The sequence below is a fragment of the Lytechinus variegatus genome, chromosome 5 (genome assembly GCF_018143015.1).
Source record: "Lytechinus variegatus isolate NC3 chromosome 5, Lvar_3.0, whole genome shotgun sequence".
NCBI lineage: Eukaryota > Metazoa > Echinodermata > Echinoidea > Temnopleuroida > Toxopneustidae > Lytechinus > Lytechinus variegatus.
In genome coordinates this window covers 7555565-7671558 of record NC_054744.1, presented here as the reverse complement: position 1 = coordinate 7671558, position 115994 = coordinate 7555565, and the positions used below count along the sequence as shown (strand labels likewise).

At 35.5% G+C, this 115994-nt stretch overlaps 2 protein-coding genes across 6 annotated transcripts in view; one reads left to right on the top strand and one right to left on the bottom strand.

Annotated features, from left to right (window-relative positions):
- Positions 1-7331: 7331 nt before the first annotated feature.
- On the top strand, positions 7332-102066 carry LOC121415181 (sodium/calcium exchanger 1-like). 5 transcript variants are annotated; one of them, XM_041608328.1, is made up of 21 exons: positions 7332-7955; positions 17965-18783; positions 37017-37111; positions 40024-40074; positions 56791-56874; positions 58528-58611; positions 64100-64105; positions 82607-82764; positions 83496-83595; positions 89159-89183; positions 89981-90139; positions 90683-90845; positions 91958-92081; positions 95260-95389; positions 96200-96290; positions 97199-97274; positions 97687-97809; positions 99353-99428; positions 99821-99974; positions 100334-100512; positions 101000-102066. In XM_041608328.1, exons 2-21 carry the CDS (start codon positions 18034-18036, stop codon positions 101117-101119), a joined length of 2748 nt encoding a protein of 915 aa, XP_041464262.1. In that variant the 5' UTR covers positions 7332-7955; positions 17965-18033; the 3' UTR covers positions 101120-102066. The 5 variants fall into 5 exon arrangements, with proteins under 5 accessions (XP_041464262.1, XP_041464263.1, XP_041464264.1 ...); XM_041608329.1 differs by lacking the exon at positions 64100-64105; XM_041608330.1 differs by lacking the exons at positions 58528-58611; positions 64100-64105 and adding an exon at positions 76595-76621 and having other exon boundaries at positions 7333-7955.
- Positions 102067-113433: 11367 nt separating this feature from the next.
- LOC121415180 (fructose-1,6-bisphosphatase 1-like) overlaps positions 113434-115994 on the bottom strand; it is a 7570-nt gene continuing 5009 nt past the window's right edge. The window contains exons 4-6 of the mRNA XM_041608326.1: positions 115319-115456; positions 114611-114730; positions 113434-113755 (exon numbers count right to left, since the gene is read on the bottom strand). Of these exons, the coding sequence (XP_041464260.1) occupies positions 113567-113755; positions 114611-114730; positions 115319-115456 (447 nt within the window). The 3' untranslated portion in view covers positions 113434-113566. The remainder of the gene's footprint in view (positions 113756-114610; positions 114731-115318; positions 115457-115994) is intronic.

Genomic DNA, 115994 nt, shown 5'->3' with positions numbered 1-115994 from the left:
TGTTGCTCTTAGGAGATCTGCAGAGCAGTTGAAGTATTACCACAGCCGCTATAAATTCTATAATGAATTTCATTTTAAAAATTCACACTTGACGAATTAGTCTTTGGCAGGCATTGACACGAAATGGACTAAAAATTCCGAGTCTCTATCCTCGATTTTTAATTTCTTCAAAGACGTGTCTAGTTTGGAGCATTTCTTAAAATCTTCAACACACAGAACTTGAAGTGTGTCAGCACAGCATCGGGTATGTAGCCAAAATGTAGCATAAGATTATTCTTAAAATTACAATTTAAAGTTGACAAAATCATAATATTTAGCAGAATATTACATACAATACAAAAAAATATATATGTCAGTTCCACTTCAGAAATTGATAATGATAAGTATTTTTTTTCTTTAAGTGTTTAAAAAAAGTTTGAGAGATAAGACAGGATTTTTGTGGTTTAAATTCAACAAACTCAGCCATCATCACAGACTATCCAAGTCCAATAATTATTTTAGTTTTGTAATGAGTTGTAAGGCGATTGCTTAAAGAAGAATCGTTTTCCTCGAATGATTAATCTTTATTAATTTTCAAAGCTTTGGTAAACAGCAGCGTTTTGTGCATTTTGAAATTGCAAAAATATGATTTAATCTTCAAAACTTTACCATTGCCTATATACGATCTGTCAAAAAAATTCGCATATTGGTTGAAAAATTGAAAAATTGTCGTTTTTGTTCGCTCTCTTCGATCGCTCAAAAATGTGTGTTTTTCCCCCGTACTTTATGTTGTATTATCTCATGGTAAAAATTTACTTGTCATGCATGCTTCCAATGATAAACAATTTATATTTAATTTAAATTACCATTGTCATATTCAGCTCCTATAGACGCTCGCCCCCAAAAAACATAAAGCAGTCTATAACCTCTAGAACCTCACTGACTGAGGGGTAGCTGCATTGGCGGCGGAAGCCAAAAAATTTAGGAGGAGTCCACCTGAAATTTTTGGATGGACACAGGTAAGAAATTGGACAACCCCCCCCCCAAAAAAAAAGGTCATCAACCTCAATTTTAGGGGGGGCAACACACGTTTCGGGGGGGGGGGTCCACGTGAATTTAAGGGGGACGCAGGAAACAAAATTGACAAGCAAAAAAAAAAAAAAAAGGTTATCAAAAAAATTAGGGGGACCGTCCCCAACCTAAAATTTAAATTTAGGGGGGGGGGACACGTCCCCTATCCCCCCCCCCGCTTCTGCCGCCTATGGGTAGCTGCCCCACCCACACTGTAAAAGAATATTGGCTAAAATCTTTACCACCACGAGGATAATTATGCGTCCAACCAATTTGGGGCAGTATTATGCGGGAAGCACTAAGGTTAAAAACATAAGCAGCTATTACTTTAGAACGGGCAAAATTTTCATCACACTGGATAAATAAAAATGCCAAAAAGAAATGTCCAATGTTGGTTGCACGCATAATTTTCCTCATGGAGCACTTTTACCCAATATTTTTAAGAGTGCAATGTTGCGTTACACCTGACCACATCTGTGACATTACGCGAACATTAAAAGAACATAAAATAACATTACCATGTGAATTTTTTTTTCTACAGTGCGTATCAATAAGAAAAAATTACACTATCAAAAGTCCCCCGAACTGAATCAAATACAACATGGGGATAATTTTTTCACATCTATTATAAAGTTTTTGGTCTCATCTACCAGATGAAAGTATAATTTTTGACAGAATCTTATACGCTTGATTGAGCTCCGTCATTTTTTGCAAAGCTCGCAGAAATCATTATGACGATTTTCACGCTGTGTCAATGGGAAAAGATGAAAATCGAAGTGACTGTGCTGTCTATTTTTAAAATCTTTTTGAAGATTTTTTTTTTTTTTGGGGGGGGAGGTCAATGGGATAAAACAATTACATTGTATCTATATGTACGGCAACCTTTCGACGGAAATGAACATTTTAAGTCAAGGTAACAACATTTTGTTTGGGTTATTTATGCCATCTGGATCTGCGGACATAACATGAAACGTATCAATGTAACTATAAACTCATTTCAGACATCTCCAGCATTTATCCTTTTTAAGTTTTGTTGCTTAGATGGGCTTTACAGCATGCTTGTTTGTCCACAATTCCTCCAGGCAGGACAAGGAATAAGGGAAGAAGAAAAAAAATTAAGCCTATTATCTCATGCGAAACACTGCGAGGAGGCGCGATATAATAGCTCAGTCGGTAGAGCGGGGGATTCGTATTCCGGTGACCCGGGTTCGATTCCCACTTGGTGCGCTAGTGCCCTTTGGTAAGGCATTAATCCTCAGTATCAGGACCTTCGGAGAGGACCTTAAGCCGTCGTCCACCAAAATCACCACCAAATTAAACTGCTATCACCACAATGGTGTGTATGGGTGGGGCAGTGGCACTCGAGGGAGTGTTTTAGCCACGGTAACAAGATAAAAAGGAAAATAATATCTTCAAATCAATAGTCTATAAGCTAGTGTCAATGCGTTCTTCATGATTAACATCTACTTTTACTCATATAACTATTGTGCGTTAATAATTATTTACGATTTTTTTAAGTAAGTGGTGCTCACTGAAGCGAAAAGATTTTTCGATAATTATATCGTAATTTTTTCAAAGAAACCTATCAAACCAATATATAAATTAAAAAAAAGCTTAATTTAGGATGTTGCATATGTGTATAGAAATATGTTAAAGTGCAAACTTTTTTGATACGCTCTGTATATACGAGCAGTATCAATAACATGACGTGTTACGCAGCCGAAACTATTTTTATTCCATTTTTTGACAGTTTGGTCGTCGATAATTGATACATTTTGAGCATAAATTACGCTTCATGGTTAAATAGCTTATCGGTGAAAGCGAGCGTGCACTGCACGAGGGCCTTGTCATGCTTGTATAGCGTAGAACGAATTCATTAAAATTATAATCTAGTCAATGAAAATATTTAGTCACTCCCCCTTCATGAAATGAAATGATATGTAATTCGAAAGGTGAAGGGATTTCTTTGTTAATAAAAAAAATGTGTTTAAAAAAATAGAATAAACTAAATAATTGATAAAACTGCTTATGTTCATATGAATAGTTAATGAATAAAGCGTATTATTGTCACAGCATACATATTTTTTTTATTGATTGATTGCATTTATTCTTTTTCATTCCGAAATTCATCAAAGGTTAATGTGTTAGGCAAAAAAAAATCATAATAGAAATGAAAAAAAAGGGAATCCACTGGAAAACAAAGCTTGTTAATGGCAATATGTCGTTCATACGCAGGTAAGGACTCTTTTTTTGCTTGTCAATTTTTTCTCGGAAAAATGTGCGCCCCCCTTTTGGAAATCCGCCCTGGATCCGCCCCTGAATTGGAAAGTGAAGAGAGGGCGTATCAGAAAGGAATAAGCCAAGGGTGAGTGAGATAGAAGGGGGGGAGGGAGAGTGGGTGGAGTAGGGAGGGCGACACTATATACGTACTATACAATAAATCAGTTTCCATTGACATAAATAAAGCGATTAATGACCATGTGAGGATATCCAAATATAATTTTTATTTGTGTGTGTATTTGTTTATTTCCATAAAAACAAATGAAATATACGTATAAATCATACAGAGTATGGAGGATAGCCCATTTCAGCAGTATTTACAAAATATCACTGTTCTTCCATGGGTCGTTTATAGCGGAAATAAAACAAAAAGTACAAACACAATACTTAATCGAATGCATTACAAGAAAGAAATACCAGGATAAATTATACCCCGCCCACCCCTAAAACAATTTCCTTGTCATTGCCTCATACAGACAATGTATTCACACTACAAATATGAACTTGAAATCAGAATTGTTCGGCGCGGTTTCATCCTTGGATTGTATCAGAGCTCGATTCTTGTCATGGTGATTGTGCGATTGAATAGAAGGAAAACCAAAGGGAAATTTCGTGAGAGTAAAGCTCAACAATATTTATTATGGATTTCATGATTTATTGTTATTTTGCCTGACTGCTAAAAAATCCCCCAAAAGATGTATGCAAGTACGTGATGTAAGCTACCAGATGAACGACGATTTTTGGTCCTCTCCGAGGGGCCTAATAAAAGAATTGATATAGTTAATACGGACACTATGGGTTGCCAGATAAGGAGGCATGCCCCCACTAAATGAACGCACCTTTCCCTGGGGAGCATTCCATCAAGACTTGAGTTCCAACACTCAAGTGCTAGGCATAATCATGCATTATCAATGTAATAAACTCTATAAACTCTATAGCCCCTCTCAAACTACCAAGGATATCAATAATATTTTAAAAGTAATGCTGGTTTATAGGCCAGTTTTATGACTTTTTTTTATTATAAACCTTTGTTGATGATGACCATTAAAACTAAAATATCAACACTTGTTTGAAAAGGCGCTGAGTTTAGATGAAATTGAGGAAGGATTTGGATAGGGGGAGGAGGTATTGGTCGAACGGAGGATAGTTTAGGGGAGAAGGCCGCTCTTCCTGGACTGGGAAGGTTTGTGCGGGGAGGGGAGGGGTGTTTTTTTTAAATGCAATACTCATTCAATTTTATTTCATTATTAATTTAATAGAACCATGCACATGCAATCAATATCATTTTCAGTATCTAAAATCTGCAAGTTTTGTTGGTGGTTGACAAGAGTAAGCATTTAAAAGGGCACATCATAAAAAAAGAAATAATAACAATAATAACGCGCTTTCTCCAAATAGATAAATAGATAGATAGTTAGGTAGATAGGTAGACAGATAGATAGACAGATATATAGACAGACAGATAGATAGATAGATAGACAGATAGACAGACAGATAGACAGACAGACAGACAGATAGATAGATAGATGATAGATAGATAGATATATGATAGTTATATTGATAGATAGATAGATAGATATATAGATAGATAGATAGATGATATAGATGAGTTTAGAGACGCATGGTTATATTTATGTAAACATGGTAATACAAAAAGGGAAATATAAATTCATAAGTATATCTCATAATCATATAATATTAGAAGGGGTTGTTGTATATTTCCATTTATTATGCACGCAACAAAAGTCCGTCCACCTAACCACCTTCTCGATTCTGTAAATTTCTACGCCGGAGAAAAACGATTTCGTCAACACTCGAAATATCAGTGGGTTGAATGATTATGGTTTCAAATTCTTATTTTTTTTTTTGTGGTTTGAGATGCAGAGCTTGTGAAGAAACATACGGATTTTTCTCACCCAGAGTGGTTTTCATCGTGTTAATTGACCGTGAAATATTATTAGTGCATCCTTCAGCAGGCAAACGACTGTTTTGCTCGAAAAATACATCATTTTCCAAAAAAAGTATGTAATTTGTTACGGAATGCGAACATGACACATACCTTTGGAGATATATATGAAATAATGAAATCACATTAGTCATGTAATGAATTGAATGATTAATGTGATGAAAATGGACAGAAAAATGAACCAAAATAAATGATATGCAAAATGTGTAAAACACAGAAAGTCCTTAAGAAATCTTTACTCCCTTATTAGTAATATGAATTAGTTTGTGTTTAGTCACTGCTATATTTACAAGGCTATATTTCATTGTATGGGGGAGTGGATAAGATTCTGGTATGAGTTACAACGAAAAACTAATGGCACCAGGGAGCAGTGGCGGGGGTAGGGGGCACATGTCCCCCCTTTTTTGACCGCCATTGATAATAAAAATTAAAAAAAATGATAGTGGAACATTTTGAGTGAACTTTTTTTTTTTTTTGGGGGGGGGGGAGTGGGGGCTTGCCAAATCGTGACGTAAATGACTATCAATCGAAAGTTAAGCCCCCCCCTTTTTGATTGTCAAAATTTGTTGGAACAAAATTACCCCCTACTGGAAAATGCTGGATCTGCTCCCCCCCGTATCGTAGTGTAGTTATTACCGTTCGTCTCTCTGACTGAGTGATTTCATTAACATTTAGTTTCAAGTTTCAAAATCTATTAATAAAAATCCGTACATAATGGATCATTCTCAATTTGTCCAACACTTTTTATGAACAATTATTACAGTAAAATACAAACTTCAAAATAAACAGATATGAAGATATATGGACAGACATCCTTTTTTTCATAGTCTTTCTTCTTTTTTTTTCTCTCGCTCTATCTTTTTGGTCACTTCTTGAAAACATCTAATCAAAATGATGCAAAACTGAATGTTCCATTCCCACAAAATTCTTATTTTTCATCCAACTGAAAATCTGCAATATTTTTGTGTAGTTTCACCAAGATGGAATCATATACCAAATCTTCTATTTTGTAACAAAATGACAGTTTTGAAAAGCTAACCGCCAGTCGCTTTTATTAGGTCCTAGTGGTAGGACTTCCACTTGTATTGAACACGCCGCTGAAGAAAGATAAATAAAAAAAGAACAAGAATGAAAATAAAGAAACACAGAAAACAAGAACAAAAAGGAAAAAAAGAAAGATAGAGAGAAAGAAGAGAATAAATGAATAAACAAAGAAAAGAAGGAAGAAAGAAACTACAAAGAAAGAAAACAAAAGAAAGAAAGGAAGAAGGAAGGAAAGTAGTATAGAAAGGAAGGAAAGAAGGAAGAAAGGAAAGAAGGAAGGAAAACAAATTAAATTGGTGAACAGAGGGATATAATATAGAAAGACTTTCTAGACTTGATCGGGGCGGGAGGTGCGGGGGGGGGGGGTGTTCAATTTTGACAAAAATCCGTTCAAACTTTTGTTGTGCAAATATACTGATTTTTAAAAATCCATATATTGGTCCTAGAATGGAATGGTTTATTTCATTTTTTGAAGTTTATTTTTATTTTGTTGCAATTAAAGAAATATGAATCTCCATCCCTGATCCAAAATCCTATACAAAGGACGCGGCCCTGGGTGAAACCCACAGAAAAATAAGACTCAATCAAAAGATATACATATATAGCACTATACTATTTTTTATTGGTAGGCGACCGTATTCGCAATATCGTCCTTCCCCTTCCGAAAGTAGCAGGATTCTGTAATTTATTACCAGAAAATCCCGGGAGATGCATTTTCGTGTCAAATTTACAGTCAGCAACTTTGTCAACGACGTGCAGGGGAACTCCCTTTTCTCTCTCTCGAGGGTCTACAATGACCGCCCCTCCCCTCCTCCATGTACCGTACCTTCCCCTTCCCACAAGAACGGGACCCAAAAAAAATCTTCCCTTCTAAACAACGCTAAAAAACAAACCCAGATTACGTAAAGTTTGACGGGGCCTGAACGTGCACTATTTATTCAGTACACCTCAGCGCGGTTACTATAGCGCTAACTCCGTTTAATTGGTTCCTTTGTCGAAATGAAGAAGAGTCCCCTTCTACGCAAGCATTGGTATGCAAATGGCTTCATCTTTTCGATTGCATGGGATTAAACTTTCGCTTGCCAATGTCTCCACGGTCCGTACGCCGTGTCAGTGTGTTTGGGATCGAGAGAGTCGAGAAAACAAGTTCTGCGCCAACGTAGGGTATTGAAGATTGCGGCGACCACACTCCACAGAACTGTAGCCACTCTGTCGGAAAATTTTGAAAGGAAATATACTATTTTATAGTGAATTATATATCAAGTAATGGACACTGTGTATGCATAATGACGTGATTTTGTGAAATATTAGGAGAAGGAGTTTTGTATGTGCGCGCGATTTTTTTTCTAGACGACAAAAGTTAAGGATCGTCTGTTGCACAGGTGAGCAGTCCCGACCTACGGAATCCCACTGGGGTCGCCCGCCGGGAGCTGCGGTGGAAGAATCTGAGCAAGGCTTGAAGCCTCCTCAAGTGGCGTCCGTGTTTATGCTGCCAAAATGTCCCTGGAAACTCTGCAACGGCTCAAGAATTATGTCCATCGTGGACGGAGAAAATAATTTGGATTATGCAAATATGCAGTTGGATCCCAATATTAAAACTTACAAACAATAGTTGGTGAGTATATTTCTAATAAATAATAAGGAGAAGCGGGCATGGCAGGGGCCCGGGGGAGGAGAGGGGAGATGTGAAGATACTAAGTTAATTTGTACCAAATTGTAGCAGAGTTTACAGAAATAGCATGCTCAGACTGTCACTTTGAATACAGTCATTGTAGATATAAGTTTTCATTATTTTTTTTTTCATCAATTTGCTTAATTATATTTTATTCTAAATTGCCAATGTGTTTAAAATGTAGGAATTAGAAAAACAAAACAGATATCCAAAATTCCATAAGCTATATATTTCAAAGAATTCAGGTTATTGCTCTTCCAGCTGACTGAGGATATGTATATCTGTATTTTGTATTTTGTTTATAAAAAGTAAATGAATGGTAGAAAATGCGTGTTTTCTGTGGGAAATGTTGGAAAATTTACAAAATTACTGTTTTGGCTAGGAATTTTGACCAGTATTTTCTTCTTTTGAGAAAATAAAAAAATTGAAAATACGTTTTTGGCACTTTTTTTCATCTTTCTGTCAAATTCCCCTTTGCAAGGACATTGGAAATATTAAGCATACTAAAGTTATTTTCTGATGCATAAACATTTTCAGTAATAGACTACTACAAGGCCGGTCAGTACTATCACTCCAAATTCAGTGCATCGGCCATCTTCGACCCAAATATTACTCTCCTACTCTTCTCTTTGTTTCTTCTTCTTTTTCTTCTTTTTCTTCTTCTTCTTCTTCTTCTTCTTCTTTTCTCCTCTTCTTCTTCCTTCTCCTTCTCCATGTTCTTCTTCTTCTCCTCCTCCTTCTTCCTTCTTTTTCTTCTCTCATTCTCCTCATCTTCCTCCTCCTATATCTTCTCCTCCTCCCCCTGCTTCTCCTCCTTCTTCCTCTCCTCCCTTCTCTTCCTCTTCTTCTCCTCTCCCTTCTTCTTTTCCTTCCCTCTTTCTCCTCCTTCTTAATCTCCTCTCCCTCCTTCCAATTCCACTCCATCTCTGATAAATTCATAAAGGGTTTTGATTTTGTCACTGATAGGCCATATTACTTGTGAAACCTGTTGACTACTCCAACTCTCTAGAAATTGCTAATGATAGCTAAGTGGCAGATTTAGCCCATCCAGATTGCGGGTGTAGCACTTTGTGACAGCTTAGTGTATACATGTTTCTTTCTATGGCAGATCTAGAATTTGTAATTAGAAGGATGCAAAGTCTAAGGGCAAATTGATAAGACATGTAGATGGGGGAAGAGTTTGAACTAATGAGGTACATATTATTATTACCCGTATCAAACATCTGAGCTGGTCATTTACAAAATCCTATTGCCCTAGATTCATAAATATCATGAAGGGATAGGTATATTATTTGTATTTTCCTCGGTCTCAATGCGCATATTTACTTTGCATGCAGAGACGACGCAAAATATACCTTTGTATTTTCCCTGGTCTCACATCCGGGCATTTGAGGATGCGTATAAAGAGATACGCTTCATAAGGATCTGCGCACCAACAATATACGTCATAATAAAGACATCACTGGATCCTAGCGCTTGCAAGTACATCATAATGGTAAAGTGCAGAGCCTAGACCCTTACATTAACAAGACACAATAGAACTATTTTAAAAAGAAATATCCCCATTATCATGATTTTTGCTCTAGATATCTGATTTGGATGATAATAAAAATATTGACTGGCTCTTCTTTCGGGGAACATCAAATATATTACAATTAAAAGACCCATATTGCCCTTGTCTAAAGACTCGGGCCAATATGATTCTTTTGCTGGCAATATTATTTGATGTTCCCCTCAAGGCCAGTCAATATTATATAAGTATATTATGTATGTTCAATGGGTAATATTCAAAGTAAAGCATCTAGAGTTATAGAGGAGGAGCGCCTCTACTGCCCGCACCGCCTTCCCTCTTCCCCTGTGCGTGCCTGGGTCTACCTCCGTACTACCTGTGGCTCCTGGACATTCCACCTCTTTGTATTCCTTGACATTTCATTGCAGTTTCTTGTTTGTGCACTTGTTTGTGGAATACTCCCCAGGGAGTGGAGGATGTGCACACATTGTGTGTGGGAATGACTGATTGAATCTGATGACCGGGGTAATAATATATCTGTGAAGCGCTTTTATAGACACCTTGTTCCGATGTATTAAGTGCTATATAAAAGCGGATTATTATTATTATGCACTCATTTCCTTAAAGTGAATAATGCTTATACTATACTGTAAAAAATTCATCCACAACCAGTTTCATGTGCAGAACTTACTTGCCTATGACATTTTTGTACATGCAGTGCCTAGACTGCATCTCATATTGCTAGACTGTTGGTCCCATCAGTCATAAACACATACATGTATTCTCTGTTTAAAAGGTAGGCCTAAATCTTTACAATTAGTTAGCAAATGTCTTCTACATTTGATAGCATTCTACATCAATGTGATATGAAGTTCAGTTTTCAACAGTCTACAATACATGGACATTCATTTCAAGTAGGCCTAATGGACATTTATTTTACTTCTGTAGACCCACTAAAGCACGTCATCGTCCAATAGTATGATCAGCCTTGCTATAACTCATTGTGTCTTCAATACTTGTCGAAGTAGAGCGGTATTGATTGATATCTCTAGTTTTAGCAGTAGTCTTAAATACAGACATCTTTAAAGTAAAGCACCAATGTCGGGCCAATAGATGTTATTCTTTCCTGTAGAAGTAGATACAGAGCAGACAGCAATATTGCTCCCAAAATCTTGATAATGCTTGTACATAAATATATTCTGTTAGGAACAATGTTGAGATTTGAGGCAAAATGGTTTTGATTCTATTCATGAATAAATCCCTTTGTGAATAGCAATACTGTATGTGGAGCACAGTAGGCCTACAGTCTGAGTACATTCTTTGCACTAACAGGGTCTATTGATTAGACTACCGTAGTACCATGTGTGTTGAAAGAGCGTCCTGTTGGTAGGGAAGTTGAAAAGATTCTTGACACTTCACGTCATTGTGCCCCTGTGAGTGGATCCAAAGTCTTTCTATGTGTTTTTGCACAGTAGTTTATACGCACAATGACAGTGCTGTAATAAGTAGGCCTATATATGCATTTATCTGGCCTTGAGTTGATAGCGCTAATGTACATTATGTACATACAGGTTCAGTGTGCACAATGTTATAGAGTATATTTCTTTTCTACTATAATTTTTTATAAATGTTAACTTTGTCCATTGGCTGTTTCACTAAATTGATGGAAATCATCAGTCACAAGTTGGCCTAGTAGGCCTGTTGCATTTTAAAGAAATCATCCCAGATATTTCAATTAATGTCACCTGTTTGTAAATTTGACCATTTTCTTTCCCTGTATTACAGTATTAGGCTTTTTCTTCATGTAAGAGTGCAAGTTCAGCCCAAAAATGAGAAAAAAAATCCACATCAGTATTGTATTTTGATTTTACCAATAAAGTGGCTCTTTTGACCTTTGGATCAACTTTCAATTTTTTCATCATTGACATGTATACACAATGACATAACAAACTTTTTAAAAACTGATTGAAACGATTTTATTGGAATTTTTTAGGGGATTGCCATCAAAAGTATTTTCAAACCCGAAATATTAAATGAATTTAGGTCCCCACTGCATTTTGTCTGACACGGCCTATATTACAGAAAATACTGGAGGCTGACTATTTTCTTTTACAGAGTACTTCGAGGACATGGTTTTTATTTATCATATGCAGTGAGGACTGAGTAGGTACATTTAACCCAAATGAAATATACTTCTAGGTTGAAAATATTGTATATATGCCTTTAAAATAATTAATCGAATCCTGAGAAGATCGCTGAGTGCATGGATGCTGCACATGGGAAGTCTATCAGATTCCTTTTGTGCTTGCCCTACTTAGTTACTTTTGTGGTCATGCAAGGAAATATCCCCAATGCTTGAAGGAGAAACTGAAACCTTGAGGCAGGTTGTCTGATGAAATTTGTTTAAAAAAATCACATGCATCTCTTCCAATCAGAATGAAAATATGTCAGAAAAAACTCAAAAAAAAAAAGAAGTTTTATACATGTACTCTGTCTGAAGGGGCGTGATAACATTTAATGGGGGGGGGGGATGGGAGGGGGCAAGTGCGTATTATCGAAGAAAAAAATGGGCAGACATACTAGTATGTAGACGAGGGAAAAAATGAACATGTGATGTTATGTGCATTCTAATTAGCGACAAATTGTGATCCTACAAAATTCAAACTTAACTGACTAAAAAAAAGGTGTAATTTCTTTGCATTAATTGATTCAGTTCAAACTTGTACTCTGAATTCTTGTACATTTTAAATGAGGCAATTATCTGGCCATTGTCACATTTTCTAGATTCATGGTCTAAGTAATGCTCCTTGTCTAACTAGGCCTGTATGCTAAAATTTTGGAAAGGCTAGACATGTAGACAAGCAAACTGGAAATGAAATGTAATTGGTTACAAACTGTGATCTCACATAATTCAAAACTTTACTGACATTGTTTACAAAGTTTTGTTATTTTTTATTATTTTACATAATTTATGAATCAATTCAAACCTTTACTCTGAAGTCTTGTTTAATTGAGGCAATTATCTAGCCACCGGCATACTGTCTAGTGTCTGTACAGTGGTGTTATGTCTTTTGTCTTTATCATTTTGTTTTATCCTCTCTTTTCGGTCGTAATTTGTCCTGATTCTATTTTACATTTATTCTACTTTTGTCGTCCTGTTTTGTTTTTTCTTTTTCTTTTTATTATTTTTTCGTTTTGTCTTGTTCTGTGAGTTATCCTGTTCTTTTTCATCTATTCTGTAAATCTTCGTAGGCAAATAGCAACCATTGCGTCTCTCTCTCTCTATCTCCTCTATTCTCTTACTTTAGGGGGGTTCACATTATACAAGCTATGCTTTTGAGTGAATCCCCCATTTCCACAGATACTTTTCTTTCCAAAGTATTATAATTTTTTCTATAAAATATTTTGTATTTTTTTATATGTTATTTATCATGATTATCATTAATGTATTGTAAATATTTGTTAAAATGTATGAAAATGATTTGTATATTTGCTATTTCTGTTGGAAATAAAATCTGAATCTGTTATAAAATGTTGAGGGGACCAGGTATTGTGTATTGGGCAATAAAAATGTTAATAAAAAGTTGCGAGTGAGCAAAATTTTTTTGGCATTTTTTAAATACAGTTATAAAATTTTGTGATAGATTTTGACGTAATATTCGGATAATGATATCATTTCAACCTTCTCTCTTTCCTTTCTTTTCTCTTTTTTCTTGGTTGTGACATTTTTTTGAGAGGGCAAGGACCCCTCAGCCCCCAACTGTACACAACTGTATCTACATGTATATACAATGTATGTACATATACATGTAGGTTCATGGTCTGACTAACTTAATGCCAAAATTATTGACAGAACGAAAGCCCTATGGGATCAATGATGTTTACTCTGCATGCTGCCTATCAATGTTTGTAAACAACATTTTCTCATGTTTTGGTGATAAAAACATGTATCATTCCATAACTATCCAATGTGGCACCAGGGCGAACATTCCCTTTAAAGCCTTTTAGAACATGAGACTTTGACAGTATGTGACACATTTCTTGTAGTATCTAGACCAAGGTAAAAAAAATTAATGAAGACACGTAACTCCTGGAGAAATTTCTTTCAGGGCATAGCTGCTTGCTTCATTAGGCTAATGTACCCTCACCAGTAGGGACAAGTAATGACTGCTCCCTCAGGTTGTGGTTCGACTGTTTAGAGACCATTTAGATGGCCAATTAGCCAGGGCCTGTGACGGCTTTTTCTCAAGTGGGTGCATACGTGTACACCTCCATCTTGAAGGATTATTTGCCAGTGTCGGATTTATTGTGATTATTGTTTTTGTCCTTGTTTATGTGGCAATTAAATCCCATAACAGAAATGCAACAATAACAATATTGAGAGATGCAACAGTAAAACTATTATCCATTTTCCTTTTTTCCATGATTATTTTGCTTTCTGTGTTCGATGACTAGTTTTTCTTTTTATACTGCAAGCCTCTGTAAACTAGCATATCACAGGGTATGCATTGTACCATGTATTTTTTTTACAGTTTTACAGCAAATTATGTCAAATTGTCAAATACATGCATGTTTTATATTTTTATGTTGGCTAGTATTTTTTCAAGTAACTTACAAATGATGCATAAATTCAGGCCAGCTTAACACATGTACATGTATGTATAACCTAGATATGTACATCTATATATATATATATATCTTGATATTTAAATGATATTTTGGGGACAAGCATGATAACTGGTGTATTCTGTCTTTGTGGTAAAATTGATATTTGATAACTTTTTTCACGGTTTAATATAGGAGAATTCAATTATCAAATTTTTGCTGTCTGTTACATTATTGTACTACAGTGCATGGGCAGAAATCCCAGGGGGACAGGGGGACTTGTCCCCCCTGTAACAATATCAAATGCTCCCCCTTTTTGGTCTTTTATGATGGAAAGAAATGCATCATTCAAAATCGAAATAAAACATGTATTTTAGACTAGATGACCTTACTTCTTGGGTGATATATCCTTTTTCTTCTGCTTGTCAAATTTATTTTGGCAAACATGAATGAAACACATTAATTAGCTCGTAATAACAACTTAGCTCATAACAAATAATAGTGGATGAAATTTATAGGTTATTATTTCAATAGAAATATATTGAATGATTTTGTTTTCTCAATCACTTTTGAAAAAATGAAGGGACATAAGAAAGAGGAAGTCAAGAGAGAAGCATTTTTTCCATGGTGTTTATATAATATATAAACACCATGAAAAAAAATATACAATGTATATTCAAACTTCAAAGAAGTGCTTTCCCTATGAAAGAATGAAAAGTACATGTACATTCTTGATGCATTAGATTTATGATTATCCTTTGATTAAAGCAATTGTTAGTTTAGTGTTTGGTTTCACATTGAGAGGCAATCGACACTCTGAGTGAAAACTCTTCCAGTTCTGAAGCTCGGTATCAAGTTCCATTTATTTAAGACTACTATATTTAGGACAAGAATCCAGTTTATATGTACTTTGGGGCTATGATAGATGAAGGTCTTTGACCTATAATTATTGTAATAGATATAGTATTCTTATATTATATGAGGCACGTTCGACATGGATACTTGTTCTATTATGTACAAAACTAAAACTGCACAAATCCTAATGCACAATTAGTGTGACATTTGGAGTTCCATTTGATTATTCTTAGTAAGACCTACAATTTTATGTACATTTATATGTATATAATGGGAAACTTGTGTTCTTATTATTTATATTAATTGTGGCCTGTTAAAAGAGAGCACGAAGTAGCCTGAATAATCTAAATAAGTAAAGAGCAAAAAGAAAGTAATGTTAGTTTATGCTCAAAATTCATCTTAAAATGTAGAAGAAATATGAAGAATGTTATTCTATAAAAGTTTTGTAACGTAAATGTTGGCCTACATGTATATTAGGTTATAAAATGTTTGGTTTACATGTACATTATAGATTGTTTTTTTAACTTTGTCATTGAGGTGCTAACTATGTAGGCCTTTATGTATATGTATCAATTAACAGAGTTCAGTAGCAAATCAAATGTAGCTCCATGTCAAAATCAAGGTGTCCTCGCACTCCTCGGTAGCTTCCACGATTAAATGGGGGCCTAAAATTACCAAAGTTCATTCGCCTGAAGGAAGCCTTCTCGCCAGTTGATTCTTCTTGATTCTATGCCGATCCGATGACTGGTGTTTGGTTTGTTGGACAGGGATGATAAAGACGGCATTACATTCTTACATCTCCATAACAATAGTAAACAATGTCTGATCCGTGAACAGGTACTGCTCACACAAATCAAACACGGTATGGATGATAATCCGGAGGGGGGGGGGGGAGATAGTGGAACAGCATTTGGATGACATTTCTTGTAAACAATATAGGGTCTATAGGGTCTACAGTGTATGTGTGCAACAAGTTAAGTGTTATTCTGTTTTAAACCTTGATACAAAGACCAAATAGATGTCATTGTGCATATGTTGTACATGATTGATGGTGAAGTTTACATACAGTGAACATGTTCTTTGAGGAAAAAATGTAATTCTTCCACCATTCAAAGTGGCATTAATGTGGCAAGTACAAGCAATTAATACCTGTACATTAATAATTTAGTGTTATATACAAGGGCAAAGGGGGATTCATTGTATTGTCTTAAATAGCCCCTCAACTCTCGTTGCACAAGAGCCTGTGCAAATATACAACTGTAACATGTAATTTGACCAAAAAGGAGGGAAAATGGCTGCTTCAGTAAATATTATTTTTCTAGTATAGATCATGGACTGATGGGCTAGTCATAGTATGTTTTCTATTTGTCCTGCAGCACAGTCCATGCAACAAATTATCAGTGCATATTGTTGTTTCCTCTATTGATTTTAGAGATTAAATTTTCAGATTAATTATGAGTAGTTGAAGTTTACCTGTATCAATAAAAGGAGCTTAGATATGTACATTGTAGGATAACCTTTTCCTTTGAATACTGTCATGTGACCTTATTGTTTCATCCACTTCAGAATATACATGTAGGTGATATGTTTGTGACATGATCCTTTCTATTTCTATACCCATGTTCAATAGTTCATTGAAACAGGTTCATTAGCCCTAGTCTTAGGGCATCACATCTATCGCCTGCAAAATGTCAAGCTTGGGGTGTTTGGGACGTTTACTGGCAGTTGACATTTTAGCAATTACCAAACCGAATTAGGAGAAGTTTTAATCAGTCCGTCCAATCAAATCAAGTGTAGCAGGACATTGCCGGGAGTAGAGGATTAGCTTAAAAGCACAAAGTGGCGCAGTCATGTAGCAATCGTATTAGGACATCTGCTGTGAGTTACCGATGAGGCCGATGCGGTGTTTCTGTAATGTTGAAATGCCTTGGTGACGGATGCGTTGATCTGATGCCTGTTTGAGCAGAAAGTCCATGGAGTGTAAATATTCGAGGGATGACTCCAGGAGTGATAAAGCTGATGATGGTGATGATGATGATGATGGTGATAATGGTAGTATTGATGGTGATGACGATTGTAAATGGTGGTGATGATGGTAATGGTGGTATTGGTGGTGGTAGTGGTGATGGTGATGATGGTAGTAGGCCTAATGATGTTATTGGTGGTGGTAGTGATGATGCTATTGGTGGTGGTAGTGATGATGATGGCAGTAATGATGCTATTGATGGTGGTAGTGGTGATGGTGATGATGATGGTAGTAATGATGTTATTGGTGTTGGTAGTGGTGATGATGATGGTAGTAATGATGTTATTGGTGGTGGTAGTGGTGATGATGGTGGTGGTAGTGGTGATGATGGTGGTGGTAGTAATGATTCTAGTGATGGCAGTATTGGTGGTGGTAGTGGTGATGATAATTGTGATACATGTAGCAAGGTGGTACTGTAATGATAGTGATGATGGTGGTGACAGTGTAATGATGCTACTGAAGTTACGGCGGTAATGGTGGTGATGTTGATGATGATGGTGGTGATGATAACAATGGTGATGTTGATGGTGGTGGTGGTGATCGTTATGATGATGATAGATGTTTTTTCGTCTATCCCTTTGTATACCCCATTGCAGCCCTTTTATTGAATTATTATTCTTTATGAAGGAAACATCAACACAAATGAATGCCTAATGAAACCCTTTTTCATTTTTTTTAAAGAAAATGAATAAAAGTCTAATATACAAACTGCTTTTCTTTGTACCTACCTGATTGTAATCATTGTTTCAATTTGTGAATTGGGGATGAGCTATATGGGAATTTTCTCCTCGCTTTCCTATGATTGTTTTGTTCACTATAAAAGTTCATCTATTGTCTTACAAAAATGCGGCAAATCATGAGACAACAGATCAACTTCTATAGCGATTCTCTACTACCACGATGATCAACATCTTCCTCACGATGGTAATGTTCTTTATTTTCTTTCACTTACGCAGATTCAAGCCACTACCAGACAATCATGTTCAGCTGAGTTGCGTTGCTCGCGGAAGTGGATAGTGCCCATCATGGATCCCCTTTTTATGGATCATATCGCTTACTACGACAACTACTCTCGCGGGTACGTGGTGGAGTACGTGCGAGAGAACAGGACAAGGTGTTCTAGCTGGCTTCTCCTGCCTGCAGAGAACCTGTGGCCAGTATGGCTGCGAGTCACCCTGTACCTACTGGCAATGATCTATCTGTTCATCGGCATTGCCATCATCAGCGATGTCTTCATGTGCAGCATCGAGGTCATCACCAGCAAGCAGAAGACGATCATCAAATACGACGCGGAGCGCAAGGTCCACGTCAAGAAAGAGGTTCTCGTCTGGAACGAAACTGTCGCCAACCTTTCTCTGATGGCGCTTGGGAGCAGCGCGCCGGAGATCCTTCTCAACACCGTCGAGACATTACAAAACATCACAGAACTGCCCGACGGGAGGGACAGCTTGGGGACCTTCACCATCATCGGCAGTGCCGCTTTCAATCTTCTAATAATCACGGCTGTTTGTGTCGTCAGTGTTCCCTCGCCGGAAGCTAAGAAAATTAAAGAATTTGGAGTGTTTTTGATAACAACTCTCTGGTCATTATTTGCATATGTTTGGATTCTTATTGTGGTCTTATGGAGCTCAAAAGGAGTTGTGGACATCTGGGAAGCGTGGGTTACGTTAGGATTCTTACCATTACTTATTTTATCGGCTTATGCCCAAGACTCTGGATGGTGGTGTAAGAGGACTCCTTCTGTAGGCAACGATCCTAACTGTGGAAGCCATTTGGTACGTATCCAGTTTCTTTTGATTTGATTTTTATTTCTCTGTTTGTTACATTTTTTCCATCATAGTAATTCACTTTTCATTGTATTTAATGATCAATGCATTTAGTTTTATTGTAATATTTTTTTCCAAGCTATTGTATCTTGAGTTAATAAGAATCTTATGAAAATATGAATCTAAAAGTTGGTACCAGTAGCCATATTCAACTTTGAGCCAATAGTCTTGACCACTTGGATCTCCATACACCTACTGTTGTTTGAAAATTGTAACAAAAATGTGTACAATAATTATTCCATTTATCCATCCCAACATTTATCAAAGTTCTCATGAAAGCCTGGACAGTTTTTGTAAATGCAAATCTAGCATGGGTGGCAATGTTCTCATCATTGGTTTCAGTTATGCATGGATCCATGGTTCATGAACCATAAAGTTGACTTCATAAAGGTTAAGGTGTGATGAAAATAACCTGTTAAGTTCAAGCCAGCAGATGTCCTGAAAGTTTAAGAAGTCATTCATCTTCCCATCATTCAAGAGCTCGAACCAACTGACAAGTAAACACTGTCAAAGTAAACAATTAAAGCAAATAGAAGAATGACAAGAACAAAACAGCCTCATCTTCTTACAAAAAATAAAATGTCGAGATCACAGAGAAATGCCTCTGCAAGATGTTGACGCAGCCTCGGACCATCCTAGACAAATAATTTGACATAGATCCTTGAAAACACAACATACCCATTACAGAAAATCTGGAGAGTAAATCCACAGGTTGTTGAGAGATTTGTTGAACTTGAAGGTTTGAAGACCACAGGGTGTATAGTGTACAGACATGCCGTAATCACTAGTTGAAAAATCAAAATGAAATACACTTGTAGTTTACTGTACCAGCTTTTGTCTTGATCAGAAAGATTAGTAGTTCAGAAAATCGTTAATTGAACATTAAAAATGAATATATGTAGACATGATATACATATAGGCGGAGAGTAAGCAGTCTAGGGAGAAAGTGGAAGGGAGGGGGGGGGGGGGGGTGTAAATAAAACAGACACGAAAGCATCAAAATAAATGCGCAAAATGCACATTTAGCACGGCTAAACACAAAAACTTTTCTTTTTACTGGTCCAACCTATTCATGTTGGACCAGTAGATTCCCAGTTTTTCAACATTTTACTGGTCTGAACCTAAAATTTACTGGTCCCCCAAAATGAATATACAAATTATTATGCCATGTAGACTTCAGGAATCATTTTACAGTGTGAAATTCATATCCAATGAATGTGGATGGAATATTTTTGCCATATGATAAGTTATTTCTGTAGAGCATTCAATGCAAAGTAAATTTCATACAATTATTGATGGAAGCTTGAAGTGGAGGATTACTATGCCTATCTTGGAGAGGTACATGAACATGTTAATGCCAACAGTGTTCACTTTCAGAAATTTGTAATAATTTTTCTGCTTGTAGTTGTTTTTCTTATTTACCGGTAATTATTTTCAGAAAAACCTTTCTGCAAAGTAGTGAAATACAAAGTTTGGGGCCTGTTTATATGGGGGGGGGGGGTGCAGACAAGAACTATATATGTGCATGACGTTAGATTGTGATGAATACAATTCTAATTCAAGATGAATCAGGCTGGCTTGTATCATTCCTGAGGGTATCATTCTAGCCAGCTTGTGTATCTTGGGATCCTCTCATCTTTCATCGGTAAAACATCGCCCTTTCTCATTCCATTTCTCTCAATTCTTGTCCTTCTCTCTTGTCTTACTTTCTATCTTTCGCAACTCTACCATATATGTTCATATAGTAAAATAATACTTTGTGAAATTTGGGTTATTGTTTTAATAGACATGATCTATTGCTAGGATAGGGCCGTGAGCATCTTTGGACAGTCTGTGCGCTCTATAAAACAGCACCATTATAATTATGTTGTGTTAGTGTTTGTTACTTTTTCTGTCTCTACAGGCGGTGCTGTACCATCCCGAGTTTTGCCCAATCTCAAAATTTTAGACCGATCGGCCCTCTTCGCGATTAATCTCGAGATTGAATAAAACCCCGTCTCCACCATCGCAAGAAGAGCGATTCCTGCTTGAGTGAGGCATCGATGCATAATGGTCTGCGGCAGTGAATAAATAATCCTGAGTGTGTCTGCACCTACGAATTAGCGCGATAATTTGTGAAATAGCGCGCTATATTGCAAATAATCCCAAGTTGACTTGGGATTGCAATCTCGAGATTAATCCTACGAACTAGCGCGGTAATTGCGTCTCCATTGCAAATAATCTCGAGATTTTTCAGATCGGGATAATTTGGCGGATCAGAAATAGCGTGCTAATTTGAAAACTCGGGATGGTGCAGACGGCCCTTACATGTATACATTATCAATATAAAAATCATCCAAACCTGATAATCACAAAGTGGGCTGACTCACTCACAGAGAGGACTAGCCCTGCTTGCCCTAGAAACATGCATGTACCTGTATAGTCTGTTTTATTCAATAGCATATTGTCAGGATTTAAAATGACAATAATTGAAATGGCAACATGTAGCCTACACTTGAATTTGTTCTTTGATACAGTATAAAAATGTTCTACTTCATATCTTATTGATCACGTCAGCAACGGTAATGCTCTTGTTAGTTTGATTGAAATGTCAAGATATTATGTACCGCTGACATTTCAACATGTCGCTCTGTCGGTGCTGGCAAAGCCTTGCATCTGACTGGAAGTTAATCAGACTGAATTAAACTCCCTGTCTACATGGATTCTGGTTATAATATATAAAGAACAAGATGAATTATTTCAGTTGGCCCATCTCCATCAACCTGGGTTTTAGGTTAATTTTTCTCATCCGGAGTCAATACATTCTCAGAAACAAATATATTCAAATTCAAATTCAACCTTAGATTATTTTACATCTTTTAAAACAAACAAGATGCAGTACATGGAGATCAAATCAATCAGTGATTCTATAATAACAGAGTAGAATCACAATGAAATTGTACAATTTTGTCAAAATAACCAAAACAAAAAAATATATAAAGTAATGAATGGGATGTGAGGGAATAGCAAAAAGCCAATAGGTCAATCTAGGCTACTCCTGACTATACATGTATGCTATATGTGTATTTGGTAAATCTCCCATCTGATTCACAAGTGGCAATGATATACCAAGGCTGAGGCTTGGCAGTGTGAAAGTGGTTAATGCAGGTCTGAAGTGAGAATGAATAGAATAGAGATTGATATATGGAGGATTGTATGATTTACGGCTGAAAGCTATCGATATCAATCATGCTCGGCATTGTGGGTAGGAAATAGAAACTCATCCGTTTTTACTGATAGCCAGATGCCAGATAATAAAAAAAGTCATCCAAATTCAGCACACGAGACGATTCTTCATCAGCCCGTGTTTGCTTTAGATTCAGAAAAAAAATTTCTTCAGCTCGTGTCATGAGGGTTCTCACTAGATCATGTGAAAGCCAGCCTCATGTACAGTGTATGGTGCATGCCCAACATAGGCTCCGTATTTGAAAGGCGTTATAATAAATTATCCCCCGCCAAAGCCCAAATGCATATTCTATTCACTAATTTTCTAAATCAAACATGCTTGTCATTTTGGGATGGAAATAGAGACTCATCCGTTCTTACTGATAGCCAGATGCCAGATGATAAAAAGTCATCCAAATTCAGCACACGAGACGATTCTTCATCAGCCCGTGTTTGCTTTAGATTCAGAAAAACAATTTCTTCAGCTCGAGTCATGAGAGTTCTCACTAGATCATGTGAGAGCCTCATGTATGGTGCATGCCCGACATATGCTCCATATTTGAAAGGAGTTAAAATGAATTATTCCCCAGCCAAAGCCCAAATGCATGTATTCACTGATTTAAAAAAAAGGTCAAGTTTTTGTTGGAATGTATAAAATTCTGCTGTAGATACAGGTAGTGTCCAAATGCAAAAAAAAAGCTGAAAAGTTATTTGGCTATTCACTGACTATGAGGCAGACAATTGTGAACTACTTTTTCATTCCCAAATGTCTAAACATGACATAAAATTAGTGCTGCCACCAAACGGATATCCAAACGGTTTTCATTTTTTGGTTTGGGTATCCGTGGACACTGATTCACCACTTTCCTGTCACAAAAACTCATTAAATTTAGTAAGACTCACCAACAAAATAAGTTTTAGTCGCCAATATAATCACCACTATCAATTAATCTTCTTCGGTAATATATTCCTGCCGAAAACCATCATTTTTATATCAGTTTTGAAACATGATCTTATATCAGTTTTGGAGCATGAAAATGTCTGATATATGATTATAATTTTCTGCCCTTTTTGTTAAAAAAGAGAAGCTAATAAAATAATCCTGAGTACTTGACAAAAAGATTGTTCAAATGGGATGGGTATTAGGTGGCACGTGAGTGTGACAAAACCATTGAGAATCAAATCTGAGTGGTCTATCATCACCACCCCCCCCCCGTCATTCATTCACAGGAATGATCGGGAATATTGAATCCATTTTAAATCGATTGTAAGAAACCTTTAGTTGTGTGTGCATGCATTGCAGTCACAAATTGGTGATTACATCTATCTTCGAAAAACGGCTGTGATTTTGCTTTTTTCAGATATACAATCTTGTTCATGCAGATACATGTAGGCTAGCATGAGGGGAGTGCGTCTTGTCTTTGATTATCAGTCACTGATAAATTTGGTATGAGCCAATCGGATGACATGATTTTAGTAGCTTATAACAGTTATCTTATGGAAGTCATGGACAATATGCCTTGTGAAATGTCCCCTGATCTGAACAGGAAAGAAATGGAATCTTAGCATCCACTCGACGACGACCTGACGACATACAATGATATGAAGTCTATTTCCAGTTCTGCGATAATTGATGTATTCATGACTTCTGATGTGCTGCGTTCGGTCGCCTCTTTAGTCTTTGTGCCCTGGCAACATGATTTTTAAAGAAATTTTGAAATAGTTTCAACCATGGTTGGGTTCATCAAAGATGAATGCCTGTCAAAACCTGAAAATGAAACACTGAAAACAAAAGTGTTTTGAAAGACGGTTGTACAGAACAATGGTCACTAAAAATTGCTTGGATGCGACAGAACTTAATCACAAATTAGTAATGTCATCGTAGTGACTGACTTCCATTATTGCACAGTGTGTAATTAGATGGGCATGAAATGTGGAACAAATCAGCATGGTCGAAAACTCGCTAAAATGCAATCCATCCATATTTGTGTTTACATTTACGTCTTGAATTATGATTCATTTTGTGATGCCCGCTTGATTTTGAAAATCACCTGAACGCAGCCCCATCTAAAGGAGTTATAATACTCAGTTAAAGGGGTGTCAATGGAACATCAAGAGAGATGGAAATACTCCTTGAGTGGGCCTGTCCACACTGCCAGCCATTATCCATCAGATACAATGTAGGTTGACACTTAGGGAAAGGAGATGCAGCTCATGAAATACTGATGATGATACTCTGTATGAAACGTGTGGAAGCAACAAAATGAGTTTGCATGAATTTAATAATATCGATCGATCCAGGCCCAAGTTTTGTTACCAAAGTGTGAAACCATCCCGGGAATGTGAAGTTATGGAGTTTTCTTCCAGAGACTGCACTGCATAGAGCGAAATTGGGTTTACAGCTCTTTGGTGCAGGTTTATGAATATAAAAAATGCTGTAAATTTAGAAAGCAATCTTTGATTATTCAAAGTGTTACGTGTACTTTTGCAACAGCATTTAAGCTGAATAAATAAAAAAAGTCTGATTATTTTCATTTCAGTAATTTACCCAGTTGTCCCTTTCGACTTCCTCTAGAGTGTATGAAGGCCTACAATTACATGTAAGACAATTTATACTACCGCCTCATATGAGCTTGAATTCTGCCTACATGTGGCTCATTACATCAACAAATACTGTGGATAAGAGAAAATCCTGAAATTACAAATAACTTGTATTTCATTCATATTTGAATGCAGCCATTCAGTGCAACCATTGGTATCATTGTTTGTTAGAACAGGCCTTTAGAGATTTGCGTAAACTAATCACTCCAGTGGTGCCCATTTCGTGAGAAATTCTGTCAAGTTTGGTTAAGGTCAATCTGGACAAGTTATACATGTAGGTCAAGAGTTGCAACCCAAGATACAAAGTTTACCCTACATCTTTAACTTGGGTGCTTTTACACCTTATCAATGAGAAAACCCCCCATTTTTTTCCAGTGTGAAAACAAGATATTTACCTGAAAGAAAAATACCTGCGAGTCAGTCTGTGCTTTTCAAGATTAGAGAACTTGTGCGTGGATTTCTTCAAGGTCGCAGGATTGAATGTGAAATCAGAATTTGGGAATTATTAAAGTAGACACGGAACAAATTTATCAACAGAACTGATGGCGGCATGGCCAGAAAGGATGAAGAGATTGGTATCGAAAGAACAGAAAAGAAGATAGATAGATAGAGAGAGAGGGTTATTGAATGTAGAAGGGGGGGGGGGTACAATAATAAAAATCAACAGTGGGCTATATATCAGTGTCAGTCACAAATACATGTAATTAGCACCCTATACTATGTTACTAGGAAACAATCTTGAGTGTTTGAAAATATATAACCGTAGGTCCATGATATAACTGACCATGCGATATCCATCACAGACCAGAATAGGGAGTTTTAGAATAAGTGAACAAGAACGGCGTATCAGTCAACTGATCATGTGTGTCAACACTTGTGTATACATGTATGTCCATTTAAAACTGTGATAACTAGAGGGTCATGACATGCTGCCCAACCCGGAAGATCTGGCGTACCTTTGCATTATGACCCGGTCCGGTAATGCAAAGGTGAAGCTTTGCACACTTGCTCTTTCACTTGTTTTAATTACTTTTTACGGGTCATTTTGCCTCCGAAGAAGATTCTGCTAGGATCGAAAGCTTAGGCCCCTTTTGACTCTCTAATTTACTCCATTGGCTCTTTTTTTAGATAAGCAGTTTTCAGCAGCTTCTTTTGCCATTTTACTTTTTATGTGAGAGATAATAGCAATATATATTTGGAGTTCAGAAAGCAATTTCAAATATGATAAACATAATGCATCGTACAACTTACATTAATTTTGTGAAGATTCACTGAAAACTGTTTTTTAAGGAAAAAGATCCATTGCAACTGATCTTCATTCTGAGCTTGGACGTTTGAAACGACGTCACTCACGTGAACGTCCACTATGATGTAAGGGGCTTTCACAATTGCTCGCGCGATCGTTTGCGACCATTTGGTCACAATATATAATGCACACAATCGCAACGGTTGGAAGTAGTCGCAACAGCAATTGTGAAAGGGGCTTAAGGAGAACAGCAGAAAAAGCGGTGGCGGGGTTCTCAAATCTTTTAGTCAGCGAGGGCGAGGACTTGACGCACGTGCAATGCCTTAAAAGGATGTCATCTCATACATGTACCAGTCATCTATGTGGACGTATGATTCTAAAATTGCTTGATATTTCACTCGGTTACTAGGACTCTTACTTGTTTCCATTTAGAATACAGGTTGATGTACCCAGATTGGAGAATGGTGTTTCTTTTTTGATTGATGGCTAGGGGGAAAATTGAGCATGACTCTTTGCTCTGGTGTAACAGACTATTGCTTACATGTATTGGCATTTAGGTTATAGTTTTCATGGGTCCTTTGCTTTAGAGAATGATTTTCACATTTTTGATTGATGGCAAAGTTACATGTACATGTGTGCTTTTGTTAAGGCCGTGATTGGCTGAAAGGATTTATTAAACTGACAATGTTTGCAATGCCATGTTACAAACTACAAGTAGGTTGTATTGTACATTACTAATAGGGCCTTTTCACACATGAATCTTGAATCATCATTGTAATGACCTTTCACACGCTCTAGCTCGAAAACTTTGAGGCTGTTCTCACTACGTTCCTAAAACTAGTTTACTGGAAACTAACGCGTGAGAACGGTCAAAGCGGTTTTGGAAGCGATCTTTCAAACCAGTTTGGAAAACCACCTCGCGATGTAGTTTTCAAGGTCGCTTTGCCTCGTTAAACTGGTTTTAGCGAAAGTGAGGACACAACCGTGGAGGCGCGATAGCTCAGTCGGTAGAGCGGGGGATTCGTATTCCGGTGACCCGGGTTCGATTCCCACTTGGTGCGCTAGTGCCCTTTGGTAAGGCATTAATCCTCAGTACCAGGTCCTTCGAAGGGGACTTTAAGCCGTCGGTCCTCTGGTTGCTTGCTTACAAGCATTCATGCTTTCTTAGCAATCAGGTAAAAAAAATCACCAATCACCAATCACCGTTCTTCGGGAAGCAATCTTCACACATTTTGAGCGCGCTACTCCCACACGACAGGTGTAGAATGCCTATGCTGCCGTTTCAAATTTCGCGCGAAACGTGTCACCCCACTGAGAGCGTTTCCATAGCAACAAGAGTGCTTTGCATGAAGTGATTTTGAAAACCACTTTCGTGTGATCAAGTGGGAACGCTCGCAAAGCGATCTTTCAAAGTGGTTTCCTGAATCGGTTTCCAGTAAACTAGTTTTAGAAAGCGTAATGAGAACGGCCTCTAAGATTTGAATTTGAATTCCTGAGTGAAGGTGGTATGTGTCCTTGGTGACTTGTCAATTCGAAGCAATATCAATACACTGTCCCACATATCCTTCTCTGTGTTTAGTGATTGTCACAATTATCAGTTTTTAGTTAAGATTTCATGATTTTACAAAGGTAAGTGTGCATTAATGTACCAGATCTAGATACAAGATAATACGGTGACATCAACCTTGATTTAACAGACTTTCTAATGATATACATGTTTGCTGTTACTACTTTCACCTTTTAAACAATATTTTTGCAATATTAAGCTATTGGCAAGATCAAATATTCAGACTGATGCAGAGTCACAGTCACTTGCATTATAGAAGAGGGAACTCTCACTCATAAGTCCATTTTTACCACTTTCTTGCTTGATGCCTCTTTATGGATGAGGCATTAAAAATGACAGTTTATGGTGATTGATGTGCTGGACTTACGCAGTAAATCTGTTTATTTCTTCTTCACTTGGTGCCATTTGGAGGGATTTTTTTTGTCTCCCTGGTAAAAATCCCCAGACCCCTCTGTCTTTCAAAAATCCACAGAGCTACCAGGGCCGGGTGGCTGAATTATTTTCCAACAATATTTTTTTATATTTTTATATATTTTTTAGAATAGGGTTTAATTAGTCAAAGACTACACATCATGAATATTCATAAACACAAATTGTAAAGCTGTAAAGTTATTGGCGATGACCCGAGCAACTCATTTGCGTAGTGCAGTGGGATAATCTTTGTGCTACAATGGCAAGATTACAGGTTCAAATGATAATCCCAAACAGACAAAAACTTATCATAAAAAATATATCCTTTTCTTAGATAGAAATGCAGGTGAAACTTTTGAACAACATAAAAGTAATGGTAACCTATGAAGTCAAAGATCCCAAAATGACTTATCTTTTCTATGGAAAGATAGGCCGAAAAGTCGTAGAAAAAAATTGCAACCGGGCAGAGTAAGGCGTTTATCGAGAGCTGGTTTGTTAAACATGTTGACTTGTTCACAGATAAAGTAGAGATGGACATGTGATGGAAGGTTTTCCACATGCATGCAAAACTTGTCATCAAAATGTAACTACTTACAGTGTACTAACACCCCCCCAAAAAAAAGAAAGTTTGGACACTGAATGGATATTTTGAGGTGTCGTACATGTATTATGGAATAAAGGCTCTTTTCCCCTCTTCTGGCACTTTGGTCTGTTTTAAACAAATGAACATTTTGTGAGAATTTATCCAATCTAATAATGTATATAATAAAGTGTATCATTTTCGACATGAATATTAATTGTTCATTAAAATCTTGATTTTAGGAAGTCATTGCATGTACTGATCTACATTTACTTTTGAAAAAAAGGGTATATTACATCAGTATAGCAGAGAAAGAGAAGGCATCTGATGGCGTCATTTGAACAAGTCAAAAGCAAAATTAACTCCACCAAGACATGTAAACAAGATTGTATAGGTAATAATTGAAAACCTGTAAGTGCGGAAACCTTTGAAGTCATTATCTTAAGAACCTTTTGGCACCTTCTGATGTGTTAATTCTCTTTGAGATGGAGCCAAGAAAGATTGGTCGCCATGACAAAGATACTTGAACTATATTTAGCAACAGTGTACCAGTCAAAACCCAGCATTGAAGATAGAAAGAAAAGCCATTCAGCTCCAGTTATATTCAAATCACATTGCCAGGGGTGGTAAGTAGCTACACCCTTGAATAAGAAGAGCTCTTCACACAGTGTCCTTTGAAGGAAACAAAGGGGAAGGGGGGCTCTGGTGGATGGGGGAAGGGGACAATAGGAAACCCATCCCATTGCTAGAGGCATTGAAACTTGTCAAAAGCAATTAGGTGTCGCATTGTTTGGTGGGGAGTGGGGAAGATTGGTGCAGTGTTTATTTGTTTGTTGGTGTCCCACAGAAAACCAGTTACTTTGAGTTTAAAAAGAGTTCAAACTACTTGTACATGCCAGTGAATTCTCAGATGTTTATATGTATGTTTGAAAATTAAACATTCAAGGGTGTACCTTAAGGTTCGAATAAAGTACTCCTTACAAATTAAAAGAAAGAATTTGTGTTTTCTTTACAAAATTACACAGAAATAAAGGATTGAATGGATTATCATATTTGACATGAAATGGTGGACAATATTTATGAACTCTTTGAACGTAAACAGTTAATAATACTTATATAAACTGAAGTAAAAAGTCCTGTTTTGTAAAACCTACTTATTAGAGCTTGAATGATGAATTACCTTTTTACTTTCCAAACGCAAAAATGCAGACATATCATCATTCATCTATCTCCAAGCTCATTTAAGATTTCTTCAGCTTTTCTCCTCTGCAGAAGCCATTCACGCATTACAATGCACTTTCATTTATCACTGCTCCGATTTTAATTAAATGTCAGTATTTCTTCTCTATTTGTCACTGTCATTGCGGGGCCTTGATTTGTGTAACAGTAATGGTTTGCACAGAAGCTGTATAGTTTGCTCACATAATATTACTGCTACCCACGCATCAAGAGATTTTCCGTTGGTGTAATTTAGAGGATGAAAAACTTTTGCATTTGTATTGTAAGCTCCATCTTGATGCCTATGTGAATCAAGAAAATACTATTCTCAAAGCCTGCATTTCACTCATTATGATGATCATTATTTTCAATTTTTGAATCCATCCATTGTCCGTTAAAATGAGAGATTTCATCATAAAACACATGGTATTGTCAAAGATGTGATCTAAATTGTTTAAAGTAAAATTATAATCACAAAATGGAAGTTGATTAATGATGAGATCCCAACAGATATGTAATTAGCTGTATTATGTTGTTGATCAAAATGCTTGCAACACCCTAGGACATTTTAATGGCTTTCTACTAAACTCAACTTTATTTGTTTAGTGGGCCTTGATAGATAAAAAGATAGCATTACAATATAATAAGAGGGAGCTTAAGTTCTCCCTCCCAAAATTTATTTTAGAAAAATTGCACTTTCATCAGCAGATGGAAAAAAAATGGTTACTACATATTTAAAGATTAAAATGGTAGATGACAGTCAAAACATGATTTGCATTGCATATCCTTGGTCAAACTAAAGCTTTAAACAGACTACTGTATCTACTCACTCAAAACATTAATATATATATTTTTACTTTCTTGTTCATCAAGTCTTGGTATTTTCTAAAATGTGAAAATATCTTTGCAAAATTATCCTTTCTCTTTGGCCACAGTTAATTTCAATTTTTCAAGTTATTGATCTAATCATGTTCATGTATCCTGTTTGTATTTTACATGTAGCAAGTTGGAACGTAACAGTCAAAGTGACAGAAATTTCATTAAAATTTTCAGTTTCACAACACTGAATTTTCAGAAGACCAAGAAAGGTCGTTATCGGCAAGTCTTTGGTTGGGTAAACATCTATTTATGGCTGAAGCCTTTAAACTTTTGGACCTTCAGCCTCTTTGTAGGAAATAAGGCTTCAATGTGTATTCTTTTATCTTCCTAATTGAACAACATGGTAAACTGTTTATTACTGAATATTCTCATTTAATAATCACAGTCGGTACACTTTGGATCTTTGAACATATGGTATCATATCTACTTTTGAATTTTAAGTACAGTGATTTTTATACCTTAAGAAGTTTCCAATTAAGGTTTAAAGTTAAATTTGAAGTAGGCTTTTGAAGTTTTATGTTGGCTCTGTATTGATCAGATATGATTGTTGTTTTAATTCAATGTCACCATCCATCAGATGAGACACGACTTGGTTTTGAACTTGGGCCCTGCATGGCTGCATGACTTAAAAGGAGATGTGCATTTATGAGATCTAAGGAGTGCAAACAAGATAACATACTTTACTCTCTCTGTGCGAATACATAATTTGGGCCAAATCGTTTCATTACAATGAGTTTGCCTATCAAAACTAGTATAGTGTCTTTTGTGGCTGGAGCCCCCTCCCCCCCTCTTGCCCCTCTCTTACCCTTCCAAATCTTTGATCCAAGCCCAGTAACATACCATGGAGCTGATTTTTACGATTGATCATGCACAATAATCAATGCAATCAATCATAGAAATCACTCTTGTGATCAATTGCTAAGCTTTACGATACAGAGACCAGACCATTACGGCGCCAGTGGCAGATGACCTATGGTTACACGAGATTGCTTGTCTGGGTTTTATTTTATTTTATCATACAAATAGGTCAGCAATTTCATGTGCAGGAGGCGTAACCATGTATAATCCATGCTGTCACTTTCTCGTTTCGCTACATTTCCCTGACAAATGTGCAGAAAATCCCCAGATAACACAGGAGGCGACAGCATTTAGCCAATGTTAAATTGATGGTAAACAGTCGCAGATTCAACACCCCATAAATTGCATGCCATTTATCGGGCAGCAGACGGCCGGATTGCTCGTGCTCGGGAAATTAAAAAGACGTCACATCGTGGATCGGTGCTAGGGGGAAATTTATGGCCACTGTCGGAGAATGTCATTTCATGTAGGATTTCTTTAAACCTTTAAAGGGGCAGTAAATGTTTAATGTTCACGGGGATGTTGATAGATTGGTGAAGGGGGAAACCCTTTGTTTTTATGGGGACTAGCAAGGGTTCACACAACATTTAGCTGGTCTTGTGTTGTTTCACAAAGCTAATCATAATAAAGTTACACATGAATATATGAACACTTGGAATATGTTCCATAAAATACCAATTTTAGTCATTCTTTATATAAAATTAAATAGAATAAAGAAAATACCTTTGTATGAGGAGGGGGTAGAAAACCAAAAATACATGTAAGAGGGACCTTGAGCATTATAGGGATAATACATCTTCTCTTGTTGGATGAATTAATGATGAAAGTCGGTTTTCAAAATCAGAGAGATGTAATTATACATCTAGGTCAGGTGCAGATCCGGGGGGGGGGGGGGGGTGTAAAATGAACAATGACCCTTTTTTTGCTTGTAAAAGTTTTCCAAGACGAAATATCCACCAAATTTACTGATGTCCTTTTTTTTTGGCTTGTCAATTTTTTCAGGCACGAAATCATGGGGTCTTTATGGCAATGAGAAAAGACTTTATTTTTATAGGCATTTACTGTGAAGGGGTATTATCTCCCCCTTTTCCTTTTGAGATCAGATGCTTTCTTTTTAAAGTGCATGCTTAATATTCCCTTGGTAACAGTCAGCTAATAGGATTATAAGATTAATTGGGCATGGGTACTTGTATGATGGTTGCAGATAGATGGATAGATAGGTTGTTAGATAGATAGATAGATAGGTAAATAGGTTGTTAGATAGATAGATAGATGGATAGATAGGTTGTTAGATAGATAGATAGATAAATAGGTTGTTAGATAGATAGATGGATAGATAGGTAGTTAGATAGAAAGATGGATATATAGGTAGTTAGATAGATAGATAGATGGATAGATAGGTTGTTAGATAGATAGATAGATGGATAGATAGGTAGGTAGTTAGATAGATGGATATATAGGTAGGTAGTTAGATAGATGGATGGATGGATGGATGGATGGATAGATAGGTGGATTGGTAGTTGGATAGATAGATTGGTAGGTAGATAGATAGAAGCATATATAATATAGATGAATTGGTGGCTGGATGGCTGGATAGGTAGATTTAATAATAGAAATATAGATAGGAAGATGCAATGAAAATAGATTCATAGATAGATTTATATATGTATAGAAGAAGAGAAACATAGGAAGAAAGAATTAAGACAGAAAGAAGGTGGGGGGGGGGGGGTGGAGATCAGGTGTTAGATATAGACCTTTACTGTAGAGTGAAGCTCAAAGAGTTTAATACTTAACAAAGAGGAAGCACTCTTCCTTTGTGGCATCTCTCAATGTAATTCAATTCATTGCTCTTAATTCTTCCAATTCAATCAATTTCTTGTTGGACAATACCTAAGTAGTGGACTATTGTATTAAGAGGTGTTTGGTCTTCCCTTGCCTTTATGTCTTTGCTCCCCATTAGTAATCTCATTCATAAGAGCTTCACTAAAATTTTGTAAATTTGCTTGTTGTGCCATAACTCCAGTCCACCCATACAAGTTTTGCATGTTGAGTTGATGTACACGTAGTTCAATAAGGGTCTATGTAGGACTTTGAGTCAGTTTTCATGTTTGCGTTTTACATTTATGTTCAGAGGATAGGGTAGATGAATAGTTAGCGCTGCAAGGATTTTGTTTTGATTTTCATTATAATGATATCTCTTTCAATTTCTAATTCAGTCTAGAGAGGGGAATAGTCTGTTTTTTCTGTTGTCTAATACGTTTTATGATTTTTCTTGGGGATTTGTTTCCACCGTAGTTTGTGTCATTTAGGCATGTAATCCCATAACGCTCATATTCTTCCAAAGATCTATTGGCCTTTAGTTCTTTTATCTGTTTCATGTGCGATTTCTTTATTTTGTTAATATCATATCAGATATTTTGTCAATATCTGCTTTTCTCTGCAAATTCCATCAAGCAGCGTGAATCTGATCAGTCATCTTTTCAGCCAACATTTTTTTTGTGGGGGTGGGAGCTCTCGCCCCATATCCCTCATCAGGACCCCAGTGGACATGATATTATTGTTTATGTGAAACTGCACAGTATGCTACCAGTAAAGAAGGAAAATGCATAAAAATAAGAAAAATGAAATGTATCAACAAACATCAGGAAGATGGAAGAATTCAACCTGATTAGAGGGATAAGAGTCACTCTTCCAGTTTCTATTTTTCATGAATCCAAAATGGCTATTTATGGAAATTCATCTTGATCTTGGAATTTCAGCAAGCGATTTGAAATCCAACCTGGAGATTAGAAGACTTGAAGGGATTCTATGCGGATGAAGTGAGCTTTTGCAATGGGGGGGGGGGGGGGAGGAGGTGGTATTGAAGAACATTTGTAATTGTATTATATTAATGTTTATGATGCAAGAACATTTTTTTACATTTTTAAAGAGAATTTAAGTGTTTTAGAATGATAAAAAAAGAAGGAACAAAGAAATTTTCTTAGATGTGAGTAAACAGAGACAAACAGAGACAAGTGGAGGACGAAAACGGAAGATACAAGAAGGAAGAATTAGCATAAAGAGAAGAAAAATGTAGAGGAGGATTCGATGACAGTGATAGTGGTGATGGTAATATCAAAGTAATGATGATAATAGTATTGATAAACAATAATAAGAAGAGGTGAAAAGGTGGGAAAACGGGAAAGAAAATGAATATTTTTTTTAGGAATCATTGTTTGATTTTTTTAAAAACAGATTATTTAAAATGAGAGGAAAAAATACAAAATTTAAATGAACAATTTGCACATCTCATTGATCCAAATTATAGATGGAGGCCCTGCTTGTACTTAACATTGAATTAAAATGGACACACAATGCACTCAACATCAACATCAATACATGTCAAAACAAAGCACACAGAATACAAAAAACTATTTGAGAAAATATGGCAAAACATTGCATGGAAATAATTGGTGGAGTACAAGATTTATCACATAATTTTCAGATGAGTTGGTTGTAGTTGAAGGTCACATAATTTTTTTTTCTTTGGATCATACATCTGAAACTCGTTATCAGCATGAAACCCGAGAGGCCAAGAAATAAATATCAATCAGATAATCTTATTAGCATCCTTCAAGAGATTCCAAGCGGGTAGTGTCTTTTTCTAATATAATTTAGTCCAAGGTGGAGAGAGCATCTGTATTCTTGTGATGACGTGGATATTAATTTAAGGTAACAGAAAGGTTTTCTGAGAATCTCAGAAATTATTGTTTTTATACACTTAAGTATTTGTATTAGGGATGACACTTTATTCTGAGGAGCTTATGTGAAAAATGAGTCCAAGGTAGAGAGAGCATCTGTATTCTTGTGATGATGTGGATAATAATTTAAGGTAACAGTTAAGAGGGCTTCAGAGAATCTCAGAAATCTTTTTTTTTAAATACTTAAGTATTTGTATTAGGGATGACACTTTATTCTGAGGAGCTTATGTGAAAAATGAGTCCAAGGTAGAGAGAGCATCTGTATTCTTGTAATGATGTGGATAATAATTTAAGATAACAGTTAAGAGGCTTTCGAAGTATCTCAGAAAACATTGTTTTATATAAGTAATTGGATTAGGGATGATGCCTTGTTCTGGGGAGCATAATGTGAGAACTGACGTTCTGGCGGTTTCCGGTTTCCCAAAGATTCTAGTATGTAACATTGTAATGTAACATTGCACTATACTGAAATCTATTGTTCTTTGTAATTTCTTTGCTGAATGAATGATACCAACAATAATGATAATGATTGTAATGATAATAATGATGATGATAATGATGACGATGATTTTAATAATAATCATGATAATGATAATAATAATTATGATGATGATAATAATAATAATAATGATAATGATATGATAATAATAATAATGATAATGATAATGATAATAATAATGATAATGATTATAATGATAATGATAATAATAATAATGCTGATGATGAAACTTCATTTATATTGTGCTTGTTCCACAGGATTCAAAGTGTAACTATTTTTTTGGCTCAGTTTGAGCTGCTCCTTATTTCTGGCTCCCATTGTCTATTTCTAATCTTAACCTCTGTTCTTTCTTCAAAGTTAAATTTAAAAAAATGCTCAAAACTGACTGTATTATGATAAAAATTATGTTATTTTTTTTTATATCATTGATGAAAAGATCTATATACTACTCAGTCATTATATATATATATGTATTTATATATTTTTTTTTACCATATTTTTATTCATTACTTCCCCTTACCTCTTTCTTCATATAATGCCTCCCCCTCAAATTTGGTAAATAATTCACTTATTTTAACCCTCCCACCACTTTTCCCTTCCACTTTGACTTTCATTCCTTTCTCAAAAAGTGACTGTTTAAAAAAGGGATTGGCAGTTCTGGACATTTTACAATAATAGGAGTACTATCCCCTGGAGCATTATCTTCATTACAAGGTCAAGATCGTGGCATTTAAATCTTTTGACCCATAATCATAGATACCATTTTTTTTATTCCTCTTAAGTCTAATCAGCTTAGCATGATGGGGAAACACGACTTTCTGACGACATCAGCAATTTGGTTTTTAATAAGAGAAAACACCCAAATGCCTGTATGTTATATAGGAAAATAGACTACCAAATGTGTAAAAAGGATATACATGTTTCATATGGTGAAGTATTTGATTTGCCTGCAAGGTGTTTCATGGAGCTATTTGTAAATTACGAGTAACTCTAAGTATGACTGGTGATCCTTTCTTGGAACTTAATGAATACCAATGAAATCTGCTGTGTAACATTTACTACCCCCCCCCAAAAAAAATTGTAAAGTCGCTTGTAATTTGCAAGCTTCCTGATTAAACAACCACCTGTATTGTTTGAATTTAATATCTATTCAAATCATATTGTGTAAAACTGCATAAAAAGATTGAATGTACAATGAATAATCCAAGTGGATTGAATTCAATCATTTTAATGTAATGTACATGTAATCAAATTTCTCAAGAGTTTGTGGATGAAAGAGGAGAAAAGTTTGTCTTTATATAGTTTATTGTCACATTTCTGTGTTTATTGAACACTTTTCATTCTATTTTTATAATTTCCATCCTTGTTTCATTTTACAGAATGTGAGAGTGATTAACGGTGGAGTCAAGAAGAATAGTGTATTCCACGGGCCTTCCCGCCAACTAGCAGCTCTGGAAGCGGAGAAAACACAAAGGTAGGTGGTATCAGTTAACCCGATCAGCGTATACCATTTCATAAGGTGCACCAAAATTCAAAACAATCTCCTTGAAACTGACATTTGAAGTAGCTGACACTCGCATCATCATCTTCGTAAAAGAAATATTTGGAATGTTAGCATCCCCTTTCCGTGCCTGAGGTTAAAGACTTTCCTCTAAGTTGGGACGTGGCAGTAATCGTTTGGAAATGTCAGATGTTAGGATATTTGTGTTCTTCCTCACCTACTACAGTAGGTGGTTTCAAACCGCCTCGATCATGAGAATCCCGGTTAAATTACGAGAACTTTTTTTAGGCTGAAAAATACCCATTAATTATTCCTACATTCACACCGCCCCGAAACATACACTTCGGGAAGTTCCTGAAGTTACGAGCATGAGCAGTATATGGTCTGATAAGCAGGCAAGGCGCGAGATTCAAAATTACTAGCCCAGCAGCCACCCACTGCGCCACGCCCAACGACATGCTCGGCTAAAAGTTCCCGTAAATTTGCTTTCACATTGCCAAAATACCTGCGACCTTGGAAAAATCCCCACGAAAGTTCTCATAATTTCGCCAAGTACTGTACCTACTATTTAGCGGGTATTTTCTTTCGGGGAAATTAGGAGTAGTTTGCTTTTACATTACCAAAATACCTGGTATTTTCTGATCGGGGTAAATTTCCTGATCAGAGAATACCTGGAACTGACAAACTTCGAGGCGGTCTGAAACCACCTAGTGTGTTTGAGCTCAAAGCAGTTTGACAATCGAGAATTCTCTTGTGGATGTCTTGAAAATTATTTTGTTAAGTTTATTTTGGGATTGGGCAGTTAGATCATTATTATCTTTATACTATCTGTAATGTTTCAGTAGAACAAAATATAAAACACTTTGTATATAAAACTTTATTCTAATTATTTACCCATTGTATAATTTCCATTTTTCAATCTCCTTATACTCTGAATATGTCACTAATTCAAAATCTTGATATCCTCTGCAGTCAAATTTATCCAATCCAAATCACTTGCATCATAAATTCTTCCATTCTGCTTTCTCGTATACTATATCTTAAGCAAATTCTGAAATTTCTGCAATTACTTATATTTGAAAATATTCTGTTGATTCATATCAACCCCCAAAGTATTAATGATTGTATATTTTATCATGCATTTTTATAATTCTATTTCAATATAGGGTATTTATACTGCGCACATATCCACCGTGTTAGGTGCTCAAGGCGCTCCTATATTACCCGGCTAAGCTAGGCGTTCATAGCGCACACAGCTTTTTAAGGAATTACTTCCTACCGTTATCCATTTACCTCACCTTGGTTGGGTGCAGCACATTGTGGATCAGTTTCTTGCTGAAGGAAATTACGCCATGGCGGGGATTCAAACCCACGACTCTCTGTTTCAAAGTCTGAAGACTAATCCACTGGGCCACAACGCTCCACTGTTGATACTGTTATTTTTCATATTGTTTTTATGTTAAAGTTATGTACAATTCAGCTCTTGCTGCGAACAGTATTGAAATAAAAATATCATTATCTTTATACTATCGTGATTCAGATAAGAGAAACAGACAGCAGTCAAATAGATAGATGGATGAAATAGGGACGAAAGGAGAAAGGGAGAGGTGCAGAAAAAAAGGAAGAAAGAGAAAGAGAGATAGAGTTTGGGAAAGAGGAAGGGGGGGAGAGAGATAAGAGAGGATTAGTAGAGATACATGTAGAGAGACAGATATATATATATAGAGAGACAAACTAGCAGATGGATAGAAGGTGCTGAACCCTTTTTGAGTCTTGAAATACTCCCCTGGAGCTCCACTCCATTCCTAAAAATCCAAATCTCGACAATCCATTTCTATGTGAGTTCAATCTTCGTGATTTGAAAGACAATTTCATCAATACAGCCCATTGCGTTCTCTGGAAGAACAACTTGCAGGAAGAAGCCCTTGTATGAGGAGCAGTTCTAAGAATATACATATATACGGAAATATTCAATACTCAAATGAAAATTGTAGACTGTGCAGTGAATTTTGAGGATGTTCTGGAGTAGGGGCTTCTGGGATATTGAAAGAGAATCAAAGATTATTGTAAAAAATATAAATTTGAAAAAAAGTAGAAATTTTTATCTATTTCACATGCTTCAAATTCTGCCAATTGCCTATACTTGAAAAAGTTTATAGGAGTATCACACACTTTATGCATTCAATATTAATTGTAATATTAATGAAATGTACATGAAGCACCATTGATATAGATATTTAAGTCCTTTCTGAAATCCCATCTTAAAAAAAAAAGTTTGACCATAGCATCCATCCCTTCTACATATTGAGTTGGTATGAAACCATATCCCTTACCTTGTAAATCATAATCATATTTAGGATTTTTGTAGTTTATGATTTTGAACATCAGTATTGATTGACTTAAATTGATCCTTTGTATTTAAGTTTTATACATTTTGATTATTTCTACATTTCTTCTTAATTGTAGTAATGATGTTCTGGCTTTTTTGTTCATATTCCTAAATATCATGTACTTTATAGTTATACCCTTTTATTTTCTTAGCACTTTGAAACATGTATAAAGCACCTCATTAATTATGTGTGTTATTATCAATATTGTTTTCAATCGTGTTAAATTAGAGTCAGTTGTAAGAAACAGTAGCAAGTTCAAAAGTTTTGTAATTATTTGTAATCATGAAGGATGTAACATGATAGAATGTTGTTACACTAGGTACTCGGGGAAAAATATTCATGAGCTTGTATTGTCTCAAATACAATATTGGTAACTAATAAGTACATGCAATCCTATCACATCACACCATTTTCTTATCACCACAGAGTGTATATGTTAATGGTGATAATATTTCTTGATTTTAAAGCATCTTTTATTGCTTTTATCCATTACAGTCAGCTGAATTTGAAGAATTCGTCAGAAGAGAAAGCCAATGGAAATGACATGTAAGTAAACTTATTTTATTCACACACCTCATTGTGTAGCTACAGCGGTTCCGCGAGACTTGCTCCGCTCTAAATTCCACACACTAATCAAACAACCAACTTCAACCCTGGGTTAAAACCCTATTGCAATCCTAACCCTAACCCTACATCTTAGACGAAATTAAGCCCGGAGAAATTGTCACTGGAGCAAAATGTTGTGTCAATGTTACAGCATCAAATCTATCTTAAGAAAAAAACAAAACAAACTTTTCTAGACGCTGGAGCCGTCCATGATATTTCATTGCTGATCTTGTTGGATTCCCCTCACAAGACTTTATCGGAGAACCAGTTGAATATATTATTTGGAAACCCGTGGTTTTCCTCAAGGGATGCATCATGCAGGGTATGATAGAAATAATGAGTTCACATCTAAGGTAGATCAATGAAGGGTTCAACTCGGTGATTCATCAACGTTTCTCATTTGCGAAGTATCGTAAGCTACTGAAATCATTGCACCTGATTGGTTGAAAGCTAATTTCATAACTGGAAATCGCTGACAAGACACTTCATGAAATTCCTCCCCGTTTGAGGAGCATTTCATAACAGGTTATATAATCATTTGTTATGTTCATTTGCCTTTGAAATGTACATGATTTCTCGGATGCATGGGGAATGAGCCGAGTACTTGGTTTTTGAGGTGTAATATTATCTCGTACTTCAGTCGGAATAAACAAGTGATATGGGTAGCTTTGTGGAAGCTTTTTGATTACGCCTTGCCGTAAAACTGGTGTTCGATTTGAAATGCAAATCTGAGTGAAATTGAATCCAAGCATCTGCCTTAAGATGTACTATGCTAAACCATTGTGCAGAGAATGCACATTGCAAATTGTCAAGTTACTGTAAAAAGGTCATGAGTGTTATGTTGTATCAATGGCAGGAAGCACCTTTTTGCAGGAACCAGGTTACTAGAGAATGGTTGCATGTTGGGAGGTTACATGTGGTCATGCAGTTTTGTATCAGAGGGTATTGGCCTATTGGGCGAATTAATATGTTCAGGAAAAATAGGTATATTGGCAACCAATAATTTGGATATTTTCAAAGTAATGTTGAAACCTCTTTTTTGACAAGTTTTAATATTCACAACCTTGGTCAAAATTATGTCAATATGTGCAGTACTACAGGGCCCTGTCTTACAAAGAGTCATGATTGATCCAATCAGTTTCAACTGTATGGAAATCCATCAACATCATCATTTTCTTCTGCAGGAAATTTATACAATATCCATTGAAACCCCCCCAAAATTACAAAATTTTCAAGAAAGTTTCAAATATGTGAATAATCATCATATCTAGAAAATATTTTGAACAAGCATGCATTTCAGATGTTGACGTTGCTGGCTTTCCACAGTTGTGGTTGATCACATCAATCGCACTTCTTCGTAAGACCGGATCCAGAAGTGATATCGGTGACAATCTCCAGTTACTCATGTTGATGGTATGTCAGAATATTCTTCATTTTTGTTTAAGTATAAAAATCTTGAAATCAATAAAACCATCTGTCAATTTCCCCCCCCAGAAAAAAATTGATTTTGAGATTTTTGCAGAAAATGAAAGTACATGTCCTATTCTTTTCATAACTAAATTTCTAGGCAGCAATTTATTTTAGTTTCTGAGATGTGAGGCGATTTCCATGGCGATGCCATACAAAATATTGATAAAATAGTTTCCCATTTGAAACGTGTACTGTAGCAAAGCAAACAACAGCTGCACGCACTTAATATGCAAATGCGCAGTCAGCCAAAATGTTGTATCGGCACTGCATTGACTTTGCACGTGAAAATTCGATACAACGTTTTGACTGATCTTAAAGAAATTGGTGGGCGTAGCCCCCCATCCCCGCCCCTGCCCGCATTGAAATCGCGGTCAGGGTTGTTGTATCCCCCATGGTGTTTTTGTGCAAGGAAAATCTAAACCATTCAAACCGATATTACAAGCTTGTTGCTCTTTTGCGATATTTTCTTGTATCCCTTGTTTTGTGTAATGAATATACCAATGTCAAGCAATTGTCTCGACCTTTCCAACCATGTATTTTTGTATCGAATGAATATGTTATAAGGCTGGGGACTAAGTGTGAAAATTATAGTAAACTTTGAAGTCCATTTTTTTATGAAATGGGTTTGCACTGTCGTATGTGTGATACGACGGTTCGGATGACCACCGACAAAATTTTGGATATAATTATCATTCGGTTCCCTTTCTAAAAAAAAAAGCAGCACTGCCTCGAATTTGATGATGATGATGATGCATAGTGCATAGAGGCTTCCTGAGATGCAATGCATCTTCTATCGGAAATAAATAAAAAGCTTTGTGAATAAGGGAAAATCAGAGGAAAAATCGATTATGAAAAGGGCAGGTGTTCTAGGATTGTTCATATATACGGTCAAAGCACAATAAAAATTGGGTTAAAAGCAAATCTCCTGCTGGTGACATTTCTTTCCGCCATTTTGCATTGCAGGAACACTTCAGTGGGGAGACGTATGAGTGAAGTCTCGTCTAAAGATGAATAAAGGGATCAGCTTGTCTGTGGAGATCTAGCTAGAAAAAAAAAGACAAAATCTAATCACCAATTTCACAATCAAATTTAAAATGGCGGTCATATATCCCTTAGCTTTCAGTATTCAAGGCCAAGACAGCCCCATCTATCATACATTGTACTTGGTTTGATATAGTATACTCCAGTTTCACTTGGAGAGGTCAACCTCAGTAAGGATTATGGTTTGTGCACGTTACAGATAGTTTTATGTATCATGGATGTATTTGGAACAGGAAATAGCGAAATAAAGTTGTCTTTGGACAGTTCTATGTCATAGTTCTCCTGTAAAGTCAGTTGTAAAATGATACATTTATATCTGCAAGTCACTAGTACTGAAACAGAATAAAAGTGTATGGAATCTTTGTTTATTTACATGTAGAAATTGATTTATGAACAAAAAGCATCAGCTAGAGAAAATAATTAATAAGATCCAAATTGTGCTTGTAACGTACATGCACAGGAAAATGCAAAACATAGAGGCATTGTAAATATTGTTCTAAGTAAAATATTTAAGGCTTGATTTGAATAAAATTATTTTATTGCAATTGTTGCCTGTCTGTTTTTGAAAACATATAGTTGGCAAAATTATAATTTCAATTTATATTTAAAGCCAGAAAGAAGACAATGCTCAGAAAAGGGTCACTGGCATTTGTGCAGTGTAAAGGCACATGCCTTACAGGTAGGTCAATGAGAAGGGAAAATGAAGCAAAATATCCCTTCATTTGCTACAAGATAACTTTTATGGATTTTGCAGATTTCCCCCCTTTCTTCCAGTATCAAGCAGCAAATTGGCACAAAATTGGTCATTATTGAAAATGTCTCTCGATTCACGTTTTATTCTAAGTTTACATACATTTTCTTTTAAGACATCTTTGACAGTATGTTTTACTTCAATTCACGTGAATCCTGGTCAGATCATTAATTTACTTTATTTGATTATTATTATGTTGTTTTTGCTCCAAGGCCGTATAGGATTATCTTATTCGGTTCTGAAGTGCTACTTTATTTCTGATGATATGTGTTGGGTCTGATTCTCAGACTAATTGTAGTTATTCATATATGAAGATGAAATTCTAATATCTTCTTCAGCACGTCACCCCACCCCATATCTCCAAAAAGTTTGATTGCTTTGCCAGAGGTTCTGAGAATTAAAATTTTACATTTATTTTAAAGATTGAATAGTAGAAAAAAAATCATACTTTTTCCCTTATTAAAGACAATAAATGGTTTTGTAAAATTTTTAAGTACAACTAGATTTTAACCTGAAGCAAGGTGGAATTTCTATTTTCACTTTCGTCATTCTCGTATTTCTTTCAAATTATTAGTTTTTGCATATGAATGCTTCCATGAGATAGCTCCATCATATTTAACCGAACTATTAACTTTACATCAGACTACTCATACTCTAAGATCAAGCAAGCACAAAGCGGATTTTTGCTATTCCTCCCATTATAAAAACATACGGTGAGCGCTCATTTGCACATGCCTCTTCCGTCTTATGGAATGCACTTCCTAGTTATATGAGAAATATACATGATATAGATAAGTTTAAAACTTCCCTGAAAAAGTATCTGTTTAACTTGTAATGAATTCAGTGCCCAATACTCTTTACTTACTTTCTAATTTCTTTCCTTAATTTCATCCAAGTGCATAGGGACATGCGCAGCTATGTGTTATGCGCTATAAAAGAACTGAATATTATTATCATTCTTACTATAAATTAACATTTTTTCATAATAATAATCCTTGATTTAGGGAATGAAAATGATAGCTGAAGGTAAATGATGTAAGGATGAGTTTCATACATTGCGATTTGTTCTATCTCCATGAGCTTAATCATTCTAATTATCTTTTTTTAAACAGGAAATTCATCAAATAAAAGACTCGCAGTGCCAAAAAAAGAGAGAAAATCTGATTGAGTTTCATTTTTTTTTTGTTATGCTCCCATCCTTTATATGGTGTCTTTCATGGGGAGATTTCAATGACGCAATGGAATGATTCTGTCTGGGTGTCATTTCTCTTCATGTTTTATGATTAATGAGGTTCTCTGATTAATGAATAGTGGGTGTAAACTGGAGCTAATGCATAGATTGCCCTCAGCCGAAATATCTTTGGCTGCCATCTTGATTATTCATTAACATTATTAACAATATATTTCGTGTTCATGTAACGGCAATATGTCCCTGCAGGTATGGGATTGGTAATGCAAGAACTCAGTCAAATTCCTTTTCAATTTTCACTTTATTTTTATTTCTTGTCAATTAAGCTGTGAACCCATAGACTATTGCAACGGTTTGATCCCTGTACAAAAACTATAGGAATTACAGAACCCAAAGAAAGCAAGCCACCCAAAGTTTCTATGAATATTGGAAACAAATAAAAAAAAACAAAGAAAAATGAATCAACCTTTATGGAAATGGCCTCAGTGTTGGCATTTTCAGAATAATCCCTTTTATGCTTACTATCGATGAATATCCCTCTGATCGTGGAAGGCTAATTTTTTCTCAAAGTATTTTTTGAATGTGAATGGGGTTCTTGGATGAGAATCTGGTTTCACGATAAGCAATCTTCAATTTTGAAGTGACCAGGAAATTGGAATTTTTTTCGGAGTGAACGTCTTGTTGAATGGCCCTCAATTTGTACTTTTTCGGTCAATGTTGTGGTGTATCTGGTTGTATAAGGGGCTGTCTATGTTTTCCAAGAAATACAAGCTCTAGAAACGAGCCAGAATGTGTCTTATTTATCCACATTTTCACAGAATAACCTTCTCTTCTTGTGAAATAATTGCTGTATTAATACTGAATGTGAAGCAATGCTGTGCATGTCAGCAGAACCATCAAGTAGTGCTCAATCATATTTGAATATTGCTATGCAGAAATTTGTATCATATTAATAAATTAAGTCGAAATGGTTATCTTCATGTGGGTATACGCTCCACTTAATATGCTAAAATAGTGATAAGCTGAGAGTAATTTCCATTAACATTTTCATGCTCCACTGTTCATAAGCATGCTAATTAGTATTTCTCATTTTCGCCCTTAATTAGCTTTATTGTACAATCCTGTCTATGTGACGTCATGCCGACTTTGGGTGGAAATTGATATTGGAGATTTTCAAAAGCAGCACTTGAAAGAAAGTGGTAGGCATGAATAGCTATGAAAGAGTTCACCACGCTTAGCCATAATTGAATGATTAATTTTGGCTTTTCATTCAGCTGTGTTGCAGTTTTGCAGTGTCATTGGCCCATAAAGGTATTTAAAGAGCCAAGAGCTATAAATGAAATCATCCTCATCATGATCATCACTATTCTTACCATCCTCATCATATTGTCCACAATTATTTAGACCGTCTTCATCATAATCAGCATCATCATCATTATTATCATCATCATTATCACCATCATCATCACCATCATCACAATCATCATTGTCATCATCACCATCATCATCATCATCACCATCGTCATCATCATCATCATCACTATCACATCATCATCACCATCATAATAACCATTACCATCATCATCATCATCACCACCATCATCATCATAACAACCGCAACTATCATCATCATCATCATCACCATCATCATCATCATCCTCATCATCATAATTGTTGTTGTCATCATCATCGTCATCATCATCACAATCTTGAATTGTTCAAACCACTTCCACTTTTATCATCGTCTATTTGTAAGTTTTATAATCATACTATCGTTCTAGAAATTAGTGATATTAAAAAAAATGTTCGTTTTGTCTGTGGGTGCTATCTGGTTAGAGAAAGAATGATAACATTGCTTCTGAATTCCTAAACCTCAGAGATTGAAATGATAGATCTGAGAGTAAGATGAGAATAAAAATCAAATTGTTATTAATAATAACACTATCTTGCTAGCATTTGGGCAGACATGCATTTGGAATTTCAATCCAAAATGTTCATCATGAACTGTGATTCCACTTTGTATTGGTTCCTACGAGACAAACAGAAAAGACAATTTCCGGGATAAAGATAGAGGAAGGATAGGATTATCGTGTAGGAGATTATGTGACTGTAAATCATTAAGTGGAAACAATCGAGGATGAAGTCCAATGATTCAGGAGGATAATTGGAAGATCAAATGTAAACCCTCGGTAGCATAGTATGTGCCTGTGGTAGATATATCTAAATAATTCAAACAAAGGTAGTATGTGTGTGTGGGTGTGTGCGAATGTGAGTGAAAGAGATATTGAGAATAATTAAGAGAATTTTGATGAGGGGTAGACAAAGATAAGAGAAAGGGAGAGAGAGAGAGGGGGAATTAAACAGACTTTGGAGAGTGATAGACAAAAAAAGATAAGAGAGAGAGAAACAAGAGAGAGAGATGGGAGTAAGAGAGAGATTGAAGGAGGAGTAATGGGATATATCGATCTGGGTCCCGTAACACAAAGGTTAGCGATTAAACGTACGCTTGATTTTCACGATTGATTGTACATTGTAGCCAATGGAATCGATCGAAGAAAAAATGTATTACGATCATCGCTAAGTTTTGTGTTACAGGCCCCTGGTGATTTCAATTTGCCTGTTTAAGCTTGGGAGGAAATGTACCGGATCAGTTATTTGAGTGTGCTCCCGTCACAGCTCATCCATCTTCTTTCATCGAGTAAATTAACATGAATGTAGGTTTCATAATAGTCTAGCATCAGTCTTTAGGGGATTAAATATCAGTCCATCAAAGTACCAATTGCCCTGTTTTCGACTCAATCACAAACTGTGACCATTTTGAGCCATCGTCCTATCTCCTTAGACTTTCTATAAAATTCATCTTGATCATTGGAGGATTGCTAGTATAATTTTCAAAGAGAAGTGATAGTTTAAAATGGGGATGAAATGAAAAATTCTTTATACATTTTTGAGAGACTATTCCATCAGTTGCATAAGGTGTGAGTGATGTCTGTTGAATCAAGCATGATTTATATTGGCACTGTTTGTTAAACTGCACGATGTAGGCAATTTATATGTATTCAATGACAAAAGTATATCAATGACAAAATTATAAAGCTCAAATATAAATTGATCAAGATTCAAACTTCCTTCAAAGAAAATTACCCCTTTCACACTACAATATAGGCATTTGAATTTTGACATCACTAGAAAGAAAGAAAAAAACACACAAAAAAAAGATGTCCACATCTTCTGAAGATAAGCCAGTGGCCAGAATCGACTTTCAGTCTTGCAGAATCAGGAGAGGCTCTGTTTAGTAATTTATGCAATTTATACATAATGGCTTATAACATTGATTCACTGCATCTACATTTTCAGGAAAAAAATCAATATCTATTTGGGAGTATGTCTACATGTCCTCACGATCAGACGAGAGAGAGAGCGAGGGAGTACCTTGAATGTTTTAACTGATTGAGAAAGAACATCTCTGTCTGTTTGGTATCCACACATCATAATAGATCCACCCACAAACTTCTAAGAAATTTGAGCTAAAATGACTACACAGATTTATTGGGCTAGTAATGACACACCGGGAAGGGCTTTATTTTAACATCAGTGAAAATGAACTTGAAACTCATTGCTTGTGGGTGAAAAAGACTCCCCTAAACAGAGTGGAACATGGCCCTAAATATTTGAAAGGAAGTAAAAAGGAATTCTGATGACTAACCTAAAAAGGCAATAATTAAAACAGTAATTATCTTTGAGAACTAGGAGAAGACAGACTGGCATACATGTATGTACATGGCCAAAGATGTTGCTAGTCTAATCTTGTTTAGATATAGACTTGTTTCTCTATAGATTAAGAAGATACATCTTAGAGTGCTGCCATGCCTGTACATCCGATACCATGATCATTTAAAGATGCATACACTGAACTACTTTCAGTAAAATTCAATCCCATTACATACAATGTATATACACTCACTTGATGTTCCACCTATTAAATGTCCTTAGTCTAATCTAGTTGAGCTGTTTACTGTATAATATACAAGTATTGAATGTTTATGAGTGCAGTGGACAGAATACTTCATGAGGTGAAAGATGAAATGATCCATTCAATGAGGCGTAGCCGAGTTGAATGGATCATTATTTCATCTTTCACCAAATGAAATGTTCTGTCCATTGCACGAATGAAAAAAATCATTATTTGGTTTATATGACATCTAAAAAATCATTTTTTTTTTCCATATAAAATTCATGCTCATGCAGTGCGAATTCGGTCTGTTCAGTGATTGTTATGTCATTACAACATGCGCACTACTGGTGTGTGAGCTGTAATCTCTGTGCGCGAGTGCAATGGACATAATTGTATGGATCCAAAATTGCACGGTTGATGACGTTATTGCTAAATGGGCTGAATAAACGATATCAAACAACCAATCAAATCACAAGGATCTATCTAGGTGACACATAACTTCTGATAATGGGCATCCATTTTTATATGTGTCTGGATGTTTAGTACTAGAACCATTTTAATAATGCATACACTAGAACTACTCTCAGTAAAGTACACCCCATCACACACTAAATTTTCTACCAATGAACTGTTTCTATATAGTCTAATGTAGTTGAGATATAGACATGTTTCATCTGATAGTTGAAAGATATATTTTCATGTGTGTCTGGATATTTGATACTAGAACCATTTTAATAATGCACACACTGGAACTACTTTCAGTAAAATACCAACCCTGTTACTCACTGCATATTCGATCGATAGATTGTTGCATGTCTTATAGATCTAGTTAAGATGTAGACATACTCTTCTCCATTTTCACCTTAACTGGATATGTAAACTAGGCTACCCAAGGTATTGATTTTTCTTGATGCAACTGCCTGAATAGCTCACTGTGAATCTATTGCTTACTGTCAAGCAAGGTTGTGTCTTATCTCCAGGTTTGTTTTTATGAAAGCATCTACTTGTATTTTTCTGGAGTAAATTCTATGTAAAATCTTATGTGGTTCACAAAGGGAAGGAATATCCTTGCTGTCATACTTGCAGAAAGCCTCCAACATTCACTCAAAATTTCTTGGGTTGAAGATAAATCCAGATCAGCTAGTAAATAATGACCAGTCTGTGAGAAATAGATTCAACAGTCATTTGCCATTTCAAATCAGTGTATTGATTTTAATAGAAAGTATTGTGTCAATTTTTCTTGAATTCAAAATTCAAACTTTAAGAGGACAAGTTTATATCTTTATCGATCCTTCATCAACAAACTTTTGTTTTAGTTGGAATTAGCCAGAATGAATTTCTTCTGAATTTTGATTGCAATAGAAATGTTCATTTTAGATCATTGTTTAATTTTAAACATTTCAAATGCCTGCAGGAAATACAATAGATTCTTGCATTGCAAGAAACTTTAAGGGATTGCAAGTCAATTTAAAGTTAAAAAATCAATCACAAGACATTTTATTCACTGTAAATTTACAATTGATTCTTACATATACATCAACAAAACTGAATTGAATTGCTTGAGTTAATATTGATCTATCACATCTGGGCCCATTTTGAAAGAGTTACGATTGATCCAATCAATTGTGACTCTGTATGGAAATCCATCGGTGCCATAATTTCTTCAACAGGAAATTCAAACAATGTCCTTTGTAAACATAGAGAAGCACAGTGAATTTTCAAGAAAACAATGAGTGTATGAATATACAGTATATCATAGTTAGAAAATATTTTGAACAAACATGCATAATAGATGTTGACGTTGCTGGCCGTCCGTAGACGTGATTGATCGGATCAACCGCGACTCTTTGTAAGACAGGGCCCTGATCTCGCGACTGAAATTTACAGTTGATCGCAGATATTCCCTCGCACCACCCCCAAAGAAAAAAAGTGGGGCAATGCAAGGAAGTAGCTTTCTTGGGCAATGCTAATCAGTCTGGCTATGCAGTGCATGTTGAGCACCTGTTCTTTTTCTTGGGGCTCCTCTTACCAATTTAAAGTACACTTGAGTGGAACCTGAGAAGAAGGGTATGCTAGCCACTCCTCAGTCTGGAAGGTTCATGTTGGCTGGCTGGGGAGATTCTTAGCTATACATGCATTCAAAGAGCTTTTTCAGGGGGGGGGGAGGCAAGTTGGGTATTTTGCAAGTTCCATGTTTTTAGGAGGCTGATACTGCCATGGACAGAACATGCCTCTTTTATCTGCATTCAATCACAAATTTGAGCTTGAAATGGAACAACATTTAATACGTATTTAGACACTGCATAGTCTGCACATGAAATCTCTCTATAAGGTTTTATAAAAAAACATTTTGTGAGTTTTTTTTCATTCTTCAGTATCCTTTGGTTGTTTCTATTTCCTTCTGTGTTGCTCCAGTCTATCAAACTTCCCACATAAAGCCACAGGATTGTGGAAAATCCACTTGCCTTTCAATACTTTAAATTGTGATGAAAAGGTATGCTTTTCCACTTCTCAAACCAGATTTATCCAGATTCTTTGTGGACCCCCCCCCTCAACACGGCATGTAGTCTTGACATATTACTATGCATGTGCTTGTGGTTATATTGAGATAACAAGCAAAATGAAGAGCTTAGAAAGTAAAAGTCTCTTATTTTCCTGGCATTTGGGCTGAAACTGCAAGTCGACTTTAAAAACTTATGAAACACATCTTTTGTAGCCAGTTGGTGATGAATAGGGTGTGTATTGCAGAATTCCCATGCGTAAAACAACTCCACGGGAAGATCAATCAAATGCAATGAATCTCTGAAGCAACTTGATACCTGTTCTGGATTTAGTTCAGCAAATAAATATTCATTAAGTGTCTATTCTTTTGTTCATTGCTTGTATTGAGAAATGCAGGTGTTGCCATCAGGGTTTGTGCATAGGATGGGGGAACCCTGTTTTCAGCACACCCAAAATCAGGCACATGTCCTTTGTTTGTTGCTAATATGAAAAAAAAATTAGCCATTGCTAGCAAAATTTTTGTGTATGAAGGGGTACCCGGTTTCAACACACCCGAAATCTAGCTTGAATTTTATAAGAATTTCCTGTTATTCCATGCAAAAATGTTACCCTCACTTCATGTTCTATATTCTTACCATTTGTAGAGTAAGAATATATCGTTGAGATCAGGTTGGATTTTTTTTTACGGAGAATTGTCGTTTTGAAATTGACAAACTGATTTTGTCCATGTGTGCTCATCTCAATGTTTAGATGATTATAAAGATAATGTTTTGAATCCTGCTCATTAGATATTCAACATGAATAAACATATTACATAACTTTTCAGGCATATTGAAAAGAAATATGCATGTTTGTATTGAAGATGGAGCAGTTAAGAAAAGGTGTCGTGTACATTGTTGGAATGGTACAGATACTTGTGTGCACAGATTTGTAGCAGTATTCCATGCATGCACGGAACACAGGACGTAAATGCTGCATTTTATTCCAGGGTCGGTCCCTCCCACGATTATTCATTAGAAATACCACGCTTCGGAATAGAGCGTGTATTCTCGGTCACTAACCAAAGTTGGCATTTAGACGATGCAAAATAAATCAATACAATAAATCTACAGTGCTTGTTGTTACGTGACTCTGTATATACATGGTGGAAGGGGAGTGCCGGTAACACCAAGGTTAGCATTGATCGTAGAACCTTTGTCTACGATTGATTCCATTGACTACAATGTACAATCAGTCATAAGAATCAAGGGTACGATCAATCACTAACCTTTGTGATACAGGACCCTGATCGGGATGGGGAAATCGATGAAGTGGGTAGGATCCGAGAACGGAGGGAAACATGGAGGTACTTTCAGGGGATGTGGATATGTGCAGGAAGCCCAATTGACATAACGGTATCAGTTTAATGCTACTGCTGCTCAGGGGAGTGTTTCATCAACATTTTTGTCTGACAAGTTGTCAGATCTGACATCTTTCCTTGATTCTGATTGGCTGAGAGACAATGTTACTATGGTAACTGTCGGATAAAACAGGACTTGTCGAATAAAAGATCTGACACGTCCTTTCATGAAATGCTCCCCAGAGCTATCAGGGCCTCCTAACATTAAGCCTAACGATTGATCACGGGGCTGGGTTTTATGATAAATGGTGTAAAGTAACAAATGCAATCAATCGCAGAAATTATCACTGATCAATTGCTAAGCTTTGGGACCCAGGCCAGGATGCCTTTGCTGCATCACAGGAAAGACTTTATTATTTTAAAGCAAATGTATGGCCATCCGTACATGTTTGACAATGTGCTAGATTTACAAAATGCTTTCAATAACTTTTTTTGCAGGACAGGAGTATTTTCGGAATACAAATGTAGACAAAATTTAAAAGGTGTAATAAGAATCAAGAGGAAATAGAAAAGAAAACTTTGATGACAAGAAAGGAATTCCTACATCTTAATATTAAATAATGATATTCAAGTAGAGGGCTTAGATAGCAATACAGATTAATTGGAAAGCCATTGTAGAGAAAAAAGTTTGCTTGAATTGTTAAGAGAAGGATTTATTGAAGATAGATTTTATGTTGACTATTGGAAATGGAAATAAATGGAAATAAATGGTATTACACAGTTTAGTGTACAGGGTAATTTCTTTTGAATGAGCTGAATGTTATGCTGCCAGGTTCGTGTAGATGAATATACAATGAAGTGCTTTTTTTGCTTAGAACTGTGGAATTGAACGAACAATATGGATTAGGATTTCAATTTTCCACAGAGAGGAGTACGAATAGATAATTCTTCACACGATTCTGTTTGATTTGAAAAGAAGTGAGATGAATTGATTACTCTGTCAAAGATTATTTATAAATGATATCAAGTTTTGATGGGAGGATCTAAAGCTGAAAATAGATAAAGTATTTTTATCAAACCACCCTCAATCTATTCTAGTTTGATATACCATTTTTGTAACATTTGATGATTGAATATCACAAAGTTATCCTTTATATATTTACTTTAAAAATGCAAACATAATTATCATATCATTATAAAATGAAGTAAACATACATTAAATGAGTCCATAAAGTTAATACTCTTAATCTACTGCAGCTTTAACTGTGTAACTGAATGAATCCATAAAGGTAGCTTTTTAGAAGGATGAATGAAAACAATGAACATGTATAGCTTATTGAGATTTTGGTTTATTGATTATCAAAGTAATAAGTTTTTATTTTCTTAACTGATGGATATTAATGCTACAGCACAAAAATGTGTTAGCTGTTGATTTAGGAGATCAATTCTCAAAAACCAAATATTTGTATATAAATGGCAACTTATTTACTACTTTCTTTAAATGATATAAGGATACAATAAAAAGGAATAACTTTATATTTTTTTAATTGATGATGGCATTTAAGAGGTTTTGAATATTTTGTTCTTTATTATTACTTGTAGATATCACCAAGTCATGTTTTCATGTATATTTATGTTTTTTTTAATGTTATGCAGGAACTCCCTAGTATAACAATATTCTAATTACTGATGGGGCTATCATGTTGAATAAAGATGAAATAAAATCAATATAATAAATAATCATAACTGGGCATGGTGGCTCAGTGGTAGAGGGTCCGCTTCATGAATAGGAGGTTGTGGGTTTGCTCCTTGGCAGAGTCATACCAAAGACTTATGAAAAGGGGACCTTTTGCCTTCTTGTTAGGCGCTCAGCGTTTGGATTGGCGAAGGGTAAAAATAACATTATGTCATGCAGGGCCTGCTTATAGTAGAGAGTAGTTTTCCAGCTGTAGTGGTACCCTGGGTAAATAAAACGTCTTTTGCGAGAGTGATCACGAATTTCCTTGTTGATCATAGTAGATTGCGAGACAAATGAATACCCTCTAGCAATTATTTCAATCCGCAATAATGAACCTATTTAGTATTAAAACGTTAGTAGTATTATTATTGTAATCATTATTGTTCCAAATGATAAGGATACATAATTCAACATCCATAACATTACCATGTTGCATCTGTGCCCTTGTGACACCTTCCATCTCAAGAACACGACGGACGACCAATCATGAACCGACCAGAAACTCCGGCTTACGAGAGAGAGACACTTGTACTGCCCCCTAGCCCTTGACAACCATGGTCTGTAATTGCCCACAAAGGAGCTCCCCAACTTCAGTAAATAAGATTAAGTTGATGGTTGTATTGTCTGGTCTGGGATGTCTGGAGGATATGGGATGTTTTGAACGAACGGTTCTTGGAGATAGGGATGGAAGCTTAAAAGTGCAGACAGATTAGTCGAGACAAGATACAAGGAAACTACTCCGGGATGATGAGATGCTAGGTCTTATCATCTTGATAATGATGATGAGATGAGGAGACAAGATCCTAGATACGATAGTGGACTTGATGAGGGCAAGAAGACAAGATGCTAATGCTTTCTTGCCTTTTTGTCCTTAATATCAAGACATCAGATTCACCATCTTGCATTCTTGTCATTTCTTACTGCCAAAGGAGACGTGGCAAGGTTGTGTTCCACCTTTGTGTGATTGTCATTTTCAGTGTTTTGCTTATTCTACTGATTGATTTAAAATAAATTGTGAATGTAACAACAACTAAAAACTATGGATTAGCCCTCCCCCTCCTCAAGTCCTGAGATTATTACACGTTGATTTTTTATAAAGTAACATCCCATTGAAAAGGGTTTTTTCAGGTGAAAAAAAATATTCAAGTAATTTTAGGAATGAATCTCATTTGTATATTCTCACTTCCAAATTATATTATTGCAAAAATAATTGTAATTCTCCTAATGGATACCTGGGTTTGGTTTTTCAAAATCCCCCCAAACAGTTTTGCAGAGTGCGGCATTATCTACAGCCTCTCGGAATAGCTTTCAATATTGTAGCATGTTTTTGCAAAAAGGGTCAAGTGCCTTGAAAGACGTAATTATCCGCCCCTTTTCTCACATTCTTCCCCTGGGCTGACATCATGTTGCAATGTTGTTCTTCGTTCAAAACAACTGTTACAGTGCTCGAGGTAATGTCAGCAGTAAGTGAAAAAATGTCATGAATTATGATGTAAACCTCGTGCTATCATCGTCCCTTCTAAGAGACCGTGCAATAGATGTCCCCAGTCTCTACTCTCTCGGATATAGATCTAACTTGACACTCAAGCTTTTGGCATATAATTGAGCCGTGAGTGACAAGTATGAAAGCTTATTCCCCCTACAAAAAAAATGGTTTGGTTCTGGAGAGAGGCTCTTGAGTTGTTGACATTTTGGATTGGCAAGGAGGTCTCATGAGGGAAGTTTAGAAGAGAGGAGGAGAATTAATACCCCAATGTTGTGCCATCTTCCGATCTCCTGACTGGCGGCTTCTATTTGCTCTTCGGCTCATGTCGTGTTATGACGTGATAAGTCGGGTTTACTCTCACTCCAGGCTCGGTTTATTTCTTAAGAGTACGTCTGTTCTCCTCTCTGGGCAATGTATATTGGCAATTTAAGGTGTGAAGACCAATGGCTTAAAAGCCTTAAAGGTACAGACTTGCTTTTTGCTCAACATGCCACTCAAATCCACGCCACACTCCAATTTTTGAAGGTCCCAGTACAAGCTATTCACATTTTACTGACATACAGGTTCAGCTACCCCTCATCCATGTCATCCCCCCACCGTAAATGTGATGTCTCTGAATTAATATGCCTGGAAATTTGTAGCTTTTTTAGTTTTAGATATTTGATGTGGTATTTGAAAATATATTGCTAGAAAATTGTCAGGTCATTTTTAACCTGTATTTGTCAATTGTAATTAGGATTAAAAGGGATGATAATAAAGGAGAGAGAGAGAGAGATGAAGTGAAAAGGCCTTACAAAATAATGTAAAGTGGTCTAGATATTTCTCTTCTTTTCTTTTCTTTTTTTCATTCTCACTCTTCCCTCTCCCTCTTCTCATTACCTTTTCCAATTCCAGGAATATTACTTTGGTATTAAATCTGAAAGGATTTAAAAATTATAATTTTTTATCTTTGAATTTCCAATATTAAAGTTTTAAATTCCAATCATTAGGTATTAGATTCCAACCTTCAAGGTTTCAATTCACATCTTTAAGGCCTAAATACCAATCTTTAAAGATAAAACCTTAATACAATGCGTGATTGGTCACTAGCAATAGCTGATTTGCATAATTTTAATCTATGAAATATAGAGTATGAGCTCTGTACCGGGTTGAAATATACATGTCTAATTTTCTTTTAATCTTCAGGGTTTTGCGAGACTTAGAAGCGGGAACTGACGACAGCAGACCGCTTTATCTCGAGGAGGAAAAGCAGCAGTTTGCACGAGCCAGGTAAGCCAGTTTTTAATAGTATAGTTTATTAAACTATCCAGTAACCATGGCAACATTGCAAATACTTTGGGTTTCTTTTCTACATGGGAAAAATAAAGATTTCATAACCTGCTGAAGAATTCCACACAAATGTTTTCCTCAAATAACTTTTTAGAAATTGAATTCAAATGAATTAAAGATGATTTACATGTAGATTGAGATTTTATCAAGCTTAGTAGATTTTTATTATTTTGGGGGGTAGCGATCCATGTCGAAAAGAATCACGGATTGGAATAGTCAAGAAATGAGGCTTATGTGTGTATGTGCTGCAAATTTTTGGATGGTACATAATTTTGGCTTCATACCAAGTATAAATATAGGTATTATGCCAAATTAAAAATATCACAGCAGTGTAAAAATGATGAAATTTACATTCTACAGGAACAGAGATTTATTTTCTGAACAGAAATTTATTATATTTGTTAGAAAATAAATCTCTGTAATATGTCCTTATTATATGAGAGTGTTTTTGTGAATTCAAGTATGGTATTAAATGTTGCCCAGACTTGATTTACTTAAAGCATTTGCAACTGTATTTTCTATTTGAAGATATTTTTCAACAGAGTTTGCAACTATATTTTCTATGTGAAAAAATTATTTTAAAAATGTTCTTTTGTAGGTGCTTTAATTAAATTTGTTTTTTTTTTAGTTTACTAATCCCAATGACAGATTAGCTTAATATAGATTGATTTTTGTGCACATGTGAAATATCCTCTTTTGTAGTCTACTAACCATAATGCATTCATAGAACTTCAATCAGTGATTTATATCCGTCGTTTTGATGACTAGCAATTTCTGATTTGTAAAGACTGATAGCTGGTAGAGTCATAGTTACTTGTAGAAACACATGAATATGTATATGGTTAGAAAAAGCATGAAGCTGATGTTCGTATATTACGTACACGTATGCCCTGCAGCATGTGTCAGTAGTGGTATCAGTCTCCATGTCAGAACATTTTGAATGACACAACCTCAATAAAAATCTGCAGTTACAATCTCACACTCTAAGCATTTCATGGAAAATAGTTGTAAGGTTTATGTGAACTCAAGAACCACAGTTGTAAAGCTTGTCATTAACCCCATAACTTTTAAACAACTGCTTTTTAGAGTGTATGAGATTTAATGTTCATCAATTTGATGTAAGTTATACATTTTTATTGGGTTCGTGTGAGAGAAATTTAAGATAAATATATAGCTTCTTTGTTTTCTATCAAAAATTCATAACTCTTCATATTTATCTAAAGAATTCATCTGCAAAAGTGTTTATATCCACTTTTCTTAGAAATTTGGTAGTGAATATCAAATGTAGTCCAGCTACATTCATGTTCCTGTCTTCTGAATGGATGAATAAGTCATGAAAATACACTCTAATTTGTCGACATCTGTGTAAATTTGGCAGTGATATTTGAATTTCTTTTGGAGCATGCTAGTGGATGTATTACATTTTGCAAATGAACTCTTTCTTTGTAGATAAATAGGAAGTCCACATTGGATATATTGTATTTTGTTAAAGTTCCATGGAGCAGCTATATTATCCTGTTTCTTTCTCTGAGAAAATGAGACCTCAGTTATTAATTCATGGTATTTTTTAATGATATTTATGTTTGTCAAAAGATCGAGTACTGTATCGAGTACTGTTGTTAGTCAGGTAACGACTATTAGTCAAGTTAGTCAACGAAGCTGGACCCCACGATACAGGTAGTTTTTTTTTTGGCCATTTTGAGCTGCATTTTCTCCATGCTACATATTATCATTTCATTCCATGGCATTTAGACTTCACTTTCTTCTTCATCTCTTCATCAACCAATAAGAACATGTCAGAGTTGCCCATAATCGTGACCCAAAATATGATGGAATTTCTTAGATTTTCAAAGAATTTTTTCTGCAGTTCAATTCAAATTGAATAATGGATTACGTTTGAGACTGGACCAAATTAGTGGTGCAGGAATAATATGAAGGTAAAAGTTTGTAGGGGCATGTAGAATATTCCTTGCCCTTCCAAACTTTTAACTGATCAGAACTTCCTGGCACTCCAGCACTGTCTTTTAAATCACACTTCATGTTTACATGCAGGAAATAATACTTTCCCAATCAGTTTTGATGTGTAAATCATTATCTCTTCCATATTCATATTCAAATTCAAATGTTAAAATCATAAATTTTAATTGATATTGAAATAGGCACTTGTATGGAGCATATCATGCAAGGAAATTATGATTGTTTGCAGTGCCATTAATTGCCTGATATAGCAACTTCACAAAATCTTACTCGGGGGGGGGGGGGGGGACCACTCCTGATTGTTTCATGAGAGCATAAATGGTCTTTGGAAAAAAGTTATTATAAATCAATTCTGATAAATATCTTTCTGTCTCTCAGCTGTTTGGATAATATTTCCAATTAAAAGGTCACCATGGCAACTTGTGTTCTTATAGGGTTACATGTTTCATTCTCAATCATCATGCAGAACTGTAAGCAACTTTTAGGGGAATGACTGTGGGCTAATAACTATCCATTGTATTAATAATTATGGTCATCTTTATCTTCTGCAAAATAAAACACAATCTACCATAATAATACATAAATAAAAGATTGAAATGGGTGATGTGATAAAATATAAGATTTGCTTTCAAGAAAATGTTTTGAGACCTATCCTGTTTTTCAAAAGTATATTGTCCATTTTACAATTGTATAACGATGATGACTACATACAAGGTAATATTTGTAAAAAGTCCTTACATCAAGCCTCAAATTATATTTCCATATAAAAACTGTTCATGAAGGCAGGTGCATTCATTTTGTGGAACATTGGGAAATACATCTAATATCCGTTTTCATAAATAACCATGTCAGGATGATTAATGCTAAACTGTATGGCAGTGTCATGGACATTATTCTTTATAACATGCTGATATGGATCCTAGTCAGATTATTGGCTGAAAGCTATCACATGACCAGTCATATATTGACTTGTCATGAGGATAGCATAGCAAATAAAAAGGATCCACATTACTATCTTATAAAACAAATAATGCACATCATTTTGATCAGGCATTAGAATAATTACATACACTTGTCATGTTGTAACAGTCCAAAAACCATTGGCTATGCCTCTGGCATGTAGCACTGAACATACATGCACCTTGTGTGCATAATTCTTACAAGTGCCTTCAATGGTGTGTATTATTCTTGTATTATTCAAACAGTTTTTATGATATATCTTGATAAATACCTTGATTTAATTAATAGTTTTTATAGCTACTAAGATAAAAAAAAACAACAACATGAGAATTTCAAAATTCCTGCTGATCCACCAAAGGCCGACCGTTGAATAGCTTCATCCATGACAAAACGGAAGCATTGGCAATGTTTTCACCACAAATTCACAAGCATCAATGCGCGAAATCATGCACTAAGTTTCAATTAATCTGCATAATGAATGTTTTTGTTAAGCTTTTAACATGGGCTGAATGTGATCATCTCTATGGCAACTGTTGAACAAAGTAAACAATCAACATAGACTTCAATAATAATGGAAAATATACACAATTAGTTTGCATTATACCAATATCGACAATGTACATTTTTTCCCAAAAAGATCCAAGATGTTATTTAATTTACAAGAGAATAGAAATTTTTTTGTCATTAAATTGCTACTCAAACTATTTTCATCTTTAGTGCATATCATTTTCGAAAAATGCTAGCTAATCATATTTCATTTTGTAGAATGGACAACAGCTATGATTGCCCTATATACCCATGCTGTTATTGCTTGGTGGCTTGCAATCTTCTCTTCATTAAAAAGTGCATCTCACAAAAAGGGAAACTAGGATTCAAAGTTGTAATTTTTTTAACATAACAAAATAATCTATGGTCTTTTTTTCAATTTTTGCAAATCATACTATCGAGCTATTCTTCTTTAGTTTGTTATCAAAATATGATGTGATGAAAAGTTCACGCACAGATGATCTAAAAGAGTTTGAAAATCCAATGTCAAAACCGCAGGAAAGTTGGGCTAAGCTTATTTAAGGATGGGACGATCTTGTGTAAGAAAGGGATCGCTCTTTAGCATATCTTTTAGTATCAGTATTCATTTATTATCCATAAATGGAAATTTTTCTTGTTTACATGCTGTGCAAAATAATGAAGATAATCTATACACATGTAACTTATGAACAACGCAATCTACCACTGGAACATGACAATTAATATAATATGGGCATGTGGGTTTGGGTGTAGATACACATGCGAGTTTCTACGCAAATCGTTCACGACATGCCTCAGCATATATATTGTTTTTACTCCGCAATACATTAAAAAAACATTCGTATTTGGCATCGAATTCATGGAAAAAACTTAATTCGTATTATCAATGTTAAATTGATAACCTAAACATATTCAATGATTGTGATATCTGGCTATAAAGGCGGGTTTCCCTTTTGTGGGACGCACTATACGATGTCATGGCATCTCTTCTCTTTTAGGTGTGTATTCAGCTATACACACACGTCTATGGGCATACTACTACAGGTTGGACACATAATTGATCAGAGTCCCCATTAGACCAAATTAATTCTTTAATAAATTAACGACAGTCAATATGGTCTCTTGTCGGCTAATTTGAGAGATGAAAAGCCATATGTGTGTGACAACAGGCCGTGGATGGCTAATGAAAATTTAAGCTCCTACCAATTTCTTTTTTCTATTTCCTTATACAGTGAGAAACTCTGTTTACATCCATAATTTTTCATGGAGCTTCATATAAACTTTGTCAATGGATATTTTTTTCTTTAAATTTTTGCATTAGCCCACAAATTTCAACCCTTCTCCTTTCAATTTTTAAACGTTTTTAGAAAACTGTTCCGCTTATATATTATTTTTGGTGGTGGGAGTAATTCCATGAATCATCTGTTGGTGTTACATAAAGTTGCATGTAAATCTATAGATGACTATGCAAGCATCGTATGAAGTGCCAAATGGGTTATACAAAATATTCTCATTACTATACAACGTAAAGTTGTAGGTAAATTTATAGATGACTATGCAAACATTGTATGAAGTGCCAAATGGGTTGTACAAAATATTCTTGTTACTGCAACATAAAGTTGCATGTAAATTTATAGATGACGATACAAACATCATATGAAGTGCCAAATGGGTTGTACAAAATATTCTTGTTACTACAGATTTTGAATAAATTTCTCATGATTCCAATAAATTTTGGTGGTAAGTATTTGTATTTTTTCATAAGAATGCTGCTGTAAATATATGTTCACACATTTCAATTTCAGCTTGTTGCTAAAAAAAAGAGAAAATCATTAAAGATTTACATTGGCACTTCATAGGCCCCATTCTCATCTACTGTCTGGAACTGGCAAATCGGTCTTGAAAAACACATCGCAAGACAGTTTTCCAAACTAGTGTGGAAAATTACTTAAGATCACTTCCAAGACCACTTTGAGCGTTCACATTATAATACGTGTGAAAGAGGTTTCCACTATTAAGACTGGTTTAAGAAAGTAGATGAAAACAGGGTCGTATTCAACTCACCTGTACAGTTAACATAATGCTGGATTCTGTTTGAAGGAAATACACCCTCCATTGTTTCATGGAGGAAGCTATTGAGTTTCTATTCCTATATGATTTATCTTGAAAGGTAGAAGGGCACTAACTGTGATTTAATGCCCCTTTTGCTTCTCAACTGACATGATGTCATTGCGGTATATTTCCGATTCGTCTAATGCCAATTCGTCTAAATTGCCAACTTGTCTAATATTGTTTGGTCTACCATCAGTTCGTCCACTCACTAGGTGGTCTTCTTTCATTTAGTCTAATGCCATTCCGTCTAATAACCAGTTGGTCCTATAGCCATTTAGTCCATATACAACTTGGTCTAATTTGACTAAGTGTTAAATTGTGCAAAATGAATGGAAATGATGTGGATATTAGACCAACTGGTTATTAGATGAAATGGTCATAGACGAAAGGGTGATTAGACGAAGTGATGATGCTAGTGGACCAAATGGTTGTTTTAGACAAAATGTTGATGGATGGAATGGCATTAGACTAAATGAAAGTAGACCATGTGGCGAGTGGACGAGTTGGCAGTAGACGAATTGGCAATTTACTGTCATTGTTATAGAGCTTATCATGGGCGTTTCATCAAATGTTTTCAAGTTTCAATCAAAATTATTGCTCAACTATCTCATTTCTCATATTTTCATATAAGGTCCATGGGCTCATAGATTTGGTGCATGGGTGAAAAATCATAAATGAAGACTTATTTAATGATTTATCCATTTTGATGTGCTCTTTCTCTTCACGATTTATCTGCCATATTTGATTAGCAAATGTATTATGCAGTGTAAATACTTTAGTTTTATATGAAAGACATTGTTTATCAGGTAATAGGTCTTCTATGGGAAGGCTTGACGTTAAAATGTAACCAGTCAATCTGTCAATGTATTATGCCAATTTTCCCAGTCTTGTAATTTGATATTGATGCCTGGATAAACTAGATGTAGATTTCGAGAAATATATAAAGTAAATGCTATCTGGAATGACCAATATATGAAAGCATGTTCATCAACATTACTATTTAATCAAGCGTGTCTGTCCAGGTCCAAGTACACAAAATGGCAGCTGGTTGTAATAGCAATAATGTAGTTATTTAGTTTCAATCAAAATCAGAAGAATTCGGTCTCTGTGTACTGGTGTTGTTTTATGTTTGTAATTTGTATCATTGGGCTTTTTACTGCTCTGTGGTACGAGATCCTGTCATTTCAGTGGGGAACAAAATTGAATTAATTTCTCATGTTAATAATGTCGTCAATGTAAATGTCATTTGTTCCTCCTCTCTCTTCGATACATACGTGTCTCAAAGTTTTCTTATCCTATTTTCACATGAATGCAGATATTACTCTTTCTACGTAGACAATATTACAATCTGTTTAGTGTAGTATTTGAAATGTCATCTTGTATTGTAATTTTCTTATTAACAGGACTGTCTAACCATGCACGATATACTTCTTCTTCCCCTATTTTTCTATCCGTCTCTTTTCCCCTCCACTCTGTCCACGTCCCATGTGATCTTTCTTTGTATAATGTGTCGACTTGGCCGACTTCTGTCCGTTGCACGGACCTCTCGCTTATGTTGAATCATGGGAATGGTGATGTCATCACTGCATAGATCAAGGTAGGCTTGTAGATATTTGTCGAAGTTTGGCGGCATGTCTTCATTTCTTTGTCAGCATGAAAAACATATCACTCATTTTGGCAAGCAGAGGAATGTGCAAGATTAACAAAAAAAATATTCAATTTTTGTGTTAACTGGTTGACTGTGTGTAAAATGTAGGAGTATTGTGGGCAGTATTTCTGCTACAAGTTTTTCTTACAATTTTAAATCATTGCAATAAGTTTTATTGGGGCAAGGGGCAGGAGAATTGACAACAAAACCTTGATTTTTCAGACTTTGCATTTGAAACAGTCAACCCATTTGAAAAATAGAAAATGAATGATGATAATTTCTGGCAAGTTTGGATTTGCTTCAAGGAGTTCTTTATATGCATTTGGTTTGTTTTGGCTTGTCTTGGTTTGTCATCAAAGTTTTTGTCTCACCTGCGAAGCAAAGTGAGACTATAGGCGCCGCTTTTCCGACGGCGGCGGCGACGGCGGCGGCGGCGGCGGCGGCGACGGCGGCGGCGGCGTCAACATCAAATCTTAACCTGAGGTTAAGTTTTTGAAATGACATCATAACTTAGAAAGTATATGGACCTAGTTCATGAAACTTGGCCATAAGGTTAATCAAGTATTACTGAACATCCTATTAGAGTTTCATGTCACATGACCAAGGTCAAAGGTCATTTAGGGTCAATGAACTTAGACCATGTTGGAGGAATCAACATCCAAATCTTAACCTGTGGTTAAGTTTTTGAAATGTCATCATAACTTAGAAAATATATGGACCTAGTTCATGAAACTTGGACATAAGGTTAATCAAGTATCACTGAACATCCTGCATGAGTTTCACGTCACATGACCAAGGTCAAAGGTCATTTAGGGTCAATGAACTTTGGCCGAATTGGGGATATCTGTTGAATTCCCATCATAACTTTGAAAGTTTATGGATCTGATTCATGAAACTTGGACATAATAGTAATCAAGCATCACTGAAAATTTTGTGCAAGTTTCAGGTCTCATGATTAAGGTCAAAGGTCATTTAGGGTCAATGAACTTTGGCCGAATCAGGGGTATCTGTTGAATTACCATCATAACTTTGATAGTTTATTGGTCTAGTTCATTAAACTTGGACATTTGAGTAATCAAGTATCACTGAACATCCTGTGCACGTTTCAGGTCACATGACCAAGGTCAAAGGTCAATGAACTTTGGCCGAATTGGGTGTATCTGTTGAATTACCATCATAACTTTGAAAGTTTATGGATCTGATTCATGAAACTTGTACATAAGAGTAATCAAGTATCACTGAATATCCTGTTTGAGTTTCAGGTCACATGATCAAGGTCAAAGGTCATGTAAGGTCAATGAACTTTGGCCATGTTGGGGTTTTTTGGTGAATCTCTGTAAGTTTATTGGTCTAGTTCATAAAAAGTGGACATAAGAGTAACCATGTATCACTGAACATCTTGTGCGAGTTAGAGTAGTATTCAAAGTCAGCACTGCTGCTATATTGAACCGCGTGATGCAGGTGAGACGGCCAGAGGCATTCCACTTGTTTGTGTACTCATCTTGGCTTGTTTTGGCTTCTCATCAAAGTTTCACCATATTTGTTTGGCTTGTTTTGGCTTAAAAAATCATCATCATCATCATCATCATGGCAAGTCTATATATTTGTGTCCATATGTGATTTCATATTCATTATTTTTTCATTTTTCTCAAATATTTGCAAGTACAAGGTCATAAATGCCTGCACAGATTTATACCATTCAATTTAATTGAATGCATACACTCTAAAAAATGTTGGGTAAAAGTGCTCCTTGAGGGTAATTTTGTGTCTAACCAATATTGGGCATTTCTATTTATCCAGTGAATTTGCCCATTCTAATTCTAATAGTAATTTGCTGGTCATTTTTTAACCTTACTGGACAATATGCTTCCCGCATTGGGTAAAATACTGCCTCAAACAGGTTGGACACATAATTACCCTTGTGCCGGTTAAAATTTTACCCAACATATATTTTTTCACAGTGTATAGAGTTTGCGTGCTTTGCCCTTCTTATCCTAAGAATGTTTTAATGTTATGATTAAGATGAGTGTGCCAAACTTGAGCGGCATTTTTGCATTGCATGAGAGCAAATATCTACCAGAACCAGTTTTATAAAAGAGTTGCAAAGACCAGTATAAACAAATTGCAAACCTTGAGTGAGGTGATTGATTTCTGCAAGAAGCCTTTCGCATGGCCTATATATCTATGTGAATTTCAAGTAAATCTGCACGAAATACACTGCTGAATGTACAAGCTGTCATTTGCATGCAAGCCAGCTTTACAGCTTACTCTGAAAAGTGAAAAATATTTATCTGCTTCAAGTTCTATCTTACCGTACTTTCTGCTATCCAGTTATTTAAATGTTTATTGTGATCATCATCATCATCATCACCATCATCATCATCACCATCACCATCACCATCACCACCATCACCATCACCATCATCATCATCATCATCATCATCATCATCACCATCATCATCATCATCATCACCATCACCATCACCATCACCACCACCACCACCACCACCACCACCACCACCACCACCATCATCATCATCATCACCATCACCATCATAATCATCACCATCACCATCATAATCATCACCATCATCATCATCATCATCACTACCACCACTATCATCACCACCACCACAAACGCCACCACCATCATCACATCATTATCATCATCATTAGACTTTGAGCTCATATAAAAAAAATAACTCATAACATGGTTTACTTCTTGAATTTTGAGTAAAATGAGAAATTTTGTGGATTGGAGATTTTGGTCTTTATTATGAATTATAATACTAAACAGAGCTTATTTAGTTTGTGCCTTTATCCCATGGGAGGGGGATGGGGTTTAATATTTCAGGCAATTGATGTTTCTATACAAAGAGCTTGCATACAGGATCACACATAGGTCCCCTCTCCACTGCAGATCATTAAAAGCAATTTTCGCAAAGCAAGCTCGGTCATGAATGCCACAAAGATACATGATTACTAGTCCACCGTCATATGAGGTCAGTCAAATTGATGATTATTCTTTTTTTGCGCTTTGATATTGAGCCTCGTTATCAATCCCGCAGCTCTGCAATCATTCTCCAAATTACATGTTCAATACTCTGCCCCCTGATTGTATCACATTGCTATTTGTCATGAGGACATAAATTATAGAACGGTATTTGAAAGCATTAAAGCTCTTTAGGAAATTACCTTGGTGCCTATCGCCGTGGCAACGTCATCGTTGCATGCCCAAATCAGAAAGTAGCCCCCTTTTTATTGCAATCTCATTGTCACAACTGTAATTGGGAAAATTCAACATCAAGCAATCATGTTTTGTCATATACTGGTATAATGGAAAGGGGATTAGAAGTCATTCTCTTCTAATTTCACTGGCTTGTGTTTGGCTGACTAGTTAGATAAGGATCGTTCTGTTGGGATGCTGTATTGGGCTTTATACCTGTTGGTCGTATTCCCAGATCAAGGGCCGGTTACACAAAATATGTGATTAATGATACAATTGTAACTATGAGTCTGTGGTGAGCCATGTACAGGATATTACAATCAATATTGCTTGTATCTCTTGGTATCGCAATGTTTTCCTTATCAGACTTTGATCAATTCGTAGATCTGAGGCCTGTAACATAAAAGATGCAATTAAATGTGTTATTAAGTGCAACTAGGTCTATTGAAAACCACATACAAAATGTAACAATCAGTGGTAAGTATTGATTGTATATATTTTTCTTAAAGGGGAAGTTAACCCTGACAAAAAGTTTATTGTAAAATTAGCAGAAAAAATAGTTAAAAATATTGCCGAAGGTTTGAGAAAAATTTATCAAATAATTAAAAAGTTATTAGAATTTCAATTATTTGATTTGTGACATCATATGCGAGTAGCATTCCTACATAGCGAATGGTAAAAAATCAATGAAATGTCATTTTCTCAGAAAATTGAAAATGTCTTTTACTTTTCCTTTTGTATATCAATAGACAAATCATTTCACAACCGATCATGAATAAAAAACAAAATCAAGTCATCAGGAACCATACAAAATTTGAAATTCATGCATTTTATGTTACATAACACATGGGGCAGCTGCTCCTTTATGATGTCACAAATCCAAAACTTTGAACTCTAATAACTTTCTTACTCTTTAACAGATTTTCCTCAAACCTTCACCAATATTTTTTACAATTTTTTCTGCTATTTTTAAAACAAAGTCTTCTTCAGGATGAACTTCCCCTTTAACATACTCACCCACCACCTGTAAGTTTATCTTATCAGCATAAGATATGAAAGAATTATTTTAAAATTATCGGTTGGAGTGTGCTGCTCTCTAAGTTTGATGGACATTATAGATTGCATTGGAGTTTTAAAAGTTACTGAGAAGGCCCCTCCCCCTATATCATAGCTTAATCACAATGCCAACATGGGGATGGGGGAGGAGGGGGGGGGGGGGTCTGTTGGTAGTATTAATCCTCAAATGGATTTAAACAACACTTGTGCATTCAACAGATCCATTCAGACCATTGATATCTGATAAAATATGATATAGCAAGATTTTCACTTAACATGTTCTCTGCAGTAGGCACAACATGCGGAATAATGGGGGGGGGGCTCTTTCGTTTATATACATGAACCTGTTGTCCGGGGGGGGGGGGGTGATGCAACTATGAATTAGTAAGGAATGCAATACGATGTAATGGATGCTTGGAAAATGTTAACCAAATATCTATCAGACAGCCGGATTGGAAGGGCCTTACTTAATTGATTCCCAATGCGAATCTGGTTAAGCTATGGAAACACAATTTGCTAGTTGAGTGTAGGATTTAAGTTGATTAAAGCAAGGTGATTGAAAGAGAGCAAGGGAGAGGGAGAGAGAGATATATGGAAAGACAGAAAAGGACATGGAACGACAGTAAGACAGATTGAAGGATAGATTTTTTTTAGTAGACGATAGAACAAATGCAAATGTGGAGAAGGATAATAATGTAAGGATGCAGATAATTAAGAATTTTAAAAGAAGATAGAAAAAAAATACTTTTGTTTCAATTGTGTGATTTGAATGTATGGCGGGTGATGGAAATGAATTTTAAAAGAAAACAGAGAATAGGAAATGAAAAAAAAACAAAATTGCAATGGCAATCATAAACGGAAGGAATCTGAAGTACGTATTAAACCTATCAGAAGGGTTAATAAGGATAAATAGAACCTCATTTAAACTAACTGAAAAACCTGTTTTCCCTTTCGTAGATTAATGAATAGCACCTAATTCATTAGTCTTGACCACTTGCGTGTGGATTGGATTTCTGTTTTATCCATTAGGCATGGCTAGAATATAGTAATAAAATGTATTTTCCAATTTTGTTGTTGTGATTTTAATTGTTATTGATTAGATGTGCTTGATGCGAGCTATATATTGCAGTGCTAGATCTCTTTTCCTCATAACCTCCTAGTTGTTTTTTAATCACACCACAGATGGCTATTAACTTTTACGCATTTAAACCAAACTTAATTGAATTAGACTTTTTATATTTTCACGATTCGTTACAGCTCACATTGTTTTTTTAATTGAAGCCATGATTTTAATCGTAGAAGATTATGCTCATTCTTTGTCTTTTAATATGTAACTCAACACACTAAACCTCATGGATTGAAAATTAATCTAGAGCGGTTCGGGTGATTGACTAATCAACATTCAATGTAGATTTAAACCTGAAAGATTTGAATTCAAAACTTGGAACGTTTGGAGTGAAACATTTTCAAGTAAATCTTTTGGATTTATTTAGATTGAACTTTAAATCCAAAGGATTTGAAATAAATGCAGATCAGCTGTAAATAGTGACCAGCTGAATATTGAATTTATTTTTAATCCTAAGGACTAACTTTGAAATCTCAAAATATTTAAAATCAAATCTTTTCGTTTTTAACTCCTCAATGTTTAGATCTTAATCTAAAATTTGACCGGTCACTCCTCAAAGCCGATCTGGATCTATTTTAAATCCTTGTAATTTAGAAAGTATTTGTTCGCATTTCGCAAGAAAGTTCCCAGTGAAGATATGCACTTTAGGACCTTCTTCCACTAACTAGTGATTGTATTCCATATGAGTGTTTCATTGAGTGTATGTTACATGTGATTTTCTGATAGAGATACACTGTAAAAACTGACACCAATAGGTGTTAGTAGAGGACCACACCCTGAGGTGTAAAAATTACACCCTAGAGATTAAACATAACACCAAAGAGTGTAAATGTAACAACAAAAGGTGTAATAACACCTAAAGGTGTAAAACTAATTTTAACACCAGTGTAAAATAACTGGTGTGGTCCTCTATGTACACCGGTTAACACCACAGTTTTTGCTGTGTAAAGACATTGATTGAGTCATGCCCTACTGGAAAGAACACAGTGTGCCACAGTGTGTTCACAGTGTGGAACGCAATGTGAAATCACCTTCACACTGCTAAATTTGTGCATTTCAACAGTGTGAATCACATATTCATATGGTCGACTGTGTGAACACGCTGTAAACAGTCACACTGTCGAAGTGTCCACAGTGTTGAAATATCTTCACACTGTTGAATTTGAGCATTTTAACAGTGTGAATAATATTTTCACTTAGTCCACTGTGTATAAACACTGATCACTGCTCTCTTTCATAACATTGTGTCATCTGAGACTAGAAAGGTATTTTTTCTTTTGTCTAAAGACACAATAGCATTTTAGGTGATCTCTCAATGGCTCAGAAATTGATAGTTTGAAAAATGGATTCATACAAGAAATATTGTGTGGGCTGGAAAAGTAAAGCCATGAAACAATACCTTTCAAAGTCTGAAAGGATCTTTGTACATGGTGACTCTCCCAGAGTGATCTCAGAATCATGTCTTGAACGCAACAAGTATATTTATACTGTATGTAATGTAATTCCGGGCCTCGGCAAGCTGCATGGAAGTGGTTGACAAAATTATTTGAACATTCTCCCCCCAAAAAACCATAATGGTCAATGTACAACATGAATGATAATGATTCTTGTGTTCATATGTTTTTGAGCTCAAAATTGTCTTTATTACTGCCCCCTAATAAAAAAAAAACACAATCAAATGAATGAATCTGTTTATCTCAGTCCGTATTGGGCCTTGGGGAAAAGCGGGAATTGAATGGGCTGAGGACTCTAAGGGTGCGTTTATTCGACACTTTTTTACCCTAGAATCATGATTAGAATCATGATTCAAATCACGATTCTGCAGAATCACGATTGCGTTTAGTCGAAATTGAATATAATCATGATTAGAATCACAAACATGAAACACGAAAAAAGGGGCGTTTGGAAAGACGTTTCTGTAGAATCACGAACGAAAAGGGTCGTATAAACGATATCGTGATTTGAATCATGATTCTATGACGTCATTGTGTCGTGCTTCTTCCGGGTTCGACTCAAAGGCGCGCGCTGTGTTTCGTGCAGGTTAATTTTCGTGTAGCAGATTGCCAGTGTACTAGTACCGGTATATGCCAATTGTCATGTGCATTTAGGAATTATCATTCTGTGTATTGTACCCCGGGGTTGTACTGTAGCGTCATTTGTATATTTCACTCAGGGTGACCAGATTTCACAAAATGAAATACGGGACAATTGACAAACGAAGATCAACAAAGAAGCCCACACAAAGTGTGGGCTTCTGAGAATCCATAGTATAATAATAAGACTTTTGAAAAAATATAAAGAATTAGAAGGGAAGGTGAACGAAAGAATGAAGGAGAGAAAGAAAATAAAGGAAAACAGAAGAAATAACAGAAAGTTAGAATAAAAGGATTAAAGAAATAATAAAAGAGATAAAAAAAGGTTTCCGTCATTCTTTGAAATGAATATAGAAAGAAAGGAAGGGAAGATTAATATAATAAATGTCTCGCAAAATAAAGGAGACAATTAAAGGGGGAAAGGTGAGAAAAAGGAGGAAAGAAAGAATGAAGGAAATAAACATGTTTCCTTCATTCTTTGAAAGAAAGAAACAAAAGAAAGAAAATAAAAATAAGGGAAAAGAATAAGAAGGGAAAAATGAAGAAAGGAATAAAGAATGGAAGGGAAGAATGAAGGGGAAGAGAACGAAAAAATAGAAAATAATGGAAGGAGAGAAAGAACGAAAAGAAACAGGAGACGAAGAGAGAAGGAAGCCAAGGTAATTATAAGGAAAGAAAGAATGAAGGAAATAAAAAAGTATATTGGATAAAGAAGGAAAGAAAGAAAAATGAACAGAGAGAGACAGAGAGAGAAAAGAAAATGTCGAGGAAAGAAAGATAGGAAATAAAGATAGATGGAACAAAAAAGGGCAAGCAGAAAGGATAGGGTATATAAAGAAAAGGGAAAAGTTCAAACTTCAAGTAAACAAAAAATCCAATCATCTAATAAAAAACATAACTTTATTTGGTGTTTTTTTAAATGTATTCTTAAAATTTTAAACATAAAATGTTTTAGAAATGAATAAAATTTCAAAGTGAAACATATTGTCAAACTTAAAAATTAGATGAAACATCGCGGCATCGTGCACACCAAGACTCAAAACGAAAGCTGAAACAACTATGAAAAGTCAATAACATTTTCCTCCGATTACATCTCCAAATCATTAAACTGAGAATCCATAGTATAATTATAAGAATTTCCCGCCGATTTTGTGATCATTTTGGTGGAAAAACTGTTTATCATGTGAGGTGTTTGCACCATTGAGAATTTGCTTCGATCCTCCATGCCTAGCTAGTAGCCTGCCACACACACAGGCAGGAGGCCAGTTCGTTTGCAATGTATTAGCAAGAAATCATCGCAGAACTTGCAAAAGTTTACAGTTATCGATTTAATTGTTGTCCCTGCTTCGTCAGCTGTTGGTTATTTAATGAAAATTCGTCACTTTTAAATGTATTAACTACATTTTGTTCAATATTCTGAAATACGGGACAATCCCGGGAAATACGGGACGTCTGGTCACCCTGATTTCACTGTTTTCATCAATCATGTCTTCAAGTTCCAAAGGCACAAATTGGACTGACGACGAACTCAGGGCTCTGCTTGTGCTTTGGGCTCAGCCTGAAGCACAAGCATCCCTTACCGGGATTCACAGAAATATAAGACGATCTACTTGCAAGGGAGGGATTTCAACGGAGATGTGGCACCGCCTGTCGAGACAAAATTAACAGAATTCGTGCCCAGTACTACGGCTACCGAACACCATTTTTGATGAACCGACAAGATTGAATACAAGTAAACAAAAACAATACGAGGTACAATACACGGAATTCTGGAAGTAAAAGATTTATTTTTCGGAAGCCGAGTTGCACTTGCACAAACGATCGCGCGTACGTTAGCTCCGGTGGCAGCAAAAATCTAGCAGCCGACGTGAAGTTAGAAACACGCGCGAAAATGTTGACCTATACTTCCTGGGTCAAACTGCGCACTGTGATGCGCACTGGATCGGCCCGAATTCAGGGAGAAACAGCGTTAGAAAGATGGTCGTATAAACGCTGATTCTGTCGGATCGTGATTCATGTTGCTGTTTTGAATCATGATTCAAATCGTGATTCCAATCATGATTCTGGGTTGAGGTCGCATAAACGCAGCCTAAACAGACGATGTGCAATTCAAGTAAATGACACTTCAATAAAAAATCATGCACATAACCTGCCCTTACGATGCACTCCCCCACAGCCATCACATTGCATGAGGAACCCAATCCAGCTTTCACTGTTGCCATGGCAACATAAAACCATACCCGACTTGTTCCATTTCATCTCTCCCCCAACTCTATAAATCCTTTTCTTCCCTCATCCATTTAGGCTAATTGCCAAGTATACAAGCATCATCGTCTATCCAATACACCATTTGTCAATGTGATCTTTTTGTCAATTTGTTTGAAATGAAATGCTATTTAAATGTTCTTCTGTCACTGTGGTCTGCAATGCTTGCTTAATTATAATAATAATAATAATAATAATAATAGAGGTATATTTACCCAGGGTAGCCACTTCAGTTCCGAAAACTGTTCTCCCAGCGGGCCCTGCTGTTATTATTATTATCGTGCTCATAAGGAGCTAAAGCTTTAAGCAGGCCTCATTATAAATCAAGTTTATGAACTTGCAGATTTGCTTTGTAAAGCTTTTTTGTTTCAATCATTGAAATAGAAGAATTTATTGTTTCTATTATACTAAGATGTATTCTTTTATATAGAGGGTTAAATGCTCCATTAGCATTCCACCCATATTTCTGTGAAGCCCGGTTTTAATAAAAAATGTATATACACTCTAAAAATTGTTTAAACCAACCAAAAAGTTGGTTGAAATATGAAGTGATCGACTGTTGGTCAAAAAGATCTCAATTCATTTTGCATAGATTCTGTTGAACCAACAGAAAGGTTGGTTGAATTTTTTGTTGGGATGAATGTATAATATTTTGGCAGAAAAAGCTAAAAAGCCACAAAATCTTTACATAAAGAATGGCCTTCTCAATCTCTGGAGCTAATATTTGATAAAGTTGATAAATGAAATGTTATTGATACAGAATGAATGTGCCTTTCATTTCTCCTAACATGGCCCAAATCCATAATTTTTTTTATATCCTTTGTGCTTTGATTTTAATCTATCTCACATTTTACTCATGCCTAATGCACAATCCATGGTAAGTGCTCACTCAACTACACCGATGGCAAAAGGAAGTTAGTTGCAAATTTAACCTTTTCCAAAAAAAAAAGAATATGATATCCGTACTTCACATGTCATCGACCTAAATGGTGAATTTTTGCTTTACGGCAGATACTTTTGTTGAATCTCTTATTTTCAGGGTATTGCTATTCATATGTGAAAGACTCTGCTCACGATTCTTGCGTTACCTCATTTATCGTCCTTTCAAATGTGTGATGCAAGTCCTTGCTCTGCATATCTTGGATGGTTGCGTCAGCACCTCCTACCATTGGCCAACAACCCAAATTCAGAATAAAACAAAAATTGGTGAGGTAAAACTGATCGAACAAACTCGATTAAGAAAATATCAAATATTGTTATTACATTCCTCTACACAGATGTGAAAATGAATTAAATTCGGAATCGTAATGACGTCATTGTAATGTTTGGAACTACAATTTTTAGCCTATGTGGCTACTACTGCAATCTGAAGGCTTTGAATTATTGAAAATTCTGATAGTAATACATGTAGTAGAAATGGAAATATCAGCAACTCAGTTTTGGCTCTTACGTCTTTTACTTCCTTTTGCCATTGTAGGGTGGAATGGTAAGCACGGCTTTTTCAATTTCTGAGAAAGGGGTTGCATTCACCAAATAAAAACACTGAAAAAAGAGATGGTTAGTGACAAAGATGCACAGAATTAATCAGGGATATTTTCTGCAGGAAACGAATGTCAGATTAAAGAAAGAAGATACAGCTTTCAGAATTTATGATCACATAATGTAAGAAAAAAAGCTGATATTGCCAAAAAGTGCCAACAGCATTAATGCTTGCTAAAATTGAATAATGAAAATAATGATATATATCTCTGTGAGTACTTGTGAGAGAGAAAATGAGCATGTTTTCTGCAAAATGAGTGATTTTTTTGCAGTCTCGATATTGAATCAGTTGTGTAGCATACCATGTTAGAGTGAACATCCCATATAATTCATCATCATCATCACTATCATCGTCATCATCATCATCACTATCATCGTCATCATCATCATCACCATCATCATCATCATCATCATCACTATCATCGTCATCATCATCATCACCATCATCACAATCATCATTATCATCATCATCATCATCTTTATCACCATCATCATCATCACCATCATCACCATCATCATCATCACCATCATCACCATCATCACAATCATCATTATCATCATCATCATCATCTTTATCACCATCATCATCATCATCATCATCATCATCATCTTCATCATCATCTTCATCTTTATCATCATCAGCAGCAGCAGCAGCAGCTGCATCATCATAATCATAATCATAATCATCATCATCTTCACCATCATCATCATCATCATCTTCACCATCATCATCATCATCATCATCATCATCATCATCATCATCATCATCACCACCACCACCACCACCACCATCATCATCATCACAATCATTTTCATCATCGTCACCACCATCATCATTACAATCACCATCATTTTCATCATCACCATCACCATTATCATCATCATCATCACCACCACCACCACCACCACCATCAACATCATCATCATCATCATCACCACCACCACCACCATCGTCACCATCACCACACCCATTCATTTTTGCTTTAACCCATCTCATCCCATCTTGTTTCCTTTTTGAACCAATGCATGCCTCTGATATGTGACCCATCCATGTTTTCATTGTGATGTGTGCTGCATCCATTTTTTGACTGCATGTTAATGTTGTAAAAACACACTGCACCCACCCCTCACAGTAAACGGCCGAGCACTCCAATCTTGAGGTGAGTTGATCATCGCGCATCCATCCTAACACACCCATTAATACAAATTCGTGTATGGTCTTAATTCATGAAAAATAGTTTACATGCTCCTGTGAATGTTACTGTAAAAAATTGAATTATTTTGATTTTAAATATACCAGTGTCCTTTATTCATAACAAGTTGCAATGTTTATGATGATTGTTTGTAAAAGATGTTCTTACAAGAAAGAAACTTTAAAACAAGTGTAAAGTGTTATAGAATATTAGATGTGTTGATGGTGGTGATGATGATGATGGTGATGATGACAATGATGATGCTGATGAAAATGATGATGATGATGATGATGATGATGATGATGATGATGATGATAATGGTTATAGCAATGATAATACCGTAACTTGAAGATTAGAAAGTCTCAGGCATTATTTCAGGTTGTCCTCAATTTCCCTCTAACATTCCCTTACGTGTATGTGTGCTGGTATTGCCCCCTTTTCGCCTTTCAAAAACGGAAGCAAGAAATCGGGAATGAGACTTCAAAAATTATCATTTACTCGGGATGAGGTAGACTGTCTGCTGATTCATCATGTTTTCTGCTCGCTGCCTCGATGATGTAAATGTCTGATTAATTGTAGTTTCCAAGTACAGACCCTATGTAGACATGCTATAAAGCACGATATAACTTACAAAAATTTCTTCAATTAAATCATTAAACTCTCCCAACTTTACAAGCTTTATTATTGATAATGTGCATACTAGTAATAACGAGCGTTGGACAATGATTCAGGCAGTTCCGCGTAAGATATACCACGTTAATTTCCTTATAGTGTCTGTACTATGCAGACTAACTTTTGAAGAGGTACATAGGGGCGGTTACCTGTTGATGAAAAATGCCAAGGTGAAATGGATTGATGAGCAGCCGTATATGACGTTAGTATTGAAATAACATTGGAGAGAGGGGAGCTTGGTGACTTGTAGTAAAATATTGTATGTTAAATTATAACGGAAGATTTTACTTGTCAGGGTTCCCAGCCCATCAGGCAAAATTATTTTACTTTTTTCCAGTCGGGGGAGAAATCATGGAATTTTGATTGACCCAAAAGTCGAAAGCACGGTCGTCAGTCAGACTCTGTTATATTTTGATGCATATCCAAACAACATCCATTGAATGACTTGTTATGGTGGTATTAATAAGTTTTATGTTATTGTTTTTACACTGAAAATACATGTAATTCACTGCAACAACTTAGAAAACATGCGTAACTGGGAGTGGGTTCAAATGATTATCAGGGAATCTTTAAACTTCATCAGAGAAAAATCAGGGAATTTTGTTTTCTTGAAAAGTTGGTAACCCTGTTGACTAATGGCTTAATGCAGATTTGTATTTGAAGAGAACAACATTTCTTAGCTCAAATCACCAATGATACCCTAAATTCAAAGTGTAAACATATTCATGAAACATGGTTTCTTTGGGAAAGCATTTAGACACTTGTTTTCTCCCTTATGTAAGACTACCAACCACGTATCGCAGATTGTTGAGCTTGATCCATGAAGTAAAAGGTCAGTGTTGTGTATATCTTTTGCAATTAAACCCACATTGAAGTTGACTTATAATTCCTGAATATCACTACTTACAAAATTAAAATCAAAGCTGCAGTACTATATGGGTGACCTTCTAAAGCATCAGATTTTATCTAGATACATCTCCAAGAAAATGAAATGAAAATTCAATGATTTTTTAAGCGATTATCTCACTCCAGGCATTATGAGTGTAGAAAATGCATTATGAATTTGATTAATTACTGACGAGAGTATAAGATGAAATAAAATGCATACTTTCTGAGATTTCTTGTGATTTTCAGTAGACCTAACATGTGACGTGCTGCACGTGTTTTAAGATGGCAGTTCACTTAGGAAATTCAATTTTCTGGTGCATTAGACCTCCAATGAATCAAGAATGTTTATTCCCTGTAAAAAAAAGCCAGATTTTTTAAAACCACTGGCTTGAAAGCAATCCCATCCAGATAACTGCTTGAAGGGGAAATCTACTTCGATCTAATGTTGAGTGGTTCACAATAACAATTAAAAAAGATGTATCTGGGTAAAAAAGTAAACTTCCATAAAGTGAGTTCAATACACTATTTTTAGATCCCAAACTCTTGTAGATATGAAAGATACACCTTGGAAATAATTGTTTATATTTTTATATGTAGTTTATGTGTGGCAAGAAAATACAAAGAGATACCAGTGGATGTTGGTAGATCCAGGGGGAGGGGCCCACAGAAATTTTCAAGCTTGCGGCAAGCTTGCGGCATGCTAGTAACTCGCATGCGGCTAGCTTAATAAGCGTGTAATATGCGTGCAGAGTAATAGTTACGCGATCTTTTAGCGAACAGAGACTGTTTGCTAGCGTGCACTCGCTTATTAAGCGAGCGCCCTGCTAGTCGCATGCTAGTAACTAGCATGTGGCACGCTTAAATTTCTGTAGGGGGCGCGCGCGCAACCACCCTTTCTGTAGGAAAAATGTGAAAGCTTAAAAAAGAAGAAAATGCAAAAGTGCTTGCAACTTTTTTTGCCCCTTCCATATTGTCAAAGGGTAGGGGATAATTTGAGGGGTTTTTTTTGCTTATCAGAATTTTTTTTGTGATATAGCTGTACAAGTTCTAAATCTTTAAAAAAACAACTGTAAAGGTGAAATAGATGCAGGTTTTAGACAAAGTTGTGGTAAGTTCTATGAGTGACCGTTAAAAGGGATATGTTCAGCGTGTAGGAATATACTGTGAGTTGGAGCAGACATTTCATCCAGGTCTAAAAGCGGTAACGTGGGAAGATTTGTAGCTCCTAATTAGCGGTGCGGGTGTGATTGGGTTAGGCGAAAAATTCTTCAACTATACCTGAGTTTCTGGAAGATTCACTCGTGCTCGAGGTGCAACTGATGCAGAAACAATCGTCATTTGTCTGGTCTTGGCAGAGAAGATTTCTGAGGAGATGGGTGATCCCTGATGCGAAAGTGTTTGGTGTAGAATGCCACGTTCTCTGACCCCCTGTATTATCATGGGTTTACTTGGCTATCCAACTGGAAGATGTGCGTGTCACGGATGAGGTGCAAAAGAAGGATATCTTGACAGATTTGTGCATATTGATGTGATGTTAGAGTCATTTAGTTTCTCCTTTCGTTGAAGGGGGGGGGGGCTGTATATCACATTGTATCTCCTTCTCATTCCTTGCATTTATTTTCAAAAGATTCCTTAATTTTCTTGTTAAAAATTAATATTTCTTTTTATCATTATTATTATTATTTTTTTAATTTGTTTATTGTTTTTTCTTCATTGTTTTGTTTTATTTTTCATTGTTTTTTTTTCCTTTATTTTTAAAATTTGGCTTTGATTATCAATATTATGTAACAAAAATCATCAGCTGTTTTAATTTTAATTTTTGTTTATTAATATTATTGTTATTAGTTTTGTAAAGTTTATTTTTATTTATTTATTCATTTATTTATTCGTTTTATTTTGTTTTGTTTCATTTAATTCTAATTTTTTCATTTTATTTTATTTTATTTATTTATTAATTATTATCATTATTATTATTATTAATACTTTTTTTTTTTTGGGGGGGGTCAATTCTTTATGCAAACCCCTGTACTTAGATCTGATTGTGAATTGTGACATGCAATGTCTACAGGATGAATATTTGACCATGAATGTGAATGAGAAAAATATATGAATATCATGATATAATTTTAAAGAGAATATACATGACTTCATGTCTAAGTCCTATCTCATTCCTTTATTCCATTTTTTTCTATCTCTCCCTATCTCCTTTTTCCTTTTCTTCCCTTCACCTTCTTTATCCCCAATTTTATTCTTCCTTGCTTTCATCTGTCTTGCCATACCAGAAGAGTCTTTGTGATGACAGCTTTCCTGATGATGATGATCCCATTTTATGCCTCATTTATACAAGTGTTCTCTTTGAAAGTCAGGGTCAGGGAATAAAGGTCATCTCCATAGCAACATGAATAAACAAATAATAAGGAATTCTAATGTTGACAGGCTGGAACTTCATGCGCTAGACAAGTTTTGTAAATGAATTGACCGTTTGGTGACTCTGCTCTCACCTGAAATGTCATTTTCGGTATTTGTCTCCCAAATTCAATCCATTCATTCCTGCAATATGAAGTAATTTCCATTAATTTCATACAAAGACAAGACAGACTTTGGGTTTGAAGGGATTGAGATGTGGAACATGTTGGATGATTATGTTTAAGTGACTACTAAAAATGGGAAAACATAAAACCATAACAAAAAATAACCTTGTTCCCAGCAGAGAGTCTGTCAGGTAAATTTTATTGCTAGATTATCAATCATTCTTGAAAAAATACTTTATTTTGATTTGACTTTGGCAATTATCAATCTTCTTATATCACTCTTTGGCAATAAAAAACAGTGGTCTAGATTGTTAGTTTGTTAAAATAATATATTATTTTTTCTAAATTCTCATGCAGTCATTCTTATTCATCCACCTTGAATTTTCTTTTCGGACATTGTGCATCACTATACTACATGTATATATGCATGTGCATGTGTAATTGAATTATATGCTTATATACATATCCCGTTTTACATATTCATTGTACCTTTAAAGAGATGAATGTAGGCATTTTTTTCTGTTGCTGCGTCAATGTTACTTCCAAGTGAAATGTTATCCCACTGAAAGCAAATCTATATAACTAGTCATTTGGACGTGGAGTTGGAAGTCGTCTCCAATTTCACAAAGCTCATGATGACAAATGAACCTGGGATGAACTGGAGAGAGGAAGAAATGGGAATATTTGTTACCCTTCATGTTTAATCTATGGTATCCAAACTGTTGTCATGGAAACCGTCCATTAAATCATGTTCTCCCTTCCCGCATGGCATGACCATCTCAAGTTACATTGGAGAAAAAACGCAATAATAGGAAAAGCTCACCATTCTTACTTTTTAGAAAAGAATGATCCAAGAAATTGTTTCATCTTGCATTTATATGATTGCCATATCATCTATCGCTCTTCAAAATTCATTCTTTTGCGGACTAACCCGATATATCCTATTCTCATTTGTTTACATATGATTGCATGATGAATGCATGATGATTGTATGGTGAATGCAAGATGTGATTCCATGCTAGAGTATCAACTTAATTTGATTTTGTCTTGTGATATATTTGTATAGATGGTATTTTTTATTCTGGCATGCAGTTTGGATGATATTATTTTTTGGCAGATGCATTTTTCATCATCTATTGCTACTCTTTCATCAAAAAGAAATTTATCATTTATGAAGTAAATTTTCATCGTGTTTCATCTTTCCTTATGCTGCATGTAAATAAAAATCATTTTTCATCTCATATCCAGCATATCTGATCATTTCGCTCAATTCCATTGATTGCTGTATCATATGTTCGACTTATTATTTTGATTATTTCCATGGATGCTTTCATTTTGTGTATTTTAATTTACCAAATATACTTAAAGGTCAGGTACATATTACATAATGAATATATTTTGTGCTTGTTTGTGTTTGAAAATAAGCAAAATATTAATTTGAATTGAAAGGGAATAGCGTCCCTTTGAATTATAAGGCTGCTTATTAGAAGAAATTTTAATATGCTATAGTTCAATTAAGATTACAGTTACACCTCCATCAGAAACACCTTTTGCATTTCACTTGGTTATTTACCAATTTGTAGGTAAAGTGATACCGAACTATATGAACAGTGTTGGGAAACACGCCCTGATTTAGTCGAAGGAGCAGCAATGCTTATGTAAAAAAAAATGATAGAAAATACAGATTAATCAGAGATCAAAGTTTTGAAAATTGAATAAAACAAATCAACACAACTTAATTCACTCAAATTCTTTTCTAGTAATAACAGGATTCACGGGGGTAGTGAAATTGAATAAAAGATTGCTGATTGTCGTTCTTATTTCACATTTTGATGACGTGCTCCATTGATTGGTTCTTCAGATTCAGACACGCTGTGGTACGGTCCATGATCGGGGGCAAGAAGCATTTCATGGCCCAGAGGATAGCAGCCGGTGGGGCAGGCGGACACCAGCCCCGGCTACTAGCCCTGGTGGACAAGGTACAAGCTATGCAGAAGGCCAGTGATGGCGCGTTGTCAGGTAAGCTTATTTCTTCTTCGTTTTCTTTTGTTTGGAGGGGACAATGCTGGAAAGGACACAGTGTCACACAGTGTCTTCACACTGTGAAAAGTATTGTTCACACTGTTATGTCAAAATGTTCCATTCAACAGTGTGAAGATATTTATACCCCACGGTGAGCACCTTGACAGTGTGTGACTGTTCCACAGCGCGTTCACATGGTCCACTATGTGAATACGTGATACACACTGTTGTCAGGCTCAAATTTTAGCAGTGTGAAGGTGATTTCACATTGTGTTCCACACTGTGAACACACTGTGGCACACATTACGGAACACTGTGTTCTATCCATGAGGGAATTGAGGCAAAAGGTTTCTTAAAACCAATCGTAATTAGATGCAATTGACTTAAGGTGTGTTGCAGGAAACTTGTGATCAATTGCAAGTCTATATTTGGTCCCTAAATCAATCATATGTCTTGCAATTAATTGCAAATTCGTGATTGATTGTTAATCTGCTCCTTGAAACAAGAAGTTTAATCGGATTTGCTATAGCTAACGTTGATCTGTCAGTTGTAAAATTGCGACAGAATATTTGCAATTGATCGCAAATATTATCTTGCATTGCAGTGGTGTTAGTTGCTGAACTGTCTCTTTCCTTCTAGCTGAAAGTTTGTTCTGTTTGGTTTGATACAGCACTCGCTTGAAATCCATTGCATTATTAATTGGCTGTAATTGTTTCTCCTGTATACAGAGGACTTAAAGGGAAAGTTCACCTTTGCATCGCCAAATTACACCGTGATGGAAAGTTGCGGCAAGCTGGAGGTTGATGTCCTCTTTCACAGATCAACTCCGTAAGTCTTCTTTTTTCATACTTATACCTCAGGGCCTAATGTTGGTCATGCAAAGAGTTGCGATTGATCCAATCAGTAACAAGTATGGAAAGCCACTAATGTCATAATATTTTTTTATTTACAAGGCATATTGCCGATTGTGTGTTGAAACCTCATCTAAACATTTACAGAATTTGAGAGTAGCTCAGAAAAAAGTTGTATTTTAGAATTAAAACAATGGTAGTTACCACATATTGTTCATGCGGATAACTCTTTCTAGACTTAAGAACATAGCAACTTGAGCTGCCCCCAATTTTATGTGAAAATAGTGAACTCTTTGAAGGGCACATGCATTCTTGATGATGGTGTTGCCGGCTTGCCATCTTTTAGCTTGATTTGATTAATTGAAGCTATTTCTAGTCTTTTATTTTCTTACATTAGGAATGTATCACTCCATATGTAATACCTATTTTGAATTTAGGCAAATTGAGAAGTCTGTTTCACAACTTGTATTATAAGTAGCAGTGTTGTTTCGGGGGCAAAAATCTTGAGGCTTGCGTGTTTAATTTTAGTTGTAATGTTATAGATGTTGAGCTTCATTGGTAGTTTTGAATAGCATTCCAACATGGATTTGTATTATATGCCCCTGCCTATTGAAGCTATATACTGGTAGTATTATTATTTATACGATGTGCATTTTACAAATAATATGATCTGTGATTATTATTTCATCAATTTCTATTTATTTTCCACCATTTACCAGCGGGAGGAAATTCTAATATGAGAGACATAAATTAGAAGAGAAAATGAAAAAAATCCTCATTACCAGAAAGTCTTACAACAGTAATTATTTCTGTTTTAGAGATGTAAAATTCAACAGTGTATATTTATAGTGCTTTGAAGAAAACAAATTGAAATTTCAGTAATCAATGTTACTTGAAACTTACCTTTTCCCCCCCCATTTTATCTGCACAATATTTCTGAGAATCTAGAAATGGGAATTATCAAGAAGAATAGAAAATTGGGGCTTTGTTAATGGTAGTATTGTAATTTTGATGGAGGCATTGTGAAGGAAATTCAATTTATAAGCAAGAAAATATGCAGTTGATAAAAAGAAATGCAAAATTATTTTACGTCATAACTTGTCCGCACGTAAAGGTTTTTGTCAGAGCAATTTTCTGATCATCCGTTCATTATCAAGACAATTGAATTCTAAATTTGTCTAACTGCTCCGCAGAGCCAGACAATACATTCCAAATACCATTAAAGCTGTAACTGTTCGGTATTGTATTTTAATTGACTGGCGTATATGATTCCCCGAAACATGTATAATGGATGAAATGCACGTATGAGAAGAACGTTATTTGGGGGGTCGGTTGTATCCTTCTATATCTTCGGATATCACCCTTTCATTTTAATGAATGATATTAATAATTCCAAAGCTGAATGCATGGCTCGGCATGAGGCCACCAGAGACAGCAGATAATAATTAAACTTTCCACTTTTCATCCGAGGTAGAACAAATTCACGGACAAAGCTTGATGTTGCTATGGCAATACCAGAGATCATTCTGTGTGAGATTAAACAGAGGGGTAGATTGGTATGACAGGCAAAATGAAAAAAAAAAGTGAAATCATGCATTGGAGGATGAGAAGGGAATGATCAGTTCAGTGATGTCAGAAGCAAGCAACAATCTTTTAATTATTTTGACCACTTCCGGGTAATAAAAATTGGTCAATGATTAATGCGCTCTAAGAGCTAGTTCAAGTGAGAGAAGATATTACTTTGATATTGCTACGTTACCTTTATGTATTTTTTTGTGTGTAAACTACGGAGGTCAAGGGGAGAGGCATGAAGGTACTTGAAACTTCATTCCCCCTTGAAGAAACAATTCAATAATTAATATATTTATCATCTTAATAATTAAGTTAGTGGTTATTAGTATTTAGAAGAAAAAAAATCTGTGTGTGTGTGGGGGGATGGGAAACAAGCACGTATTATTTTGCTTTATATATTGTCTCTGTATTGATATCTTGTCCCTTACATGCAATCTTTAAAAATGCAACATAACTTTGTCAGAGAATAATTTTGATTGATGTCTTGTCCCTTACATGCAATCTTTAAAAATACAACATAATTTTGTCAGAGAATAATTTTGGCATAATTTATTTATTGGGAAGAGACCACTTGATTGAAATTCTTGAATTGAATCATTGTTTTTTTTTTGTTAAAACAATTAGTTTATAGATCAGCTGGGATGTATAAAAGGGTTCACAGTTTTCTTCAAATTCTTGGGGGAATGGGCAACAAACTCGGAGTCTTTTTCCTTCCCCCTTAATTTCAATAATTAAGAATAACCCAGAATGTGTGAAAGATACACACATACAACATTTAAAGGAAAGAGGGGGCCTCTAAACTCTTTGACGATGTTGTGTTTCAAACCAATATTGGAATGATTAATAGAATAAACACCTTCCACGTCCATGAAATTTTGATTGAATTCCTTCCGCTTCTCATCCGCACTGATCAAATAAAATATCCCTCTTCCAGCCAACGCCACAACGTTGACCGGTACCGACAGGAAATTTGTTGTCGTTGGTCACTTTCTTAATCAAATTCCTCTTGACCGCTTCATTGTAATGTAGTGATGTTAGTCGTGTCTTGTTTTTGTTGGAAGCTACCCAGAAGGGTCTGATATGATTATCATGATGATGACCGTGGCTATGGAAGCTTGTCCACGTTAGACATCAATACTGATTATCATGGACTGGAGCATATACTCACTGAATATTCTCAGATATGAATGGTTTCCGTAGCATCTGACATGATCACAACAAACTTGATACATGTTGTATTATTGCCTCTTTATGAAATATCCTCATACTATTTCCTTGAATAGATTAATAACTTTGATTTTATCAATTTGTTTGTGAAATATTTTTCATGACAGAAAAACTATGAATAAGAACAGGGAATATATACATGGAAATATGACATTATCACAAAAAGTTCTAATTACACATAGAAAATCTGTTAGAATGATTAAAAATAGAAATCAATAAATCAAAGGAAAATTCCTGATGAATAAATTACTCATTGTGGATGCAAATGATTTAAGAAGATCAACAAAGAAGAGGTTCATCAATTTTCGTTTTAAAATCCGTGAAATTGTGCTGTGATATTAAACTTTCACCTCATTTAAGTTTACAATTAGAAGTTTGAATGGTTGAATTAAACCATGCAATGCCACACAAAGTTAGAAAGTTGGAATCAGGTTAGAACTGTGTCGGAAGGGAAGCAAGCACATTTTTTTAAGTAATGTTCCATTTATGTAATTATATATCATATGATGCATTCAAGATATTCTTTTATTCATTCTTAACATTTTCCTGATCTATTTTCTTAATTGATGAATATCTTGCTAGTTGAACTTCATGAACCTTTTTTACATCCATATTGAGTGCTTTCTTCTTGCAGACATTTCCTACAATATCTTTTATTTTCTGTAAACTTTAAATAGGCATCCCTTATCTTTTTGTAAGGGGAAATGAATTTAGTGAATATATTTCTTTGAAATCATACCATATCACTCATTTAAATATTTGCATTTGATTTCCTATTTTTCTTGTAAGTTAAAATGCATTGAATTTGAATTCCTCTTATCCAGCCAAAACAAAAATGAAACCATTCCACATCTTTTTCTTCTATCACCATCCTCCCTCTCATTCTCTGACCACAAGGTGTTTTCAACTATAAAGACACCAACAACTTTTCCATTTTAAATCTTGAAATGCCATTGTTTTATTCACCACAGCTTGTCGTTCGAGTAGCCTGGGACTAATTCCCATGTGGTTGCGTATTATAGATCAGTACATGTGTACCAATGCTCAGTTTCTGACAACCGTGTATATTGTATAACACCCGCCAATAATGGATTATTGATTTCCATACAAGACGGGAGCGCACCTATTGCTTGTAGTTGCTATGTGTTGTATCAAGGTCTGGCGGGAGTCAGGGGAAAGGAAGCTAGAGGACAAAAAGGCAGCGTCACGGTGAACTTAAATGCAAGCTGGGTTTTAGAAGCTCTGTAAGAGTCGTCATTTCTAGTATTAAATTACTTTTATGTATATGGCAGAGTTGTCATGGAAATGAGATCACATTATGACATTTGAAATTAATAATCTACTTCTGATACTTTCAACCCTTTGTATTGGTTGACTTAATACAATGGAAGTTGATGCATATACGTATTAAATAAAAAAAATCAAGACAATTTAATATTTTTAATCTACATCTTTTTTATTTGCTTGGCAAGATCAGCAGTGAACTTTATTTTTATACAGTTTTGTTGGATAGAGCAATTTAGGAAGTATTTCATATGATTAAAAAGAGATTATCTAATAATTAGGTCTATATGAATGTTGGGGGAAAGAAGAGAGGGGGAGGGGGAGAAAGGGGTTTTAGGGGGAGGGCAAGCGGTGACCTCCCTTAATTTTTCTTCCTGCCACTTATTCGATGTTTGACAAAGTTCTTACAATAGATGAAAGGAGTCGTGAGAAAATGGTAAATAGCTTCGGGAAAAAAAATCCATACCCATAATGAATTCGCTTTCAGCGGCGATCGTCAAAATCAATATCTGAGTCCTTTTTATCTACCATCATGCTACCTGGTTTTGACAGCAGCATTTTGTATCACGGGGAACGACAGGGCTTGTTTTATATTGTATTGAGTTAATGATTGCTGTAATAAAACACCCTACCTATGTACGTATATACATAGTTCACATTTATTTGCAGATACATGAATGAAATGGATTTTGATAGAGATATTTCAAATTTATGAGCAAACTAAGTACATCATGTTCAATACCATGGGCATAAATTAATGACAACATGCTATTTAAGTAGGGGATGACACAATAGTTACCCCCCCCCCCCCCGAACACTAGATTTACTGCTTGAATTTACTCCAGTTTTCAATACATTCATGCTTTATGTTTATAGATTTATAGAAATTAATCACATTTTTTTAAAGCAAAACATAAAGATTGAAATGTATTGTCCATACATTATCAACGTTCATAATGATTAGAATGATTATGCATTGTAAATCACTGAAGATGATCAATTCTACTTTTCTGCTGAATTAATTTCTTTTGTATATCTTGGAATGGAATGTGGCGATCATATTTGTTCTCAAATCGTAGAATATTAGTCAGACAAATTATGGTTGAATCTCACGAAAGAACTCATTCTTAACAATGATTAAGGATTATGCTGGTAATTCTGTTAAGTATATACTTCTGACCCCCTTATCTTTACTGTCTACTTAAGGTTTTTGAAAAAAAAGGTTTAAAGGTTTTAAGGTTTTTAAGAGATTTTTATACTGTCATTGCTTGAGAAGTTCTTGAAATGAAATAAAAAGTTCACTTCAAAAATTAACTGGGGATCTTATTCACAAAGGCTATGATTACTTTAGGGAATTGTCTAATTGTAAAAAAATATATATTTATATAGACATGTGTTTTATTCAAATTTTATTCAGACATTAATATCCCTTTTTTATTTGTCACATCTAATTTCAGGAGAAGAACTCGCCAGCTCACCCAGGTATGTCGAAATGATTTGTTGTTGTTGTGATATAAAATAATGATTATATGTCCATTTATATAGCGCAGTTACTATGTGCATATACTCAACTGCGTTTTGATACTTGTTATCATATTACTACCCCAGCTGTAGCTTAGCCACTGTAATATTAGGCACTAAAGCATTCCTACCGAGTACCCATTCACCTCACCTGGGTCGAGTGCAGCACAATGTGGATAAATTCTTGCAGAAGGAAATAATGCTATGGCTGGGATGCATATATTTGCTTTTAAGACATGCTTTACTAGCATTTATTTATATTCAATGATGGTAAACATGGACTTACTAGTAGGTCCATGGTATAAAGAATATCTGGCTTAACTATAGATGGCAAGAAAAAAAGAGATCAGTATTGTAAAACCTCTTTTCCTTCTTCCATTTCTCCTTATTCTTTTCTCCCCACATTCTCCTCCTTTTTCTCCTCTTTCTCCTATTTTTTCTTCTTTTTCTCCTTCTCTTTCTCCTCTTTTTCATTCTTTTTCTCCTTCTCTTTCTCTTTCTTCCTTCTCTTTCACCTCCTTCCTTCTCTTTCTCCTTCCGTCTCTTTCTCCTTTCTCTTTCTCTTCCTTTCTCATTTTCCTCCTCTCTTTCCTTCTTTTCCTTTTCTTTCTCTGTCTCCTCTTTCTCCTACTCTTTTTTTCACACCATCTCCTCCTGTAACCTTCTGCTCCTCCTCCTTCTTCTTCTCTTTCTACTCTACTTTTCACTATTTGTATTCCACCATCCACATGTTATTGCGCATCTTCATCATTTCACAGGAGAACGGCATCGCGGGGCACCACCACGACATCGTTGATGAGATCAGCCGTAGCGATGCCTACGATGATTGCATCAAGGGTACCGTCTACGTGACCTACGAGACACGAGATGGCACCGCTAAGCAAGGGACCGAATTCACGCATGCACAGGGCAAATTGGTATGTTGTTACGTACTTATATAAAATGATGATATGGAGCCGGTAACAAAGAGCTGAACAGTCATCGTAGAACACTTTTCACGATTGGTTCCATTGACTACAGTGTACAATCAATCGCGAAAATCAAGCGTATGATCAATCGCTAACCTTTGCGTCACGGGACAATGGATCCTAATCAAGTGATTGGCTGAATTCTGTCATGTGACCAGTCATTTATTTTAGCTTAAAAACGTGCTAATAACTAGTACTAGTGACTAGTATTAATGACAGCTCTTTTTTCTTTAGATGGGATGGTTCAGCAAATATTTAGTATCTACACCTATATGTTACATGTATTAAATAAGTAATACACATTATGCTTGGGCATTAGAATAATTACACATGTGTGTGTCCTTTCAAACAGTTTAAAATACCCTCACTTTTGCCTTTCATGTTAGAAATGTTCCCAAAGTACCTCTATGTTAGATTGTTCTATTATTATTTTCATCATTTTATATGGTTAATTGGTTGTACTTTAACTTTTTTTTAATGCTACTCTTTCAGGTTTTCACGGAGACAGAATGGAGGAAGACGATCACCATTCCGATCATCAACGACACCCAGTACGAAGCCAACATGGACTTCTACATCCTGCTCAAATCGCCCGAGGGAGGGGGTGCGTTGGGGGATCCTAGCATCACCAGGGTGACAATCATTGATGATGACGGTGAGTGGTAGTGATTAGCCTTATTGTGGTGGTGGTGGTGGTGATGGTGATGATGATGACGATGATGATGAAGATTATGATGATGATGATAGTGACGATGATGAAGATTACGGTGATGGTGGTAATGATGATAGTGATGATGATGACGATGATGATGAGGATTATGATGATGATGATAGTGACGATGATGAAGATTACGGTGATGGTGGTAATGATGATGATGATGATGATAGTGATGATGATGGTGATGATGGTGATGATCATGATGAAGATGATGATGATGATGATGGTGATGATGATGATGATGATGATTACGGTGTTGGTGATGATAATGATGATGAGGGTGATGATGAATGATGATGATGATGATAATGATGAATGATGATGATGATAATGATGATGAATGATGAGGGTGATGATGATGATGAGGGTGATGATGATGATAATGATGATTATGATGATGATGATGAGGGTGATGATGAAGATTATGGTGATGGTGGTGATGATGATGGTAAAGATGATGGTGTTGATGATAATGATGATGATAGTGATAATGATGAAGTTTACGGTGATGGTGATGATGATGATGGTGATGATGATGGTGGTGATGATGATGATGGTGATGATAGTGATGATGATGATGATAATGATGATGATAGTGATGATGATGATGATTATGGTGATGATGATGATGGTGAAGATGATGATGATCATGGTGATGATGATGAGGGTGATGATGATTAGGGTGATGATGGTGATGGTGATGAATATGGTGATGATGTTGTTCTGATGATGATGGTGATGTCGATGATGATGAATGTTATGGTGATGGGGGTGATTAGAGATGAAGATGGTTTATTATGGTAGTGATACTGATAGATAAGTTCAGAATGATGGTTGAGTTTTTGAAGAGGAGGAGGACATTGATGAAAATGACTGGAATGTATCACTTCTTTTTTTACAATGATTAGAATATCTCCAACTTGGTAACAATGGTTTCCTACAAAGAAAAACACAAGGATTATTATTAAAACTCACATTGAATACATCAAGATCATTTATTGTTACTGTTAACTCACTTCATAAAATCATTTGATATGATTCCATCTCAGAGCCTGGCGAGTTCACATTCGAATCTCCTAACTACACAGCTGATCTTGAGAAGGGTCTGGTGACGGCAACGGTCGTAAGATCAAAAGGATTCGATGGCACTGTTACCCTACAATACGCCACCATGTAAGTCCCTAGAGCTACCACTGACTATAGAGCAAATCCATAAAATGGGTTCTATGACATTTTCTCTGATGACATTTTCTCTGGCGACAATTTCTCCAATGGAAAATCTGCACTTCAAGCCAAACATTAGAAATCTTATCTTCAAAACCGAATAAACCCTGATCAGTATCTTCACATTATTCTAAGCCAAAAACTGTAGTACCATCCCAACTCAAACCCCATGCCCTCTGAAATCTGAAGACCGCAGCAAATGTCTCTGGGGCATGCTGCCATAATTATGCTACCAAAACAAGTACTTTCCTCTCACAAAAAAGTTAAGTTTTTCAAAACCATTAGAAGTATAGGCTAATTCATTCTCTGCATTATTGATAATTGTCTTTAAAAATTTAAATTTTTAGACTAGCCATTAATAATACACAGTCAGTGAGAGACCTCACACAGCAGTGGTCAGTTTGCTCGATCCCCCTTTAATGGGATGGTCTAGGCTGGAGATATTTATATCTCGGTAAATAGAGTAAAATTCACAAAGCAAATAGCTGAAAATTTGATCAAAATTGGATAACATATAATAAAGTTATTGGTTTTTGAAGATTTGCGTTATTCCGGTGAAACAGTTCTAGGCATGCCATTATGAATATTCATTAGGTGGGCTGATGATGTCATATCCCCACTTGTTCTTTTTGTATTTTATTATATGAAATTAGGTTTATTCCCATTTTTTCTATCAAGAACTAAAACAAATTGGATTGACAACTGATTAAGTGCATCAGATATTTATTGCTGCAACTTATTTCATCATAATGGAGACACATCATTTACACATGTGTAAAAAATGAAACACTTATAATTTCATGTAATAACATAAGAAAAGGGAAAGGGGGGATGTGACATCATTAGCCGTCTTAATGAATGTTCATAACGATGTGCATATAACTGTTTACACAAAATATTGAAAAACTTTAAAATTCAATAACTTTGTTATTGTTATCCAATTTTGCTGAAATTTTCAGCATTTTGCTCTGTGAAGTTAGAGATTTAGATGTAAATATATTTTCAGCTCAGACCATCCCTCTAAGCTCTGATCACAAATATGCAAGTTTTAATTAGAATTAAGGATCTTTAAGCAATCATATTGATAGTTCATCGAAAGTCTTCTCTTAGTGGTCATATAAGTGTAGCACTTGACAATCCCTGTGTTGAGCCTTGGTTCATTGATGAAGCTAGTCAATGAAAAATGAATCTGAAAATATAATATCCAACAAATTCTTGTGTTGATTGAGATGAGTCCTTACAAAATACGAGTGGCTAGAATAGGATTCTGATTTAAAAAATACTAATATCCTGTATACTTACGTACATCCTGTATACTTAATTACATTCCGGAGTTGCTTTGAAGGTAATCTACTAATTAAATAATTTCTTCGTATAGACACAGTAACGTTTCGCAACTTCTCCTACATTGCTCTCTTGGAAGGGTTGCTGTGGCGACCGCTCGGGTGGGACGTTTACATGCATCTATAGAGAGTCCTGCATCCTCACTAAAGTGGGGGTTTCTCTGTATAATTAGTTTGGATTATACTGTGTTAAGTAATCGTGCAAACATGCCATTATTGGGTTTTAGTCAGGTGTATAAACAATGCCTGCCTGGGGAGCCATTGTCTGGAGGTATTATGTGGGAACAAATTGAGATGCCTAAAATAGGAATGATTTGTGGACATTTTATACTTGGTCTAGTAAGCATGGCTGTATTACTATCAATCTATTAATCATAGACAATATAATGACGAAATCTCATTGCACAGATGCAAGTAGAATGGATAGGTTGCAGAATTTGATTAAGATAAATATAAAACTGATAGAATGGAAGAAAACATCATTGGCAGAAAAAAAGTCTAATTATGGAATTTCACAAAGCCGGTAAATTGATATTCTTAGTGCAAAAAACATTTTATTCATATCTTCAAATGTGTATTTTAAACCAAACCTTTACCCCCAAAACAATTGTGTTTGGTTTGATTGTGAAGATTAGCTAAAGTGAATTACTGTTTTACATTGTAAGTCAATGCTACAATTCTACATTTTCATCATAACCTTTATGAAGCTAAGTGATTGTTGGTAATTGTGGACAGTACTGATTGTGAAAATGTTTTTTTTTCTTGGTTCTTTATATTATATTCTCCATATTGTTTGAAATGAAGTTAAATATCTTCTGTATATATGATCATTGTGCTTGCTATATTTATGTGGAGAGTATTGCTGGAGTATATTTTGAAATGCTCCTAAAGAATCAATTAAATATTCAATATTGGAAAGCGTAGATTACTTTGTCTCCTTGGATAATGGTCATAATTCCAGATTTCCTTTAATGGTTGCCAATATGATATAATGCTCAAATAATTTTCAATTTATGGTAATTTATGGTACTCAAACTAATTGGATTGATGAGGGAAATGATAAGTAGATTGTCTTAAATTAGAGGCGAAAAGTTCAAATGCAGGGCATGCAGGTGTAAGTCATGTGCATGCATGTGGCAGCTAAACACTGGTTCTGGGATACATGGTTTAATTCATGCCCTGGGTCGTCATGTGCTGAAGATGTTGACATTTTCACATCTAATTCAGAAATATTTGTAAATAAACCCAAAACACCCACCCTCACACAAACATGCGCATACCTGATGTGCACATGCAAATAACCATATCAATTGCATGAATTATATTTGAATTGTTTGGCAGGCTATATCTAAAAATCGCATGTTTAGACAATGTTTTATTTTAATCTCTGTTGGTAATGTCTCTCTCATTAAAGATAAATGCCTGTAGTTGCAGTAAACACTGATTTCATGAGAAAGTCTGTAAAACCAGGCTTAATTGTCAGTATATCATCGAGGATCTAGATCTGGTACGGTCACATAAACTGAACTTTGTGAAATCTTGAAATCTACGCTGAATAATATTCACACTGAAGATCACCAACACACATAAGCGCATGTGGGACAGTGTATTATTATTGCTTTGAATGTCGTGCCCGACGCTTGACACGAATCCTGTGGCACATATTTCTTATTTATACAAACAGACACTTTGGTGGTCATTTCATTGGATTCTGTACAAACTCATTTTGACATCGTTACCAAAAACTGGCATTTACCTTTAATCTGTAATTTTTTTTCTTGCAGGGATGGTAATGCAAGGGGCGATCTACATTTGGAAGGCGGAGCCGACTATAAATCCATGTCAGGAACGTTGTGCTTCAAACACGAGGAGAAGTCTAAGACCATCGAGATACCAGTCAACAAAGAATCAGTGGTAAGGCCCATCCTTCTATTGTCACTAGTCCTAAAGTCCCTAGATTCAGTCAGATCTACATCTTTTCGACATTTCCCGATCAAGGTCCTCCATCAGCTGGAATCAATTGGATTGATTATGAATAGTCAAATCCAGTAAGGATAAATAGGGCCAACTCCTACCTTCTATTTACAGAATGTTTAATAGATCAAGAGCCTTCGAATTAAGTCCCATCTACTTGTTGCTCCTAGTCCTACCCACCCCAAACTGTAACATTGTATTTTAGAGAATGTTAAGATGATTGCAATTTCCTTTTATCACATAATATTTTCTATTACTTATAAATAGAATAGAATTTTGTTATAATGCACCAATAAATCAAGTTTAAATCAATTTAAATAAGTTTTAAGTCAGTTAAGAAAATGATAATCAGTCTTGAGTTGTTGTTGTAAAGCTCAACAAAACAGAACAGTTATTGTGTTATAACAGTTACTAGCGAGCTACGGGTAGGATATTTTCTATTGGTCTTCAAATCTGTTAAAGTCCAGTTTCGTTCTTTTAAGTCAACAGTCCATCCTTGTAAAGAATTAACATTGTAGCTGACCAGACTTGTTGGAGCTGTGTCTTGAAATGAATACTGCCAAGACTTGATGATGTTTTATGTTAATGTATGTTATGTGTGTGATAATTTATTGATTAATATTGTGTTGTCCTTTTTTTAAAAAGGGTTTGAGAATTATATTGAAAGAGTACTGTCAAGACTGCATGATATTTCATATTTTTGTATTTGGTTGAGGACTGATCTAATCTTTTGATTATCTTTAATTTCAGGGTTTGAAGAACTTTGTGATAGTTTTGAGGAATCCTAGTATCGGAGCCAAGCTTGGGGAACACAGTGCTGCTGTAGCCAACCTCAGACCAGGTCAGTATCTATCACATTCTTTCATAGCTAACATTTTGATATTGCTGAGAGCCAGTTATGATTCAGCCACTTCATAATGTAAGACTTGAGAGGGCGGTCTTCTCCGACTGCAATTGTTGAGGCGTGAGGATCTCATGGCAATGAGCTCCAGTAGAACTGTTAGCTGGAAATACTTAAAAGCTCTTGTCAAGGAAGCTAGTATGATTTCCGGTTCATACAGAAAATGTTAGAAACAATTTCTTTAGAGGTGGCACTATCATTGTATGAGCTCCATGCTATAAAGATCAAGTCCTTCCCAGAAAAATGTTGATTTGAATTAATAGAGAAAAATCAAACTAGCATAACGGTGAAAACTTCATCAAAATCTGATATAAAATAAGAAAGTTATGACATTTTTAAGTTCCACCTATTTTTCACAAAAACAGTGATATGTACAATTAGGTTACATGCAAATGGGACAGTTGATGATCTCTATCACTCACTATTTCTTTTGTTTCTTATTGTTTGAATTATACAATATTTCAATTTTTACCTATTTGACATCAAGGACCAACTTAACTGAACCATAAAATGTTATAACAATGGTAATGCCGCATGTTCAGAGAGGAAAAGAACTTTGTTTCACAGGACAATGAGGAGAAAATTAGAATATTTCATGTAATAAAATATAAAAGAAATAGTGAGTGAGTGATGTCATCAGTTCCCTCATTTGCATTCCGACCGAGATGTGCATATAACTGTTTTGTGAAATGAAGCGAAACTTTAAAATGTCATAACTTTCTTATTTTACATCTAATTTTGATGAAATATTCAGTGTTATGTTTTTTCAATTTTTTGTTGGGGTTGACTTTTCCTCTAAGTCACAATGGTATGAGCTGACCACCATATTTGTCTTGTTTCTCCTGTAGATGACATTGGTGAGAGGGTTGCCCAGATCCTTGAAGATGAGGAGGATGCCGAGACATGGTTTGGACAGATCAAAAAGTAAGTGGAATTCCAATGATATCTTATTCATCTTCCATGTTTCTTATGTTACATTGGTGATGATAATGACATTGGTGGACCATTCCAGTAAGTAGGTAAAATGACCTCATCTAGCCCCCATAAGCAAGACCTTCCTGAAATGACTAGTGTCTATTTTTTGCATCATTTGAATAGGTATAATGTTCCCACATTATCATGGCTTGAGTACAAGTAGTTTGTGGAATGATATGAAAATGTTGGTGTCAGGCGTACAAGCGATTGTTGATGGTTATCATAATATTTTGTGATGATGGTGATGTTTGGCATAATGATTATATTATTCCTAATGAAGGAAATGGTGATGATGTTGATTTATGTGGTCATTAGGAATAGCATTTTTGAGGCTCATAGTATTAATCTTATTTCTCTACAGTGCAATGACCCTTGGAGGTGATATCGATGACGATGGCAAGGAGGTCCCACCTTCTAAGTTGGACTGCATCATGCATTTCATCACATTTTTTTGGAAAGTCATCTTTGCCATAGTTCCTCCTAAGTAAGTCAACAGCTTGAGTAGTGATTACAGTTTGATATATACTTATTGTTTGTTTAAAATTTCATGAGTTTTGTATTTCACATTAAAATTAATTCTGTATTTTGCCAGTGGGATAAGACTCAGTTTTACCATTAATGGGCAAGTGCTGGTGGAATAGGACTATTTAGGCGATAGTAGCTGTGATTTGGGATGACATTTTTGCATAAGAAAATAATGATAGCAGTAGTGGGATATGTATGACATAGTAAAAAAAATGGTGGCAGTAATTTTTTACCAAGATTCTTTTTCCATAAAAAATAATGATGGCAGGAGTGGGATATGACTTGGATCCACAAAAAAAGTAACAGTGGCAGCATTGGGTTATTACTCAGTTCCATGAAAGATGATATGGCAGTGGTGGGATATTAGTCCGTTCTAATAAAGACAATGGTGGAAACGGTGGGATATAGGTCGGTTCCATGAAAGATTATAATGTTAATGATAGAATATGACTCAACTCCTTGGAAGGTGGTGGTGGCAGTTGTGGGTTATGACTCTGCTCTATGAAAGATGATGATAGCAGTGGTGGGATATGACTCTGCTCTATGAAAGATGATGGTGGCAGCAGTGGGATATGACTCTGCTCCATGAAAGATAATGGTGGCAGCAGTGGGATATGACTCTGCACCTTGAAAGATGATGGTGGCAGTGGTGGGATATGACTCTGCTCCATGAAAGATAATGGTGGCAGCAGTGGGATATGACTCTGCTCCATGAAAGATAATGGTGGCAGCAGTGGGATAGGTGTGCTCCTTGAAAGATGATGGTGGCAGCGGAGGGATATGACTCTGCTCCATGAAAGATGATGGTGGCAGAGGTGGGATATGACTCTGCTCCATGAAAGATGATGGTGGCAGCGGAGGGATATGACTCTGCTCCATGAAAGATGATGGTGGAAGAGGTGGGATGTGACTCTGCTCCATGAAAGATGATGGTGGCAGCTGGAGGATATGACTCTGCTCCATGAAAGATGATGGTGGCAGAGGTGGGATATGACTCTGCTCCATGAAAGATGATGGTGGCAGCGGTGGGATATGACTCTGCTCCATGAAAGATGATGGTGGCAGCGGTGGGATATGACTCTGCTCCATGAAAGATAATGGTGGCAGCAGTGGGATATGACTCTGTTCCATGAAAGATGATGGTGGCAGCGGTGGGATATGACTCTGCTCCATGAAAGATGATGGTGGCAGCGGTGGGATAGAACTGTGCTCCTTGAAAGATAATGGTGGCAGCGGTGGGATGTAACTCTGCTCCATGAAAGATGGTGGCAGCGGGGGGATATGACTCGATTCTATGAAAGACGATGGGGGCAACAATAGGATATGACTCTATACCATGACAAATAATGGTGGCAGTGGTGTGTTATACGACTTTGCCATTAAAAGCATGGGTGGCAGTGCTGGGGTATCTCACTTTACCAAATGAACAATGTAATATCTGTAAGCACGATTGCCATGTTTTAAGTGATGTATATATATATAATATTTCTTTTTTTACCAAGGAATTACTGGGGAGGATGGCCTGCATTCTTTGGATCTCTGCTATTTATCTTTGCTCTCACGGCTGTGGTAGAACAGGTATATACTTGCATTTTCGATATTTGGTTTACTTGTAAAAAGCTTGATATTCTCTCATAATTTCCATGTTTCTCTTTCATGCCTAATTTATGACTTTTTACTTGTTAATTGATAGTTAGAGACAATATTCCTTTATAATGATCGTCTTTCCCAAGATTGTAGCATGAATAAGTATTTGAATTAAGATTAGTAGTTGAACTTTCTCCTACTGACGATGGGCGAGTGCATTTATTCAAAAATTATAATGCTATACCTTGAACATGTAAATGCTTAAGCAGGAAAATGCCTGCACCGAAATTCATAGTACTTGTTGTCACTGAGCTGTGATTCTTCATGATTTTCAAGTTATAAGAATGCAAAACTCCTTCTACTTCCTTTACATTCCTCTTCAGATCGCTACTTTGCTGAGCTGTGTTGCATTGATAGAGCCCAGTGTTGCTGGTATCACAATCATAGCCCTCGGAACCAGCGTACCAGACATGTTTGCGAGTAGAACGGCCGCCATTCAGGACCAACATGCTGATGCTGCCATCGGCAATATAACAGGTAAAATTTCTTTCATGTTCTATACTTAAAAAAAATGGCAAGGCGTCAATGCCCACTTTGCTACTCTCCAACCTGTTGCTAGCTAAATAGGTACCCGGTAGGATGTGAAAGTCATTGTAGCTTGCCCAGTACTGTGCGCCTCGGCGGCGACTGATTGGAATACTCCCCATGGAGTAGAGGATGTGCTTACATTGTATGCAGGAATGACTGACTGAATCCAATGATAAATCTGTGATCACTTAGATATTACGTACAATGTATTTCTCATGTGCATTACATTAAAATAACCAGATTATCATTATCATCTCACATGGGCATGTTCACATTGTTCATTGTTTACGTTCTCTCCCCTGCTACAGGTAGTAACAGTGTGAACGTGTTCCTTGGCCTTGGTCTCCCCTGGATCATCAAGGTCATGTACCTGTACGTCAACACAGACTCACCTTACCTTGTAGGAACAGAGAACCTTGACCTGGCTGTCATCCTGTTTGCAGGGGTCGGTACATGTTGTATATGCATCATCATCGGGAGGAGATATGTAAGTGCACCGGTCTCTTCAAATGCATGATATCATAAATCAAAAGTTGGCAAACAGAAACCCTTAATAGGAAAAAATTTTGAGAAGAGTGATGTTTGATGATTTTCTGCCTAGCAAATCTATGAGATGTCGGTGTTAATGTGCATTGTTGGAAAGAGCAAGTTGAATTGAGTTAAAGCTTTATGCTTTTCAGAGGCTGTCAGCATTCCTGATTTTTTTTTGTGTACGATATTCGAAAAAATTGCCCAAAGTTAGTTGCATTCTTCTTGCCAATCAGGATCTAGGATTTGAGTGAAATGACCATTGGTTGGCAAAGTTACTGTAGTAGTATCATCCGTGCAACGGGACCCTGAATGAGAAAATCGGGTTGATTGTTGTATTGAATTAAGCTTGTGATATTGTAAATTATGAAGTGTATTGCATGTGGTACATGACAGTTTTTTTCTTCATTGTTAAATATTTATAATCATTTGATTTTGTTTTTCAGATTGTTGGAGGTGAGTTGGGAGGTAAAAAGGTGACCAAGTGGGTGACTGGATTCTTTCTCTGCCTCCTCTGGGTTGTATATATCATCGTTGCATCCCTCAGGTCATACCGTATCATCTAAAGGTCAACTACAAAGGTCAGCAAGAGGTCACCAAGTAAGGTTTATGAGAAGGTCATCCAAGAAATGCTGCAGAGAGGACATTAGAAATTAGCATTAGACCATCACCAGAAGACAATCTGATGACAAGCCCGGGAGATATGGTGGGAGTTGGTTTAAAGATGATGGAACTGACACTGACGAGGGTTCACTGATGTCCAAGACTAACCTGTTAATATGCAACGCAGACCGACTTGTGAACTTACAGAGGAATGTTTATTGATGTACCTGTAATTCTAATTCCTAATCGGAATAAAAACAGATTAGGGATGGAATTCCATGGCTAAATGGTGGTATAATCAGACTTGAAACAATCTTCGCACTGTCTTTCCCCTCAAGTAATATGGATTCTCCCTAAAGTCAACTGGATTTTCTTTAAAGGTATCTGGATTCTCCCTAAAGGTATCTGGATTCTCCTTAAAGGTATCTGGATTCTCCCTATTGGTATCTGGATTCTCCCTATTGGTATCTGGATTCTTCCTAAAGGTATCTGGATTCTCCTTAAAGATATCTGCATTCTTCAAAAGGTATCTGTCTGGTTTCTCCCTAAAAATAACTGAATTCTCCCTTAAGGTATCTGATTCTCCCTAAAAGTATCTGGATTCTCTTTGAAGGTATCTGCATTCTCAAAAGGTATCTTGGTTCTCCATAAAGGTATCTGGATTCTCCCTTAAGGTATCTGATTCTTCCTAAAGGTATCTGAATTCTTCCTAAAGGTATGGAGATTCTCCTTAAAGGTATCTTTTTCCCCTAAAGGTATCTGAATTCTCTTTTAGGGAGAATTCAGATAACTTTAAAGGAAAATGAAATCCAAAATCTAATACAATATAATATCATTAATAAATACAGGACAATCAAAATGAATCCACTGATACCCAATCCGATTTCCCAGCCCGGAGTACCACCTCCTCAAAGGTTCCCACTGTAATCTGGATTCCCCTTACAGGCATCTTGCAAAATTCTGTTCCTTTGTATATTTATCTAACCACCATATAGCCATTGGCAGTTAGTGTCCTAAAATGCAAAGCTATTATTGCCAAACCAATTCATGGTAAGACATTTTATGTTATGCAAACTAGAAAACTACGAATCATTTTATTCAGAGCCTATTCGTATACTACTTTGCATTTTATCTCTATTATGACATCATCTATGTGTGCTGTTGCAGTTTTATTTTTCTGAATATTTTTCATTCCTCTGTGTGAATATTTTTTTGTTATCTTTTCAGAAACATTCCATTTTTAAGTGTATAAATTGTATTGTATCTGCCGATTCCTCCAATACGACATAAAATCATATGTTAGATGATATTGAAATATACCCTGCATAGATATTGAACTTGTATAGTGAGATATGACATTCCAGTTGAGATATCATAGATATACACTTTAGTACAACAAATCTCTGTCTCTGAAATCCATTTGCTTATTGGGATAGATAATGTATTTAAGAAATTGAGTATTGATTATTTTGCTGAGATATTATAGGAAATGGATAAAAAAAAACCATGCAACTATATATTTGTTTATTCTCCTGTGATAGTATTAAAAGCTGTCATGGTTTTTAATCTTGTTATAAATCGAATATCAAAGGTGAAATGTCGTGAAGTGAAGCAAATACGTACCTGCTGACAAGTTCTAAACAAGATAATTGGACAGATTTTTAAGAATTATAGAGAAGGTTATGTAGAATGAGTTTGTTGATTTTTTTTACGTTTTGATGAATAACTGAAAAATGTACGACATGTAAATACAGTGTATAACACATTCTATCTGCCTTATTAATCAACATGATTCACATAGTCTTCTAGAAAGCAATGTATAAATAGCAGATGTTTTAAAGAAATTTATGGCATTATCATGATATATATTTTGTGAGTTACATGTATACATACTTTTACAAAAAATTTCTTGAGTTTTGAAAGTGTAGGAAATTAATAAGCAGAAGTTGTTACTTTGCATTTAGCTTCATGGTATTATAAACCTTCATACTTGAAGGTGTATTACCAAATATGGTCAAGTTTACCTTTTGTTTGGAAACAAATTATTCAAGCCAACTTAGGTTGTGTCAATTAGTCCATGTTACTTGTAAATTGTTGATTTTCTTCAATGCCAAATCCAACCCAAGATCAGTTTGATTTGAATGAACAGAGGAAAATCACACGAGCGTTTTCTTGAAAATTTCATCAAAATCAGATGTAGGCTTAGAAAGGTTTTTTTCTGTTTTGCTTATGTTTTACAATTAGTAATATGTACAATATAATTAGGGGAATAATGACATCACACACCCACTATTTCTATTGTAATATATTGGATATCAAATATTTTACTTTCTTAATGATTATGTTCATATATATATATATACCTAAAAACAAGGTAGGATAGTGAAGATTTTTATTCTTTTAAATACAAAATATATGGTGATAGTATGACACCATGAGCTGCCCCTCTCTCGTTTTCTACTTTTGTTGTCCATGCAGCTATTTTATGAAAAAAATAAAACATAAAGAGACCATAATTTCATTCAAATTTGATGAAATTTTCAGTATTATGTTTGTGTAATATTTCTCGATTTTTCCCAACTCGACTTGGTGTCTCCTGCTATATGATATAGATCATTACACTTCTCTACATTCTAAAAACATAAATTGATTATGTAACTTTTGGATGTCATATTTTATGAAAGGGATATTTTATCTGTCAGCTTGGAACTAATGAATAATTTACTATATATAGGAATTATTAAGATGGTGAGATAATACATGTAATACATTGAGATTACAGTTTAATTGCCGCAAATGACCTTTATGAAATTAAAATGCTTGGTAGCTGCCTATGGATTTATTGCCATATATGGATTATTCTATTTCCAAGTATTTATTTGAAAATGGAAAGTGTAGAGAACTTGACTTGATGCTTCATTCAAGATTTTGTGATAAGATTGTATTCTATTCACATATGCGTTCCAGTAAGTAAGAAAAACATTGTCTTTATCATGAAATTGTCAAATTTTAGAGTTGTTTTTATTAATCTCTCTCATCTATGCATCAAACTTGAATGTTGTTATTTATATACATATATATTTATTGAATATGCTCAGCATATGTGTGCAAATGTAGCAAGTTTCAAGAAAGTATACTGATCTCTGTGCACAGTTTAACCAAAGTTTGTAAGTACATAACATGTCCAGTCAGTAGTACTTTATATAGAGCTATGAAGCAACGCTTTGGCTTGCTTGACATAGTTTCATTATCTTTAAGTAGCGATTTGTATATATTTTCTACAATTCTCCTTGTATATAGTCATGCTTGTTTTGAAGTGATGTAAATTGTATAAATATATTATATTGCATAATGCCTAGAATGTAAAGTGCATGGGGGTGTTTTCCTAACATGTATTTAAATATCATAGGATGATGATAAATGACTAAGTCTTCATATATTTACAGTTAGTCTTTCAAACAAAGTTTAACGTGCGAAGAAAGAGGAAGAGAAGTAATGTTTTTTTGTTGCTGAATTGCGGACAGTTGCAATCTTAACATTATACTTGTATCATGATAGTTTTTAATCTTTTTATTGCATTTTAATTATTGAAAGGACTGTGTATTCTTTGAGCGCTAAATTATGTCTCTGTATGCACTTGTAAATGGAAGCTATGTTAGACTGAGAAACGAATGATGTTGATCTGCGCTGCCATAACATGTTATCATTTGGGATCTGTAATCAATGTTAAGACCAGACTATCAAAGAAACTGCTAAAGGGGAGAAATGAGAAATTTTCAGATATGGAAATATATTCGAACAGATTTAACATATCTAAAACATATATATAAAACGAGTACAATGCAAAGAAGGAAGTGATTGAAGTATGAAGATATACTTGAAGGGTTGAGGTAGTCTAACCGATTCAGCCTTTCCTCTGGATCTTAAGGTTTGAACTGCATTTTTCACAAAGAATTTATTATCTCTCTTTTTTTAAAACAATTTGAGATTCACTTTCTTTTCTAGCAGATATTGCCTGCACATCCATGGTAACATGTTTTTAAAAAGAAGTTATGGCATATTTTTAACTTATGATGGCATAGTCAGCGAGCAAGTTTTGGAATCCATTACATGTCTTGAAGACAGGTATGGAGAGTGTGCATGTTGGCCAGTCTTAAACAAATGGGTATGAATGCCTGAATTGGACATTTAGTTTTTTGTTGTGTGTGTGATTCTTATAATTAATTAACAATTTTATTTTCTGATTTATAATATGCCTCTGCATATTCAACATTCTGACACGAACTTGTCTCCAGTGTCAAAATATTGATACTGTATTACACAAATGTACATTTACATTAAAACAGTGTACAGTAAATTGTATGCAGAGTCAAATTTTATTACTCATTGCCCCGGGTGTTTTGACACTTGTCCACGTACAGGAGCACTATGAAATGCTTTACTTTTTATCATGAATCTGTGAATAATTATGCCATGAATTTGACAATTAAAAGAAATCATGCGTGTTGGAGAATTTATGAAAATATTCTGAATATATGTTGTTCAGCTGGTGACGTTTATGATGCAGACTTTCGTTCATATTTTTTTCTCATAAATTGATGAAGTAACATTCATATTTTCCTCCTCTTGTTGTTTTATATACAACCCGATTCTACATTTCAATTTATAGTGTTTACAATTTTCTTTACGAAGACAAAATAGGATTCTCACCCCACAAGATTTATTGATTGATGACTTATATTTTTTTTACTGCAATTTTTCAGTCTCAATCACCACATTTGTGTTTTTAAAAGGCTAAGTTCAGAGCAAAATCTATCATACCTTAGCGTATTTGTCTCTTATAAAAAGAAAAGAAAAACAAAACAATTTTCCTTGTTTTTCCATTAACCTTCAATATCCTATACTCTCCCTGAATATGACGTCTTTGTGTACAGAGATTGATTTCTTTTACCAATGTATTTGTTTGGTCTGTTTCTATAACTTTTTTTGTGTCTTTTTCCAGGTTTTTGTAACAGTCTGATTTAAAGTTGCATCATTGAAGAGGGGCAGTGTTAATCAACAAATATCAATGTTAAAAAAAAATCAAATACTTAAATGTAAGATTTAACTGATATTTGAATAGTCACTCTGATATGCATGGTGAACATTTCTTTTTCTTGTAGGAAAGCGTAACACAAAACTGTACTTTGTAGATCAATGTGAATACTGAATCCTATCAATCTCTTTCTTAAAAAAAGTGAGGCTTCTTTATCTTTCAAGAAAATTTTCAACTAGAGTAAACAATTATATTACTTTAATATGAATCTTGAGATGTGTATTACAGAAATTCAATTTTGATTTTGGCAGCATCATGTGTCTACTGCTGTAAGAAAACATGAGGATAAGGCAACACAATTAGTCGAGAGAACTATTTTTTCTTAGATTTCCTCTATTTGTTTTTGGTAGCAAGTACCTGGAAACGGGGGCCAAATTTCGTTCTTTTTATTGTGTGTGAAAGTGGAAATCGTCTTGCATTATATCCACCACTATCCCAAACAGAGGTCTAGTGAATCCCTTTTATTTTTGTGCTTCATCGACAAAGTTTTAGGGCACACATGTTTAAGTCCTCAAAAATGGACGACTTGTTGAGAGCACATTTGTCTGACATTCTCTTCTCTTGTTAGATCTGTGCTAATGAAATAGGGCCAAAATTTGTTGTTCTTTCAGTGTTTTGTTTGCAAGTAAAAAAAAAATCTCTTACATTTCTGATGTAAATTCCAAAATTATTGGATTATTCATTTAATTTGCACAACAAAAAATATGAAATGAGTGCTATCGTTGATGGGCTGTAAAAACACCATACCACAAAGAAAAAAAAAACACTTGGAGGACAGCTCAGGGAGGCTTTTTTTTTATAGTAAAGACATCAGTGGCAACCTTTTTTCCTTAGATTACAAGACCATTTTCAGACAAAATAAGGTTATTACCATTGCCATATGTTTGAAGTAGAGCTTTTTGTGAACTGTCCTCAAAATTGTTTGATCTTGAGATGCAAAGATTAAGCAGTCTGCAGATATGTCTTTAAAAGGGTCTTATTTTGAAATCATTTCAGTGTAAGTGATGACTATGTTAGCATTCTGTTCACTGCCTAAATCACGCTATCGTTAAAGCATGGTACTAGAATCAGGAAAGATATGGTAGCAAGAGAGAAAAAGAAAGATTATATTTTCATATACACCGATTTCCCATCGGTGGCTGTAGTATTTCTGTTTGTCATTTGATTTTTTTTTTCATTTTGTGTTTTTGCTCAGGAGGGTATCGGCATGGGCAATAAATTTCTACTATGCTCTAACTAAAAGAAAGGTGATCTGATCAAACTGTGTTTTCTTTGTTTGTTTTGGTTGTTGATTCATCATATTTTGGAAGATGTAGAGGGAGGAGAAAGAATGAGATGTGAGGGTGTTTGTGTGTGCACTGCAAAAACTCTGGTGTTGATTTAACACCAGCCTGGAATCTATATAAGTCCACACCAGAGAAGTATTGAAACAACACCAGTTTGGAATCAAACCAATGCTGTTTTAATACTAAATGATGTTGTATAAACACCTATCTGGTGTTAGACCAAATCAAAACTGGTGTTTTTTAATACTTCTCTGGTGTGGACATATATAGATACCGGGCTGGTGTTAAATCAACACCAGAGTTTTTGCAGTGTGTGTGGAGGGGGTGTGAGTGAGGGGAAAGTACATTTAAAGTGGAAAGAGAAGGGGGTGGGAGAGGGGGAACAAGTGAAAGAGAACAATACAACAAACGGTGGAGATATGGAAAATAACAGCGAAAAGAAATTAATAAAAGGGAGTCAAGAGAGAGAGAAAAAAAAAGAGATAAATTGTTGCGATAAAATGGTGTGAAAAGTTGTAACAAATCAATCAGCTAAGATGCAATGCTCGCTCAGGACCGAATCCATGTATATTAAATTATGAGAAAAATATCAGTTTGATAGTGTTCCTCGTAATTGGTTAAAAATATCAATCATAAATTATGTTGCATGAAAGAGAATTCAACAGCAATAAAAAAAAAATCAATCAATCATGATATGAGCTACAAAGACTGCTGTATGAATACTATATAACATTCAGAATAACCACAAAGCCATCAGGTATGATTTGAAATTTAATCTTCATTTATTCAATGAATTTCTGGCAAAATAGACACAAAATACTGCAAGAAACTTATACATTATCCTACCTTTGGCAACAACTATCCAGTATTCATAAACTACTGATTTCAAGGTTTAGACGGATATACTATTAAGCTAATGATTGTTGCTGGCAACATAGTCCAGTTCTAGAAGATTTAACATAGTCCAGTTCTAGAAGATTTAATTGAATTATATTCGCGCATCTGATGTACCGAGTGAGCATGCAAAACGAAGTACCTGTCCGAGTGAAAAACTTTCGTTTGGGTGTACAGGTTCTCGATTTAACACACTCACTCTGCTCGGCATACGCACAGGATTACGTCAGATGTGAGAATAGAATAGAATTCAATTAAGATCGTCTAGAACTAGACGACCAGAAGCAGTGAAAAGAATCGCGTCTATCTGAATGAAGATTTATTTCCAAAGCAAAGCTAAGGAGAGATAACATTTCACAGGAAGCTGTCGCGCAAAACTTATCAATCGATCATTATACATCTGAATGCATTGACCACAATGTAAAAATGAATCATTAAAAGCCATCATGTGATCAATCTGTGAACAATGTAACATGAGACCTACGAGTGAAAGCTTGTCTCATTGCCGGAAACCAAGATCCTAAGGTTTTGTAAACATTTCTGATCACAAGCATGCACTTCATCTATTACTACAAGGAATGTAACATAACTGTTCATATCATCACTAAATGCTCCCAAATTCATTGAAGTGGCACATAATTACCAAGGCAATTTCCTCTCATCAAATATTGATTGAATATTTCAGTAAAATCATATCAAAAGCAATCAAGATAATTTCTACTTGTATAAGAAATACAATTTACAAAAGGATTGCCACTATGCCACATGAAAACTCATGCAAATACATCATATAATTGCCAGATATTAAACAAAGAATCCGGTCTTCAAAAACATTCTTTCAGCCTTGATCATTTCTATTCTTTAAAAAAGGGCATATACAAGAAGTACAGCAGACATATATCTACGAATGGGAATTACTCTCACTTTTAAAGATACCAAGAAGATAGCTTGAAGTAAGCAACCAGATTTACAACTGACAAAGATGCCAATTTGATGATTGCTATGTTTTGAATGTTAGACAACCATTTCCTTTTTAGCCCCGTCTCTTTTGAATTTCTTCTCATCTCCTTTTATTCATATAAAAGTTTAAAACTTAACAAAGAAATATACAATCACAATGCACTCAAATTGATGAAATTTGCTTTATAAATCACACCAGTAATTCTAAAGCATCAGAATTCCAAGTGAATAAGGGAAAGTCTGATGGACAATGGCCTGTACTCTGAAGTCTGGTATAAATTCAGCCATGGTCAAACTCTTCATGAAAATTTTAAGAAGCCATAAATGTCAAAATTAAAAAAATTATTACATTTCCTATCTTTACTTGGGTCTTTTCCTCATGTTTTAATGATTAAGATAACTATTTCAGTAATTATTCACAGTCCGTTATGAATGATCTGAGTGTCATTTAATCTGATAATTGAACTTGGTCTGTGAGAGATACCCGTCACAATCGACTTTCCATGGTTAAACCACAAGGGGCTCGTTTCATAAAGGACTTACAACTGTTGTAACAGGGCTCAGCAGCCAATCAAAATCAAGGTTACCATGGTACTTGCCATAATGGCAAAGTTACAACATTTTCAACATTTTTATATGAAACAAGCCCCAGATTTCAACCCCCCCATTCAAAATCCAGGCCCATGGGCCATAGAAACCTTAAAGGGATGGTCCAGGCTAGAGATATTTATATTTCAATAGAAAGAGTAAAATTCACAAAGCAAAATGCTGAAAATTTTCATCAAAATCGGATAACAAATACAACAGTTATTGAATTTTAGATAACAAAGTTATTGAATTTTAAAGATTTGCATTATTCCTGTGAAACAGTTCTAGGCATGTCTTTATGAATATTCATTAGGTAGGCTGATGATGTCATATCCCCACTTGTTCTTTTGTATTTCATTAGATGAAACTAGGTTTATTCAAAAATTTTCTACCAAAAACTGAAACAATCAGATTGAAAACTAGTGCATTAGTTATTTATTGCCGCAACTTATCATAATGGAGACACATCATTTACACATGTATAAAATAATGAAACATTTAGTATTTCCTGTAATAACATAAGTAAAGGGAAAGATGGGATGTGACATCATCAGCCAACTTAATGAATATTCATGACGATGCACATATAACTGTTCTCACAAAATATTGATAAACTTCAAATTGAAATTCAATAACTTTGTTATTTGTGATCCGATTTTGATGAAACTTTCAGCATATTGGTCTGTGAATTTTACTCTTTTATTTAGATATAAATATTTTCAGCCCAGACCATCCCTCTAACAGTAATATTTTTTTTCAAATATAGTTGTAAACAACTAAAGATGCCATGTTTGTACATCAATGAGAAGGTATATGTATTTAGTCCACAGATAAGCAAATGAGATAAATCTCAGTAGAATTAATGAATATTTTTCCCAAGGCAACTAGAAAATCAATCACTTGAGTGAAAAAATAGAAAGATTCCAAATGATACAAAAACTCTCAGTGCCAAGATAGATGACAGTTGTCAAGAGCAAATTAAAAAAATACACAAGGAATACTGAGTATATAATAAGAGCACTGGTTTAACCAACATAACTTTAACAAAGGGAAAATATGTGTTTGCAGTACATGTACATGTAAATGCTTAACTCATTGAGTTTGACTATGCCCAGAATGATTTGAGATATGGTCTCTGGAAAAACAGGTGTTATACTAAAGAAAAATAAAATTCTGTTGAACATCTTAAAAGAACAAAGAAAGCTTGGCAAAGTGGAAGAGTAAGATTATTCAAATAAGAAGATCCCTCAAATGAGGGAAGAACTGTTGTCAATTCAATAAAGTTTGGGACCAGTTTCAATAAAGGTTCTTTCTCTGGATAGTCTTTCATATCGCTGATTTGTATCAAGAGACGGTGTATGGAGTGCCGTTTGTGAAATTATCATTGAACTTTTGAGAAATACATACGTACAATAATTTACAGATCTGGTGGGTGCTTCATGAAAGTTGTCAGCACTGACTAAAATGTCGGTGCCGACTAATTCAGTGAAATCCTTGGATTTGATTGGCTGAGAGACACTGGTCTCTGACTGTATATGGTAACTGTCGGAGAAAGACAACTTTTCAGTGCTGACAACTCTCATGAAACAGTCCCCAGGGCTCCGTAACACCAAGATTAGCGCTCAATCGTTAAATGGACTGACCAATCAATATCAATGTTACACGCGCATTTTGTTTAAAATACTGACCAGGGACCAATCAGTGCTGTTCTTTCATATCAGCAATTCATTGCAAACCTTTGCGTAACGGAGCCCTGGATTATGACAAATTATATGGTTAGTTTTTTTAAATCTATTTATATGAATACAGAATGTTATAGGTTTTTAATATATATCAACACAAGTTGTTTAATATGGCACTTCATAAAGAATCAGCAATACATAAGGTGCTGCCTTTTGAAGACCCATTCAAGCAACCGGATCCTTGGATTTATAATGAATCTGAATCATTTCTACACATTAAAGCTCCATTATAAAGTGTTGTTTCACAACAGCGACAAATTTACACCAACAATTATACAGTTACTGAATATAATCAGTGAATATCAGATTTCAGGGATTAAGAAAATAATTTTAAATCATTTCAAGAGGCAGTATAATAGTATAAAACTTTGGTTAAAGACATTGCAAATTTTGCTACGGCACAGCTACATGTAGCTCAGTAATGAACCATTCGTCACATCTTATACTGATAATACTAATGATGACTGCTTAACATTATAAATAGCACTTTAAAAATTACAACATGACTGGCCGTCGAATCAATCCCATTAGTAGTACACCAATACCCAGCTTGCACGTCACATATTGCAGCACGGATCTTTTACTCCCCTTTCCGAATTGAGAAAATTCAAAGTTTCATACTTTAATACATTAAATTGTGTACATGTGTAAATGTTTGTCATTTTGAACTTGAGTAGAAGTGTCTCACTGATGCATGACTTACATGCATCCATGTCTTTCTCACCTTGCAAATTTACAATGTATTAGTCAAATTTTGCCAAGCTTAGGTTGTTTGACAAAAAGATTCGAACACCAACAAAAGCATTCTATAGTACCAACGTGGTATAATTTCCCTCTATACTATAAGGACATGTTCCTGTCATTTCTTCATTTTACGAACTGGCACAACCCTAATTTTTGGTCAAATTTTGAAACTGAGTTTGTCGATATTCTGAAAGCCCATCATTAAATTCATAGAAATTAGAATGACCAAATTTCAGATAAAAAAATAAGAGCATATTTGAATTTTGCGTGAAATGACACAAACATGTACCCTTCCTTTGATAGTACAAAGTGGCACAAACCATTCTTTCTGTCTTATAGCAGTCTCTGGAATGGCCCGCAAAAGTCAATAACCCAACTGAAGTTGTGCATATGCATTTATTGATTATACAAACTAGCTGAAACCATGGTTTGTGTGGCTAAAAAACTAATGCGCATGGTACACATGATTTCACGAAGTGACCTATACCCCGTTTTTCATAAAAATGCATACCTGCGCTTCATTTCAAATATTGATAGAAGAAATTTTAATTGCAATCAAAGTCTTGCATATCATAAAAGGTTGAAATGCATGTTTTATATAGGTACAAATAATTGCTCTGGTTTCTTTCAAAGCATGGAAGTTATGAGAAAAACACCAGAACTTTGAATGTCATTATGTCAAAATGGTGTTCTGGAGACCAGCCAAAGTTTGTGCCAGTTTGTAAAATCACTGACGATTTACCCAACATTTTGGGGAACCAAAAAAACATTCACCAAATGGTTTCTATTATATAAAAATATCTATAATTTCACAGGAGACACATTATCTGTGATAGGAAACCAATGATGAACAGCACGGTCTCTTACACATTAATCAGCTACATAATTCTTCACCTATAATTTCTGGATATAAGAAAAATGTCCAAACAGATTCTGGTGAAGTAAAAGGGGTTTTCGCCAAAGTAGGGTTCTATTGCCATATTGTCACACTCTACATTTTATCAACAACGACTGGGATCACAATGAAATACTGAATGTACAGTATTATCTACATCTTAATTTAAAAAAAAAATTGGAACTTATCCACCGTGAGATCATTCCTTAGCTGGAGTGTTTCTGTGCAATGGTCAGGAAGTCATCGACATCCTCTATGGAGCCCATGACAACAGGACATCGCTGATGAATGGCCGTTGGTTGGATGTCCAGAATCCTATCCAGACCGGCGATAGCCTTCCCTCCAGCCTTTTCAATGACGTATGCCATCGGGTTGCACTCGTAAAGCAGCCTCAGCTGAGGAAAGATTGAGACAACACATGCTTTATTGTCATATCGTCAGAAGAAAAAATGGATTATGACAGTCTGAGTAACAAATTGTATAATTTTGGGAAGGTAGGAAATTGTTTAGAAGATTAGAAGAGTTTAACAAGGCTAGAGTTATATTTCTCTTAGTACATGATATGAAAATGGAATACCGGTAATTCAAAAGAGTGTATTATTTGACAGGGGTTTGAGGCCTGGAACCTTGAACCCCTTTACAATATTTAGGGGCAAACATGGTTCCTATGTTTAGGGATATCTTATAAAATGTAAGATCCATGTTTAGGGGTTTGTCATAAATTCTTGACCTTTTCTACAGCAATTCAGATATTTTTTCAGTCAAACTTCAAGCAATATTTTGTAGCCATGTAAAGAGCTTTCTCATAATATGCAGAGTGGTATTAGAGGATTTGTCATAAAAACAAACATTTTCTTTTGCACCTTTTTGGATATTTCTTTCCTCAACCCCCCCCCCCAAAAAAAAAAATTCATGACCGTTTGACACACAGGTTTTGGGGAAATCACTTGTTTACTCATTTAAATAACATGCAAAACAATATATAGAAATTTTTTGTGAAAAAGTTACCTATTTATGCAAAAACCCTGTGTAATGTATATTTGGAAGCCCCCCCCCCACTTCCTCGGGGGTTCTCTACAAGGAATAAAGCTTATGCATTGACATGATCACGCTGCATTCTTAGAGGCTGAGGCCATGCGTTGGTGACCTGCAACTGGTAAATTTCTGAAAACTCTGCATTCCTATATCCTCTGAGGGAGGGCGCTATGACATTATATGCATAAAGTCCATGAATACTACAGACTATTCACCTTTCCCTTGGGACTCTTCTTGTGGGCAGGGTACATGAAGATGCCTCCATATTTAAGTGTTCTGTGCATGTCCGCTACCATAGATCCAATGTATCGAGCACCATACGGAGCCTTACCATCCTACATTAATAAAAAACAATGAAACAAACAACATTTCAAAGGTTATATGAAAAAAAGTACCGGTAGCTGCAAAATACAGTTAATATCAAGCAGTCAAGTCATGTGATCATCTCATGATAAAAAAAGGGAACCAATTCAGAAACACTAACTACAAGAATTTACCCCATCATTTTTAATATCATGATTTTTTTTTCAAAGCTACAATTAATCTTCAAGCAGATTTTCTCTTTACTTTTACATATAAAATATATCACAGAAGAAATGTATTTCTACTTGAGTATTCTTTAATCTTGTGACTGAAAAGAAAAATCCTTATAATCACTACCAACAGCTTTAAGTGCATCATAACAAAAGATGAATGAATGAATAAACATTAAAAAACTGTCTTATACTGTAGATCAATAAATGACAAATAATCTAATAAGTGCATCATCACATGAATTATGGATGCATATTCTCCCAAAAAAACTGTATACCCTGAAAAATAATGTTTTTGTCACATTTTCGAATAGGAAAACAAGGTAAGGTTTTATATTTTGGGGTAAATATTACATTAACCATAACTGAGCAGACTAAATGAAGACCCACCTCAGGGAATTTCTTTGACTTGACGTATTCTTTGATGCTTTCATCCCAGTACATGGCGTATCCTTCGTTGATACTGAAGATCTTTCCTCTAGGTTTGATCTTCATGTCACGATCTGTCAACACAAATTCTCCAATCGCCTGCAAATACAACATAGGGTACATAGGCTGCATGTTAACTTTTAATACTAGGTACCGAAATTCAATATGCTACGACTGCATTTTGTATCTTACTTTTTATAGCCATGTCAGGTCAGGTCTAGTTGTTTGATCTGCTACTGGTAACCTGTAACCCAGTACAACCTGTCTCAGGGTTGAGCTGCCGGCGGCTAAACTGGCACTGGCATCAGTACCAGTCCAAGGCTGGTGAGGTGGGTGATGAGGCACCCTGATGGAAACAGATACAAGAGTCATCACAGGGAGTGGGCTCAGGAGAGCCATTGGCAGCCATCTAGCAGGGCAGGAAGAGCTCATCATCCTTGACTGGAAGGCTTCCTACGAGACTGAAACTCCAAACAATAGAGCTGCACCTGCTGGGGACGTTTCTGCATTTGTTGGACATTGAGCGTCCCTGATGGAAACAAAAACAAGATTTATCAAAGGGTGCTGGCTCAAGGGAGCCAGTAGCAGCCATCTAGCAGGGCAGGAAGAGCTCATCATCCTTGACTGGAAGGCTTCC

Excerpts from the sequence above, each read along its gene's own strand:
- LOC121415181 (XM_041608328.1), top strand. The coding sequence starts at position 18,034 with ATGGATCCCCTTTTTATGGATCATATCGCTTACTACGACAACTACTCT. Across the intron at positions 83,596-89,158 it reads CTCTTTCACAGATCAACTCC|GAGAAGAACTCGCCAGCTCA; the intron begins GTAAGTCTTCTT and ends ATCTAATTTCAG. Across the intron at positions 95,390-96,199 it reads CAGTCAACAAAGAATCAGTG|GGTTTGAAGAACTTTGTGAT; the intron begins GTAAGGCCCATC and ends CTTTAATTTCAG.